Source organism: Sitophilus oryzae, unplaced genomic scaffold, assembly GCF_002938485.1.
Source record: "Sitophilus oryzae breed Bouriz unplaced genomic scaffold, Soryzae_2.0 scaffold_179_pilon_pilon, whole genome shotgun sequence".
NCBI classification, from domain to species: Eukaryota; Metazoa; Arthropoda; class Insecta; order Coleoptera; family Curculionidae; genus Sitophilus; species Sitophilus oryzae.
Window position 1 is genome coordinate 123,393 of NW_022146501.1, and position 144,179 is coordinate 267,571.

Genomic DNA, 144,179 nt, shown 5'->3' on the forward strand with positions numbered 1-144,179 from the left:
TTATAAAACAGCTGTATTATTAATTAAACATTGTATTATTTTCTTTGGGTTATTTTTTTAAGAATTTCTGTAATTTATTGAGAAGGGTTTGCGACATAAAAATTGAATTAGTTTCTTTATACGTATGCCATGTTTTCTAAACAGTTTTTTAACAATATAGTGCGAATTATAAAACAGAAATTGTAAATTCCAAAAAATATTCTCTTTTTAAAATACAGTATATACAGGGTTGTTCACCACATACGACACGGAGTATTGTAGCTAAACGATTAGATTTTTACAAATTGTAAGTTTTGGGTTTTTTGAAGGTCTATTAGAGCTACAATTTAAAAATATTTTTACAATATACAGAGTGTCCCAAATAAGTAAAAAATATCAAAGTTGTATTTTTTTAAATGGAACACCCTGTATATTATTACATTTTTAGTTTCTACGATTAAAATAAAGGTAAATTTGATTAAGATTTATTATACTTAAACCTTACCGTTTTTGAAATATTTTCAATTTTGTGAAATTGCAGTAAAAATTTTAAGGCTTCATTTCTCCAAGGGTATCAAAGTTTTTAATACTAAATATTTACTGAAGTTTATTTATTGATCAGTTATTGTGTTGCAATAATAAAAATAATGCTACCTTATACAGAGTGTCTAAAAATTTATTTTAAATAATTATTAGCTTCAAACGGCAAAAACTTGTTTAATTTAAATGGAACACCCTGTATATTTTACGAGAATCAGATGCACAATTAAATTGTCTATCAAATTATGTTATACCATTTTTTACCTATCTCTTTAAGTTTCCGTAGAAAATGCATTTTCTTGTAATTTAGAACTTATTTATCAATATACCATGGAATATTGACATTTTAGATTATTTTTAAAGATGTACCAAATTTTTAAAGAGTACAGATACTAATATTGTCGATATAATTCGTATATTATTTCATTAAAAAATAAAACAAAACTGTTTAAATATTTGTTAAAGAGTACCAATTAATATGATTCCAGTATTCAAACTACATTAACTGACTGTTTGCGTTGATTAATAATAATTGCTTCAAATACTAAAAAACTGAATTTTGTATGGGCATTAGACAGTGTGATAAAAAGTAACACCTTAAAAATGATATTTCATTTTTTAATAAATGCTTATTTATAACAACAGAGACTTTAATTTGATAACTTATTATTATATTGATTTCTGACTCAAATCCACATTTATTTATAATAATTTATTAACGAACACAATTAAGTATGTAATTAATTAGTATATGGGCGGAAATAATGGTGCTATATTTAATTAATGGTATACTCTTTTATAAAGATTTAAATAGTTTTCTTTTTGCATACAAATGGGCTAGTAATATTATCGTTTTGCTAAAAACGATAATGAAAACTAGTCTGTACATTTCGTACATTTGTTGCTTTAAAAACAATCTAAAATGTCAATATTCCATGGATATATTGATAAATGAGGTCTAAATTATAAGAAAATGCATTTTCTACGAAAACTTGAAGGGATAGGTAAAAAATGGTATAATACAATTTGATAGACAATTTAATTGTGCATCTGATTCTCCTAAAATATATAGGGCATTCTATTTAAATTAAAGAAGTTATTGCCGTTTGAAGCTAATAATTATTTAAAATAAATTTTTAGACACTCTGTATAAGGTAGTATTATTTTTATTATTGCAACACAATAACTGATCAATAAATAAACTTCATTAAATATTTAGTATTAAAAACATTGATACCCTTAGAGAAATGAAGCTTTAAAATTTTTACTGCAATTTCACAAAATTGAAAATATTTCAAAAACGGTAAGGTTTAAGTACAATCAACCTTAATCAAATTTACCTTTATTTTAATCGTAGAAACTAAAAATGTAATAATATACAGGGTGTTCCATTTAAAAAAATACAACTTTGATATTTTTTATTTATTTGGGACACTTTGTATCTTGTAAAAATACTTTTTAAATTGTAGCTCTAATAGTCCTTCAACGAAGCCCAAACTTACAATTTGTAAAAATCTCATCGTTTAGCTACAAGACTCCGTGTCGTATGTGGTAAACAACCCTGTATACAGGGTGTTTCAAAAAACATGTGCCATCTCTCGCGGGGAGGTTCTTCACGTAAAAGTAAGATTTGTTTTTCATATCAACATAGGTCCGATTCTGCTTTGTTTGATAGCTACAGGGTGTTAAAATCTTAATATTTTTCGATTTATTATAATTTTCTTCCAAGTACTTTTGGCACATGTTTTTTGAAACACCCTGTATATTTATTATTAACTTTTATTGAGATTTGAATTACTGCTTTTTGTCAGAGTTCTTTATAAATTCTATTTATTCATCAGAAGGGATTATGGGGAAGACTAAAAATAATTTGTGATTGTAAAAATTGAAAAATTTATTTTTCTGTATTATAATGTGTTTCTATTCAACCGAGTTATTTTTTTGGTTAATATTTAATATTTTCTTTGTGCTGGGTTTTTTAAAAGCTTTTTTATTTAACCGGAAATGTTTACATAATTGAAACAGCGTGTTGAAGGGTAAATAAGACCGAAAAATATTTTACGTATATTAGCCTTGGTCAGGTATTTAAAAATGTGTAATTAGATATTTTCAAAGAGTTTAATAAAATATTCATGCTCGTATATTCATTCAAAAGGGTACCACGCACAAATTATATAGTATTTAAAAAACAAAATGTTGTAGTCTCGCTAAAAAAAAGAAATATTAATTTAGATAAAATCGAGGATAAAATTAAACTTTACATTTATTCAATTTTATCTAAATTGCTATTGATATTTATTCTTTATTCTTGCTGGAATTCTTTTTCCGAACTTGACACAAAGTTATTTATTTAAATTAAATGTTTCATCCTGTTTTATGCTTCTCGGTCACGAAGAGCTGGAGTTCTTTATACTTCATTTACCAACTCTACTTGATATTTATTATAGTCTAACTTTTATACTATTTTTTCCTGAGTTCTATTTGCTAGTGAGCTGCTAAATACAGGGTGTCTCAGATTTTAATCGGGAAAATTTAACAGACGATAGAACTTGCAAAAATAAAAGAAAAAGTTCATATCAACTTGTAAGATTTAAAGCTTCCTTTTCGAGATACAGGGTGTTAAAGTTAATTATAAAAGAAAAAAAAATTAAGATATTTGAAAAATTATTTAATCGATTTTGATATAACTTGACCCGTTTATAATACTTACTATTGGAATTAATTTGATGTAATTAGATTACAGTTTAATGGCCAGGGGCGGCGGTGGGGCATCACTGTTAAATTATTTTAAAGGAAAACATAGGCACGCCACTGCTTTTTTCGAAGTTTAATATTATTTTTGGATTTAGTAATTAAAAATATTATTTTTTTGTCTCTTGTTTTTTATGTCTATCTTGCTTACTTCTTGCGAAAAGAAATAAATTCTAATTGGTAATTAATATTATAATTGATATTCTAATGGTACCCTGTATCTCGAAAAGGAAGCTTTAAATCTTACAAGTTGATATGAACTTTTTGTTTTATTTTTGCAAGTTCTATCGTCTGTTAAATTTTCCCGATTAAAATCTGAGACACCCTGTATATTTACTATTTTTCTTTTTTAAAATTAATATAAAATCCCAATAAAAAAACAGTTGGTGTACAGGGTTGTTCACCACATAAGACACGGAGTATGGTAGCTAAACGATTAGATTTTTTCAAATTGTAAGTTTTGAGCTCGTTGAAAAACTACTAGAACTACAATTTAAATATAATTTTACAACATACAGAGTGTCCCAAATAAGTAAAAAATATTATAGTTGTATTTTTTTAAGTAGAACACACCCTGTATATTATTCTATTTTTAGATTCTACGATTGAAATAAAGTTAAATTTCATTAAGGTTTATAACACTTAAACCACACCGTTTTTGAAATATTTTCAATTTTATAAAATTGCAGTAAAAATTTTAAGGCTTCATTTCTCTAAGCGCATCAAAGTTTTTAATACTAAATATTTACTGAAGTTTATTTATTGATCAGATATTGTGTTGCAATAATAAACAAAATACTACCCTATACAGAGTGTCTAAAAATTATATTAAATAATTACTAGCTTTAAACGGTAATAACTTGTTTAATTTAAATGGAACGCCTTGTATATTTTACAATAATCGGATGCGCAATTTAATTTTCTATTAAATTGTATTATACTATTTTTTACCTCCCTTCAAGTTTTTGTAGAAAATGCATTTCCTCATAATTTAGAACTCATTTATTTATATACCCATGGAACATTGATATTTTACACTATTTTAAAGATGTAACAAATTTACAAAGAGTACCAGATACTAATATTTTCGATATAAAAAATGCATTTTCTATTAAAACTTGAGAGATATGGAAAAAAATGGTATAATACAATTTGATAGACAATTAAATTGTGCATCTGATTCACGTAAAATATACAGGGTGTTTCATTTAAATTAATCAAGTTATTTCCGTTTAAAGATGGTAATTATTTAATATACATTTTTGGACACTCTGTATAAGGTAGTATAATTTTTTGTTATTGCAATACAATACACCAAAACACTTTTACTTTTACACTGGACGCGCATTTCGCTAACCATGTTAGCATCATAAGCAGATGATTATAAACTAAACTACAATCTACAAGTTGAGCGTTCATGTACTCTCTCAGTGGGCACCGAGTGAGCGTGGCAAAATCTAGCCAACCGGGTCAGAGCCAACTGAGCGTAACAGTTAGATTTCCGCCACTAGAGTAGTAGGAACAAAGAACTTGAAGGAATTGGACCGTTGACTCTGTTCATACTATCTTTACATTTATTAATTCTGATGCTTTCATATGCATCTAATTGCCTGTAATTTGAGACTTGTTTAATTAATTTTAAATTATTAAGATCTATACAATGTTCATTATCAACAATATGTTCGGCAACGCAAGATTTATCCGGTCTACCATATCTTATCTGAGCTAAATGTTCTTTAAATCTAGTTAATATTGATCTTCTAGTTTGCCCAACATATTTCTGATTACTATCTTTACAAGAAATTTCATAAATACCCGACCTTGCCAGTGGAGGTGTTTTATCTTTTGGATTACCTAATAATTGTTGTAATTTATTATTAGCACTATACACAAGTTTATAATTGACATTCTTAAAAAATCCTTTTAGACCACGGGATAACTCTCTATCAAACGGTATCGAAAAATATTTAGACGTATCTTTCTCCACTTGAAAAGTCGAATTTTCAGAAATCATTAACCTATACCTACGTTTTCTAATTAATTTATCAACTAGTGAAGGAGAATATCCATTACACTCAGCTACATTCCTAATGTAATCTCTTTCTATTTTACATCTTTCGTTGGAAAGTGGGAAACTAAGTAATCTATGAACTAAGAAATTTAAACTAGCCATTTTATGTTCAACACTATGACGTGATTCATTAGGAATATATCTGCGTATTTTTCCTATAGATATCAAATTCCAGGCAATTATTAGTATTTTTAATAACTAGTACATCTAGAAATTGTAATCTGTCGTTGTTCTCAATTTCATGCGTAAATTTAATGGAATTATTTTCCTGTGTAACACCAAAGGTTCCAACCCTTAACTGTAATTGCAATACAATATCTGATCAATAAATAATCTTCCGTAAATATTTAGTATTAAACATTTTCATACCCTTGGAGAAATGAAGCATTAAATTTTTTTGAAAATATTTCAAAAACGATAAAGCTAAATCAAATTTATCTCTATTAAAAAAAATACAACTATAGCTCTGATAGTCCTTCAACGAACCTAAAACTTACAACAACCCTGTATTTTAGTATACGTTTTATCATTATTTGGAGAAACTCATTTGCATAATATAGACAAAGGAAAAAGTGTCGGAAGGAGATTTCCATCATGGCGAAAACTACGATACGCCAGCGAGCGCGACTGTGCCATCATCGTCGCCTTTCCACAAAATAAGAATTTAATTTACCTTTTCGTATACGCTTTTCGGAATCTGAATACGAATTATTCAAATGACGTTCAATTGCGCCGTCATAATTTTCACAGTCTATATTGGAAAACTTCTTATTCTCCTCTTCGCCTATATTTCGCCTCCTTTCATATTCCGACGTAGAAGTTTTTCCATATTCTTCACGTATTTTCAATTCGAAAAGAGAAATTAAATATGTTCCGTACCTACGATAAGTGCATAACATATAGATTGATTTCCAAATCCATTATTTTTCTCATTGTCCATGTGTTTGTTCGGTTAACTTTTACGATATTGATATATCTTTTGATGATGAAAGATGAAAGCTTTGAAAAGATTGAATAAAAGACACAAAGAAATTTGGAGCCAACAACTATACTAGAATAGCAATCCGGAACAGGAGCTGTTTTTCGGAACCGAGAATGGTACCACGCCTCTAAGGTAGTTCAATGAAGGTGCAGTTTGTGAATCAGCAAGCATGGGCTTGTTTTAAAAAGTAAAATCGATAAAGAATAGATCCCATTAAATACATACACATGTTATATGATACCTTTGTCAGAAATAAATAAGAAAAGCTTTAGCATAGAATATTTGCAACAGGAAAATAAGCTATATATGTTTTAGTTAACACTACTTAAAGTAGTACCATACCTTTAATAACATTCTTTCTCACAATAACCAAGACGTACAAACCAAAGTAACATCAATGCGTCTCGAAAAACAGTCTAAAAGCAATTACCTAACACCTATCATATCTGTTCGCTGTCTGATTTCCCTCTCCCTAGTTTGCGAATAATATTTTAAAAATCAATAATTTTATTTATGTATACAGAGTGTCTTAAAACTGAATGTTTTGAATTTAAAGAAACACATTTATTTTTAAATGGACGGATCATTTCAGTTTAGTATATTTTTGTTGGTTTCACATTGGGTAATCCAAAGGATAAAACACCTCCACTGGAAAGGTCGGGTATTTATGAAATTTCTTGTAAAGATTGTAATCAGAAATATGTTGGGCAAACTAGAAGATCAATATTAACTAGATTTAAAGAACATTTAGCTCAGATAAGATATGGTAGACCGGATAAATCTTGCGTTGCCGAACATATTGTTGATAATGAACATTGTATAGATCTTAATAATTTAAAATTAATTAAACAAGTCTCAAATTACAGGCAATTAGATGCATATGAAAGCATCATAATTAATAAATGTAAAGATAGTATGAACAGAGACAACGGTCCAATTCCTTCAAGTTCTTTGTTCCTACTACTCTAGTGGCGGAAATCTAACTGTTACGCTCAGTTGGCTCTGACTCGGTTGGCTAGATTTTGCCACGCCCACTCGGTGCCCACTGGGCGAGTATATAAACGCTCAACTTGTAGACTGTAGTTTAGTTTATAATCATCTGCTGATGATGCTAACATGGTTAGCGAAACGCGCGTCCAGTGTAAAAGTAAAAGTGTTTTGGTGTATTGTGGTTATTTAGTGTTTTTATTTTGTTGAGTCAATAAAACTTAATAGTAATTATAATTGATTTTATAAAAAATATTTAAAATACAAAATTGCTAAATCAAATTTACACAATTTCAAATTTTTTAATACAAAAGTTAAAGAAAACTGACAAAAAGGTATCAAAATGGCTACAACGAGGTTTCTTACGTGTTATAGCGTTATAACTTGATTATTTCTTTGTTCATTTTATTTCATGGTTGAAAATAAACGAAAGCTCAAGACATACCGAGGCAAATTACACACATCGCAAGACAGGAAAACGACTGAGTACACTCATTTTGGAAATGTCAATTTAATACTTTTTTTATTACTAACTTATTTAACTCCCTAGTATAATTCTCCAAGCGTGCACCTTTCTTCACTTGGATATGGTAATCCTGAAACATTCCAGAAATTTTTATTATAATACATAAAGGTCGTTTATAAGCTATATTGCCAAATTCCAAACATTCTTTAGTGAGAAGAAATTGCCTCTAGCAAAATTCTTTACGAAAAACACGACTTTGAAATGACAAACTTTCTTGTGTGCTTTGTTATTTAAATGAAATATCAATAAAAATAATTTTGGTAACTGAATTTAATAACATGGGGGAATTACATTTGTATAGCTCTAATAGAGTTGCAATATATTTATAACGTTCTAATGTTCAAATGTCATTTTCTTGTTAACAATATAACAAAAAAAAAACTGATAGAAATTATGCATCTACTGACTATACGACTATAGAATAGTTTAAGACATGAAAGTTGGCATTGAAATGACGATCGATGACATACAACAGTCCATATAGTTATACATATTATTAAAAGACAACGATTTTAATTTCCAAGCTATCTCTGATGATGTTTTTTTTTCGACCGTATATGGACTAAAAGTCAGTCTCACATATAGCCTTCATAAAAGAGAAATTTGAGAAATGAATTGTTTTTGTAAAAATAACTGTTGAGTATAACATTTAAGAAATATGCATTTAATATTTTAATTGCATTACAAATTTTAATTTTTGGAGAAAAGATTTTCCATGCCTATATACCGGGTGCGTCTCAAAAGTGGCCTAATCCTATAACTTTTTTATTTTTTCAGATTTGTATGTCAGTATATGACATAAATTAGGACTGATTGACGTATTCAATTGTTTTCGGTCACTTCCTGTTTCACCGGAAATGACTACAACTTTTGATTTTTAAACGGCACTTTCGGTATTTTTTTACTTTATTCGATAGAAAATGACACTTTGAATAGAATGATATATGATATTGTCAACTCTTGATATTTGGAATGGCCACCTCAAAAATCTATAATGTAAAATTATATAATTTTGTTTTAGAGCACCTAATCTCCCTACTTTGCATGTTAGTACATAAAATTTATTTATACAGAAGAAAACTCATTTTCACATACGTCAAACCAATTTGTTCAGGAATTTTTCAATGAAGCTTCCCCCATTCTTCATCGGCGAAAAAATGGGTTTTGACAGAAAATTTGTGTGAAAAATCAAGGTTTTCAGCACAATTCGGCGGTATGGTTTGTTGTAAAAAAAAGGTTGTAAAATTATCAAAAATATATTTTTATAATTATTTTCCGAAATATTTCCCGAAACATTGGAAATATATGGAAACATTGGAACAACAAAAAACTAAATATTTATTTTAAAGCACCAAACATACATTTATAATAAACCAGCAAAATGCTGAAAAATGTGTATTCTGCTCTGCAAAAATTATTTTTAATATAGGCATTTCAAAACTATTTTTTAAATTGTTAAATTTTGCAACGGAAAATGATGCATCAGTTATGCATCGCGCTGCGTTGTTTTTTATCTTTAGGTTTCTTATGGTCCGTTTTAAGTATCCAGGTTTCGCAAGCATAGGTGGTAGTACACATTGGTAGTACTTCTTCGTAACATGCGACAATAACACCATCTTTCGATAACACCATCTTTTCCACCATTCTGTTAATTTCGGCTGTTTTAAGGGTTAACGCTTCGGCACCATAAAATAAGGTCGAAAACACGTAGCATCGGAGCATTCAAATTCTTAAATCTAAGTTTATATCTCTACTGCAAAGAAATCTCTTTAGTTTTAAAAAAGAATTTGTGGCTATCTCAATCCTGGACTTTATTTCTTGCAATTGTTCGGCAGTTTCATTAATTATTGTGCCCAAGTATTTGTAGTGTTGGACTTTTTCTATTGGCGTGCTGTCTATTGATATTGAAGTATTTAGATGTTGGTCTTTTGTAATAATCATGAATTTCGTTTTCTTCAAATTCATATTCAGCCCATATTGTTTGCAGGAAAGATTTATTCTTTGCAGTAGGGTCTGCAGGTTCTTTGCAGTAGGTTCATTGGTAGTACACATTGGTCGAATGTTTTCTTCATTAAATAAAATGACATTCTATATTTGAATATGATTGAGTTTCTTCCATAAGTATGTTAACTTAATTCTTCTCTTGATTTCTGGTAGTAGAGATCCCGAGCTTTGTATTAGTTGTCCCAAATATATGTATTTTTCTACTATTTCCAGTGATGTGTTATTGATTAGAATGTCTTTTCTGTCCACTAGTGCGTAGTAAGTTAAAACGATCGTTAAAAGATATATGCCTGGTTTTATTTATAATAATAATAGCTCCCGTATATAGCGTTTGGCCATGCTAGAGCCGTTCGGTATAGACGGAAGGTAATGTGGCTAGCACTACGCTTCAACCGCCTATTATTACCTCAGGATTGTGAATCCCAAGTACTCATTTAAGGCTGAGTCGACCTAGGTACTTAAACTATTTTTATTTTATTAAAAATAGTCGGCTGATGAAATGCCGGCGGTAGGATTCGAACCCACAACCTTTGAATTGGTAGACGAGAGTTGTACCTCTAAGCCACCGGGCACCTACTGGTTTTATTTACAATCCGTAAATTTAAAGTTGATTTTGAATACTAAATCTCCATATTTTCAACATATTCTAATTTAATTATCCAAAAAAGAAAACTAATTTTGAAATATGCCAAATCAATTCATTCGAAATTCTTCACCGAATCTTCTTTCCATTTTTCACTTCCGAATAGCTACATACGACGGAATATGAATATAAACAAAAAGAAATTCCCTTTCAAAACCAAAACATTCCAATAATAACACTCAAACCTGACTGATATTTGGACGTTTACGTCTCTATCGAATTTCATTTCCTCATGCATACAGGGATTGACATCCCTCAGCAGTTTTGCGTTCAATTTACCCAACCTCTATTTCTTTTCCCATCTCCGACGTTGTTTTATTTGGTGCTTTGCACTTGAACTACTTGAATACAGAGAGGGGAATACGTGGCTCTCCTTTGTCAGGCATCGAGCGATGTGCTTTGTTTCCCCGGGGACTAAGCAGAATGGACGAAGGAAACGCAGCGAATGGGGAAAATAATATGAATGTATTTAGGGGCAGTGTAACGTTAAAACTTGAGATAGCAGTGTTATTTTGGATAGGTGTATGTAGGAAAAGCCAAAATGCGTTAGTTGTAAATATAATGAACGTATTTGCATTAAAAAATAATGGAGAAAGGTAACCAATCAAGCCATGATCCTTTTAGGCTTTTAGAGCTGTTATATATATAGTAAATTTAAACGAGATGGATCATCCTGTATATAAGTAGTTATACTGGAGTTTTCTACAGTAGCCAGTGGTCTAATAAATGTAATAATAATAAGAAACACGCCAAGCCGCTTAATTTAATAGAACCACCATCACGCCGAAGTCCCACGGCTCGCATTATTCCATTCAACGTCAACTGTAATCGAATTAAAATGTCTTTGTTAACAGATTGATATCGATTCGTAGATATGGTAGTTGACAATGAACGCATATCATTACAATGCTAGGCATTATGGCATTCGGGAGGCTTGTCGCTTGGCGTTAGTCTCTTCCAACCATCATTGAATAAACAGTCTTAAATTAAATCCGTTTAGAGTAATAAAAAATTTGGTCAAGTGCGAGTTGGACTCGCGCACGAAGGGTTCCGTACCATTCATTATCTATACAACATTAGACACTATATTATTAAAAACTTTTTTTTCAGATTTAGCTGAAATTTTGAATGCGCGTATAAGTAATTTAAAAAAAATGAAGAGACACATTACTAAAAATTGTATTAATCAATAATACTTACTTTTACTTTTTCGTGTCCGGAACATTCTATATTTTCTCGGCCCAATATTGAGCCACGTCCAATGCTTCGGTTTGTTTTGCCATAAATCGTCGGAGTTACAATGTGCAGGACAATTAACGCACTTTAGAAGGTATTCCATATCTTTTATCATCCCACAGTCGCATTTGTCGTCATTTGGTTGCCCAAATTCCCATCTGATCAGATAGGTTTTTACCGGAGCAACTCCTGTTCTTTGCGGTTCAACATTCTCCAGGTTTTAAAGTTGAACGAGGCACCACTCGGCAGGCTTTCTGACAGAGGATAGTTTGTGGGTGGTTCATCGAGGGGGCTGCTGAGAAATCGTCGTCTGGATTTTAGACTTTTAGATTCTTGGTATTGCCCGAAAAGTGGATGACGATTGTCGAATGTTTTTTTAAACTTCTCGCTGAATTTATGTGTCTCCCTACGTGAGTTAGGACTGTGAAAACCTGCTGCTTGTCAGTTTATCCAGCGGAGCAGCCATCATGCACCCTGTCACAAGTCTACAAGTTTTGTTGAGGCTTACATCGACCTTTTTGGTATGCGCCGATCTTGACCAGACAGGGCAGGCGTATTCGGCTGTGGAGAAACATAGCGCTTGCGCCGTCGTTCTTAGGACATCAGGTTTAGCGCCCCACTTACTGTGGGTTAGTTTTCTTAATATATTGTTCCTCGGAGCCACTTTTTGACGGTTTTTTTCCCAGTGGTGTTTGTAGGTTAGAGATCTGTCGAGTGTGACTTCAAGGTACACAGGTTTATTTTAAGTTTGCGGTTTGCTAGTCGTGTGTGAAGATGGAATGCACAGACCTGTGTTTTGGAAGGATTTGGTTTTAAGGAGTTCAGCTCATAGTAGGCAGACATGGCGTTTAAAGCGCTCTCTAACCTTGCTTCAACCTCTTCAAAGGTTCTTCCTTTAGCGGTAATGCCCAGGTCATCAGCGCATACAAAGTGTTTTGTGTCTTCCGGTGCTGGTTGGTCGTTGGTGTAGATATTAAACAAAATCGGAGCCAGCACGTTTTCCTGGGCTAGACCGTTTCTTTGGTATCTCCAGCGGCTTTTTTCCCCTTCAAGGGTGACATAGAATTGACGGTTTTGCTGGAGTGATTCTATTATCTTCATTAATTGGTAGTCTCCTGTTGTGTTGTATACTTTTGACCGCATTTTGCGGTGGCTGACGGTGTCATAGGCAGCAGTTAGGTCGACAAGGACCAGCCCCGTAATTACTTTGTTTTCATATCCCTTTTCATATCCTTGATTGGTGCATGATTTACCAGGTCTGAAGCCAGTCTGTTGGGGTATGATTTTTGAATCGACGACGTTGCTAATTCGGTTTAGTATCAGTCTTTCATATAGTTTAAATAGATGACACAGCAGCGAGATTGGTCTGTAGCTGTTCGCAGAGTTGGGATAACCAGGGAAAGCCCTAAACGGCAACTACTTTTGACTTTTTCCATAGCTTTGGTATCCTGAAATTTTCTCGGCAGTGGTTGAAGAGTTGTAAGAGCCATTCTTTTGTGTCTGGCCCAAAATGTTTGATTTGTTCGACGCACATATCATCGACTCCGGCAGCTTTTCCGTTTTTCAGCGTGTTTATGTCATCGTTGAGTTCCTTTATTGTAAAAGAAGCACCAAAATATCTATTTTCACTGCGGATATCTCGATGCAGTCATGCTTTATGACCTTTTGTCGTTGGCTTTCCATTTAGGAGGAGTTGGTGGGCTACTTGATTGGCTGTTACTTTGGATGGTTCTTGTGTTTGTTTGGGGTCACCATCAAGTTTCTTGATGAGGTTCCATGCTATCTTACTGCTGTGTTTCATGTCCATCCTTTCTAGGGACTCTATCCACTTTTTTGTCTTGTCTCGCTAAGTGTGGTCATCAGAGTTGTTCCGCATGTTATCGTTTCATCACTAAAGGGGTCCTTGGAATATAGCTATTCATATTTGGTTAGTATGTCCTTCGTGTTACTAGTCAGCCCTGGGATACAGTTTTGTTTACAACCTCTTGGAATATGTCTTCTTGATACTTTGCGCAGGGTGTCCGTAAAGTCCGTGTAGTGATTAGGTGTAGCGTCGACCTTTTTGATTGCCTTATCCAATTCCTCGGTAAAGTCCGCCCATTTAGCCTTTCTGAAGTTGAATCTTCTACGAAAGGGTACCGTGGCAGATCTCACAGAATCATATCAATTTTATCTACTGAAAAAGTAAATATAGAAAGGGGCAACACAAACATTTTCAGATGACCTGAACAACAGAAAAGTGTAATGACAAACATACCTTCTATATTTAATGTAGTACAATTAAAAATATTATTCGACTCTTTCCTAGCCTCAGTGGTTTAATTCAATACTACAAAGAGATTGCGCACATATATCGTGTTACAGTGCAGAACAAAAAAAAAACTGTCACATCACCCGAAAATTCTGCTATCAAAACGTGCAAATTGGCTTCGCAACACAATAATCCTTTAAAAGACGGAGCTCCTTGTTCCTTTTTCTCGTTTTTTCGCCATCGGGTGGCGGATTATACGTAGAAAGCTAAACGGGGATTATTTTCGAATCGTTTGGGGGCGCGAAAAAATCACACGAGGGCGGAGGGAGGGGGCCTATCGCTCAGTGTCAGGCGATGATCCGACGGTCGTCGACAGCTGAATGAATCTGGCTCTTATTTAAAGGAAATTAAAATAAAAACACCAAAAGGGGTCCCAGAGGGAACGCCTGGTTTTAAAACAACCTTGTGTGTACGTTTTTTTACTCGTTTTCGTATTTTGCACTAATTATTTTACACCTTGAATACACTTTATTTATTGCAAATTGTCATTGTTAGATATGCCAATGCGACAATTACTACAATGGTCATTGTTGGAAACAGTACTGGTAGAATTGTCAACTCAAGAGCTTGAAAAATCCCCAAAAGGAAAACATCGCGCCTCCAACTCCCAGGGCAGTGTTGCCAATTATCTGTAATAGAATTTCCCATGAAGACGGACAAAATTTCCTCTTTTTTCTAAAAATTCCCACGAGTTCATGCTACTAACACTCGATGATCAAAAGAGGTGCTTCCGATAACAAGAAAAAGATCTACCTCTCCATGGATGAGAGCGGAGCTTCCTGTAGTAGTACGTATTTGTCATTGTGTTGTATTAATCATTCTTGATGTTTTAAGGATATCCAGCTTGATGATCCTTTTGGTCGCACCCGTATCCAACAGTTTTCGTTGGAACTTGTTTGGTACTGCTCGATGTATGTTTCTTCGGTTCGACACTTGGCGAAGCTGGGTTCACATTCTTTTCTTTACAGTGACTTCTTACGTGTCCTTCCAGCAACCAGTCGGTCCTTTCTTGCCCATGTACTCCTCCATGACTTTCCGTACAATGCCCCCCAGGGGATCTATTAAGTACGTTGGGTGGGCTAGAAAAAGTGCTTGCGTTGTCTCGTTTTCACGTAAACCATCTGAAAATGCCTGTACTGCTAACCGCTCCATAACATTTTCGGGTGTAGCAGGGTACGTAAGGCAAACAGCCTCCTGCAGAGACTTATTGGACTTCTGACTATGGTTCTTCAGTTGGGAATGTCAATACAGTTGCAGATAAATGTCATACCAGTTGCTGATAATATCTCTGTTCCGACGATGACAGTGTGTGCAGAAAGCGGTAGATCTTTCAGCAGTTGTTCAGCCGTTCGCCTTCGCAGCGGCTTCAAACTGGCAAAAATAGTTGGCCCAAGCGGTTTTTCCGTCAAACTGTGGAGGTTTCATAACTGTCTTTGAGGTATACTTCTTTTCGACTAGTTTCGGGTTCTCCGATGATTCTTGACATTTTGGTGAATTCGCCTTCGCCATTTCGTCCTTAAAATTTCTATCTTTCTGTTTACATCGTCCTCAATCTGTGTTATTCTGTCTTATAGTACCGTAGAATTCGCTATAATTCTTTTCTTCTAAATTAAGTATTTTATTATTAAAGCTGGCCTGTATATCCCTAAAGTTTTCTGTATTTTTTTCATTCAAACTGTCTTTAAAATTAATTATTTTACTATTCAGTTTATTCAAATTATTCTGAGATTTTTTCATAATTTTATCTTCTAAATTAACTATCTTTTTATCCAAATTAACTTGTAATTTTTGAGAATTTTCTGTAATTTTATTATTCAAAAATTGTCTTCTAATTTTTGTAAGGACACCTTCCAACTCAAAGCGAAATGTGTCAGGATCCTCACCTTCCTCCATCAAAACGTCTCTTAGTCTGGCTTGCAAAATGGTTTTCTTTCCATCTGTCTCCACTCTCTCTCTTCCAATATGCATTTGGAGCCAAATGTCAGTTGGGAGCCATTTCAAATTCAGTTTTGTTTTTATATTTCTAGCCTATTAGCACACACGCCACACTTGACACCAACTGTTACGTTTTTCGACAATAACGATAAAACACTTAAAGAACTATTTACAAACTTATTTTATTTTATCTTTTGCTTTGGGTCCCATAAATGCTGGCAAATGTTAGATTTTCGAAAATGGTCCTTGTTTTCTTTTTCAAAAAAAAACTTTGTTACATTTTATACTAAAACTTATCTAAAAATATTCAGTATTAAATTTATCATAATAGGGGCGGTAAATTAATAGTTACAGTATATATAACAAATACTTCGCTTAAACATGTTTAACTTACGTTTCCGTTCATCTAATGTACTTTTTATAATCCCCGTAAACCATATCCGAAAGGGAAGAAAGTTTGTGGAAACCCTTGGCAACACCTGCAACCACCCCTTTCCCCCAAACTTCTCCCATTTAAACTTGGAGGAAACCGCCCCCTCCAAAACGCCGCGTCTTGAATATGTACTCCCACTTCTCTCTTCTGTAGTCAAATAAACAACAAGCTCTAGTATTATTATTATTGCTATAAGGTAAAATAAAATTTTAAACACGGGGGATCTGTTATAGGACTGGTTATTGTTGTGTTTTTCAAGAGAAGGATTTTATTAATAACATTCATTTTCATTAAAATGTCTTTTTCTTTAAAATGTCTTTCATACCTGTTAATCACTATATTTTGATTAAAATTTTAAGCTTAACTGAACTTTTCTAGAACATTACATATAGGTACAGAAATCCCATCAAAAAAATTGAATGTAAAAAAATGACAAGTTTGGCAACACAATTCTTCCGCTACAAAAAGTAGTGAGATCTCATGTAAAACCAAGTCAATTTATTTTATTTAGTCTCTCTGTAAACACCTATTCAACAATTTTGTAGTCATCTTTATTTCTGTAATAATTATAATGACTTGGAAATTGCACAGCACCATAATTATAAAAAATCTACCATCTCGATTACTAAGTAAATCTAAATAGTGCCTTTAAAAATAAAGTTTTTTAATTAGAATAGTATATCATATCGTGCAATTGTCAAGTCATTATAATTATTACAGAAATAAGATGACTAATATTGATACCATAAATTTATAACAAAATTGTTGAATAGGTACTTAAAGAGAGACTAAATAAAATAAACTGACTTGGTCCTTTTTTTACATTCTGTTTTTGATGGGATCTCATTTCTTTTTGTAGGTTATCCTTCTATTTTTTTTCGGGTAATATATCATTCAATATAATATTAAAGAAGTTTCTTCTTAAGGTGCCGTGCAAATTCCTGCTGAAAGTGATAGCGTTCTTCACGTAGTATGTGTCCCAAATAGGCTATATATTTTCCTCTTCTCGATGATTTCGAAGAGTTGACGTTGTTCCAGACCAGCTCTTCTGAGAATGTCTTCATTCCTCACACGATCGACCCAGGGCACTCTTAGCATTCGTCGTAGGGTCCACATTTCGAAGGCTTCAATTCGGTTTATTGTTGCTACCTTCAGTGTCCATGCTTCCACACCATATAACAAAACGGACCAGATGTAGCACTTCACCATTCTGTATCTAAGGCCGAAGTTCAAGTTCCTATCTGTGAGAAATCTTCGCAGTCTCAGAAAAGTAGATCTTGCTTGTTCGATCCTGCATTTGATCTCCTGATCTGGATCCCACGTTTCGTTAACCATGTATCCCAAATGTTTAAATTGTGTGACCTGCTTGATGACCTCTCCATTTAAGTAAATTCTGGTGTTCGGAATATTGTTTCTGCTAACAGCCATAAATTTAGTTTTTGTAGTATTTATGTTTAAACCCAGTCTTTGGCTTTCATTGTTAATCTTATTTAGAAGGGTTTGGAGATCATTTGCATTGTCTGCCAATATCAGATCTGCTGTGTCATCCGCATATCGGATATTATTAATTGGAATGCCATTTATTTTCAAACCAATGGGACTAACGGAGATTGACTCAGAGAATTATCAGTGAATGCTAAAGAAGTTTGACTAGCAATAATTCATAAACTTTGAATTATGGTAGAAAGTCACATAATATCAAAAAATCAATTAATTCTAGTTTTCTAATGACTTGTGTTTCCGACTTTCGTTATAACCCAAATATCAACTTTAAAAATGTTCAATTCATGATTTTACCATTGCTTATTCAAAATCATGTTCTTGTCAATATTAGACATATTTAATTTTTTATCTAGTAAACTATAATAGATAGGTATAGGTTAGTATAATAGAAAAATTATGAGATATGAGAGTAGTTTCCAAAAATGCTGGCTTTTTGTTCCGTTAGAATGGTCACTAACGGAATTAGTACTGGGAGAATTGTTAGATCAGGGGCTTGGAACACCCTCAAAAAGGAAATACCACTTCTGCAACTCCCAGTGGACGATATGCCAAGAACGTACAACTTTGACAAACATGTCAATGTAGTATTGAGCAATAAGAAGGATTGGAAGAGCGAAAACGCTTGCCCAGCAGTTAAAAAGACCATACCATAACTTGGTATACTGATGCTTCCAAAACCAATACGGAACAGGGATCGGAGTGGTTGGGCCGAGAGCTAATTACTCCGAACCAATGGGCACTTAGCCTAGTATCCTACAGGCAGAAATCACGCTATCGAGAGATGCGTACAACTTATCTTAGATAGGAACCATCGGAAACAAGAAATAGCCATCTTATCTGATAGTCAAGCAGCGTTAAAGGCGATCAACTCAGTATCAATCAATTCGAAATTGGTCAAAGAATGCATAGAGAAGCTGAATAAATTAGACAAAGAAAACAAAGTCCTCCTACACTGGGTGCCTGCTCACCAAGGGATAGAAGGCAATGAAAAAGCAAATAATCTAGCTAGGAAAGGAGCGAACACTCCACTAACTGGACCAGAACCGTTCTGCTTTCCAAGTGGTAACCAACTCAAGGCGGAACAAGAACTTGGAAGATTCCATCCGCAACCTGGAATGGAAATCTTGCAATGGTCTAGGACACTCGAAGGAGTTTCTGAGGGGGCTTATGATCAAGAAAAAATCTACAGATCTTCCTGGGTCTGAGTAAAGAACAATCTTCCGGATTGTCACGGGTTTTTAACAGGACACTGTCTCCTCAATGAACACCTCAGTAGATTGAAACTAAGAAGAAACGGCGAATGCAGATTCTGTGGGGAAGATGGTTGAAACACCAAGTACACCTCATCACTGAGTGCCGAGACGACAGCCATTCATGCCATGAATTTTGGTACGACTGATATTGGAGATGGAGAACTACCCTCTATAAAACCGTCCCAGATACTGGCTTTTGTCAAAGCCCTGGGACTGTATGATGAGTTATGATTCAAGAAAGGGGGACACAATGGATCTGTAAGGTCGAAGTGATTAACCCCCCTCCCACTCATTCTAAATTCTAAAAAAAAATTCCAAAAATGTAATAATATACTGGGTGTTTCATTTAAAATAACAAATATGCTACCACTTTTCAAATGATCCGGCAACACTGTAACGCTGATAATATTTTAGACAGAAAGTCGGTTACCGGTAGCGAGTAGACAGCTAATTTTTAATCCATAAGGATATTTCGAGATTGTGCAAAGAAAAAATTGTATTCTTAACAAATTGTCTCGCCATGTACAGTAGCTTAGTGTTTGCCCATAGTCGAAATCTTTGCATTTAATTAGCACAAGAACTGCTCAATTTAAGTAAGCAAATCCAATAATCTTGTAGCAACGTGTTTGTATTTTCGTTGTAGCTCAGCTCCGCGTGTGTAGTAGTGATTCCGGGGCGTTCTCAGCCGTTTACTACGATTTAATTATGCTGCGGGTATATGGCGTTTCACTCGGGTTAATCGAGAACATCTGGTTAATAAGCTTTCTCGAGCTCAAATCTGGATTTTCGAATAAAGAAAATGTTATTGTAAGCGGTAGATTTCCGACTTAATCGGCTTTTAAAATATTTACCCGGACTTTTAACATTTGACAAGGTATTTACGAAGTTGGGCTTATAGAGTGAAATGTTTTTGAATTTACAAATAAATCCACTTTAAGCAGTTTATTTAAGAATTATTTAGAATGCTGAGTTGTAAGAATTTGTTGGAGGGATTGTAAATTGTAACATATTTATATTAAATAATTATGAATACATTTTAGAGACTGTACATACTCTACAAATTTTTAATGTTGTTTTGAGATTTTACTTCTTACTACTGCCATTACTCGCTGACGAGTATTTGACACGCATCAGAGGATGGTTACGCAAGATGTTTTCTTTCATGAGCTTTTCTGTGACTGAAAAGCCCGATACGTGATGTTTGATCCCTCTTCGGCACTCTGGACATTCAAAAATCTCATTACTTTGTTGCCTTTTTACTTTTTGGTTGTTGTTGTTAACTGAGTCACTGCCGTTCTTTAAAAGATCAGCCTAGGGGCGGACTTTTGTTTACTTCATCAGCTGTACATACTTAGATATTGGGTTAGATTCCGTTTCATATTTTGTCGGTTGATTTTTGGTTTTAACTCTTTGATTTTTGGTATTATTTATTATTGTAGTGCAAAAAACTAATTATTTTGGTGTTTAAGGACATAAACTATTACCCAGATATATGGTCACTATCGGTTTCACAAAATAAAAAATAGAAAAATTACACACGTTGTGTAAAGTGATTTAACCTAAAAGTGCCCATACATTTTTACTTATCGTGATTTTTGTGTGTGTTTTTAAGACTCTAACAATTCATCAATAAAGCTTAAGTGGGTGTGTTTTGGTGCTATGCCTCATCTTTGTTGTGTTCCTGGTGGAAAGGATAGTTATACTAGGCAGCCTAAAGTGTCCAGAAGAGCAAGAAAAGTGGGTACAGTTATAAATCAAAGAGGAATTCTATTGAAAATATCTTTAATAAATTTAAAAATAATATTCTCCCATGATGGTATTAATGATGAAAACTGGACAATTATGTTAATTTTATTCATATTGTGGAATCTCCACCCAAGTGTTGTTGGTTCAGCTTTCGATAGATTCAAACACGTAAGTAGGTATTATGATCTGAGGAAAATAAAGAATATGTGTATTAAAGATCATGAAAAAAAAGATTATTATTTTGAGTTCAAATTTTAAAAATTTTTTTTTGTAAAGAACAAGATTGATACAGTTTAAAAAAGAAGAATGTGCTTTGTTTGATAATATATAATGTATGTCAAGTTGTTAAGCATAACATATATTTTTTGTTCAGTAAGTTTTTAATGAATAGTGTTGATTATTTATAATACCAAATTAATAATATCAAATATTTAGTGATGGCTGAATACAATATGAATAAAATAAACTTAATAAAATTGGTATATTTGCATAATACAAAATTAAGTTTTAGAATAAAGGTGTTACTAAAAATACTAAGAAATTCATATTCTTTGTTTTGAATTGGTCTAATGTTATTTACATTTTACGTAAGAATTATACCGTATCATCAGAAAAAAAATCGGCGTCTAGTTGGCTTGGAAATGAACATCGATGACATTCCTAAATAACTGTACACATTAAATAATTAACTAGAATTTTTACAATCTTGGAAAATTTGATATTCTTGAACCTTGTTTCTAAATATTCTAAATTTTTTGATTTTCTTGGGATTTAGGTTCGGGAAAAACGCTGATTAAGTTTTCATTTGTTTTTTCGTTATTTTTATTTGGTTTAAAAAAAAAAACGTTTCGGCTAACATTATAGCCTTCATCAGTGTTGTGTCATATGAAAAAAATAGTGTCGAATATAGTCCAAAAAATTACATATAAAATATTCACACCACACACATAATGTTTACTGCGTACTCCATAGAGAATATAGATAATTTTAGTGTTAAGAATAATGATTTTAAAAAATATGTGGTCATCTTTTGATAAGTTTATATTAGTTTATTAATTGCAGTAAACATTATGAGGTGTGAATTATATTGTATATGTAATTTTTTGGATTATATTCGACACTATTTTTCTCCTATGACACAACACTGATGAAGGCTATAGTTAACCGAAACGTTTTTTTAAACCAAATAAAAATAATGAAAACCCAAATGAAAACTTAAATCAGTTGCTTTTTCCTGAACCTAAAAATCTCAAGAAAATCAAAAATTTTAGAATAATTTTACATATAAAATGCCAGCAATCTTCATTTCATAGCCATCGCCGACGCCTTTTTTTAGATAATATTGTATTATTTGTAAATATAATTTTTCGAACATTGATACTTGCAAAATATACATATAAATTTTGCGAATGCAAATAATAATACACCACTATTAGTAGATATTGAATGTTTTTTGTTAAATTAGATCGATTTTCAAACCCCAAAATTTAAAATATATTTACATTTTACCCATTATCTTATGTACCTATACATTATTTGTACATTGTAAAACATTTGCTGCATTTGTATGGTTCATAGTTTATTTGCCAAAGTATTTATTACATTATAAATAGGTATATATATGTAGTTATTAACTGTATATTATGTATATTTCATGTAAACTATATCATTTTTAAAATACAAACCAAAAATCTGAGGAATAATTATGTTTTCCATGTATTCTACAACATGTTTATTAATCCGTTATATCTAACTAGCGTGACGTCATAAATCTCGCCCGTAGGCTGATCTTTTAATAGAAGACACTGAACAGGGTTTAGTAATCGTGCAATTAATTACAGTCACTAAAATATTATAGTACTAAGTAAGCGGTAAAAATTAAATAGAACTGAACGTGGGAACACAGCGAACGCAACAAGCACTCTGAACATCGCGATCTTTTCCTTATTGAGATCGGTCGTGCGCGCTCGGCTCGCTTGGCTCGTTCGTACGCACCTTAAGATGTCTCTGTTGCAACTCGTTTAATGCTTTCATGTGTCGGCGGTACGGCACTCAGGTCTCGCTTTCATATAACATCGTGGGGATTATTATTGCTATGTACATTGCAAGTTTCTTTGTTATACTCAAGTCATGATTGTAGAAAACCCTATCTTTAAATGTTTCGAGAGTCGATAGTGGTCTCATATTCATATGATAGTGGTCATATTCCAATTGTTCTTCGATTTTTATAGCACTGTTGTGATCTTCCGGGGAAGTCCACACGATTTGAGTTTTATCGTTGATCAACTTAAGGCACAAAGATATTTTTTTTAAGATTTATATGCAACTTTAATATGATACATCTGAATGACAGTCGATATTAATTTGCCCACAGATGCAAGTCATATATTCACACAGGTTTGAGCATTTGTTGATATATCATTACATTATTTTTGATGGATAGATGGAGCGCTTCTATCTTGCAATGTCAGTCAGTACAAATATTTGTATTAAAGTTTTACTTGATCTGTTTGATTTCGTAGGTATATGAAAGTTTCGACTCAAATCTTTAGTTTTATTTTGTAGTATTGGATCGTTTTTTACAACTACGTTGTAGTTTTTATTCTTCTATTTAAAGAAATTATGTGAAGATATTTGGTTTAGTAACAATAACATGGTGTAAAAACTATGTTAAAAGATGGTTTAATATAAAATAACTGATAATTCGTAAACATCCCCTGCTAATAAAATTGTTCTTCTCGATTCTTGTTTATCCCATTTTATAATTTGCCTGATTGCATGTACTGGCTGTTACTGAACAGAAATGACCTTCCTAACAATGTCGCTTTTACGAGCGAGAGTCTCCTGTAAGGCCGCAATTATCTTAAATCGTAAAAGCTTTTGGAATTACAGATTTTATTAGCTTGGTATATAGCCGCGTCGTCGAGTTAGAAGAAAGGTCCCCAAATAGATCTTACATTAATAAAATGCATATAGAACAAAAAGTGAAATTTCATTTTTAATGAAGCTTAGAAAATCTTAAGCTTTTAAGATAATATACAGGGTGGTCCGAACTGTATTCCGGAAACTTCGGCAGCATATTCTGCAGATAAAAAGAATTATAAAAGTTAGTATAAATGTATGTCCTAAAGTTGCTTAGTTTCATAGAGGGTGTATAGAAGTTTTATTTTTATTTCGATTTTTTCCAAATCATTTCTGAATTAACGTCAATATTTGGATGAAAACTGGTAAAATAAAACACTAAATCACAACGATACACCAAAACACTTTTACTTTTACACTGGACGCGCGATTCGCTAACCATGTTAGCATCATCGGCAGATGATTATAAACTAAATTTTATTTTTTATTGTTTGTAAAAAACTAATATAGATGCTTGGCTGAATAAATAATTTTAAAGATTTGATTTAAATCCAATCAAAATAATTATATATATTTTGATGTCATTTTTAACTTCTTGTTATAGAAGAATTTAAAAAAGGTAATTCATTCTAGTGCACAGTTAGCCTGGGCCAAGATGTCAAGATAAAAAATATATAAACTTTGAGTACTTTATTTTTTAAATGCCGATACCACTGGCTTCAAAAAAATATAAAAATTAAAATCGCCGACGTACAATTGGGGTCTCTACACAAATTAAAAAAAAAAAACTTTTTCAACCAAAGAAAAAGCGCTGTTACAACCAAAGAAAAAGTTTTGTTAATAATAAATAACGACCATCACCAAAAGGTATGTTTACTGTTGCCCCCCTCCCTGTTTCTAAATCCAGGAGGTTGGGTCTTTGCACAAATTTAATAAAAATAGACTTTAATCTAATGGAAAAAGCAAAAAAATATTTTTTTTTCTGATATTTTACTGATAAAATTTTACTTTATGATCATAAGTATTAGCAAACAAGTAAAACTACAAACTAACAATTAAGGAAGTACAATTAATAACTTTAATTAACACACACTGAATTTAGACTAAAAAGGAAGAAAACAATTAGGTACTAGCTATAAGTAAATAAATAAATTTTAAACTTGGTTACTGTTGTAGGAAGCAACACTCCTAAGGAGATTTTTTTGATAGTTTTTTGATCTCGGATTTGAATTAAAGTTTTTTGAGAACAACTTAATGGAATGATTTTCTTTCTGTGAAATACTAACAAAATCCACTATATGGTGAACAACAGCGTGAATTTTTGGAGTAAAACTGATTTTCGTATCTCTTATTTTGTCGGAAAATTTCAGTATATAGGCTTCGTAATTGGTATCAATATATTTTCCAAAATAGCTGGCTACCACATCATTGAAGGCACAAAATATTTCTATGTATTTGATGTCTAAAAAAATAAGCAAAGGGCTTAGTGTCCAAATAACAATAATAAAATAAAGTTTTGTTACAAAGTAAGTACCAGGATCTAGTGCTTTAAGGACGTCAACTTTTTTAAGCAAGTTTCTGGCATTATTTCCATTAAATCTGCTGTAATGGTCTAATTGTATCCCAGAACTTCTTAGCCAGCTTTCAACAATTTCCGGAAAGTCCTTTTTTAAAGAATCGTATATTTTTTGTACAACTCCCATCTAAATAAATATATAGTTGATAATTGGAAGATCGTCTTTACCAGTTATTAAAAGAATATTGACACAATTCTCTAAAAATTCTAATTAAAATTTGCAAAAAATAACTATTAAAAAAGTCAATAAAGTAAACTTAGCAGTACACTTACTGTATTACAGTTGAGGGTTGGAACCTTTGGTGTTAAATAATAAATAAATTGAATTTATAATCATGTGCTGATGATGCTAACATGGTTAGCGAAACGCGCGTCCAGTGTAAAAGTAAAAGTGTTTTGGTGTATTGTGGTGATTTAGTGTTTTTTTTTTTTTTTTTTTAACTTACTGTACTTTTTGTTTCTTTTAAATTTCCACCTGTCTCCTCGTTCCATAATGTACTCCATTTGGAAATATCTTTTATGAATCTTAGTTCTCCCCTTGACTGTAAATTTTTTGAGTTAACATCACACCAGGCACAGGGTGATGAAGATTGAAGGTCCAATATAATCATTATCAACTTTAGATCTGCGGCAAATGTGTAAGAATTGACACCACAAATAGTATGGAGTTGCAAAATCTCAAACGTTGCTCTGATATTTTTGTAGGTTTCTAGGGAGCCAATCCTATTATAATAAGTTTGTTTACTCCGGTACTTTTATGTTTTTCTTGTTTTATTTCGGGATTTTGCGTAACAACATAAAGACAGACCAATTTTTAAAGATCCATCTCCACTATCTATGCCCAGTTTTAAATGGAAGTCATCAGTAAGTTCACGTTTTTTAAACAAATGGTATTTCCACCTGGCCAGGCAGGCAAATTGGTCAAAAAAATCTCCTTAGGAGTGTTGCTTCCTACAACAATAACCATGTTTAAAATTTATTTATTTACTTACAGCTAGTACCTAATTGTTTTCTTCCTTTTTAGACTAAATTCAGTGTGTGTTAAAGTTATTAATTGTACTTCCTTAATTGTTAGTTTGTAGTTTTACTTGTTTAATAATACATACTTATGATCATAAACTAAAATTTTATCACTAAAATATTAGAAAAAAATATTTTTTGCTTTTTCCATAGATTAAAGTCTATTTTTATTTAAATTTGTTCAGAGACCCAACCTCCTGGATTTAGAAACAGGGAGGGGGGCAACAGTAAGCATACCTTTTGGTGATGATGGTCGTTATTTATTATTAACAAAACTTTTTGCGCGCTTTTTACTTTGGTTGAAAAAGTTTTGTTTTAAATTTGTGTAGAGACCCCAAAATCGTCGGCGATTTTAATTTTTATATTTTTTTGAAGCCAGTGGTATCGGCATTTAAAAAATAAAGTACTCAAAGTTTATATATTTTTTTTCTTGACATCTTGGCCCAGGCTAACTGTGAGTGGAACTGGAGTATAGCCAATTCTTGTTAACTTTATCTATTCCCAAATTAAAAATTTCTGTTACTGTCAAAAATAATAGTTATTTTTTATACAAGACGATATAATTGTATTTTATCGTCGGGATATTTTTTTTATATATTTCGGGATATGTGTATAAAACAATATTTTTTTCCATAGCCAGTTACGTTTTAAAAAATATTCAGAAATTATTATTTCAAGGAATTTATTAAGAGTAGAAAAAATATTGTGCTGGGTTGGCGTTGGTATCTATGTAATTTGACGAATAAATAAAGCTGTCTCTTTAGTTGTCAGTTTTGAGTCAATATTTTTTAATTTTTTTTGGTGTCGATTGCTGATCAATTTGAGCCAGAAATGGCTCAAAATAAAATAAGTAAATTACCAACAGATATTCAGGCTGAGGCGACACACGCCATATCCAAACTACTTCGATTTAAATCCCGAATAACTTATGAAAAGGAATACAAAAATTTTCAAAAATGGAAGCAATTAAAGAACGTGCGAGAAGAAATAAAGTTTTTAACCTATCCTCGCTGTTAAAGTATCATTTAATCTACTCTTGCGGTTAAAGTACTATTTTATCTACTATTTTATATAGATATAAGGAAATTTTAATAGTTGCTATGGAAAAAAAACATTATCCGCTTTTGCCAAAATAAAAAAAAATCTTGGTTAATAATTTAAAAAAGATTAAACATTAATAACAAAGAAAACATTTAACATTCCTGCACAAAGAATAATTTAATTACAGAACACTGACTATAGACATAAAAGTATCTTTAGGATATCTGTCAATTTCCCAAGTATACTAAGTTTAAGATTTCCTCTATAACTGTCTTGTATTCTAAAGTTCTTGCAAAACAATTCAAATTTCCAGCCCCTCTCGAACTTTTTCTGCCCTTCTCGATTGTTTCGGCCATCTGCCGTTCAGAAAAAATAAGTTGAGTCGAACAAAAAAAAATAAAAAGAAAGATAAGATCAACCCTAGAATTTATTAAAACATGACCCAAATATTTATAATACGATATACAGTGTTGATGACATTAATAGACAGTGATTCATAAGAAATATACATGGATACAGCATAATAATTTTACAATTAAGGCTTGATTAAGGTTTGCAGAGCCTCAGCATTTGCCATAAAATAGCGAGCAATTTGTTACAAAACCATATAAATTATATATCACTGTAATCACAAAACTTCAATCTATTTACACACACAGGAAAAATCTAGGGATATCATTTTATTAAAGTTAAAAATAAATTAATGTTTTGAATAAACAACCACATATTTGTAGGCCGATTCTTTCTACTTCGATTGAAACGAAGTAGTCACACTAGTTATTTCTAAATTTGGGATATTTGCGGAAGTGTTTGTGCATTTTTTGTCAAATGTTTAAAAAGCCCCTAGCATCAATTGTTCGAAGTAGAGGTAGAAGGGGGTTTCACCATCAGTGGAGGGTGGAGGGAGCGCACAGCGCATGCGCGTAAATCAGCTAGGAACATGTAAAATAGGCTAATAAACAAGAATAAACGGGTTTGAACCGCTTTGAACAGCTTTTGAACAGCTTTGAACGGGTTTGAATAAAAACTGAACAGGTCTGTTGTTTTACGCTAAAAAGCCGTTCAAAGCTGTTCAAAAGCGGTTCAAAGCGGTTCAAACCCGTTTATTCTTGTTTATTAGCCTATTTTACATGTTCCTAGCTGATTTACGCGCATGCGCTGTGCGCTCCCTCCACCCTCCACTGATGGTGAAACCCCCTTCTACCTCTACTGTTCGAATTTAACCTGTACTGGCTATGTTTTTATGATAACTGGCCAGAATTCAATCTGTTTAGAATTAAACGACATTATGGAGCGTAGACATCTTAACCGAGACGAAATGCTAAGGGCCATGGGTATGCTCGAAGCTGGAATGCGCCAAATCGACGTAGCTAGAGCATTAAATACAACGCAAAGTGTAATATCGCGATTAAGTGCACACTACCGTAAAAGTGGTGATGTTGCTGAAAGGCACACAGGGCGACATCGCATTACTACCCCTCAGCAAGATCATTTTTTACAATTAAATGCTCGACGCCGACCGACTCTTACAGCACCAGAGCTTAGTTTAATTCTTCAGGAAACACATAATATAACCGTTAGTCCTGACACTGTTCGCAATAGGTTAAGGGAGGTCAACTTAAGAAGCAGACGCCCCTGGAGAGCTCAACCCTTAACGAGAGGAAATCGAGAGGTACGATATTTGTGGGCTCAAGATCATATTCAGTGCTCGAACGAACAATGGGCCAATGTTCTCTTCACGGACAAGTCACGCTTTGGAATTCATCCGGATTCGAGAAGGCTTAGGGTATGGAGAGAACCGGGAAATCTTATTCGGTTGGATCATGTTCAGGAAGTGCACCCTTATCAAGGTGGAACAATTATGGTCTGGGGAGGAGTCCAGTTAGGCCGAAAAACCGATCTCGTTTTTCTTGAAAGGTTTCTAACAGGAATCACATATAGTGATTTAATTGTTGAGCCTGTCGTGTTACCATATGCCAATGCATTTGGGAGAAACTTCATTCTCATGCATGACAATGCACGGCCTCATACAGCCAGAGTGGTAAGTGAGTTTATCAATGCTCATCAATTAAATATCTTACCCTGGCCGGCACAATCTCCTCACCTCAACCCCATCGAGCACGTATGGGACGCGGTCCAAAGAAGAATTTTGTGAATGGGTATGCCTCGTGAAACTCGTAGGGATCTGGTTCGGGCCGTGAATGCAGCGTGGCAGGCTGTACCTCAGGAAGAGATCGACAACCTGATCAGGAGCATAGAGAGACGATGTAGGGCTGTAATGAACAGTAGAGGAGGCCATACCCTTTATTAAGTAAAAATGGTTTTATCTTTTTTTTTAATTCACAGTTTAGAGTAAAAAAAAAATTGCTGTACAACAAACCTCTTTTAAGATTTCTAAAAACGTAGTAGGTGGAAATGGGGGGTCGTCTCCAGAGCCAATGCATTCGAACAAACACGAACATAAATCATTCGACTCTTCCCCTATCCCCTCGCTCCACCCTCCCTCCATTCTTTCACGTAGCCTGCGCCCCCTAACGTGATAAATCGAATTTATTTCCCAGGTAATTTACAAGAGGACGTTACTAGAAACGTGCGCGCAGCCGGGAGACGGAACTTTTAAAAATTATATCCCGGCCATCGCATCGCCGATTCCGGGACGCATCGTCATGCGACAGGGATGTCAGATGCTCGGAAATCTTTACGTTTGGTTTTCTAGCAAATTTGCTTGGAATGTGAGAAAGGTTTTTCTTTCCCAAAATTATCTGAGAAAAAACGTTTTGTTTTAGTTTGTCCAGCTGATAAGCTTCAAATGAGGAAGTTCTCAACATGATGGATATGGAACAGCAACTGCTGAATACTGTAGAGAGTAGAAGTATGAAATACTTTGGACATAGATAGATAAATTCTTAGAGGTGGCTTTCGGCCTGATCCACTGCGACCTTCTCAGATTTATTGTGGTCCTCTTCTGATCCTTAGATTACATTCTCCAGTCCTATCCTTCTCACAAAGTTTAGCAACTTGGAGACTGAACCCTCCATGTAGCTCCTTGGCAATGGCCGCCTATCCGCACATTTGCCAGGCTGTCACACCGACATAAAATGTGTTCTGACGTTTCTTCTTCAGATTGGCAGAACCTACACATAGCTTCGTCTGTCAATCACATCAGCTTTAGATGCCTATTTAGCTTACAATGCCCTGTTAGTAGACCTACTACAGCTTTGATTGTCTTTCTGTCCTTTTCTGGCCTTATCAAGTCTACCGTGAATTTTGGCGAATGTTCTACAATGAACCTTTTCGCCTGTCTATTGTTGGCCACCCATCGTTCCGTGGCCATTCTCGTGACCGCCTTTGCAACGCCGCAGAAGGGTTCTGGGCCTATGAATGGCATTCATGAGCCTTGCTTGGCCTTTTCATCTGCCTTTTTGTTACCCTTGTGACTCTCGTGCCCTGGCACCTAGGCCAACGTAACAGTGCTACGTTCGCACAAAGTATTCAGAGCACGCACACAGTCCCATACTAGTCTAGAATTGACCTACGCGGAGCCGAGTGCCTTTAGCGCCGCTTGGCTGTCTGCGAAGATGGCCACAGAACGATTTGTTCTTTGTTGCCTTATTATTTCTTCTACACAATAGTGGATTGCCGTTTTTTCTGCCTGGAAAATTGTGACATCCTTAGATAGGCTTACGTGGAAGGATCTCCCTTGTTTCGGCCCTACTATCACAGCTCCTACGCCTTCTGACGTTTTTGAGCCGTCTGTATACCAGGTTGCCTCAGCTTGAATGGGTACACCTTTACTCCAGTCTTCCCTTCCTGGTATGGTTATATTAAATTTGCTGTTGAAGCTATACCTAGTAGCTGTTGCATCAGTTGGTAATCCCAATACTTTGTCTGCTTTTAACTCTTCGATTAGCTTCTGGTTAGCAGCACTATGCGTTTGGCTTATGTGCTGCTGACCGTGAATTAACCTGTGCATGACAGATCTGGCTTTGCCTTGTATATGAAAATATGTAGTGGTGGTTTGGTTTGGTTTGGACACAAGACTTCAATCGCATTTGTAGGAGTGGTTTTTATGGTCCCAGTTACACACAGGCACGAAAGCCTTTGTGTGGAACTTAACATCCTTATCGCATCCACTTGCAATGTCTTTGTCCACCATGCCATCGACCTGTAGGTTATCATGGGTCTTACTACCCTTGTGTATAGCCATAGAGTCATTTTAGGGTTAAGTCCCCAGTTTTTTCCACACATACCTAAAGAGATGGCAGCCTTCTGTGTTGCCTTTGCTATGTGAGTATTCCATGTAAGCCTTCGATCAAAAAATATCCCAAGATACTTTGTTTCTTTGGCAAATGAAATCTCCGTTTCTCCTAGCACTGATGGTTTTAGGCCTTTTGGTGCTATCTTTTTTGTAAAATTGAGAATTTGTGTTTTCTGAGCATTGCCTGTCAGTCTCTCTTGTTTGCACCACTTGTCAACTTTGTTTAGGGCTGTCTACATTCTTTCTGATATCATACCAGCAAACTTGCCCCTCACCACAATTACGATGTCGTGTGCATATCCTAGGCAATAAAAACCAGTGTGTGGATTGTGTGGACAGTTCGTTGAGGAGGTCATCTACCAAGGTTGCCCAAAGTAGGGGAGATAACACTCCTCTCTGTGGACAACCTCCACCCGCTACTGCTTTGATAGTAGCTTGCCCCAGAGTGGAAGTCACTATCCTGTTTTCTAAGGCGGCTCTTATCCATCTACATACCACTGCAGGCGTACCTCTTCTACTCATTGCATTGCATACTTTGGACATATAGGGTGTTTCAAAATACATGTGCCATTTATTGTGGTGGGATTCCTCACGCAAAAATAAGATTTATTTTTTATACCGACATGAGGTACCCAGAAATGTTATATTTACCTATAGACTTCTTTGTGTTTGTCAACCTCTCCAACACATTTTGTGTTCAGTTCTTGATCGCCTATTTTGATATACAGGGTGGTTCGAACTGTATTCCGGAAACTTCGGCAACATATTGTGCAGGTAAAAATAAGTAAAAAAGTTTGTATAAGTGTATGTCCTAAAATGCTTAGTTTCGGACATACAGGGTGTAGAAGTTTCATTTTTATTTCGATTTTTTCCAAATAATTTCTGAAGTAACGTCAATATTTGGATGAAAATTGGTGTCTGGAAGTTTTTGGACATGGGAAACTTAATTTTCATGCCAATATGACTCCTATTTGTAGAGGGCGCCACTTGCATGTGTTTAAACTGTTTTGAAAAGTAAAAACTTCGTCTTTACCTGTATAAAACTACTGAGTGAAAAAATATACCTACATTTCCGTTATTTTTTAGGTAAAAAGTGTGTCTGGGTAAAAATGCCACGCGCAAACCATTCTCAAGATATTTAAGTTGATAGTTTTATTTTACTGAAATGATAAATTTGGGAACTTTTTATGTTTTTAAATTAATCATAAATTTTTCTTCGAATAAATGATGATAAAACAGTTTCTGTTGAATTTTTGACACAAAATCATTTCAATAACTAATAACTATTTAGTCAATATTTTTAATTAATGTCAATTATGACAGGTATTGATAAATTCGATTCCAAATATCTCGCGAATCATTACTCGTAGCGATTTTTACCAAGAGACCTTTTTTTACGTAAAAAACGTCGTAATTTTTTTTACTACCTAGTTTTATACAGGTACGTACGAAAAGTTATTACTCTTCAAACCATTTAATAATATATAGGGGTCACATTGACATCAAAATCAAAATGCCCAAGTCAAAAAACCCCAAACACTTACAGAAATTCGGTTTTACAGTTACTTCAGAAATTCGGAATACAGTTCGGAGCACCCTGTATATTACCCGAAAACTAATAATGCTATAATTTCAAAATAATCAGATTTGATTAAAGATTTATGCATTAAATAAAAGAAGCGACACAAAAATCGATCATTATTTCATATAATATCGGGCATTGTCAAAGACCGTTTTCTGTTTTTCATTGGCTCACGTAGATTAATATTTCTATAGCGACTGACAATGTTTATCCAGCCTGGATAGAAGGCACGATACGGCAATATTGAAGTTAAACATAATAAAGTATTTATTTAAGTTCGAGAGCTTTGTTTAAAAATATCGTTTCAGTAGTAACGAACGATAGAAAAAGGTTTGAACGAGGTTTATTAAAAACGCTGTTCTTTATTTCCAGATATTAAACCGGTTGGATCAGAGGCGTAGTCAGCGAAAGGGTAAGTAAAATCTTATTTTAATCATTTAAGTTCATTAAATAAAAAGTCTCGTAATAATTTTTTGATTATTATAATGCCACGCCCTCTCTAATTTGAAGTTCAATGAAACACAAGTTTACTTAATTAGGATGAGTTGCATAGAGGCCACTAGCTTTTTAATTTTAACAGCCGGGTGGTCGGGGTTGTAAAGATGTAACTATTAAGTAGACTTCAACACTAACCTCGAACTGTTGAGTGCAACTATCATGAACTTCAAATACTCTATAACTATTTGTACTTAAGTGACTCTAACTTAACTATGAGACTAGACTGCAAATAATACTACTAAAAATATTTAAGCAATTTATTGAAATATCAAAAAGGTTAAATGTATAAAGAAAATGATGAAATGTATATGAAATGAAGTAAAGTTTAAATCGATAAGAATAAATGAAAAATGAAAATGGTCTAAGCTATACTAAAACTAAGACGTCATCCCCCTTAACTTAAACTAAGTATGCTCTAAGGGCGCAATACAAATAGCAAATCTAAACCTAACTAAAATCTAAACAGTCATACTCTACTCGATGTGACGTACTTGAAAACAACTCGGAAGTTCCTCCGGCTGAGCTACGGTGTATAGCTACAGGGTGGCTACGGCGGTGCACAGCAGCTCGGTGTACTGTCACTGGAGTCCACGGATGTCAGCCGACGTACGGATGCCAGCCAGGTGTAGGACTTCAAAAGGTTAACATAAAAAAAACCCTAAATAACATTGGTTGTCTTAGAAAAGAGCCTCAATTATAGAACAAGGATTAGCACAACATGTAGGAGTTAATAAAGGTAATAAAGAAGGACTAATCAAATCTGAACTTTACTTACTAGTTTTATTGGAGATAGATATTGGGTTTTGAAGATGACGAAAACAGAAATTTACAACAATTTTAAAGCATGCCTTTGCTTTAGGTCTTCATCGACATACCTATGAAATAGAATTTATTGTTTTTATAATGTCACTCTCATGGAAAATTCGTATTATTATTGTTGGTTGGAAGATACGTGAGAGAAGAAATTTTAAGTACAGAAGTGGATCTCTATATAATAATAGCTCCCGTATACAGGGTTGTTCACCACATACGACACGGAGTATTGTAGCTAAACGATGAGATTTTTACAAATTGTAAGTTTGGGGTTCGTTAAAGGACTATTAGAGCTACAATTTAAAAATATTTTTACAAGATACAGAGTGTCCCAAATAAATATAAAATATCAAAGTTGTATTTTTTTAAATGGAACATCCTGTATATTATTACATTTTTAGTTTCTACGATTAAAATAAAGGTAAATTTGATTAAGGTTTATTATACTTAAACCTTACCGTTTTTGAAATATTTTCAATTTTGTGAAATTGCAGTAAAAATTTTAAAGCTTCATTTCTCCAAGGGTATCAATGTTTTTAATACTAAATATTTAATGAAGTTTATTTATTGATCAGTTATTATGTTGCAATAATAAAAATAATACTATCTTATACAGAGTGTCTAAAAATTTATTTTAAATAATTATTAGCTCATAGCTTGTGATACAGAAAATCGTAGAGAGAAACAAGCCCTATAACACAGGATACAACATTTTAATGAACAGTGCTTTCCATAAAATCAATATAAAGGAAACTATACGAAATAATATACATTTACTGATTTCTTTCGAAAATTGACAACTATGAAACTATGATCCCTTCCCCGACACAAACGGTACATTGTGAGACAGGAAATTGTAGAGAGAAACAAGCCCTATAACATAGGATACAACATTTTAATAAACAGTGCTTTCCATAAAATCAATAAAATGAAAAATATACGAAATAAAATAAATGTACTGATTTCTTACTCTTTCTTCTAGCTCAAAAAAAGTTCTAGCTCCAAAAATTACCAAAGATCCTAAATTTCAATAAAAAAAAATATTTTGAATTTCATTTCATGTCTATTAATTTTTCGGTGAAAAAACCGTATTGCCTGTCGGTATTTAATCAATGGATGATAAAAGGTTGATTATGGACTAACAACAGGGAAGTTATTTATAAATTATAATGATTGTGACGCCTATGTTCACACTTAAAATAAAAGCACTGTATATAAAATATTGTTTGTATTCGAATATTCATTTTACTAAGAAAAACATCAAATATAAATATCGATGTGAGAAATTAACCCAAAAAATCACTCATCGGCAATTTTCTTGACAAAAACACTTTTTGTTCACTCTTAGGAACACACATGTAATAATAATGTATGTCTTCAGTAATTTAGTAAATTTAGTGTAATATACGACTAGACAGGTATGAATAATTAACTCATGCAAAATGGTCACGTATCTCCTAATGCAAACGGGCGCGGTTTTCAAAACATATTTTAATGCAGACTGTCTGAAATTTTCGTTCTGTGTTCATCACGTCACCGCAACTTTTAATATTTTTAGTTTACGTGTGTTTAAAGTGCATTTAGCAAATTACATTAGACTTCCATTAGATGCAACCAGCGTCAAGAATTAAGTCAGGAAAGGCAAAAATAAAAAAAATAATTTATACACGATAAATAAAATACAGGGTGGCGCACCTCATTCGCCTCGGTTGATTATACGAAAACGGAAAGATGTAGAAACAAATTTTTTTCTGGGTATATGTAGAGAGGCAATGTGCATAATTTAAAATTATTTCCAAATATACAGGATGTGTCATAACTAAGATACATACCAAAGTTATATTTCTACTTATGGAACACCCGGCATTTTATTTCATATTTGAATTCTTGGGCATAAAATAAGGTATTTATTGTAAGGGTTTAATATGTTTAAATGCTTTGGTTTTTGAGATATTTAAAGATATTTAAATATTGTACATGCTATAATAAAAAAGTTTGTCAACACCCTGTACATTACTTTTCAGAGTTAATTCTTTTCTAAAATTTTTTTATTATATCATGCATATTTAAATATATTTAAGTATCTCAAATACCAAAGCTTTTAAACATATTGAACCCTTATAATAAATGCCTTATTTTATGTCCAAGAATCCAAAAATGAAATAAAATACCGGGTGATACATAAGAAAAAATATAACTTTGGTATGGATCTTTGGTTCTGACACACCCTGTACATTTGAAAATAATTTTAAATTGCACACACTGCCTCTCCACATATACCCATAAAATATTTTGTTTCTACATCTTTTCGTTTTCGTATAATCAACCAAGGCGAATGAGGTGGGCCACCCTGTATAACAAATCAACATTTTACATTTGTAATTCAATTCAGTCGTCTGCTAAACAGGATTTTTCGGTCACCTAGTTCATTAAGAAAATAGAGGATCTAATTTAGCTACAGATTTGATTATTTCCAACAACTTCGTAGGTACTCTAATAAATTTATATTAAATTTGCAGGATATATTGAATAATACCTATTAAGTAAAATAATATATTGTATATTCACTATAACATGTTATAATTTGGTAGCACTTGGCAGAACAAACAGTACACAATGTATGCTTAACCTAATTGAAATGGAATAATATTAATTAACTTATAGGCAAATAACTACAATGTAATTGCATTGTACTCGCACTAATACCTGACATAACATCAATTAGATCGATTTAATCGATCACTAAATAAAAATAACAACATAACAGTGCACACCATATACATGCAGAGGCACTATCTAATATTTTGAGAATATCTTCAAATTCTTCTTATTGCCAAATAAGTAATGTACTAGTGTACTGTTTTTTTACGAAATTATTATTTAACAAAACAAGGTGGCCTCTTTTCTTGATAATTTTTATTTTGAATTTTCTCTTTTGAATCTCAACAGCACTTTTTTGTTTGGTTGGAAAGGGATTATAGTTTCATAGTTGTCGATTTTCGAAAGAAATCAGTACATGTATATTATTTCGTATATTTTGTATTTTATTGATTTTATGGAAAGCACTGTTCATTAAAATGTTGTATCCTTTGTTATAGGGCTTGTTTCTCTCTACAATTTCCTGTCTCACAATGTACCGTTTGTGTCCAGGAAGGGTTCATATTTTCATAGTTGTCGATTTTCGAAAGAAATCAGTACATGTATTTTATTTCGTATATTTTTCATTTTATTGATTTTATGGAAAGCACTGTTCATTAAAATGTTGTATCCTATGTTATAGGGATTTTTTCTCTCTACAATTTCCTATCTCACAATGTACCGTTTGTGTCCAGGAAGGGTTCATATTTTCATAGTTGTCGATTTTCGAAAGAAATCAGTACATTTATTTTATTTCGTATATTTTTCATTTTATTGATTTTATGAAAAGCACTGTTCATTAAAATGTTGCATCCTATGTTATAGGGCTTGTTTCTCTCTACAATTTCCTGTCTCACAATGTATCGTTTGTGTCCAGGAAGGGTTTATAGTTTCATAGATGTCGATTTTCGAGAGAAATCAGAACATGTATATTATTTCGTATATTTTTCATTTTATTGATTTTATGGAAAGCACTGTTCATTAAAATGTTGAATCCTATGTTATAGGGCTTGTTTCTCTCTACAATTTCCTGTCTCACAATGTACAGTTTGTGTCCAGGAAGGGTTTATAGTTTCATAGATGTCGATTTTCGAAAGAAATCAGAACATGTATATTATTTCGTATATTTTTCATTTTATTGATTTTATGGAAAGCACTGTTCATTAAAATGTTGTATCCTATGTTATAGGGCTTGTTTCTCTCCAGTGTCTTTTTTGTCTACTAGTTGTGTTCAAACTAGTGCGTTAGTTTAATTTTTGCTATATTCATTTTGAGACCTCCCTACTTTATTAAAAACACTAAAAAAGTATTTTTATTACCTTATAATATTTATAATCCAAAAAAACAACGTATCGAAAATTATAAAGTACGTAATATACATTTCAGCATAAATTTCTCCGTGTAAAAACTCGAGATAAAAATCGTTAAAGTTTGTTTGATTATCGCAGTCTGGATGTGCCGGAATAATCGTCGTCCCGGGAAAAGTACAAAAGAAAAGCTCGCAGGAGCGAGTATCTTCTCGATTTTATTGCCTGTGAGAAGCCGGCGGCATTCTGTTGCAATTCATAATGGGAATTTTACTTAGATAGATGAACTTGCAGCAGCAGCGAGCTGTTCGTGTGCGACTGAACGTTTTTACGATTATGAAAGTTACGTGTAGCGTCGAAGAACTCCAATTCTCCCCGGAGAGAACGTTCATTAAAATTATATTTAAAACGGCACTCGAATACGCGTCCCGAATTTATTACGACGATGCTTCGATAAAACGACACCTTTTGTGTCTGCTAAATTGAAAAAGATATTATTTTAATAGAAAAAATGTCCCCTTTATTTTATTTTTAAATTGTATATATATATATATATATATATATATATATATATATATATATATATATATATATATATATATATATATATATATATATATATATATATATATATATATATATATATATATATATATATATATATATACAGGTTGTTAACTCGACAGTTACTTATAGGGAAACAGAATGGCAACACTGCCTATTGAGAACGTATGCATTATTGATTTTTCTGTCGACTCGTCCCGTCGCGTCGTCTATCGACGAGCGGGCCGAGGTTATTTCAACCATAAAACTCTTGCCGCGAGTAATGAACAATTTAAAGTCAAATTTGACAGCTGTCAAAAAAATTTCAAAGTTGTCCGATTTTGATAAAAATCGATGATGGCCGTGGGCTAAAATGAAAGAAAAAATTTTGAGCTGTCAAATGTGACAGCTATCAAATAATTTCAAATTTGTCCGATTTTGATAAAAATCGATATATTGGATGCCCCCTACCCCATAGTCGGTTTTCATTTTATTTGTCTCACATTTGAACTGTCAAATTTGACAGCTGTCGTTCTCCTTTTTTAATGAAAATCGATATACATATTATTAGGATACCTATAGAAAGTTATTTAAGCAAAAAATTGAGTTTAAGTGTGTGGCACTGAGAAACCAGCATAACTAAAAAGTAGAAAATAAATTTTATAAAAAAACCTTTTTTAAAAACAAGCTTTTATTTAAATACACTAAAAAGAATAAAATAAACTCTTTTTCTTTAAAACTTTTATTATAAACTTAGAACGTCATTACACAATTTTAATATTAGATATATAAAAGCTTGTCGCGAGATTTCTCTACATCGATAAACAAGTAAATTAACTAAAACCTGTGTCTACCCTGTCTCATTCTCAAAGTTTCTGTTATGATAGACCACTAGACCAGGAATTACAAGATAAAGTTGTCGTACCAGATTTTTATGAGTGCAAATGTACACTCAAATCTCGCGACAAGCTTTTATATAATATTAAAATTGTGTAATGACGTTATAAGTTCATAATAAAAGTTCTAAAGAAAAAGTTTATTTTATTCTTTTTAGTGTATTTAAATAAAAACTTGTTTTTAAAAAAGTTTTTTTATAAAATTTTTCAGAACAATTTTGAAGAACTTTTCTTAAATGAAAATATATTATGTAAATTCGTTAAATTATTTCAGACAATTAAATTCAACCATCAATCAAAATTTTCCTATAATGTATTTTTTGTTAAATTTATACGCAAAAGTTAGAAATTATTATACCTTAAAGAATATTACTAAGAACTTAAATGTAGCAAACAAAAACCGAAAGCTCCTAATTTAGAAACATTCGTAAATAACTATAAGTAATCAATGTACTTATTTCATTTTGCTGTTATTTCTAGAAATAAATTAATTAATTTGTTTTTTAAATGTTTTTCTTTGAGAATGCATATTTATTTAAAGTCAACAATTTAAAAAACGTGTATCTAAATTATGTTCTAGCACCAGTCGAATAATTTTTTACGTCACGTGTAAATTTTTTTTGAATACATCTCTGGGCTGACTGGCGCTTAGGCGGCTATTGGTTTTGGCGAGAGAGCTCGCCGCTCTAGTGTTCCCCCTCTTTCGAATCGCAAATCCGAGCGTAAAAAGATCAAAGCGGCACGCTACACTGTCCGAGCTAGTTTTTACTTAAGCTGTGGTTAAACTGTTACACGTGTTTCGCTCATATACGAGCATCATCTGATGATGCTCGTATATGAGCGAAAACGTTGAGACCGAGACTTTGAGTCTTTTTTCTACTTTTTAATTTGAACCAGGTCTCTTTGAGAAAAATGGATGCATTCTTTAAAAGAGAGAAACGAATAAGATAAATAACAAATAGAGAAAAGAAAATTATAAACATTGTATGCATTGCAATATAATTGTATAATAAAAAATTGGCGCCCGGAGGCACGTATAGCCGCCCGTACTAAAATATGTTAATATCTCAAAAACTGCGACTTTGACTGATTTTGATGTTATTACAGATTTTGTTGCAAATAGATATTATTCCTAATCTTAATTTGAAAACCGCGTTTCGCTAGCTACTGTAATTTTGGAGTTTTTTAAAAAATTTTAACCCTCTCGCATACCCCTTACCAACCCCCACCCCCACCAAAAACTAATGGCCAGATTCTCGGGTGACACAGTATTTTTGTGCCAAATTTGGTTAAAATCATACGGACGGACAGACAGACGGACAGACAGACAGACAGACACCATAAAAATATTTTGTATTTAGGTCATTTATGATCCAAATAACTTATTTTGAGTGAAATTAAAAAAACTTTTTTTTTGCCGATCTTAATATCCTACCATACCTATTGGTATGATCGGCTAAATATAGAAAAAAAAGTGTGAAATAACATTACATTTTTGTCTGTACTTTATTAAGATTGACTTTATCCATTCGACTTACTCATTCTTTGTTCTCTATAAAAATGACGATGACGTGGCTAGTTTTTGAAACCGATGACTGATCGAAATAATTACATGAAAAACGAGAATACCACTTTTATATGATTGACACGCCCAAAGATAGTTAATGACATAACAGGGATCGTCTGTGACTAGCATTAATAAGGGACCGACATAAGGGAATTGTTTAGGGGAGATTTGTAGGTTTTTTCCCCTTACTCTTGAAACGCCAATTTGTTAAAGCTTGACGTTAACGCATTTTTTCATACCATACTAGCCTGTCCCATCTTTTTTTGTTATCTGAAAAAAGGGGGAACTTTTTGAACGAGTAGCCTCTTATTCGTATTTTTTTGTTCTTTTTTTTGTATTTCAAATTTTATGTTTTTTTGCCAATTATTGTTTTTTCTTTTTTGTATGTAAGGATTTATCAAGATTGTTTAAGTAATTGTAAAAAATACCGTGATTTTTTACGTAAAAAATCACGGTAATGTTTATTTTTTCACCCAGTAATTTTCTACAGGTACGGACGAAAAGTTATTACACTTCAAATCAGTCAAAACACATATAGGTACCGCCCCCTACAAATAGGAGTCATATTGACATGAAAATCAAATTTCTCATGTCAAAAAACTAAATTCATCTAAATATTGACGTTAATTCGGAATTTATTTGGAAAAAATCGAAATAAAAATGAAACTTCCACACCCTGTCTCTCTAAAACTCGAAACTAATCATTTTAAGACATATATTTATACGAACTTTTTTACTTATTTTTATCTGCAGAATATGCTGCCAAAGTTTCCGGAATTCAGTTCGGACCACCCTGTATAGTGATTGCTCTAAATGATGTGTACGCTTTGAATAAGAAGACTAAGGAAGGAGCATATCAAAAATCTTAGGTACACCGCGATGGGCCTCAAATATGGCCGACTTAAATTTCGGTTTATCAATGTCGTTCTAATTTTATTTAAAAAAATGTAAAACTATGATGTAGGGTAGACGTGGGGTAGACTCAATAATTTGTTGTTTTATTTTACGTTGTGAATAAATGTTGGTAGTTATTAAAATTGTTATAAAAATATATAATTCTAATAAAAATAGATAAGTTATAATAAGTATTTATTAACACAAACATCCGATACGCTACTGAAGCAGGTAAGTCAAATTTCTTGTCAAAAAAATTCTTTGACATCTAATCTTTGACAAGTAATAAATAAAAGCTAAAATGCAAGAAAAATATATAATTTAGTTAATTTAAGTGAATTTCATAAATGATCGGTTTACTACACGTATGTATATTATATAGTCACTTACTAGCGAAAAGTTGTTCCATTATTTCACTCAATTTTTGCCGAGATCTACCGCACGCTACACAACCAACTATTTTAGAGTCTTTTTCGATAAATCGCGATAGTGTCACTGTTAATTTAAGTGCTGCCACAATTTCCATCTAGATTTACTACCTTTATATAACTATCTGTAGTAGAATAAATAATAAATAACATAAAATAAGCTCCGTAAAGACTGACAAATCCACAAAATTTCAAATCGAATTCAAATGTGTCAAATGAATCGTCAAACAGAACTGTCAAGGAGCCCCACCCTAGAGTGCTTTTTCCGCCCACCATGCACGAATACATGGATAGCATTATGCTCCTTCCTTAGTCTTCTTATTCAAAGTGTATACGCAAAATAAATAAAGACAATGGAGGTCCAAAATTTTTTTTGTTTCATCCTCGGTTTCATCATTTATATTTTTACCGGTATTCTCAAGTTATAGATGACGTCACATTGGACTACCCTCTGAAATATTGGAAAAAATATCGAACCTTTGGTTGGCCATAAATCACTCAAATACACCACAAAGATTATAACCGAGAAAGTAATTTATTTGCATTTATCTCGTCTCTATCAAACCCCGAATTTGCGAAAGGAATCATGGAATCAAACAAGGCGAGCTCAAAGTTCCGCTATTAAAGAACGCAGCATTGCAGTCCGCCTAACCCAATTAAGTTCAAAGTTTCTGACAATTTTTATTGAAATTTATGCGCTCAAGGAAGAACATGGCGAATCGGCCCTATTACGGTCGGAGCTGTTTGCCAGACGACGCAATTAAAAGTTGGGAAATTAAGATAAAGTCCTTTTATTAAAGAGGAATATGAATAGAGCGACCGAACAACAATTTATAGTTAAAATAGTTAAAAAGTTTACAATTTCGTTTAGTAGACTGGTTTATATAGTATAAAAGTTTACTAAAATTGCAATCGAAAACACACATATACAGTTTGAAATTAAAGAAAAATAAATACAGTCCATTTACACTATTATATCTGATATAAATAGACAAACCTACTAAGTCTATCCAAGGAGCATTTTTAGACACAAAATCGAAACAAAAGATAAAGAATCTCCATAAAATACAAGAAAATGATAAACACTGTACGATCATGCGCTCTAAATGTTCAACTAAATTGTCAAAAGCTATCTTGTAAATTAGAGAAGGGATCGCTATAATCCGCTTAGCCTATCTCTCGAAATTCTTATAAACTTTTAACTTTAATAATTAATTACAAAACTTAATCGTGTTTCAGTATCCTATCTACCTGAGCTTATCTCTAAGTTCACCCCTCTGTTATTAGTAAACGAATCTTTGATTAAATTAGCCAATTGCATTGATCAAACAAACTTCAAACATATTTCCCGCCATATTTAATCAGGCAAATTAAGCTGAACAGCTTAGATCATCGAATCTCTAACTAGGAGTGGCGACTCAGTATACAGAGGGTGTGAAATGGACGGTTATTAATTAGTTAATGAAATTTAGACCGTGCATGTTAGATTGCTGGATGTTGAGACTTGATTTATGTTATATTAAACGCTTATTACAGTTGAGGGTTGGAACCTTTGGTGTTACACAGCAAAATAAAAACACTAAATCACCACAATACACCAAAACACTTTTCCTTTTACACTGGACGCGCGTTTCTCTAACCATGTTAGCATCATCAGCAGATGATTATAAACTAAAGTACAATCTACAAGTTGAGCGTTTATATACTCGCTCAGTGGGCACCGAGTGGGCGTGGCAAAATCTAGCCAACCGAGTCAGTTACGCTCAGTGGGCTCTGACTCGGTTGGCTAGATTTTGCCACGCCCACTCGGTGCCCACTGAGCGAGTATACAAACGCTCAACTTGTAGATTGTACTATTTAGTTTATAATCATCTGCTGATGTGGTTAGCGAAACGCGCTTCCAGTGTAAAAGTAAAAGTGTTTTGGTGTATTGTGGTGATTTAGTGTTTTTATTTTGATATTAAACGCTGTCTTTTTAGTCCTCTTTAGATCGTTTGGTGGGGAATCCGACACATACGATTAAATGCAATTGATAACTGAATTTAATTATTGGATGTCTTAACAGCCTCTGGTGGGACCGAAACTTGTCTGCAACAACTAAAAAGAGACTTGGAAGAACATTGGTGGAGTCAGTTCTTTGCTATGGTTCAGAGCTATGGACTCTGAGTGCAGACGCGAAGCGCAAAATCCAAGTTGTTGAAATGGACTACCTTAGAAGAAGTGCAGGTATATCTAGGACGGAAAAAAAGACAAACATCGAGGTCAGGCGTGTCATGAATGCATCGGAGGAGACAGTACTGGATCGAATCGAAAAATCCAGCTTAAAATGGTTTGGACATGTTCTGCGTATGCCGGAGAACAGGTGGCCAGAAAGAGTTTTTCAATGGGCTCCCCAGGGCAGAAGAAAGAGAGGTAGACCTAGAAAATCCTGGAACGGAACGGGAGCAATGGAAGCTCGTAACCTAGAAGCTGATGACGCTCTAAATCGAGATGTGGGGCGTAGGGTAAGGCAGCAATAGGCTGTAGTTGGAAATGAGTATTAAATACTTAAACCAAACCAAATCCCGTATATATATATATATATATATATATATATATATAGAGCTGCTATATCGCTTAAAAAATAACTATTTTGTTTTGTAGATTTTCTTACAGTGTTACAAAGTACAATCTACAAGTTGAGCGTTTATATACTCGCTCAGTGGGCACCGAGTGGGAGTGGCAAAATCTAGCCAACCGAGTCAGTTACGCTCAGTGGGCTCTGACTCGGTTGGCTAGATTTTGCCGCGCCCACTCGGTGCCCACTGAGCGAGTATACAAACGCTCAACTTGTAGATTGTACTATTTAGTTTATAATCATCTGCTGATGTGGTTAGCGAAACGCGCGTCCAGTGTAAAAGTGAAAGTGTTTTGGTGTATTGTGGTGATTTAGTGTTTTTATTTTGATATTAAACGCTGTCTTTTTAGTCCTCTTTAGATCCTTTGGTGGGGAATCCGACACATACGATTAAATGCAATTGATAACTGAATTTAAAAATATCTGAAGAGGCACAAAAACAGTCAAATGCCAAAACATCAATTATTCTATTTTGATTTTCCAATAAACTTTTAATGGTTGAAAAATATCGTTCCATTTTAATAGGCCCATTAAATTAAAATATCCATTTTTCACATAGCGAAACACTTCGATAATTCAACCGTTTGATTAACTCGATATTCTCGATAATATTAACAATGATGAAGCACCGGACAAATTTGACTATGGCGATTAATACGTAGTGGGCCAACTAATAAACCATAAACATTAATAAACAAGCGTATGTATAAATAAATTATTTCCATGAGGTTAAACTGTAATATGTGGATTTCTATCTGAAATAGGCCAAAAGCAAACCTATTGATTTCGAATTAGGTTCTGCTAATGAAGTTAGAGCTCTAATATGTTATCTTTGAGTATTATTGTATTGTAATTGTTATAAGCGGTGTTCTGGGTAAAAGGCAAATATTACTCTAGCTTTTCTCCTCTGTATGATGTTGTCAGTAATATTACTAACTAGCGTGTACCCGCGACTTTGTTCGCGTCGAAGTAATCATTAATGAAACAGTGATGATAAAGCAAAGCAAGAATTTCCATTAACATACAAACTGGATAAAATTTTCTCACATTTATGTCAGCATGAGAAAAAACAATATGGCGATATTATTATATAACTTGGTAATATTTGAGGGGTAGTTTCATCTCGTTGGAATTTGACTTTTGAAAAATTCGTTTGCCAAAAATAAGCTTTTTACGTCAAGCAGTTTAAGCAGAATCGTGGTTAATCAATTACCCAACTTTTTGAAACACCCTGTATGATTTTTTAAAAAATTTCAAAATATGTAAAAAAAGAAAAGAAATTATGCGTGTCCAAGCGTTTTCCCGAAAGACTAACCGTTTTTTAAATAATAAATATTGTAATATTTGGGGGGCGTTTTCACCCTCTTGGAATTTGAGATTCGAGAAACCCCTCCTTATCGAACCTCTACACCCCACAGTCAATCCGTTTGCGAAAAATCAGCTTTAAACGTCAAGCAGTTTAGGCAGAATCGTGATTACTCAATGGTCATATTTTATGAAACACCCTGTATAAATTTATAAAAATCTTAAAATATGTAAAACAACAAAATAAAATATACGTGTTTAAGAGTTTTTCCGAAAAACTCACCGGTTTTTAAATAAAAAATATTTTAAAATTTGAGGGGTGGTTTCACCCCTTTAGAATTCGAGTTTCGAAAAATCCCTTCTTATCGAACCTCTACACCCTAAAGTCAACCCGTTTTCCAAAAATCATCTTTTTACGTCAAGCACTTTAAGCAGGATCGTGATTAATCAACGACCAGATTTTTCGAAACATCCTGTATACATTTTTAAAAAATCTTAAAATATGTAAAAAAAGAAAATAAAATATACGTGTTTAAGCGTTTTTTCGGAAACTTGACGGTTTTTTAAATAAAAAATATTGAAATATTCCACCCCACCCCCCCCCTTTTTACCCCCTTAGGGGATGAATTTTAAAAACCCTATGCAAAATTTCAGCTTTCTAGGGTCAAGGGCGTTGATGAGTCAGTGATCAGCCAGGACTTAGAGATTTATTTATTTTTAATAGATATAGATAACTGTTTAATGTACCGGAAAGGATGGATAAATAATATATGAACGGGTAGAAAATCCAGGTTTACATAATCTAAGCAACTTACAAAATATTAGTTTTCTATTCATTTCATCATGGGATAAAACTATCGATTTGGCTTTGACTTAACGATGTTTCTTGATTTCTTTTAACTGTATTTGTTGTTTTCTATGTTAATTAGCTTTATTTATTCAATCATTATTTTTCAAATTTTTATATTACTTTAAAGTATGTCGGTGCCTCTAGGTAGGTGCCTTTGAATCCATCTCTTGTTTGATGTGTCAAGAGCATTCTGGAAATTAAAAGACAAGGTTTTCTACAATCATGACTTGAGCACATGAACGAACACTTTAGTTTTTTTTTAAACAGATACGTCTACAACAAGTCTACAATAACCGTTCACGTTCTGTTAAAATGACATTATCTCAAGTTAAAGTTCAAAATTAACAGTTACTTAATAAGGTAAAACCAAAAAGCATCAAACTTTTTGTATGATTATTTATAATTTATTTTTAAATTTGACGTATGTTATGTTCTTTAAAATCAAAGAAGCGATTGCCATACATTACTAACACTTACAGATGCATGAGCAATACATTTATTTTTATTAGATTGTATTAAAAAAGTTCTTTTATTTTTCTTTTAGAGAGCTGCTAAAATGTGGTTTTTGGAAAGGTGCTACAGGGTAGGCTCAGGGACAGTATTGGTGACAAAATCTCGGAAGACCAAAGCGGATTCACACCGGGGAAATCTTGCACAGATAACCTTTTTGTCCTGCAGCAGGTGATGGAAAAAAAGATAGCAGTAGATCAAGAAGTCCATCTAGCATTTATTGATTTGGAGAAAGCGTACGACTCTATCCTCCGCAGCAAGATATGGGAAGTATTGAATATCTTAGAAGTAGATAGACCTTTGCTTAAGATAATAAAAGAGCTATATAAAGAAAATGAATCGTACGTTAAGATAGGACACAGGCTATCTAATCCAATTAACACCACAAAATGGTTGCGACAAGGATGCAGCTTATCTCCTCTGATCTTCAACGCTTACGTCGAATTAGCCCTTAGGGAATGGAAGACGAAATATCAAGGTATGGGAATACCCATTGGGGACAACACACTATTTACCCTGAGCTTTGCAGACGATCAGGTCGTGATTGCGCAGGACTCATACGATCTAGAGTTCATGACTAAGAGGCTTTATCAAGTATACAACAAATGGGGACTTCAGGTTAGTCTAAAGAAGACCGAATACTTAGCTGTCAATTCCAACGCTCGTTTTGAAGTCTTCATTAATGATAACGTCCAGATTCAACAAGTAGACAAATTTAAATACCTGGGTGCTACTATCAACAACGAGGATTTGGGCAAAGAAGAAATACAAACCCGAATTCAGAAGAGCAAACAAGTTATTGGATGTCTTAACAGCCTCTGGTGGGACCGAAACTTATCTGCAAAAACTAAAAAGAGACTTGGAAGAACATTGGTGGAGTCAGTTCTTTGCTATGGTTCAGAGCTGTGGACTCTGAGTGCAGACGCGAAGCGCAAAATCCAAGTTGTTGAAATGGACTACCTTAGAAGAAGTGCAGGTATATCTAGGATGGAAAAAAAGACAAACATGAGAGGTCAGGCGTATCATGAATGCATCGGAGGAGACAGTAGTGGATCGAATCGAAAAATCCAGCTTAAAATGGTTTGGACATGTTCTGCGTATGCCGGAGAACAGGTGGCCAAAAAGAGCTTTTCAATGGGCTCCCCAGGGCAGAAGAAAGAGAGGTAGACCTAGAAAATCCTGGAACGGAACGGTTACGGAAGCAATGGAAGCTTGTAACCTAGAAGCTGATGACGCTCTAAATCGAGATGTGGGGCGTAGGGTAACGGGAAGGCAGCAATAGGCTGTAGTTGGAAATGAGTATTAAATACTTAAACCAAATAATATATATATAGAGCTGCTATATCGCTTAAAAAATAACTATTTTGTTTTGTAGATTTTCTTTAAGTGGCAAACTACCCATAGAACCTTTTTGGAAATACCTAGTTTAGTAATATGTCATCAATTTATTTACCATTAAAAATATTAAAAATTATTTAACCAGAGACTCTCATTAAAAACTAACGTAAAAGTAATAAGAGAGATTGCAAAGAAACAAAAAAAAACAACACAAAAAGATCTCGAAAACAAATAAATTTAAATTTAAAACTGCCTGGCGGTTTAATAAAGTATTTTGTCGCGAAGGGTGGGGGCGGAGGCGAGAGAATAGATCTGTGGTAGGGGGGGCGGGCGGCGGTGCCGGTGGTGGTGGTGGGAATCGAATAAAATACCGTGACTTTTTGAATCTGGCAAAAAGAGGAGAGACGGCAAGGCGAGAAAAAATCTACGGAGAACCGCGCTCGCATTCAAATGATCTTTATGGAGTTGCCGGGCCGGATAGCGCGGGGTTGCCAAATAAATTAGAAATACGGAGAATTATTCCTATATTTTATTACACGATTTTTTTGGGGAATGTATGGATTTTATATTTATATAGATGTTTAAAAGATATAAACTTATTTTATTTCATACTGTATCGTTAAATACACCTTTACATACTTGATTTTACTATGGAAAATAAGTTTTTAAATAAGCCGGATAATTTTTATATATCTTACTGAATTATTATAGGCTTGGCTTACAGTTGAGGGTTGGAACCTTTGGTGTTAAACAGCAAAATAAAAACACTAAATCACCACAATACACCAAAACACTTACTTTTACAGTGGACGCGCGTTTCGCTAACCATGTTAGCATCATCAGCAGATGATTATAAAACTGGCAAACTGGTTGATTACATAATTTGTGTAACTATGAAACGTCTTTTATCAAAAATTATGTACTATTAATGCTAGTAAATGTTATATTCACAACCAACAACGCCCTAATTACGCTCTCCTTTACGCGTTAACATTTTTTCGACAATTTTAATAACATTTAAAATTGTCACAACACAACACGACGCGACGCCTAGTTCGAATTCTTTTTTCACTTATTTTTACTACCCGAAACAGCGTTACATCACACAAACCTCGTAACTGAGTGTTTTATAGTCTCAATAACTGCACTCAAACTAAAATATTAGGACAAAGCCACGATTTCAATATTATTTTAATGTTACCAACATGGACTGTAACCGGGATGGCGTGCAATTGTGACAAAACTTTCAAGATTTTGTCCGTTATCATGATAATGTGGCCTTTATATAATTATTATAATTAAAATAATTTATTGAGCGGTAGGCAGAACTTGGATTAATGAGAGCACCGTCTTTTCAGAGCGTAAATATAGTTTATCGTTTACATATAAAAACAAAATATAACCAGCTAAAAATAGAAATTAAGGCATCGCACTTTTATGGTAAGGGTTCGTTCTAAATTCAGTTAACATAAAACTCTACTGCCACTTACCTTATTACGCCAACATCCGTCAGCAATACATCAACAACAGGAACCTGTCGAAGACTTCGTTGATCCCCTTGTAGATCTACCCCTTCGGTCTTGGACTCATTCTTTGTATTGAACGACTCGACCGGTTATCACCAGTGTTCTTTTAAATAACTTACTATTTTAGTAAATAGGTGAAATAAAGAAATAAAATGCCGATTTTTCACAACACCTAACTATATTTAATATAAAGAAATAAATAAATAAAAAAAATAAAGAAAAAGATTTAACAACAAAACATTTATAATTAATGAAAAAGAAAGAAATTGAATCAAAAATAATTAATGACAATTAGAGAATTGAAATTAAAACTCAGAGATGATAAAGTTAAAAAAAAACACAAAGTATTCTTCTTATTAGTCTAATTTAGAATATCTACAATTAGCATACAATTTCAAATCTTTTTTATAATTATTGTTGCCAGAAAAATTAATATGTTAAAAAATATTAACTGAACAATTAAATTTAAATTAGAATTTAATAAAAAGAACAATTGCAAAATAATCACTTATGCAATGACATCTAAATTTTACTAAAGCCTTTAGAACAAACAGAAAGTCTCAAATCATTAATAAAGAAAAATATTAGAGAAAATCCAAAAGAACAATTAAAATACTTTAAGCATGAATAGTTTAGAATTTCCTAACTTGAGAATTTATTTGAGAAAATCTTTAGATAGAGAACTTACTAAAACAATTAAAAAGACCACTGGATAATATAAGATCTACAGTACCGAACTAATTTTTAAGATGAAAATACTGATGCTGGTACTATCTCTGACAGGCGTTACTACATCTTCGGTACGCCCCTGTTTGAGGAACCTTCGAATACCCATCCAAATGCACCTTTTTAATTGGCCGAAGGGTTCCTTCCCCGAAAGATCCCTAGACTTCTTTCACCTTTGTTTCTGGTCCTTATCCCGAGAGGGCATCAGCATGTCCTATTTATTATTTAATTGCAATTTCCAAACCCTTGTAATGTTACTCTTTTACCAATTTGCTGAATAACATTCATAATATATGCCTTAACTAATACAAATGATATCGAATCATAGGATTACCTTAAAAAAAACCGCCTAGAAATGAAATCTTTATTTCTTCATTCATTTGTCTATTTCTATTTAACTTTAGGAACGGAAAAAAAGATAATCCTATTTCTATCATTTTCAGACATTCATCTCGTGAACATTTGGATTCTGAATTTAAAACATATATTTAATACTTTTAATTTTCAATGTAAAAGCTCTAGCGAGGGGATGATTTAATTTTACTTATTTCCTTAAGCATGCCTACGTACTTTTTCTGCGTTGTTGATTTTGAGATATCCCTAGGGTACACACACAACTGGTACCACTCTGTCAAATAGAGTTTTGATCATAAGGGATGAATGTTTGTTACTTTACCCTCGTTTATGTGACTTTAAATTATTTAGAAGATTGTATTATTTGCTTAGTTAGTTCCTCAGGATATATGCGTACTTTTAGAGAGTTTATGTGTCTTGAATATCATTAGATTATTTGCTTAGGCCTTTTAAAATTCGTTTGCCTATGTCGACTGATAATTTCGTAAACTGAAATGGTCCCATCTTAGAATAACAAACCAAAAAGATCAAATTTTACAAAGCTTGATATTATTCTATTACAAAATACATAGCGAAAATTTCGGATTTCTGCCGTATACAGCACCGCGGTCGTAATATTTTGAAATTAACTAAAATGTTCTAAGCCTATAATAGAAAAAAATTGAGGGTATGGAAGTTATTTAAAATAACAAATGTGTTACCACTTTTAGTATGAAGTAGCAACACTGTAATACTGAAAATAATTAAGACAGATTGAGCAAGTGTCTTTATGCAAAAATCCAAATTTTCAAAAAAAATCAATCACCATAAACATCTATGGCCGGGGATCACCCTGTATAGTCGATTTAGTATACATGCTAGAATTCTAAATTTAGTCTCAAAAACTTCTTTTACATTTTTTAATTTTCTAGCTAGTAAAGTATGCAGAGTGAGAGATTAAAGTGAAAATTGGCAACGGCGCCATATTCGGTATCCTCCTGCTGAAAATATAATATTTATTTACTTTTTCTCGGCTTATCTCGGCTCTCGCCTACGGGGATTTTCGAGAAATATTCAGTTGTTTAACATATTCCGTGGTTCGATTTGTCTTTTTCTTAGTTTGTGAGTGTGTATTTGTTAGGTGTTCTTGTTGCCCTTCTTGGATTTAAATTCAGAGGGAATCGTTCGAGTCAGCAATTGTATATCTATTTTTTCACCATTTTCCAATTCTATTCTATATTTGTTTTGCGCTTTCCGTTATTTACAGTCGTTTTTACTCTGTGTCGATTTCTAGAATAATAAGGAGTGTGATATATGATATATTCTTGGTTCTTTATAAGATACTCGTATGTATACTATTCAGGGAATTGACGAAAAATTTTGAAGAAAATAAAAACTTCTGTAGCTGTTTTGAAGTTGTTTACAACTGAATATAATATTGATTCTTAACATCTAGTTTTAACTAGTTTACTTCATATTTATATTGACGAAGTTAAAAAATACCTTCATTATTAATATTTTTTCTATTGATTCATTTATTCAGTTATGAAAATGAGTTCTGTTTACTGACCTATTGAATAACTGAGTTTGTCGCTTTTATAGAATATTATATATTCATACCCTATAGTACGAGAGCTAGCAACGTCGGGAAAACAAGTATTTTAAGACGTCTGGCTCTTTGATATATCTTTTATTATGCTCTATGGAACAGCATGCGGCCCATCTGGCTGCCGATACCCGTTGCGTTTACTACTGCGCATCCAAAGAAGATCCTCTATTTTTTACTTAGCGCTTTAAATTCTAGTTTTGAATAAAAATCGAGCAAGTCTCCATTAACTCGGCGCGTAGAGCTTTCGCCTATGACGCGAAGGTCAGTGGTTCGATATCGGCTGGGGTGCAAATTTTTTTTTTCATTTATATTCTGATAGTAAAGTATTAAATATTTGCTTTTTTATCACCAAAACGGATGGCGCTTATGGGTTTATGATCCGTAGTGGGTATAAGTAGAATTTGATACTTTCATTTGTTTTGAAGGATTATTGTGGTAATTAATTATTAGGAAGGTTTAGGATGGTCTGGCTGCCGCGCCGGTAGGTTGCGTTCATTACTGCGCATCACATGTATAGAGGGTGTCCCATTTTTGTGCGTTTTTTGGGATTTCTCGTTTATAATTTTATTTTAAAGATTTAAACATAATATATAAAAATTAATATTTTAATGCTTTATTAAGGTAATTTCTGCCTGTCTTTCTTCAAAATTTTTTTTTCAGCTGTTGTTTATTATTTTAATAATACTTTTTTTAACAGATTGTTATCTAAAAACCACACAAGTTTATTTTCAGTTCAGTTTGTTAAGATAACGATGGAAAACGAAATTATCTGGTTAAATTAAATTAAATAAAGTAATAATACTTTTTAAACAAAATTGATTAATGTTAATGTGTAGAAAATGCACAAATCTAGTGGTAAAATATTTAGTTACATAAAAAACTAGCAAAGTTATGTGAAAAAAAACGCATCATTGTATCTCCACTCATAAACGAGAAATCCCAGATATCCCAAATCCCAAAAAACACACGAAAATGAGACACCCTGTACCCATGTGATGCGCAGTAGTGAACGCCACCTACCGGCGCGGCAGCCAGACCATCCTAAACCTATCTAATAATTAATTACCACAATAATCCTTCAAAACAAATGAAAGTATCAAATTCTACTTATATACACTAGGGATCATAAACCCATAAACGCTATCCGTTCTGGTAATAAAAAAACAAATATTTAATACTTTACTATCAGAATATAAACGCAAAAAAAAATTTAAAAAAGTTGCAACCTCAGCCGGAATCGAACCACTGACCTTCGCTTCATAGGCAAAAGCTCCACGCCCCGGGCTAATGGAGACTTGCTCGGTTTTTATTCAATACTAGAATTTAAAGCGCTAAGTAAAAAATAGAGGATCTTCTTTGGATGCGCAGTAGTGAACGCAACGTGTATCGGCAGCCAGACGGCCTGCACGCTGTTCCAGAGAGCATAGTAAAAGATATATCAAAGAGCCAGACGTCTTAAAATACTTTCTCGAAAACGTTGCTAGCTCTTAGACTACTAGTTGTATTTCTTATAGGGTAATTCTTAATTTTAATATTAAAATTAATTTCTAAACAAAACACTACATATCTTTAATTTCTAGTCATATCTAATAGTTCATTATAATTATTTTTAACTCTCAATATTCAACTCTCCCGAAACAACATTTTACAGCTTCATAATTTCTTAAACCGATTTGATCAAAAGCAAAAATGGATTCAAGCAGTTCGACGAAACAAGTGAGTAAACAAAGTGCTTGTTACACAATCAAAAAATTAAATAGACATAAATATACTATGAGAGGATAAAATATAATTTGCAATATTAATGGTATAATTTTTTTAATCATCTAGTGACTAAATGTTTTATGGATATCTTCTAAAATTATTATAAATATGTACTTTATGCCTCCCATTATGCCCCCATTATGCCCCACTAGCAAAACCGGTGATTAAAACTATGCTCGCTACCGTAGCTGAACTCATTTAAAAAGTTGTTTTTAACTGGAATAATAAATTATAATACAAGTTAAACCTTCTGAAAATATCAAAATATTTTTTTTTATTTTTAGAATTTTTACAAATTATACTTCCTAACACTTTTACAATAATTAAATAATAAATTTTTCGTATTCTAGCTATTTAAACCCGTGTATTTGTAAGTATTAGTTGTTTAAGATATTCTTCGATGGTGGCAGCACCTGCGAAAAATGCATCCAGCCTATAGCATTAATAGTATATAATTTTTAATAAAACGTGTTTCATAGTTACACAAATTATGTTATCAAACAATAACTCGTTTAGAAATATCTTTGAGAAAAAAACTGGTATAGGACATATACATTATTTAAACATTATATACAGTTTTTTAGTTTATCTTTCCTCCTTTTTTACTTCTAAGTCAATTATAGTTCTCTAAGTACGTTAAGTAGTAGAATTTAGAATTTAGAATGAGTGGGAGGGGGGTTAATCACTTCGACCTTACAGATCCATTGTGTCCCCCTTTCTTGAATCATAACTCATCATACAGTCCCAGGGCTTTGACAAAAGCCAGTATCTGGGACGGTTTTATAGAGGGTAGTTCTCCATCTCCACTATCAGTCGTACCAAAATTCGTGGCACGAATGGTTGTCGTCTCGGCGCACTCAGTGATGAGGTGTACTGGTGTTTCCCCATCTTCCCCACAGAATACCTGCATTCGCCGTTTCTTCTTAGTTTCAATCTACTGAGGTGTTCATTGAGGAGACAGTGTCCTGTTAAAAACCCCGTGACAATCCGAAGATTGTTTTTACTCAGACCCAGGAAGACCTGTGATTTTTCTTGATCATAAGCCCTCAGAAACTTCTTCGAGTGTCTTAGACCATTGCAAGATTTCCATTCCAGGTTGCGGATGGAATCTTCCAAGTTCTTGAGTTCCGCCTTGAGTTGGTTACCACTTGGAAAGCAGAACGGTTCTGGTCCAGTTAGTGGAGTGTTCGCTCCTTTCCTAGCTAGATTATTTGCTTTTTCATTGCCTTCTATCCCTTGGTGAGCAGGCACCCAGTGTAGGAGGACTTTGTTTTCTTTGCCTAATTTATTCAGCTTCTCTATGCATTCTTTGACCAATTTCGAATTGATTGATACTGAGTTGATCGCCTTTAACGTTAAGTATTAAAATATAACTTAAATATTGAATTGAATATTATTAATATTACACCCTCTAATTTATAGTTTTTCAATATTTTTATGTTTTTAAATTTAAAGGCAAAAAACACCTTGATAAAACTTTTGCCATAAAAAACTAAGTTATAACTATTTCCAAAATCTAGCTAGCGCTACAATGCACGATGAGGTGATAAATTCGAAACATAAAAACATTCTTTCTGACGAATACAGTGCCTCATTAGGCTTTATCAATTTAATTAGCATTTTTGGTCAGGCCTGAGTTAACTTTTAGAAATTTAATTATCTAAATGGCATCCACTTAATTTAAAAAAAAATGTCCATTTATTAGACGTGTTCAATTTATTAAAACAAGAAAAGGGAAAAAGGCAAAGGTTGCTTGCCAGATTGCACGCAACTTTTGACACATTTTATCCATTATGGTGATTTGGTTGACGACAGTATATTAAAAATAACATATGACTAGTCATATAGTACCGGGATAATAATATTAATATCATAATTTATATATTTCTATTTTAAAACAAACACTGCTTAATGCGTGAATGTGCCCGGTGACGTAGAGGTACAGGCTCTCGTCTACCAATCTCAAGGTAGTGGGTTCAAATCCTACACCCGGCATTTCATCAGCCGACTATTTTTATTAAAATAAAAATAGTTTGGGTACCTAGGTCGACTCATTCCATATGTTTATCATTCATTCAACGTTTTGTCCTAATATTTCTTTGTCCGAAGTAAAATCTGCCAAGTTTAATACGTTCCGACTTTGGGAGCAAGAAACAACGCCGCCGAATAGTTGCTAAAAATGCTATTAGCTGAAAAACAGCAATGAAAACTTCGCTTCTCGTGATAAATGAAAACACGACTTTGCAGCAAGTTTTGCGCTTCGTGGGTAGGGTGGGGGGAGTTTCCTATTGAAAGTCCGACCGTAGACCGTTAACAACCATGTCACCGAAATAGAGAAACAATTAGGAAACTTGGGGAAATGGAAAGAGCGAACGTGAAACTTCTACCGTCGTCGTCAGTGCGAAAGAGGAAAATATTGAGTCCAGAATGTCGCTTTAATAAAGATCTCCCCCAAGGAATAATTTCAGCTGTTCTAGATTTATGGGTAGTTCTTTTGAAAAACAACAAAATCGGCTATTTTTGTATTATTTTTTTACCAAACTTTAAGATGGAGTTTAGTACGAGGAAAAAGTACGAGAAAAGAAAATATGAAACTTCAATGGGGAGAAAGAAGTTTTTGATGGACATTTGTTTGCCAGTTTTCAGTTTCCAGTTAGCTGAGTTAAACTGGTGAAGAATGGATGTTTGTAGATTTAAAAATAGGAATAATTGTCCTGTTCAGAAGACATTATTGTCTATTAAATAATAATTAAACTTAATAGCACTTAATCGTAAGCACAATAATCGTTTCTTTTGTTCTGTAACCTGATATAATCGCATAGTAATTTTCCAATTATACGGTTCTTTCCCAATTTGAATAAGAAAAAAGAAAAACCTAAACCTATCAATCCTGTCGGAAAACTTTCAACTTACTCGATTAAAAATGGAAAAACCTCGACAGAAAATTAATTTTCTTGCTCACCTTTTTCCTTCATTCTCCTTTACCCATTTCAGTCCGAAATCACAAGTAAGTTCGTTTTTTGGTGGAAAAAACAGGCGGAGAATTTTAATTTGAAACTGTTGAGACATCTGTGCTGTGGTTTGGCAAACAATGGATTTCTGGAGCAGTTGTAGTAAAAAGATAGAGGCGAATGAAGAAAATGGGAAAAAGTACGAGAAAAGAAAATATGAAACTTTGATGGGGAAAAAGGAGTTTTTGATGGACATTTTGTTCTTTTGATTGAGTCTTTTGATTCCGGTTAGTTAAGTACAAAGGGTAAAACATGGATCTGTTTGGATTTAAAAATGTAAATTATTCTCTTGTCCAGGAGACTATATTTTCTATTAAATACTAGTATAAATTAAAAACACTTAAACCCGACAGTGTCTATTAATTACTATATGCTATAATCAATTATTGAATAGCTAAAATTTAAAAATCATTTTTTCTTGTTATCTAATCTGAGATAATCGCGCATAGTAATTTTCCAATTATACGGTTCTTTTCCAATCTGAATAAAAAAAAAACCTAAACCTATCAATCCTGTCGGAAAACTTTCAATTTACTCAATTAAAAATGGAAAAACCTCGACGGAAAATTAATTTTCTTACTCACCTTTTTCCTTCATTCTCCTTTACCCATTTCAGTCCGAAATCACAAGTAACTTCGTTTTTGTCGGAAAAAAACAGGCGGAGAATTTTAATTTGAAACTGTTGAGACATCTGTGCTGTGGTTTGGCAAACAATGGATTTCTGGAACAGTTGTAGTGAAAAGATAGAGGCGAATGAAGAAAATGGGAAAAAGTACGAGAAAAGAAAATATGAAACTTTGATGGGGAAAAAGGAGTTTTTGATGGACATTTTGTTCTTTTGATTGAGTCTTTTGATTCCGGTTATTTAAGTACAAAGGGTAAAACATGGATCTGTTTGGATTTAAAAATGTAAATTATTCTCTTGTCCAGGAGACAATATTTTCTATTAAATACTAGTATAAATTAAAAACACTTAAACCCGACACTGTCTATTAATTACCATATGCTATAATCAATTATTGAATAGCTAAAATTTAAAAATCATTTTTTCTTGTTTTCTAATCTGAGATAATCGCGCATAGTAATTTTCCAATTATACGGTTTTTTTCCAATCTGAATAAAAAAAAGAAAAACCTAAACCTATCAATCCTGTTGGAAAACTTTCAATTTACTCGATTAAAAATGGAAAAACCTCGACGGAAAATTAATTTTCCTACTCACCTTTTTCCTTCATTCTCCTTTACCCATTTCAGTCCGAAATCACAAGTAACTTCGTTTTTGTCAGAAAAAAACAGGCGGAGAATTTTAATTTGGAACTGTTGAGACATCTGTGCTGTGGTTTGGCAAACAATGGATTTCTGGAGCAGTTGTAGTGAAAAGATAGAGGCGAATGAAGAAAATGGGAAAAAGTACGAGAAAAGAAAATATGAAACTTCGATGGGGAGAAAGAATTTTTTGATGGACATTTTGTTCTTTTGGTTGAGTCTTTTGATTCCGGTTAGTTAAGTAAAACGGATAAAACATGGATCTGTTTGGATTTAAAAATGCAAATCATTCTCTTGTTCAGTAGACAATATTTTCTATTAAATACTAGTATAAATTAAAAACATTTAAACCCGACACTGTCTATTAATTACTATATGCTATAATCAATTATTGAATAGCTAAAATTTAAAAATCATTTTTTCTTGTTTTCTGATCTGAGATAATCGCGTATAGTAATTTTCCAATTATACGGTTCTTTTCCAATCTGAATAAAAAAAGAAAAACCTAAACCTATCAATCCTGTCGGAAAACTTTCAATTTACTCGATTAAAAATGGAAAAACCTCGACAGAAAATTAATTTTCTTACTCACCTTTTTCCTTCATTCTCCTTTACCCATTTCAGTTCGAAATCACAAGTAACTTCGTTTTTTGGTGGAAAAAACAGGCGGAGAATTTTAATTTGAAACTGTTGAGACATCTGTGCTGCGGTTTGGCAAACAATGGATTTCTGGAGCAGTTGTAGTAAAAAGATAGAGGCGAATGAAGAAAATGGGAAAAATAATGATAAAAGAAAATATATGAAACTGCGATGGGGAAAGAAGTTTTTGATGGACATTTTGTCCTTTTGGTTGAGACTTTTGATGCCGGTTAGTTAAGTAAAACGGGTAAAAATAAGTTTCAATTACTCGATTAAAAATGGAAAACCTCGACAGAAAGTTAATTTTCTTACCCACCTTTTTCCTTCATTCTCCTTTACCCATTTCAGTCCGAAATCACAAGTAAGTTCGTTTTTTGGTGGAAAGAACAGGCGGAGAATTTTAATTTGAAACTGTTGAGACATCTGTGCTGCGGTCTGGCAAACAATGGATTTCTCGAGCAGTTGTAGTGAAAAGATAGAGGCGAATGAAGAAAATGGGAAAAAGTATGTTAAAAGAAAATATGAAACTTCGATGGGGAGAAAGAAGTTTTTGATGGACATTTTGTTCTCTTAGTTGAGTCTTTTGATTCCGGTTAGTTAAGTAAAACGGGTAAAGCATGGATCTGTTTGGATTTAAAAACGCAAATCATTCTCTTGTTCAGGAGACAATATTTTCTATTAAATACTAGTATAAATTAAAAACACTTAAACTCGACACTGTCTATTAGTTTTGCAGATATTCGCGATATTATTTCATATGGCTTTCAATGGTAAAATACGAGAGAAAAACCATTGGGTGACTTTGATAAAAATTTACTGTGGAAAATGCCATTTGAAATATAAAACGCGAATATCTGCGAAACCGTTACAAAATTTTGAAATACTCTAAATACAAAAAATATTAATTTTTCAGTTCTCCATCTATTGAAAAAAATAATATACAGGGTGTTCCATTTAAAACAACGATGAAAAATTATTTTATATTTTAGAAAGTTTGACGTAGAATTTTAAACATGCTGTAGGATTTACGATTACCATGTTACCATATTTATAGCAAAGTAATTACAGACCATCTACAGTAAATACCTAATATAGTTTTGATATCAGGATAGCTCTTGTATTTTTAATATTTTTTTTAAAAGGTTGAAAATATATTATTTATGTATTTATTAATATCTCTGAAACTATCGAAATATATTTATTCATAACTTAAGGATTATTATGTAAAGTGATTTGGAGGGAAGACAAAAATGTAATAATATACAGGATGTTCCATTTAACAATCATCCCGATCAACTCACACTTTTTTAAGCCACCCTATAGAAGTTAAAATATTTTCCTGAAATACATCCTAATACATACTGTAGGTTTGCACTTTAACAAAATTCCCAAGTCTTTTATTCTAGGAGCTACAGATGCCCGACGCACTTTTGCCGGACCCTGTATATGAATCTGATACAACGGAAGATGATTGACGTAGTTTAAATTCTATATGGTTATCGGAAGCATTTTCGAATCCAAACGGTCTTTATTTACCAGCCGTAAAAATAGATGGATAAACAGTGAGTGTACGGTAGTATGCACGGCGAATCCGATATAAGGAAATCGAAAAGCACAGTAAGGCCGATCTGCCTCTGGAAAGAACCTAATTTCAGTTTAAACAAAACAGCGGGCGCAGCTGAAACAGACAAGTTTCGCACAAACACAGATTTAAAATCGACGTCGTACGATACACACAAACAAGCTTTTCTTTATGCCTAATACCCGTATGGCCTGGATGGTGCTTTAGGATGAGACGCTTATTAAGTAACAAATGTACAACAATACGCCTATCGAGGGCTTGGGGGTGTTGTTTTCGCTGTTTTAATAAGTATAACTTCCAGTCGGAACGATCTTACCCGAGTTACACAACAAAATTTTCTGTGATTTTCTCGGAATGCTTCGATTGTGTTTAATCATAACCATCCTAACTCAAACAAAAAAAATTTGCAAACTATGGGGTTATCAGGGGAACCCCCTCCTTCGCAATGTTAAGCTCCGACCTAACAACAGAAACCTGCTGAGGTGATAAGATTGTCTTTTTGCAAGCCAATAGAATGCGGAGTACCTCAGGGCTCAGTACTAGGTCCTACTTTTTCTGTTGTTTATCAACGATATTGCTAGTCTAGACATCAGTGGTAAAATCTGTCTCTTCCGGAAATGATACTTGTTCACATGGAGCACCCCCGCACGGCCACTTGCAATTTCAGACACCATTTCCTAGTACTTAAAAGCTCTATAAACAAACATGTTCGATTCTATATTATCTGCTTGTTTCAACTCTCTAAATATCTACACACAAGATCTTACTCATATACAAGTAACGTTGCTTTACCTGTTCAACTTGATAAGTTACCTACCATTGATCTTTAGTTGATTCTGTTAAATTTTTAGGCCTTGTTTTGGACAACTATTTAAAATGGGATCTGCACATCGATGCTTTAGCCAAAAAATTAAGTTCTGCCTCGTTTCGCCTAATGCAGCTGCTAGATTAGTATCGCTTTTAGAATTGGCATAACAGCCTCGTAGGACAGTACTATATATAACCCCTTTTTGTAGTGCGACATAGTACGTCCGGAAGTATCACGCCCATTGTCTATTGTAATATTTGAGGGGCGTTTTCACCCTCTTGGAATTTGAGATTCGAGAAACCCCTCCTTATCGAACCTCTACACCCCACAGTCAATCCGTTTGCCAAAAATCAGCTTTAAACGTCAAGCAGTTTAAGCAGAATCGTGGTTAAGAAATTACCCAACTTTTTGGAACACCCTGTATGAGTTTTTAAAAAAATTCAAAATATGTAAAAAAAACAAATAAATTATGCTTGTCCAAGCGTTTTCCCGAAAGACTAACCGTTTTTTGAATAACGAATATTGTAATATTTGAGGGGCGTTTTCACCCTCTTGAAATTTGAGATTCGAGAAACCCCTCCTTATTGAACCTCTACACCCCACAGTCAATCCGTTTGCCAAAAATCAGCTTTAAACGTCAAGCAGTTTAAGCAGAATCGTGATTATTCAATGATCATATTTTATGAAACACCCTGTATAAATTTATAAAAAATCTTATAGGGATAGTTTCACCCACTTAGAATTCGAGTTTCGAAAAATCCCTTCTTATCGAACCTCTACACCCTAAAGTCAATCCGTTTTTCAAAAATCAGCGTTTTACGTCAATCGCTTTAAGCAGGATCGTGATTAATCAATGACCAGATTTTTCGAAACACCCTGTATACATTTTTTAAAAATCTTAAAATATGTAAAAAAACAAAATATAATATACGTGTTTAAGCGTTTTTTCGGAAACTTGACCGTTTTTTAAATAAAAATATTGTAATATTTGAGGGATGGTTTCACCCTCTTGGAACTGGAATTTCGAAAAATCCCTTCTTATCGAACCTCTACACCCTAGAATCAACCTGTATGACAAAATTGAGCTTCTTACGTTGAGTGGTTTGAGCAGGATCGTTATTAATCAGTATGTCAGTCACTTAAGGATTTTATATATTAGTATAGATATAGATATCCAACATTTTAAACAAAACTTATCGATACTATTGATATCGACCTACACTTTCCATCCCTACCAACCTATTTTTTCTTTCTTTTTCGCCTTTTTCCGAGCCTTTCTTTTCTCAAGAAGGAGCGCAGCGCCAACCGAGCCAGCAGCAGCCAGCTTCGATTTCCGAAAGTAAAGGATGATGTTGTCAGAGGCAGGTGGCGCTGCCGGAGACATTAAATACGATAGAGATGTGATCTGACGGTTTAAGGTTCCTTCTCTTATAATTTGATTATTTTTCTTCCGGATAAATTGCGTTACGCCGTGCCGGGTAAATTCCATTTGTTACCGAATCGAACGGTCATTTCACTTGACGTTCGGTAAAATTGTTATTCAGCGAAGGGCCTAAAGGCGGGTTCTCACTTGTCAGTTTCGCTGACGCAGTCTGACTGATTCAGTGATACTGAACAAATAATGAACGTCAGAACACATTTTCATGTTAAATGATCAGTAAATTCGTACTTTCAGTTAAAGTGAAAACCAGTTCTACTTTTTTCATTTTTGACTGATCATTATCGAATAATGAATAGAAACTGAAGCATGAGAACTACATTTTCGTGATTTGTTCAGTTTACAAGTTAAAGTTAATTAATTATTTTAATGTAATCTCCAAAAAAATCCTTTATGAGTATTTCGCCACTGCACTGCAAGAAAATCTACAAAATAAAATAGTTATTTTTTGTAAACACTTCTGGCGTTAAACCTAAACGGACACTGCTTGTCAGAAGTTATGTTTACAGTTATACAAATTGGCTTAACAAAGAAAAAAATGCTTAACGTTTCGGAAAGTCTATCGTCGGAAGCAAAAAAAATTCAAAGAATAAAGAAAAAAAAAACTATTTAAAATATTTAAATTCAAACTATTATGAGAACACGCTTTTTTTCAAGCAGATACGTCTACAAGAAACCGTTGACGTTCTGTTAAAATAGAACGTCAACGGTTTCTTGTAGACGTATCTGCTTTAAAAAAAACGTTTTCTTCTTTTCTGATTCACCAGAATATTCTGTAATTCATTTGCTAATTGTAAACAAACTTCGCGAACACCTGGTTGTTTTACACACAATTTTGTTTTAACCATTTTCATGTCTGCGAAATCACAACGTTAAAATGTTTGGACCAACTGAATACTGAATGTAGCAAAACATGAAACGTGTGAATACAATCGTTGATTTTTATTTTTCATTGATAATGAATCAGTCAGACTGCGTCAGCGAAACTGACAAGTGAGAACCCGCCTTAAGGGCCCACGGCTGCCCGGTCGGAAATTGATGCGCTTTCGGACGTTTCCGACTGGTCCGCTCGTATTTTAACGGGTTAAAGTTTTGATTGACTCGGTAGTTTTATACAGGGTTGTTCAAGGGCTATTAGAGCTGCAATTTAAAAATATTTTTACAAGATACAGAGTGTCCCAAATAAATAAAAAATATCAAAGTTGTTTTTTTTAAATGGAACACCCTGTATATTATTACATTTTTAGATTGTACGATTGAAATAAAGGTAAATTTGATTAAGGTTTATCATATTTAAACCTTACAGTTTTTGAAATATTTTCAATTTTGTGAAATTATTGCAGTAAAAATTTTAACGCTTCATTTCTCCAAGGGTATCAAAGTTTTTAATACTAAATATTTACTGAAGTTTATTTATTGACCAGTTATTGTGTTGCAATAATAAAAATAATACTATCTCATACAGAGCGTCTAAAAAATTATTTTAAATAATTTCTGGCTTTAAGCGGCAATAACTCGTTTAACTTAAATGGGGCACTCTATATATTTTACGAGAATCAGATGCACAAACCTATCCCTTCAAGTTTTCGTAGAAAATGCATTTTCTTATAATTTAGAGCTCATTTATCAATATACCTATGGAATATTGACATTTTAGATTGTTTTTAAAGCAACAAATGTACAAAATGTAGAAGTGCTAAAAACGATAATATTACTAGCCCATTTGTATACAAAAAGAAAACTATTTAAATTTTCATAAAAAGTATACCATTAATTAAATATACCATTATTATTTCCGCCCAAATATTAATTAATTACATACTTAATTGTGTTAGTTAATAAATTATTCTAAATAAATGTGGATTTGAATCAGAAATCAATATAATAATCTGGTAACATCTCTGTTGTTATAAATAAGCATTCGTCAAAAAAATAAAATAACATTTTTAAGGTGTTACTTTTTCCCACATTGTCTAATATACATACAAAATTCAGTTTGTTAGTATTTGGAGCAATTATTAATAAACAAGGCAAACAGTCAATTGGTCCCTTTTAACAAATATTTAAATAGTTCTTTTATTTTTTAATGAAATAAACGGAACTATATCGACAATATTAGTATCTGTACTCTTTGAAATTTTTTTACATCTTTCAAAATAATCTAAAATGTCAATATTTCATGGGTATATTGATAAATGAGGTCTAAATTAGAAGAAAATGCATTTTCTACAAAAACTTGAAGAGATAGGTAAAAGATGGTATAATACAATTTGACAGACACTGACGATCGATGACATTTCCCATATAATTTAAAATATAAAATGACAGCGACCTTCATTTTATAGCCATCGCTGACGCCGTTTTTATTCGATCATACGGTATTAATTGCCGAAGTAAAGATGAGAGTAGAAGGATAGAAATTAGACATAGAAATTTATCTTTTTTATTAGTAGAACTCAAATAAAAAAAATCTAAACTAATAAGGAACACCTATCTATAATTCAAATCAAAATACAGTAAAATTACATCGCAGCAAAACATTTATAAACTGAAAAATCAGTAAAATAACAGAATGAAGACCAAATTAAAAGGGCAAACAATTACTGGAATAAATTAAACTGCATTCACATATTAATAACAATTTTCAGCTTCAGCAAAATTATAGCATATGTTAGTTTCCCATGCACCATTTTTTTTAAATTTTTTGTTTTTAATTTTCGAAATTTTTGTTAACAGGAAAATATTTTCTTTTGTCTCAGTTTTAAATCTGATTTTAGACATTTATTTTTTTCGTGCCTAGAAAAAAAGCCCCCCAAGTTAATTCCGTAGCAAGTTAATATAGGCGATCAATCATGGTTTCGTTCTCGTTACTGTCGAGTCAGGAGTTTTAAATGTTTTTTCGCTTTTTCCACCATTTTATGTCTTTAAATGAGTTATTTTTTCCTAAGAAATAGAGGGTAACTAAATGATGATCGGATCGTAACAGCGTATCGAGTTTATAAAGACTATCAATCATGTTTTTGCTTTCTTTTTAATTTTATTTTAGTGCTGTCAAATTGGTTATTGGAAATTTGAAGATTTCTCTTTTGTTTGCCCGCTTTTTTTGTTGCGGTGTCCTTTTGTCAGCTCAAACTGAAATATGATAGGGTTTGTTTTTCAGTTTTGAACTAGGAATTGCTAAATCTATAGCTATATATAATCGTATTATATTATATCGGTTTTGTATTTCTTTATTTTTAATTTCCCATCCCTAGCTTTCTGATTGATGAACTGCACCACCATTGAACACAAATTAATCAGTACCGAAAGTACCGAAAAAACCGGGAAATCCTGGTTCCTAAGAGGCGCGGTACCGAAATTCCCGGTTCCGGAAACGCTGCTCTGAATAGAATGACATATCATATGTCAACTTTTGACATTTTTGCATAAGATTTATTTGAAATTGTAATATGCGGTTCATAAAGACAATTTGACTCGAAATACCATATGTATGGTACCAAATTATTCGTAAAAAATGCTTTTCCACATATGCTAACGAGCCACCCTCGTTTATACAAATAAAACCAGAAGAGACCACTTCGCTGGATTCCAGTTTTCCACCCTTTTCTCGACTGGAAAGTCTTCTTCTTCTTCTTGTTTTATGATGGCTCTGCTACAAGGCAATCGCCAGCTCAATTTGAGAGTGCTTTGATGTTGACCAAGGCCACTTATTATTATCTGATTAAATATATAGTGGATACATTTTAAAATAACTAACTTCTATGAAGGTAACCTGTGACTGTAAAATATTATTATTATTATTTATTTGATAATAAATGAAGTGCTGAAAGGAAGATTATGTCACAAATAAAGGGTAGAGGCACATAGGGTAGAGGTCACACAAACAAACTGCATTCGGAAACTGAAACAAAAAGAAAATAAATAAATAGAAAGTTGAGCATTATAATTTAATTCTATTAATGTTTAAGAATTACTGACAGAAAACCGACCAGAATTCCAAGCAGTAGAAGATGAGAACAACCTTGCAGGCACTTTAATGATAAGCGAAAGAGAAGTACATCAAAGTCTCAAAAGAATGAAAAATGGACGGTCACCAGGTCCTGGTAATATTGTAGCGGAATTGTTAAAGTGTGGAACCCAAAGACTGCGCTGGCGTCTAGCAGAGCTATTTAACCAGTGCTGCCTGCAAAGTAAACTACCCCGAGAATGGCGAGTGGCTCTCATAGTGTCCATCTTTAAAAAGGGAAATCGTAACGACCCCACTTGTTATAGAGGCCTAAGCATTAACAGTTCGGTCAGCAGACTTTTTGGAAAGGTGCTACAGGGTAGGCTCAGGGACAGTATTGGTGACAAATCTCGGAAGACCAAAGCGGATTCACACCGGGGAAATCTTTCACAGATAACCTTTTTGTCCTGCAGCAGGTGATGGAAAAAAAGATAGCAGTAGATCAAGAAGTCCATCTAGCATTTATTGATTTGGAGAAAGCGTACGACTCTATTCCCCGCAGCAAGATATGGGAAGTATTGAATATCTTAGAAGTAGATAGACCTTTGCTTAAGATAATAAAATAGCTATATAAAGAAAATGAATCGTACGTTAAGATAGGACACAGGCTATCTAATCCAATTAACACCACAAAAGGGTTGCGACAAGGATGCAGCTTATCTCCTCTGATCTTAACGCTTACGTCGAAGTAGCCCTTAGGGAATGGAAGACGAAATGTCAAGGTATGGGAATACCCATTGAGGACAACACACTATTTACCCTGAGCTTTGCAGACGATCAGGTCGTGATTGCGCAGGACTCATACGATCTAGAGTTCATGACTAAGAGGCTTTATCAAGAATACAACAAATAGGGACTTCAGGTTAGTCTAAAGAAGACCGAATACATAGCTGTCAATTCCAACGCTTGTTTTGAAGTCTTCATTAATGATAACGTCCAGATTCAACAACAACCATAAATACCTGGGTGCTACTATCAACAACGAGGGTTTGGGCAAAGTAGAAAAACAAACCCGAATCAGAAGAGCAAACAAGTTATTGGATGTCTTAACAGCCTCTGGTGGGACCGAAACTTATCTGCAACAACTAAAAAGAGACTTGGAAGAACATTGGTGGAGTCAGTTCTTTGCTATGGTTCAGAGCTATGGACTCTGAGTGCAGACGCGAAACGCAAAATCGAAGTTGTTGAAATGGACTACCTTAGAAGAAGCGCAGGTATATCAAGCCAATGGAAAAAAAGACAAACATCGAGGTCAGGCGTATCATGAATGCATCGGAGGAGACAGTACTGGATCGAATCGAAAAATCCAGCTTAAAATGGTTTGGACACGTTCTGCGTATGCCGGAGAACAGGTGGCCAAAAAGAGTTTTTCAATGGGCTCCCCAGGGCAGAAGAAAGAGAGGTAGACCTAGAAAATCCTGGAACGGAACGGTTACGGAAGCAATGGAAGCTTGTAACCTAGAAGCTGATGACGCTCTAAATCGAGATGTGTGGCGTAGGGTAACAGGAAGACATATTTTGCCACTGATGTTTATGTTAGCAATGTCGTTAATAAAAAGAAGAAACAAAATAGGGCCTAGTACTGAGCCTTGTGGTACTCCATATTCTATTGGCTTGCTAGAAGACAACGTGGTATCCACCCTCACAAGTTGACTTCTGTTGCTCAGATACGACTTAAACCATTCGAGAGATGATCCCCTGAACCCATAGTACTGCAGTTTATTAATTAGGATCTTATGACTTACACAATCGAACGCCTTAGAAAAATCACAGAAAATTGTTGCTGTAGAATGATGGTTGTTTAGGCTGGAGTAAACTTTACTAAGGAGGGAAAACATAGCGTCATTTGTGGACTTGTTGCTTAGAAATCTAAATTGATATTCAGTAAGTATTTTGTACTTAAACAGAAAAGATACCAACCTTTCTATGAATATTTTATCGTCATCACATATTTTTTTGTATTAGTCGTTTGTATTCTTTTGTTTGTTTCTTTGTTGCGACATACTCAAATAAAAAAAAAGAAGAATAATCAATAGTCATTTAACATACCGACAGTTTCCTGTAACACGCGCACCAATTAAATTAAGTATCAAAAACGAGACCGATTATAGCGAAAACGTTCCTCTCTAATACAATTTCGCTTTGCAGCGGCGCTAAAATATCCCGCCCCTTTTCATTAGCGAAAATCTAATTAGCAGTTTCTAGGGAGAATGTCTTTTCACTATCTTTTGCACTGTCTTTATTAGAAGTTAACAAGGAACACTCGCCCCGCATCCAATTGACAAAGTTTTAGTATTCATCCTGTTAATTGAATGCCGGAAAAGGTCCTTACTGGTGTTCTTTCGGCTCGACAATGCCATTATAACAATTCGAAAGAGACGAAGTGGAGACGGAAAATCCGAGGAAATTGGCTTAGAGACTGAGCTTTTTGCCAACACTCAAGCTTCTTGACTATTAAAAGTGTTTTAAAAATGTTTTTTCCATAGAAACTGTTAAAATTGCCTTATATCTATAAAAAATAGTAGATGAAATATGTACTTTATGGTAAACATGTACTTTAACCACAAAGGTAGATTAAATGATACTTTAACCCTTAACTGGTCCGGGAATAGATATATATCATAAACGGTCCGGCGTAGTCTGTAGGACTACGCCTTCTAAAAAGATAAAAAACACACCAAAACTAAAAAATAACAAATTTTTATTTCATTATATATTATATTATGTATTATTAAACTAATCTAGACAAAAATGGGTTCAATTAATATAAACTTTTAGAAAATATAGTACAAAATAAAATAACATACATATAAATTTGGAAAAAAAACAATATAGGTTCTTACTAAGCTCTAAAAATAAAACCAAATTACTAACAGTCATTACGATAGAGAAATAAGTTTTTAATACTATATGTAAAAAAATAAGTTATGAAATTGGAGTTAAAGAAAAAGTTTTTAGTTTCAGCATGAGGCGAATTTCATTGTTTTCCTGAACATATCTTTCACAATGGATTCGTACATTCTAGGCATTAAAAATAATTAACTAGGACATATAACATTGTCTTTGACTAGAATAAAAACTTTAGGATAAAAATATCTCCGTGGGCGTCTTCTGGTTGTACAGGAATTGCAAGTATTCTACCAATTGTAAAGCATATTTCTCGTGGAATATTTGACATCGTCGAACGCATTTGTCTGGCAGATTGTCATATTGTCACTGTCACTGTCCTCATCATATCATTTTAATAGAGTTTCCTCATAACTAGAGTCTCCTAAACGCACTCTTTTCGAAGACCCGGTCATATTTTACAAAAATTTGTCACACATAAAATATTACACAAACGGTCCGGCGTCATCTGTGAGACTACGGCTTCAGTAACTTCTTCCAGAACTTCTAAAAAACTAATCCAGTTTGGGCACAAATATGGCTATCAGTTGTTGACCTAAAGGGGCAGGATTAGCTAGAACGCCAATCGTGTGGGCGGTCCGAGTAACTAATGACACTGAGTTAATTATTTGGCGTAGTCTGTCAGACGACCAGTTAAGGGTTAACAGCGAGGATAGGTTAAAAACTTTATTTCTTCTCGCACGTTTTTGGTTTGGTTTTCTTCGAGGCTGTAAAAGAAGTATACGGTCTAACTAAGAAGGCAAGATGCCCAATCATGGCACAAAATGGCGAACTTCTAAAAGAGGAAGAGCAAATCAGAAACCGCTGGAAAGAGCATTACAGTCATATCCCTAATCAAGAAAACAACCACAATATGGAAGCACTCAACATAATACCTCAGTATAATAGCCTCGATGTACTAGACATTTCAATAAGAGAACAGGAAATAAAGGACTCCATAAAACAGCTTCAAAGCAACAAATCAGCTGGCTGTGACGCGATTCCGGCGGAAATCTATAAGTGTGCAAGTAAAGAACTTATTGGTCATCTTAAGGCTCTCTTCGATGTCATATGGGAAAGCGGAGAGGTACCTCAGGACTTTTGCAACGCGAATACAGTGAATATATTTAAGAACAAAGGAAGTGCATCAAACTGCGGAAACTACCGAGGAATTTCACTACTGGCTATCGGAGGAAAAAGTCTTGCAAAAATTATGTCAAACCGCCTGCACCCACATATAGAAAAAATCCTCCCAGAATCGCAAACGGGTTTTATGTATGTATTTTGCTTCGTGCTAGATAAAACTACTTCTTATGAACGAATTTAGGAAATAATACAAGTTTTGATGCCTAACTTTTCGTTCTTTTTAAGAAATATTTATTCAATGATACCAATTATATCTTTTTAGAACGAAAATTAGGAAGGCAAAACTTCGTATTTTTCAAAAGTATCTCGATCGTAAGTTCAAGAGAAGTAGCCTTAAAATTGTTCCATTTTTGTTTTGTATTAAATGTACCATTTTTCTTCCATAAAATGGATTTAGTGGTTAAAAGATAAAATTCTTATATTTCTTTATATCATGAAACGCAATAGCGCAAATAACACAACACTGCAGAAACCAGAAGTAAGAAAACACTGCAAAAGAACAGAATTTGTATCAAAATGTATTAAAAATATAAGTAACTAGTTTAACAACATACTAAAATGGTAAACACTGGTATATCGCCACGATTTGGTGGACCTCGTTTAGTCATTTTTTTCTCCTCTTTTCCCTCCAAGCAGTTGGTTTGTTAGCATACTCATTCAACGAGCACTCGGTTGGACTTTGTTGTATTTTATTTCCAGATTAACAATCTCACCCTTAAATTTTATATGAAACTGATTATTGAATATTAAACATATCTGTATATTGATCCATCAATACATCAATAACTTACCGAATATCATCAGTGTAAGAAGTTCTTTGAAGTGTTTAAATCTTTCTTTCTCTGGTCCATTTAGATTTTTATTATTTTCAAATTAAAAAAAAATATATTGCAGACCTAACCTCTTTATCATTATACGAGAATATTTGGTTTTCATTCATTGGAGTCAAAATTTGGTAAATTGGGTATCGAGTAAGGGAAGAGTCGCTGTTATAATATTAATAATACTGTTAGGAAGGTGTAACAAGGTAATTAAAAACTTGTGCTTACCTCTTAAAGTCTCTTTTAAACTACACACAAACAGAACATTTATATAGAGCTTCCGAATGATAAAACAATAATGGCTGCTAACACATACCACTCCTAGAAAGGAGAAAGGAGAGAGGACACATAAGATACACTAGGTCGGTGTATCTACGCTGAGGCTATCCGCGCGTGCGCACTTTCATTTCATGCCAGAATGTAGACACAACAGTACACTATTACAAAGTGTCTATATAGATATTTATATTATGTGTATATGTCACATTTTTACAAGGTGTGTACTATAGGCACAATTATGATACGAAGTATCACACATACATATGACTTATACATTGTATGTCTCATATACCGACGTCAGATTTCATCATTTTAATAATTATTTGTTACGTTACAAAAAACTCTTTAGAATCTTGAGTGCATACGGTATACAACTAGTAAACACTGTATCACACAATTCTATCAATATAAACCTGCGTGTATCTCATATGTATATGTTAGAACTAGATGAACACTTAGGTTCACTTTAACATATTTTGTTTCTCATGTGTCTCCCTTGTAGAAACGTAGTAATTTCATTTGGACGTGCTGTATGGGATATAAGTCACTTGAGAAAATTAGCACTTCTAAACATTTCCCAGCGTGACTTATAATATACAGGGTGTTTCAAAACAAATGCGAAAAACTTCAGGAGGTGATTCCTTGTTCAAAATAAAGGGTAGTTTGCTTCATAAACGTTGGGTCAAAAGTCAACCATTAGGGAGATATTGCGGTACAAAGATGGCGGAAAAATAATGTTTTTATTTTTTATCTTGAAAACGAAAGAGATAGACGAAAAATTTTATGGAAGTTATGTTATGAAAACACACTTTCTGGTAATTTTTTACTTTTTAAAATGAGTGGAAGGGGTTGAAATAAACTACCCCTATCATTCTTGTTAACGAAATTTAAAGAAAAATCTTATCAAACACATGCAAAAAAAATTAATTTCGATAGTTTAGTTTGTTTAGAAACTTTTTTATCTCTTGTATTTTTTTTATAAAACTCACCGATTTGAAATTAAAAAATAAAATGTGAAGCATTACATGTCAGGACTAAAAATATTTTTAGATTAAGAATCTAGTGATAATAATGATAATGATAATCTAGATAATAACGTATTGCAGTAGAGTAATGTCAAATAAAATAATATTAGGAACATCCTAAAAAGTAACAGCGGCCGACTAGATTTTTTCCTAAAAAAATTATAGCAGCCCACTAGATTCTTTATCAGAAAATGTTTTTTGTCCTGACATGTAATGCTTTACATTTTATTTTTTAATTTCAAATCGGTGAGTCGTATCAAAAAAATACAAGAGATAAAAAAGTTTCTAAACAAACCAAACTATCCAAATTAATTTTTCTGCATGTATTTGATAAGATTTTTCTTTAAATTTCGTTAACAAGAATGATAGGGGTAGTTTATTTCAACCCCTTCCACTCATTTTAAAAAAGTGAAAAAATTACCAGAAAGTGTGTTTTCATAACTCTTTTCGTTTTCAAGATAAAAAATAAAAACATTATTTTTCCGCCATCTTTGTACCGCAATATCTCCCTAATGGTTGACTTTTGACCCAACGTTTATGAAGCAAACTACCCTTTATTTTGAACAAGGAATCACCTCCTGAAGTTTTTCGCATTTGTTTTGAAACACCCTGTATAACTATTAAATGATGGTAGAGTGTTGTTTGAGAAAGTATTACATATTTGGTTTCAAAAATCTCTATTCTATTTTATGACTGAACAAGTTTGACTGAAGATATGAAGTATGATGCAGATTTTGTCAAAAAAGTCGTATACAGTAAAATGCAGTAGTGCACTTTCGCATCTTTCTTAACATACAATTCATGTTACACGATTCAGAATAAAAGCTTATTTATGTTACCAGAATGCATTATTTCCATGTCGTCGTCAGTTAGGATTGTATATTGTTGAGATACAGTAAAGCGGTTTACGATACGCACATATATTATTACTCTAAAATAATGCATCTTTAGGTTCAAAGGATGTATAATATTACAAACAAAAGACGTAAGTTTTTGTCGTAAAGGAAGTCTTCGTTAGTATTAAATATTATATTTCAGTTATTAATGTTTCGTTAGGTTAGCTGGATAAATGACAGAAACAAATTTTTTATAGTGTACCATATACAGGGTGGTTCGAAAGATAAAAATAAGTAAAATAGTTCGTATAAATGTATGTCCTAAAATGCTTAGTTTCGGAGATACAGGGTGTGGAAGTTTCATTTTTATTTCGATTTTTTCCAAATAATTTTTGAGGTAACGTAAATACTTGGATGAAAATTGGTGTCTGGATTAGTGTTTCAAATAAAAACATTTCAAATTTATGATTTGAATCTTAAAGTATTTAGTGAACATGTTTAATTTATGTTTTATTTATGATGACAGGTATTGATAATTTCAACTCCAAATATCTCAAGAACCATTACTCGTAGCGATTTTTCCCAAGAGACCTTTTATAGGTAAAAAATGTCGTAAATGTATTTTTTTTTTTGACATGAGAAATTTGATTTTAATGTCAATATGACTCCTACTTGTAGAGGGCGCCGCCTACATAATTTTTAACTGTTTTGAAGAGTAATAACTTTTCGTCCGTACCTGTATAAAAGTACTGAGTGAAAAAATATACCTTCCCGTGACTTTTTGCGTAAAAATGTCTCTTGGTAAAAATCGCTATGAGTAACCGTTCTCAAGATATTTAGAATGGAAATAGTCAATACATGTCATTATTGAAAAAAAAACAGGTTGAGTAGATAGTTATTTGACTGAAATAATAAATTCGGGAAATTTTTATTTTTTTTAAATTACTCATAAATTTTTCTGCGAAGAAATGATGATAAAACAGTTTCTGATGAACTTTTGGCACAAAAACATTTCAAATTTATGATTTGAATCTTAAAGTATTTAGTGAACATGTTTAATTTATGTCAATGATGACAGGTATTGATAATTTCAACTCCAAATATCTCAAGAACCATTACTCGTAGCGATTTTTCCCAAGAGACCTTTTATAGGTAAAAAATGTCGTAAATGTATTTTTTTTACTCAGTAGTTTTATACAGGTACGGACTAAAATATGTTACTTTTCAAACCAGTTAAATCAGAGAATAGGTACATTAAAGAAATGCTAACTTCATGTTAAAAAATGGAAACAGACGCCACCTGGTGTCGCCTGGCAGTACTAGCGGGGCTTAAAAGAGGGGAAATTTTTAAAAAAATATTTTTATAAGTATCACTGACTTACTGTTTAAAGTTAATAAACATATTTTTTATTACTTTAATATAATTTAATGTATTAAAAAATATGTCTATTAACTTTACACAGCAAATCAATGATATTATTAAAGACTTATTATTTTCAGAGAAAATTCACAGTAAATAAATTACACATTAGTAAACAATATCATTGATTTTTTAGAGCTGCGATTTATATTACAATAATATTAAACTATATATATTTATTTAACAATGAAAAAGAATATCCCGGAACCTGAAAAAGAAAGATGATCAATTAATGACTTAAATTAGTTCAAAATACATTTTGCAAATAACTAGTGAATTGGAAAGATAAACATACTATTAAAAAGACATTTTACTAGTATGTTATCATCTATTTACTGATAATACATTACATAAGTATATAATAGGTAAATAACATGCATAAGGGCACTATGATACAACTATAATATGACAAAAAATATATGCTAATTTAAATTCCTTTAATGATCTAATGAAACACTATCTAGCCTCAATGCATGCCATTCCAAAGGCAAAAAAAACTGTTATACCAAATAAATATAAGCTGAATAAAACAAAAAACCAAGCCAACGTGCATAAACAAACAAAAAATGCATCAAAAAATACTTTTATCAGATCATACCCTTGGATATATTATGTATTTTATATATCGCACATCCCGTTCAAAAGTTTACTAACTCAAAATAGAGAATATAGAGAACATTGTCAGGAGAAGTAAAAGAAAATATAAGTTAAGGCAATATGCTACAAGCTTTTGCATATTAACGGCCAAATAATATAATGTTGATTTAATAAAATTTTACTGGCATCCTTCTGAGGTATAAATCAGATTAAAAGGACATTGTTTTTTAATAATTGTTTGTTTTGTAAACATTTTTTGAAGACAATACAGTTTTGAACGGGCTGTGCGATATAAACAAGAATCTTACTATTATTTAAGTATTTAAATAATATAAAACATAATCAAAATCCTTTTTTCATCATAAATAAAGAGGTACTTACGTGTTTTGATATTATTATCAGGAAATAATACGTTTAGTTAAACAGGTACGCTGCCAGGCAAGTTCTATCGGCGGGTCTTTGCAAAGAGTTGAAATCTAAATACAAAAATACGTTTACATCTTAGTTGTATTTACGAATAAAGTATTTGTGTGTAATTTCTGACTTACCAGTTAACTGAATAATCGCATTAAATACATCCAAATGGTAATTTAATATTGTAAAAAGCAAAGCGATTTTTTAAATCACATGCCAGGACAGCCCGGCCAGCTTCTTTGTTGACAAAATGGCCGCGGTATCATGATTTAAGCAATGTGAGTGACAAAGAAAGCCAATGCCTGGCAGATGTTGCTTTCTTTGTCGTTGGTCCTGGCACGTTTAAATTTGACTGTTGCCTGTTTTCCCATACAAGTGACACCCCCGTGAGTTAAATAATATGTAGGTGGCGCCCTCTACAAGTAGGAACCATATTGACATTAAAATCAAAGTTATTATATAAAAAAAACAACTTTTTACTTATTTTTATCTGCAGAATATGCAGTCTTTTGATTGATTGAGTAGAACTTTTCGGTAACTAAAACGAGTTAACTATCACCTATTTAGCTGCTTTTGTTTTGTTTGGTTACGTTCAATCGCCACATATTTTCTTATTAAAGGCCGAAAAATCTTTACCTTTCCGACCTTCTGAAACAATGCGCCTTTACAAATCCATTAATTTCGTGGCTTTCAGCTTGTTTCAGTCGAAGCAATAAAGTCTACTATAGATCGCAAAACAATAATTTTCCATTTTCCACCATCAGACAAATTTATATTTAATGAAACAACGGGCTTTCGTTGTATGTGTACTTTACTTCGGAACATATTGTTCTATTTCTTGCTGTTATGTCGTTTACTTAATATAGCTATTACGGTTTTTGTCCTTATTTAACCATAAATGGTTTGAATAAACGTATCTACTGAGATGATCCGCTTATTTAAAAATAAACATAATTATTTAAGACACTCTGAATACATAAATAATTATTGCTTTTTAAAATATTATTCACAAATTAGGGAGAGGGAAATTAGACAATGAACAGAGAGATGTTAGGTAATAGCTTCTTTTAGATTTTAATAGACTAAAGGTAGTATCAGACATAGCTACTTTTGATGCGCAGCACATTAAAAAACTGCGCAACTTGATCTGCTGCAAGTGTGAATACCTAGGGAACCTACAACGTTGCGATCGCAGCTTGGTTGCGTAGGCTACTTTTTTGTTGCGCGCAGTTCAAGAAATACCTGTGTATGAACAGTTGTTGAGGAATGTTGCAAGTGCAGCAAAAGATTACTAATCAGTTGAAACTTTTACTGCGGTCACCGGTGCAGTATTCTGTTGGTATGCCCGAAATGTATACACTTTTTTTCAGTTAACTCCAGGATTTATATGTAGGTATTTAGTAAAGAATTAATCGACAAATTGCGATGTCGTCGAAGTCAAAACAAGCGATTTGGAACAGAGAACAAGTAAAATATTTAATAGAAGCGGTAGAAGCAAGGGACTGTTTATGGAACGTAAAAAAAGTCCATTCTATCACAGCCAAAAGAAAAGACGAGCCGTTATTTCGCAGATTTCTTCTGAATTACATATGCCCGATAAAGACAAAAAAGGAAATTCACACGTTGTGTGCAGAATATTCGAAAGAACGTTCAAAAATGAAAAATCTGGTTTGCTCTCCCAAAAGGTAGTACACACACGATACCTTGAGCTGTGGGTGATGTACTGTTGAATGCCATGGTACAAAGAATACAAGGTATGATATTGCGCAGGTTGGTCGCTACGTCACAGGTGATAACAGGCGCTATTGGTCAGCACGCTCCGCGCGCCATTTCAAATCGTCGAGATCTGGTCAAGATATTGTTATAAACCTGTTTTTTTTTGTTTATATACCGTCATTGAATTATCGCTAAGCAAGTTACTGTGGAGCAGTGCATAAGGAGTCGGGCTAGGAAGCGAGAGACCGGAGTTCGAATCTCGGTCGGAACATCACTTTTTATTTATTATTTTAAATACTGTTGTATTCTATAGTTTATTTTTGTAGTATAAAAAAAAGAACTATTTATTCTGTTATTTTTTAATCTCCGTTATTAATATAAATTGATTGTTAGTACAATACCTCATTTAATATAAAATAATATTCTACTTTTTGAAATGTATCGGGCCCTAATTGTACCTAAAAGTAATATATTTTTAGTGATATACCATATTGTAAACTATTTAATATTTTAGTCACTTAAAAAGTTAATTTGCATTGAATAATTGCCTACCATTAAAGGAAATTTGAGCTATATAATCCTTGATGGGCATATTCTGGGTATGCAAATACTTCCTTTAAATTTTGGGTGTCGTTCAACCGATTTATTCTCAAAACCAGAAACTTCTACATATAAAAAGAAGCAGAGGTCACTAATTATAATAAACTTCACCCTTGGTATTACTTCCACTAATTATAATAAACTTCACCCTTAGAATTACTTCTATCACAATTACAATACGTTCATCTGCATTGGCATTTTCTACTTTTCGATGGGAAACAATAAACTTCCCAATATTTTTTAAATGATGTAACAATTCCTCTTGTGGTTACTTTTCCATAGATATCCTCAACTCTGTCCTCATGTGAATTCAGAGGCAATGAAAATGAAAATTATTTACCATAAACATCGCAAACTAAAAACCTAATAAACAATTTTATACCGAATATAGAAATAAATTCAGTATTCTTACCTATCGTCCAAATCCATGTTAATAGATAATTATTATTTTTAAATATATTTTTGGAACTGCTGGTTTTAGTAATTATTAAATTAAACGAACGAAAAAGTCTTAAAAATAAACAATTCTTAACCATAACCCCAAAAATGCAGATCTCCTGTCAACTTTCTCTATTTTTTATTTATTCACTATTTTCCTAGTGACGTCATAGGTGGTATGCGCGAACCGAACGAAATTGGAGCCGCTATCGATCATACCTTGTATTCTTTGTACCATGGTTGAATGCTGCCCCGCCAAGGCTGCGGCTACCAAAATATGTTGCAAAAGTAGCGCTTTGGTGTGAACATATGCAAAGCATGTAGTGTCGACCTGCAACAATTTTAGGCAGGTGCTGCATAAAAACTGCGCATTTTGGGCTACTTTCTGCTGGTGTCTGAACACAGTATGCAACTTTTGCAGCGGCTGCAAAAAAAAATGCGCAACAAAAGTAGCTGTGTCTGATACTACCTTAACGTTCGAGATGCACTGTGGTTTGTAAGTTTTTGTAATTGTGACAAAGAATGTTATTAAAGGTAATAAGTTTTTCCTTATTATTCATCTAGTGTTAACTAAAGCATAATGTTTTATTTTCATGTTGAAATATTCTGTGCTAAAGCTTTTCCTTATTTATTTGATTTGATAAAGATGTTTTATAGGGTGTGTATGTATTTAATGTATTCGATTTATGCTGTGAATAATTTCTAGTTTAAAATTAAATGTAAATCCAATCGTTTACTGTCCATTCGTGCCGCTGTTTTTCGTTGAGTATCAGCAAAATATCAAGTACGCTATATTTTTGGAAAGGTAATTTTAAATTATGAATAAAAAATATACAGGGTGTCCCATATAAAAATCAAATTTTCTGCTGATAACTCCTAAATTATTAATTTAAAAAAAATAGGTGCTTTGGAAATGGATTTAACAAAAATAAAAAAAATTCCATAGCAAAAAAGATACAGGGATTGGTTAAAAATGCACATTTTTGAAAAACACTCTGTAACTCCGGAACGGTACATATATCGATGATTAAAATTGAGCTCCAGACACCGATATTAGTTTTCGTCTATCTCCTATAGAAAAGGGTGTTTCTTTTTAAAAGTGTTCAATTTGACCCACCCTGTAGGTACATAGATGAGCTTCAAAAAGATAATGTTTGTAGAAGCAATATTTTATCAAATTGTTAAATTTATATTCGAATAAACAAAATATCATTAAACATATGATTAAGACAGGTAGTGGTAGTTTTATGTAATTTTCTTTGACTAAAAAAATTTCGAAAAATTCCAAATCTTTTTCATTTTACAAAATTGTAAAATATTAATTTTAAATTTTGTTTGCAATTTTGTTTGCAATCGATCAATATGTACGAAACGTGGTTTTTGCGGACCTGTATAAAACACTCCTATTTCATCAACTTTACTATAGTTATCATTTTTTTGGTTGTTAAATATTTGATACACAAAAATGCATTTAACACTGTTTTTCGTGAACAACATGAGAGAAATCTATTTTTTTTTAATTTTTATTGTTATTTAAAAAAAATCATCCGGTTGGTTTTATTTAATCGTACATTTCTACTGTAAAAAATTGTCTTTATTGCAGTTTGGGTATTTTTTGAGATGTTCTTTTATAACTTGCAATAACTATTGAAATTGTTCTCCATTTTTTGTTAAGCATTTTGGTTATACTCATTGACTAATGCGACAGCTCCCTCTGTCGAATCATTAACAACTTTCAAATGATGAAAGTATTCTTTATTTTCATTATAACTGTCATTTGTAGGCCACAATCCAATGTATATATAAAGGCGCAACTAGGGGGGGGGTCCAGGGGGGCTTAGCCCTCCCAGATGTCCAGTGCGTGTCGTATAAAATTGGTTTTAACCTCACATGAATCTTATCTTATAGTGACCTAAGCCCCCCCAAAAGACTTAAGCCCCCCTAAAAGTATATGTCTAGTTGCGCCTCTGTGTATATATTAAGAAAATCATACGGTAGATCAAAGATCTAAAAGAGATTCAAGGACTTTCCAGAAATAAAGTCACTCAGTTTCGCATTCATGAATTCAAACAATTTTTTTTTGATCAAATTCTTCTTCTTTTTCTTTCTCAGCCTGGTTCCATCCAGTGTTGGATATAGGCCTCTTCTAGGTTTTTCCATGCTTCGCGATCTCTAGCCAATCTTATCCATTGTCTTCCCGCCACTGCCCTGACGTCATCGACACATCTCTTTTTTGGTCGGCCCACACTTCTTGTTGTTCCCCTAGGTCTCCATAGGATTGCTTTTTGGGGCCATCGGTCTGGATCCTGTCTTGCCACATGTCCTATCCATTGCCACTTCAGACTTGCCACTCTTTTAACGACATCTATTAATTTTGTTTTTTGACGTATGTGGGTATTCCGTATTTTTTCCCTATTGGTGACTCCCAACATGATTCTTTCCATGGCTCTTTGTGCTACTCTGTAGTTGTTCTGCTGTTTTTCGGGTAATTGCCATAGTCTCTGAGCCATACATGTAAGCAGGTAGAATGCAGCTGTCGTAAGCCTTTTTCTTTTTGGTTCATTGGCACCTTTTTATCCTTGAAAAATATCGCTCATATTTCCAAATGCTACCATGCCAAATGGATCCTGCGTTTGATCTCCGTATTTTGGTTTTCCTTGCCCAGCTTGATTTTATGACCTAAATATATATAATGGTCTACGTTTTCAATAATAACGTTGTCAACGGTAATGTTATGGATATTGTTGCTCATTATCTTGGTCTTCTTCAAGTTCATATTAAGGCCAATTTTCTGGTATTGGTCATTTAGCTCATTTAGCATGGTGTTCAGTGCTTGAATGTCGGTGCTCACCAAGACAATATCGTCTGCGAACCTCAGATGGCTATATAAGGTGTATCCCATCGATGTTTAGACCTCTATTTTCCCATTCTAATTTCTTGAAGACATTTTCCAGTGCCAGTGTGAATAACTTGGGAGAGATGGTATCTCCTTATCTCACGCCCTTGCCGAGTGGTATTTTTTTCTGTTTTGAGGTGATCATCTAATTTAACTTGGAAGGTTACACTATTTGATCAAATTATTAATCAAAAACTGTTAAAATTATTGTGCATTGAAGTTTGACGATGAATATCTTTTAAACGGTTAATTTAATCGACTAATCATGAGAAACCATTTTTATAGAGCAGTTATATAATTTCCTACAAAACTATGAGTTGCGCATATCATAATGATTTTTTTGTTAACGAGTTATAAAATTCACAAGCAAAAAGAAAACTGCCTTAAAATAATCAAATTTCATTAATAACTTTCGAACGATGAGGTTTATAAAAAAATTGTAAGAGACCTTTTTTGTAGAGAATTCAATATTCCACAAACATATGAGACGAGGTATTTTTTCCAAATAGTAGATAGAATAATAGAATAATAGAATAAGTGGGAGGGGGGTTAATCTCTGCGACCTTAGAGATCTATTCCTACGGACTTCCTACGGAGACCCGTGTCCCTCACAGTCGAGGAGCTACGACCCAGGCCGGGTAGACGAAACGGTAGCTTGTGTCGCCTGTTGGGTTTAGAGGTAGGAGGTAGGCTCCCGACCCTTGGAGGAGGTGGTAGCTTGTATGCCACTTGCGGAGGATGGTCTCACGCAAGTGTCAGCCACCTCTCCTGTAGTTCTCTTTGGGTTTGGCCTCTTGGAACTTTCATTGTTAACTGTTCCCAGTGTCGCTAGGGGGTTTCCCCACAGCTTCACCGGGGATGTTTTTATTACTATTATTATCAGATCTCATAGTGTTCCTATGAGTCGCTAGGGACAGTCGGTCCACTTCTACAGAGCCCCGCATGTAGAAGTAAGGGGTAAAATACAATGGGGTGCCCCCCGGTGCGCCAAGGTTGAGGCTGTCCGTAGCCCCGCCCGGTATCGTTATATGTCTTGGTGCAATTCCCTGGCCACGACACTACAGTCAGGGACAAGACGATGAGTGAGATGTTTCTTAGACCAAGCCAAGTGCTAGAGGGGATTCCCCCCAGCACCTGACCAGGAGCTTTCCCACCAACGACAAGGTCTTGCATCTCCTAGGGGAAGAAATAGTAGATATCGAGATATGAATTTTTCTTTCGAATAATAAGGAAAAAATAAAAAACTGAAAGGCGGAAAACCTTCCTATTAAAATTAAGAGCTCATACTTGGAGAGAATTTTTCTGAGATGTCTACCAGTCTTTTTTTCGTAGTATTAAGTGAAAAAAAAATAGTCAATTTTTTTGACCCACCCTGTAAGCTATAATATAATAAATGTTTGAAAGTGTGTTTGTAATAAAATCTAGTCGTACTATTAAATAATCCAACTCTAGGAAACTTGTAATCAAAAAATACCTCATATTATATGAGCCGGACTCTATATAAGGTTGATAATATCTTGAAATCTGGAGGGAAAACAAAAACAGTAAATAAGATAGTATTAAGACAGAAAGCACTTTCATATAACACATTAGAACGGCTATATCTACAGCAAAGCCGACCTCAGTCCTCAAACAGTCCAGGATTTATGCCAATGCCTTCCAGCATATCCTGTTTTATATATAAAAGATTTTGCGAAAAAATCCGAAAACCCACCGGAAAATGTGTACTCAGATGTTGGTTTCCCACCGGGAGAGACCACAGATTAAAGAAAAAAGTGGGGCTTAGAGTGGCCAAGATTGGGCGTTCACAGCAGCGCCCTCTGGCAACGTAATTGACTGATTATTTGCACAACATTTCAGATTAATTACGCAACTCGTTGTCACAATATTGACGCTACCACAGATTAAGATTAAAGCTTTTCTCGCATGGGTTGAGAAAAAAAACCATCAGGGGGTTTTAATAAGATTTTGTCGCGTATGAGGATAATAAGTATCCGACTGGATAATATGGGGATTATGTTTTAATTTTGTATGATAATATTCGGTACATTGATTGTGTTTTTTTTATCGACAAATTCCATTAAAACATATAAAAATTGGTAAAGGTAAAAAAGGGTACGTCGTTATAATTTTCAATTATACCTAAGTATTTGATGTCCTTGTACATCATATGTTTAATTATTTAAATATTCTTTCTTTCTTTATTTTAATCAGTCACAGCATCAAATATAGAAATTATAAATCATCCTTGTAGACACTGGTTGCAATAGAAACACAAACAAATATTTGATGCCCTCAAAATTTTATACATTATATTTTGTCAGTGACTCTTTGAATAAGAAGACTAAGGGAGGGGCATAATGCTATCCATGTATTCATGCATGGTGGGCGGAAAAAGCACTCTAGGGTGGGGATCCTTGACAGTTCTGTTTGACGATTCATTTGACACATTTGAATTTGATTTGAAATTTTGTGGATTTGTCAGTCATTACAGAGCTTATTTTATGTTATTTATTATTTATTCCACTACTGATAGTTGTATAAAGGTAGTAAATCTAGATGGAAATTGTGGCAGAACTTAAATTAACAGTGACACTATCGCGATTTATCGAAAAAGACTCTAAAATAGTTGGTTGTGTAGCGTGCGGTAGATCTCGGCAAAAATTGAGTGAAATAATGGAACAACTTTTCGCTAGTAAGTGACTATATAATATACATACGTGTAGTAAACCGATTATTTATGAAATTCACTTAAATTAACTAAATTATATATTTTTCTTGCATTTTAGCTTTTATCAAAGAATATACCTAGCTAGAAAAAGAATGGACTCTGCCATACTGAAAAATGGTCCTACAGAAGTGGCGCCATCTATTGAGTAGGGCTTGTTTTAAACGGATCGAAGCGCGGGCTTTTTAAATGAGCGTATTTATTGAATTTGATTGTTCAGTCTTATTTTTTACACAAATTCAACAATACTAATAACAAGTATCGTTGTGATGTGTAAAAAATAAGATCTAACAGTATAATTTATACAATTAGTAAATAAAATTAAATAATATAAACATAATGTAAATATTATTTATTATTTAAAAGTTTTTATTTATAAGTCAAATTTTCAACATCGTTTATAATACGTTTAAGACCAACAGGTAATACACCCAAAAGTTTTGTAAATGGAGTAAATATAAATAGGTACTTAAATGATGACAAAAATAGACTTACATTATATTTTTAGGGCCACATACAAAAGGAATTGTCTAATTAAAACACATATAACAAATTATAGTTTGAAAAACGTTTTGATAATCATTTGATAATATTATGATTGGCGCTATGACAACGACAATATTTTTTGAGAATTTGACAATAGTATGACAATGGCCGTTGGAAACTATGGAAACTACAAAAAAAATTGATTTAACCCATCTGGCAGTAACTAGTAGCAACTTCTTAACCTAAAAATTAATTGCACTACCACCTAGCGCCTGAGGCAGGAACTATTTTATTTGAAATTTCCGTGAAAACGGTGGAACCGCTTTTGCTATTTCACTTTCCCGCCCCTGGCTTTTATTTATTACTTGTCAAAGATTAGATGTCAAAGAATTTAGATACGTTAATTTGACGTACCTGCTTCAGTAGCGTATCGGATGTTTGTGTTAATATATACTTATTATAACTTATCTATTTTTATTAGAATTATATATTTTGATAACAATTTTAATAACTACCAACATTTATTCACAACGTAAAATAAAACAACAAATTATTGAGTCTACCCCACGTCTACCCTACGTCATAGGTTTACATTTTTTAAATAAAATTAGAACGACACTGATAAACCGGAATTTAAGTCGGCCATATTTGAGGCCCGTCGCGGCCAAAGAAACGTTGGAGAAGATCAGGCAAATAGCTAAGCAATATAAACTTAAAACTGTTTTTGGTTTGATTTCGTTTGGTTAGGTAGAGAGTGACAGAAACGTTGTGTAAGCAAAATAGAATTTATAGAGGTTTACAGATATTTCTACTAAAATGAAGTATTAAAAGAGTTGCAGAGAGTTAGTCTTCTAGTATCTATATCCCTCCCGTATCTACGCCCTTGGAGATGGCAGGTGGTTACATTAACTTATACCACGGTGCGAGCTGACGTTTTAAGACGACTTCTATAATCTGATTATTTCCCTTTAAGATAAATTGTTTTCCTCTTCTTATTGGATTAGGGGGCCTTCGCGTTCGGGAAAAACCGACCCAAGCACTTAATTTTTTCTTCTTGCCGCCGCACCACCGGGCGTTTGGTTAGAGAGAGACGAAAAAAATGACAGAAGTACGTTTTTGTTGTTGTCTGTGGAGGATATCGAGAAATGCGGCAATTTTTTTACCCTATTTGAGTTGTAATCCTCTGCGGGTTTCTTCGTTCCTTCAATAAAATACCCATAAATATTGAAAAATAAATTCGAACTGAAAGTAATACTTAGAATGGCCATTAATATTCTTTTTTGTTAGATTTATTGGATTGCCATCTAAGATTTTAATCTAGTTAGGAATATCTAATAAATATTTTTTCTTCTTTTAATTTAAAGAAGTTCCTTTGATGTTTTTAACGGTATTTTTAATTAATGTTTTAATATACTAAGACAATTTCACATTCAAAAATTTGCGTGGAGGGTGGCCCGTATACCTCTCTATAACACATTGTAACTTACTGATATTATTATTATTATTATACAGGGTGATCCGAACGGTATTCTGGAAACTTCGGCAGCATATTCTGCAGATAAAAATAAGTAAAAAGAGTTCGAATAAATGTATGTCTTAAAATGCTTAATTTCGGAGATACAGGGTGTATAAGTTTCATTTTTATTTTGATTTTTTCCAAATAACCCAAGTAGCATCTATCTGACTTCGAACTAAATCTGACCTGAAGCGACGTCAGACTTTGTGCAAATTTAGGTCGGGTGCTGGTGATACGACTGGTGACGTCGCTTTCCTATTAAAAGTGACGTCGTTGGATCCGAGTCGGTAAATCCAACGATCTGTCGACGTACAAAATAACAACGTACCATTTTTATTAATTTCCCAACGTCGTTCCAACGTTGGCTTGCACGACGTACCTATACTTGAACTAGCCCGACGTCTACCCGTTGTCCGAATAGGATACGTCTCACTGATAATCCCTAAAGTAACGTCCAATTATATTTTGTTGTATTTTATGTTCATATTTTTAACCTAATTTACGTATCTCTATTTACGTCCGTAAATACAACCAAAGCCATCTATATTGTCTAACGACAATAGTAATGACTATAATGTCGTTAGACAATATAGATGGCTTTGATACAACCCATTAAGTAGCATTTGCGGCCTAATAAACATCATGAACATAACCTAATAAAAAGTATTTGTAAACAAACTTATTTTTTTTATTATGCCTAAAAAAACACTAAAAAGACATTTAGACATTCATCTACATTTTACAGAAAGAGGTCGAGGCTTTTGCAAAATAATAATAGTGGTAGTGATGTCTTCCCTCTGCCCACGAATGCTTTTTATCCGGAAGAGATGCTGCATTACACTGGTGCATCTTAATTTCATTTTTTAGCTTAGGAAACCAGCAGACCCCATCCTCCTCCCACATGTGAGGTACTGGTTCCAATTCTTTTAAATTTTGTATATACTATCTTAAAAAAGTGGCTGCCTATTGTTTTAAAGAGAAAACAAAAACTAAAATATAGTTGCACAAATCCACAAATCACTGATACGCAAAGTGAGGTTACGTGGCGTACGTTGGAATTATATACGTCATAATACGATTGCCGGTCGTCCGGTTTGATGACTTCGGTCGTGTGAGACGACTAAGGTTGGAGACCCGGTTAGAATTGGTATATTGGTAGTTCATATTAAGTCGGACACAGAAATCCGCCATTCTTAACAGGTATCCGATTGTCAGCCATTTTAAAATCGCTTTTTGTTTTGTTTTTTTTTTAAATTTATATTCACATTCCGATTTCTAGTAGAATAATATTGATAAGGTTGAGTTTGGGGGGAACCACAGTACAGTTTTATGATTAAACCAGCTAGAAAATAAAAAAAAATATTTTGCGAGTTACTTTTTTATAGATATTTTTATTGCATAAATCTACCCACTTTTGAAGGCGCTCGTTGTTTTCCGGAGTACTTTAATCAGATATATCAAAAAAGTGACTTCCGTTGACAAAACTCATGTCTGGATTAATGATTCAGAATTATTATAATATGAAATTAGATAGGGACTTATAGTTCTATTCGAGGAGTGATTATGAATCCATTTGTAATTAGGTAGTTTGGTTAGGTTTTTATGTATTCTTGGTAGCGAATATGAAACCAAACGTAACGTAAGTGCTTAGCGACGAATTTTAAGTAACCAAAATCCAACGTAATATGACGTTGGTAATTGGTAGAATTACATTCCCTATTAGGTCAGATACCGACGTCGAGGCGACCCGAATCTGTATTCCCCATTTAGGTGCAAATAAGGGTCGTCAGGCGGTCGAACCGACGTTGGTACCCAACGTCGGGTTTATTGAACGCGACGTATACCCGACGTTAGATAACGACCAAATGCTACTTGGGAACATCAATATTTGGATGAAAATGGGTGTCTGGGAGTTTTTTGACATGAGAAATTTGATTTCGATGTCAACATGACATCATGTCGTACATTACTACACATTTCCTCCTTTTTTTTTTGTAGAATTTATTTTTCAAAACATCGAAACTCCTAAATTCTTTTAGTTTTAGTTCTTTTTTATTTATGCTTGGATAAGTTTTACATGTTTTAAAATCGATTTACACAAGCTGTTCTTAACGATCTTGCGTCGAAAGACATTTTCCGAGAGAAGAGATATTTATCATTAACACCAGCGTCAAACCGTTGTTGGGAAACATAAAAAAAAGCGGAACGACTATAGCAGTAGCGTACGTTATTTATAGCGGTACTGTTTAAAACGTCCGACCGCATTACAAATACATGCATAATAGCCGCGCCAGGGCCGGCGGCCAGCTCTAAATAATTTAAATACATAGAACAAAGGACCGTTAATCATATGTCATCATCATCTCCAACTTATATTTCGGGAAAAGTTGGCAGCGGTAGCGCGTCCGTATTTATGCGGAAATTTATGTATTTATCACACGGTACACGCTATATATCCGCGTGTTTGCCGTACAATACGGCCTACAAATAGTACGAGATCCAACTACAGTATTTGGCCTGCATTGGCTTTTTTTGATAAAACTATTCTCACTGATCATCTGATAAACACTGTAATCCAACTCCTATAGTCTATAGTCTGTCCAACGACAGATGTGTCTGTCATTTTAATTTCAAAGCAGTTTATTTTATTTTACAAAGAAATAAGTTGGTACAACTGGAACGCATAGCAAGAAATTAATATATTTAAAATTTGACTGATAAGTGATTACTTCAAAATATTGTGAAGAAAAACTGTACAAAACTGAAAAAATGTAATCGAGTTATTTTATTAAAAAAAATTGTGTTAATACAAAACAAACAAGAACAAAACACCACTTCTCTAAAAAAATATAAAAAAGAAAACACCACTTCTCTAAAAAAATATAAAAAAGAACTATTTCTTACTTTCAAGCTTCAAGAAACTTTCCGCATTTATTATTATATTTATCAATATATGTTCCTTATGCTGCACAGGAATAAATAAAACAACATAAATAAAACAAACTATTTTAATAATAATAACACTTACCAAATTTTTTACCTTAAAGGTTGATTAATTAACTTTAATCTCAATTTTTTTAAACCAGTACCTTTTGACATTATTTTTCTGCAGTACTAAAATCCATTATTTATAGTTTATAATTGACATTCTTTAAAATTCCTTTTAGACCACGGGTTAACTCTCTATCAAAAAAACGGTATCGAAAAATATTTAGACGTAGAATTAGAATTTAGAATGAGTGGGAGGGGGGTTAATCACTTCGACCTTACAGATCCATTGTGTCCCCCTTTCTTGAATCATAACTCATCATACAGTCCCAGGGCTTTGACAAAAGCCAGTATCTGGGACGGTTTTATAGAGGGTAGTTCTCCATCTCCAATATCAGTCGTACCAAAATTCATGGCACGAATGGTTGTCGTCTCGGCGCACTCAGTGATGAGGTGTACTGGTGTTTCACCATCTTCCCCACAGAATCTGCATTCGCCGTTTCTTCAATCTACTGAGGTGTTCATTGAGGAGACAGTGTCCTGTTAAAAACCCCGTGACAATCCGAAGATTGTTCTTACTCAGACCCAGGAAGATCTGTGATTTTTCTTGATCATAAGCCCTCAGAAACTTCTTCGAGTGTCCTAGACCATTGCAAGATTTCCATTCCAGGTTGCGGATGGAATCTTCCAAGTTCTTGAGTTCCGCCTTGAGTTGGTTACCACTTGGAAAGCAGAACGGTTCTGGTCCAGTTAGTGGAGTGTTCGCTCCTTTCCTAGCTAGATTATTTGCTTTTTCATTGCACTGGGCGAGTATATAAACGCTCAACTTGTAGATTGTACTTTAGTTTATAATCATCTGCTGATGATGCTAACATGGTTAGCGAAACGCGCGTCCAGTGTAAAAGTAAAAGTGTTTTGGTGTATTGTGGTGATTTACTGTTTTTATTTTGCTCTTTAACACCAAAGGTTCCAATCCTCAACTGTAAGTAACTTTATTTACTAAATTAAATCGATTAAATTAATCGAGAAAAAAAAGAGTATATACAGATTTCGCATGCATAGGTCATGACTGGTAGTATACATTGATCGAATGTCTTCTTCTTTAGATAAAGTGGCATTCTAGATTTCAATATGATTGAGTTTCTTCCATAACTACTCCATGCTATATTAATTCTTCGGTTGATTTTTGGTAGTAAACATCCCGGCCCCAAATATATATTAATAAGAAATTATTAAATTCATATTTAATTTCATATGCCTTGAAATGTTTTAAAAATGCAAACGAAGACAAACAATGAAACAGGGAATAATTGACATAATAAATTAATATAATTTCTAATATTTTGAAGAACTTAATTTAAATTTTAAACACTAAAGTTAATTTAAATTGCAACCATATTCAGGAATTTATCTAAATTATCATCGGATATTATTAATGCCTGGATTGTCTGGAAATTTGAAAATATCCGAATCTAGTTGTAAATCTGTCCGTCTTCTGCCTCAGATCGCAGTTTATATCTGGCTCGATATCATAAAAGCTAATCCCTGTAAAAGCGACGAAAGCTTTCCAGTTCAAACGGAATTAATCGTTTTAGAGAGACTGTTGTTTTCCAGAGATACAGAGAAGCAGAGAAACAGAAGAGTAAAACAGAAAATTTATAGGTATATGGTTATACACCTTCAGTTCTATAATATTAAACTTCTACGACAGTAAATTTGATATTTTAGAGAGAGATGGAAATTAATTGATGAATTTGATATTTAATGAATTTTGGTCTTCCAATGTCTATATTTAGTTTAATTCACACAACGTTTCGGCCAGATCACTGGTATCACTGGCCGATCTCAAGTGTGAACAAGGAATTAGGTCCTAAAATTATTGAGCTTTATACTAGAGCAAGGTATTCACATTGATGAGTTTTATAGGTTGCTGCCATATTGTGGAGCATTCCATCGTAAAAACGGCTTCTTTAAATTTACGCTTTTTCTAACGACTTCATTCTTTAACCTCTTTGAGTATGCATTTTTTACATTTAGAGGACGTTTTGTCAATAGTGATTTTGATCTAGTATTTCACAAAAAAGGTGATCTTATTTGCCATAGGGATAGGCAATACAAAAATAATTTATGCTTGTGTATAATTCAAAATATTTTATTTATTTGTAGTGGAATACCAGAGCTTTAAATCGTTAGGACACATTTTTTTGGAGGAACTAGGGGAAGCAGCAGAAGCCAACATCAGCGACGTCAAGAACTTTGAAAAGAGCTGGAAGTGCTTTAACGCAAAGAAAGAACGAGAGGAAGGTTTGGTATACCCAAGGGCCTCCGAGGGAGGGACCAAACATGATCCCAAACTTCAGCATAACCCAACCTTATGGAATGCCATATATTTTTTGTTATAGGCTCTAAGTATAAGTAGAAGAAACAAGCTTGTACAAAACAGCTTGTACAAAATATTTTTTTTATAAAGGTAATAATTTTCTTTTTACTATTTAAAATTTAAGATTTAATCAAAAACTAAACTTTTAAATGTAGGAATCAAACATGTCGAAAGAATGTAACAGAATTTACTTACCTGGGAAGTATTGTAACAGCAAATGGTTGCCCAGACGCGGATACTGCCAGCAGGATCAGGAAGGCGTCGCGAGCCTCAGCGAGCCAACTAAAATCAGTTTGGACCTCCCGTCAACTCTCCATACAAACAAAATTAAGAATATTCAATTCCAACGTCATACCAGTTTTATTAATCAACCGCCCACAGGAGTTTATCAATCGCTGCTTGCGGAAAATACTCAAAATCTTTTGGCTAGACACTATACGTCACACCGACCTGCTTCATCTTACAAACCAACAAGAAGTAGGCATTGAAATCCGCAAAAGAAAATGGGGTTGGATAGGTCACACCTTGCGGAAACCTGATAGTAATATAGCGAGATCAGCGTTGGAGTGGAATCCCCAAGGAAAAAGAAAGCAGGGACGATCTGCTCAAACATGGAGACGTTCCATACTGAATGAGCTTCAACAAGTAGGCTCAACATGGAAGGAAGCAAAAATAACTGCCAAAAATAGAACCCGATGGAGAGCTTTCACTGAAGCCCTTTGCTCCGGGTAGGAAATATAGGATGCTATATGTACTACTAGCGTGTACCAGCGACTTCGTTCGCGTCGAATTAATCATTTGTAATGGTGATGATAAAGCAAAGCAAGAATTTCCATTAACATACAAACTGGATAAAATTTTCTCACATTTATGTCAGCATGAGAAAAAACAATATGGCGATATTATTATATAACTTAAGTAATATTTGAGGGGTAGTTTCATCTCGTTGGAGTTTGACTTTCGAAACATCCGTTTGCCAAAAATAAGCTTTTTACGTCAAGCAGTTTAAGGAGAATCGTGGTTAAGAAATTACCCAACTTTTTGGAACACCCTGTATGATTATTTTAAAAATTTCAAAATATGTAAAAAAACAGTAAATTATGCCTGTTCAAGCGTTTTCCGGAAAGACTAACCGTTTTTGAAATAACAAATATTGTAATATTTGAGGGACGTTTTCACCCTCTTGGAATTTGAGATTCGAGAAACCCCTCCTTATCGAACCACAGTCAATCTGTTTGCCAAAAATCAGCTTTAGACGTCAAGCAGTTTAAGCAGAATCGTGATTATTCAATGGTCATATTTTATGAAACACCCTGTATAAATTTATAAAAAATCTTAAAATATGTATGTAAAACAACAAAATAAAATATACGTGTTTAAGAGTTTTTCCGAAAAACTCACCGGTTTTTAAATAAAAAATATTTTAATATTTGAGGGATAGTTTCACCCCCTTAGAATTCGAGTTTCGAAAAATCCCTTCTTATCGAACCTCTGCACCCTAAAGTCAATCTGTTTGCCAAAAATCAGCTTTTTACGTCAAGCGCTTTAAGCAGGATCGTGATTAATCAATGACCAGATTTTTCGAAACAGCCTGTATACATTTTTAAAAAATCTTAAAATATGTAAAAAAACAAAATAAAATATACGTGTTTAAGCGTTTTTTCGGAAACTTGACCGTTTTATAAATAAAAAATATCGTAATATTTGAGGGGTGGTTTCACCCTCTTGGAACTGGAATTTCGAAATATCCCTTCTTATCGAACCTCTACACCCTAGAATCAACCTGTATGCCAAAATTGAGCTTCTTACGTTGAGTGGTTTGAGCAGGATCGTGATTAATTTGTCAGTCACTTAAGGATTTTATATAGGGTGTTTCAAAACAAATGCGACAAACTTCAGGGGGTGATTCCTTGTTCAAAATAAAGGGTAGTTTGCTTCATAAACGTTGGGTCAAAAGTCAACCATTAGGGAGATATCGCGGTACAAAGATGGCGGAAAAATAATGCTTTTATTTTTTATCTTGAAAACGAAAAGAGATAGACTGTAACAGGGGGAAATTTTGAGGGTCGGTTTGATGAAGTAAAAGGCGATAGTTTAAGTTCCTCGTGTATTTCTCTCTCTCTTTTGTAACTCTTTGCTATAATGGCTAGAAAATTATATAAATGATTTGCTGATCTTAAATATTATGGATAAATCTTACCTAGCACCAAGTTAATTCATACAAAATATAATAACTAATAAGATGTATGGTGAAATTTTAAACCACAGGCTGCCGCCGTTATTTGCAAAAGTTAAGAATAAATGTAGAAATAAATTTACTTAAATCGAAGATATTTTTTATCCGCATACCAGATTTATTTAATAAAATGGGTATAAGCGGCGACATCTACAAGACGGGTGTTTGAACGCATTGAATGTTAATAAGGTTTACTACATTTACACTAAAATATTCCCATGTAGTCCAGCAATTTAACAACAAATAATCAATAACCTAATATATTTTGTTTCAAGACTAATAAAATTTTATGGAAGCATTACTGTTATGAAAACACACTTTCTGGTAATTTTTTCACTTTTTTAAAATGAGTGGAAGGGGTCGAAATAAACTACCCCTATCATTCTTGTTAACGAAATTTAAAGAAAAATCTTATCAAACACATGCAAAAAAATTAATTTGGATAGTTTAGTTTGTTTAGAAACTTTTTTATCTCTTGTGTTTTTTTGATAAAAACTAAAAAATAAAATGTAAAGCATTACATGCCAGGACAAAAAACATTTTCTGATAAAGAATCTAGTGGGCTGCTGTAATTTTTTTAGGAAAAAATCTAGTCGGCCGCTGTTACTTTTTAGGATGTTCCTAATATTATTTTATTTGACATTACTCTACTGCAATACGTTATTATCTAGATGATTATTATTATCGTTATTATCACTAGATTCTTAATCTAAAAATGTTTTTTGTCCAGACATGTAATGCTTTAAATTTTATTTTTTAATTTCAAATCGGTGAGTTTTATCAAAAAAAAACAAGAGATAAAAAAGTTTCTAAACAAACTAAACTATCCAAATTAATTTTTTTGCATGTGTTTGATAAGATTTTTCTTTAAATTTCGTTAACAAGAATGATAGGGGTAGTTTATTTCAACCCCTTCCACTCATTTTAAAAAAGTGAAAAAATTACTAGAAAGTGTGTTTTAATAACAGTAATGCTTCCATAAAATTTCATTAGTCTATAACTTTTCGTTTTCAAGATAAAAAATAAAAACATTATTTTTCCGCCATCTTTGTACCGCGATATCTCCCTAATGGTTGATTTTTGACCCAACGTTTATAAAGCAAACTACCCTTTATTTTGAACAAGGAATCACCCCCTAAAGTTTTTCGCATTTGTTTTAAAACACCCTGTATATTAGTATAGATAAAACTTTTAAGAATGATTTTATTTCCAGTATACTGTAATTGTCATTATTAACAATTTTGATCAATGAATATAAAAAGAGAAACATTCTATAAAGACGGACACATACAAGAAACTATTTTCAGGTTTAATAGCTGTCAAATAAAATCTCACTAAACGCGTCTACCTCAATAGATGATCGTCCATTAAACTAAATAAGTAAGTAAATAAAACATAAAAGAACTATAAAAAGGGGCCTTTTATAGCCGTATTTATGTAGGAAAACGCACCCAAAGCGTCAAGACTTTGACGCTGTCATTTCAGTCCATCTATCTCTTAGGTGAATTTAAGGAAAAGGCTTCATAAAATGTTTATTAAATGTTTTATAAAATTTTAATTATTGCTTTGATTGACGTTTGATTGAGGAGGGCTCTAAATGTCATATTTGACAGATAATCCGATATCAGTTAATAACAAAAATCCTACATAATTTGGACTTGTTTTGATCAAGTTGATCTTGTTGAGGTAAAATGTTGAGGGCAGAGAATAGGTACATTAAAGAAATGCTAACTTCATGTTAAAAAATGGAAAACAGACGCCACCTGGTGTAGCCTGGCAGTACTAGCTAAATTGAGGGGAATTGGAGGGGCGGGGCTTAAAAGAGGGGAAATTTTTTAAAAAATATTTTTATAAGTATCACTGATTTACTGTTTAAAGTTAATAAACATATTTTTTATTACTTTAATATAATTTAAAGTATTAAAAAACATATCTATTAACGTTACACAGCAAATCAATGATATTATTAAAGACTTATTATTTTCAGAGAAAATTCATAGTAAATAAATTACACATTTAGTAAACAATATCATTTATTTTTTAGAGCTGCGATTTATATTACAATAATATTGAAATATGTATATTTTTTTAACAATGAAAAAGAATATCCCGGAACCTGAAAAAGAAAGATGATCAATTAATGACTTAAATTAGTTCAAAATACATTTTGCAAATAACTAGTAAATAACATGCATAAGGCACTATGATACAACTACCTAGTAGTTTTATCATAATTAACACACTAATATCACAAAAAATATGTGCTAATTTAAATTCCTTTAATGATCTAATGAAACACTATCTAGCCTCAATGCATGCCATTCCAAAGGCAAAAAAACTGTTATACCAAATAAATATAAGCTGAATAAAACATAAACCAAGCCAACGTGCATAAACAACCAAAAAATGCATCAAAAAATACTTTTATCAGATCATACCCTTGGATATATTATGTATTTTATATATCGCACATCCCGTTCAAAAGTTTACTAACTCAAAATCGAGAATATAGAGAACATTGTCACAAGAGAAGTAAAAGAAAATTTAAGTTAAGGCAATATGCTCCTTTTTGCATATTAATGGCCAAATAATTTAATGTTGATTTAATAAAATTTTACTGGCATCCTTCTGAGGTATAGATCAGATTAAAAGAACATTGTTTTTGTAATAATTGTTTGTTTTGTAAACATTTTTTGAAGACAATACAGTTTTGAACGGGCTGTGCGATATAAACAAGGATCTTACTATTATTTGAGGTTATAGACAGTATTTAAATAACATAAAACATAATCAAAATCATTTTTCATCATAAATTATAGAGGTACTTACGTGTTTTGATATTATTATTTAAACAGGTACGCTGCCAGGCAAGTTCTATAGGCGGGTCTTTGAAAAAGTTGAAAACTAAAAATACAAAAATACGTTTACATCTTAGTTGTATTTACGAATAAAGTATTTGTGTGTAATTTCTGACTTACCAATTAACTGAATAATCGCATTAAATACATCCAAATGGTAATTTAATATTGTAAAAAAGCAAAATTGTTTTAAATCAATTGTATGATCACGTGCCAGGAGAGCCGGCCAGCTTCTTTGTTGGCAAAATGGCCGCGGTATCATGATTTAAGCAATGTGAGTGACAAAGAAAGCCAATGCCTGGCAGATGTTGCTTTCTTTGTCGTTTATCCTGGCACGTTTAAATTTGACTGTTGCCTGTTTTCCCATACAAGTGACACCCCCGTGGTTGAGGGTAAGTATACAAGCAAAAATGACTGAAGTATCTGGCTTAGTAAGAATCGGTTGCTCATAATAATGGATATTTTTTACTGGTCATACACTGGTAAAATGACACCTATACAGGATAATATGATTAAAAAAAAACTGTAACCTTCATCTTCTAACTATGGCACACTTGTCAGTCGAAAACACAAATGTGACTACGACGTATACATTAAAAGATTTGTGTTAGTTTTATAAATACGTACAACATGGCCAACATTATTGCATATAACGATATTTTTATTTTATTTTGGACCTAATATGATTCTTTTTATATTTTTGGACATATTGGCTTACTACACGACTAACTAATATAAAATTAAAAATCTAAGTGCAACTAGGCTGTTATTATAATTTTATGTAATCCTCTGTCATGGAGTCTTCTTGCTATGGTCTTTCTTGAAACAATTATTCCTTAACTATCTTAATATTATTTAAAATATTCTTAGACGTAAATACGTGCATTAATACTGTTGGAGACTTTTTTCATTTTCATTCAACTCTTGAGTAAGAAATTGACAAAAGCAAAAGCAATATTCTCTTCGAAAGAAGGCGTCCTCTTTTTAACGACGCAGCGACACAGGACTGAAACGGCATTCTGGATAATGATCAAACCCATAAAGAGCATTATATGAATTTTCTTTTTAGAAAAACGCCTATTTTCTTTTTTTTTTAATTTCTATGGCTTTATTTAACGTTGAGGCCGTTAATGATAGTATTTAAGGTAAACTGTAATAATTTAAATAACTTTATATATAATTATATAGGTAGAAATATTAAAAACATAGAAAAAAATGAAGAAATAAAAACCTCTTCAGTGTGGGCGATTGCTCAAAGTGCGACTCAAATGGAATAAATCAAAGGTCAAAGTAAACTAGTTAATGAATGGAAGATTGATAATAATGAAGAAATAAAATATACAGACACAGAAGAAACCTGCAGAGTTGTCACACAAAACATGCTGAAGCAAAGTGAGTATCTAACTGGGTTTGCCACGCTTGTTCTTATAAGATGTGAGCCCCTGGCTCATGAGTGGTGAAATGTTAATTAATACTTTTTTTTTAGAAAATCGAGAGATGCCCTGAAATGCTGCTTTGAAGTTCACCGATGATGGATCAATATTGCTGTTATGAATTGCTTCCCGGACAATGATTGTCGTGAGATCAGACAAAATGTAAAAAATCAAATCTCACGCCGACCAAGAATTTTTTATATATTTTTTTGCTTATAGCGTGATCTTATTGCATTGGTTTCACTCATTTTCGTTGGATTGGTTTAGTTATTTGGCGGGTTGGTTAGCGTGGTTATTTGGAGGGTGTTAATTCATTGGTTAGTTGGTTATTTGTTGGGGTTGGTTGGTTTTTACTAATTTATATTTGTTTTTTAAATTTTTTTATCAGTGTCGAGGTGAGTTGCGTTGGTTAAGTTGGTTATTTCGTCGGGTGGATAGCGTTGGTTAGTCCTTATAAAATTCCTATATTTCATAAAGCCGTCAAATGCGTCACATCATACCGACGTCATACCTATTAGCGGCATTTTAGTAAGCTACCGTTTAACGGCAGTTTAAGTACAGCCTAAAAAAATATATGAAATACCAAGACATCATGCATGGTTGAATTGTTCTGAAAACAAGGAGTATGAGATCTAATTATTGTTGATAGCCAAACGTATTTCCGGAGAATATAATATTTTTCTTTCCGGGTATTTATTAACAAAGTAAAATGCTCACAATGTACATACAGTGTTACCTACCTTACCATTTTTTCCCACTTTTAAATGATAAAATAAATAATTTTTTATTATATTTTAATTATTTTACATTTAAAAATGTATATTTTGCAGTCTTTCTTAAAAAAAAAAATATTAAAAATACAAGAACTGTCCTAAAATCAAAACTATAGTAGGTATTTACTTTAGATGTACTTACTTTGTAAGTACTTGTTACTTGTACTTATTTTTACTGTACTTACTTTGTTATATAAATATGGTAATCGTAAATCGTACAGGATGTTCAAAATTCCACGCCAAACTTTCTAAAATGTAAAATAAATTTTCTTTGTTTTTTTGAATGTAACACCCTGTATATTGTGATTTCAATAGAAGCAGAATTAAAAAATGAACATTTTTTGTATTTAGAGTATTTCAAAATTTTTAACGGTTTCGCAGATATTCGCGGTTTTATATTTCATATGGCATTTTCCAAAGTAAATTTTTATGAAATCCACCCTATGATTTTTTTCTAGTATTTTACCGTTAAAGAGCCATATGAAATGATACAGAATGTATCTGTGAAACCATTAAAAATTTTGTATTTTAAATACAAAAATGTTAACTCCCTAAAAAATTAATATAGAGATAATACCGTATGATCGAGAAAAAACGGCGTCAAAGGCGGCTGGGGAATGACTATCGATGCTATTTTTGACGAGATAGAACTCTAGACGTCAGTTACTGAGAACTGACATAAAATTTGTCAAAAATTAATACCTTATATAGAAAAACCAGAAAAGAATAGAAAGTTTCCAGATACACATATCTATTTCCAAAAAATTGTTTTTTCAAATGTTTCGATCTGCAGTTCTACTCAATAAAAAATCGATATTAAATCATCCTTAATGCAGTAAACGCCTTTAAAAATAAAGAAGAGCAAGACTCTAACCTAACTAAATCTCGTCGTCCGACAAGCCTCCGACCGAGACATTTCGACAACATTTTTGATTATTGTATTGTTAAAATGTACAGATTAGCCTTTTATTATTGTTTCATACACACTAGACCGTTCAGATTTACTAATATTGCGTTGATTATAGCTGTAAATAAAAATATGTGTTTAATACCAGTAAATAATCCGTTAGTTGATGGAAGAAGTATCGTGTGTATCGACAAAATTAATTGTAGGCTTTTAAATTTTGCCTAATATGGTCATATTTTGCAATATTCAACTCATAATTGTTGATACTTCTGGTGGATGATGTTCAATTTATACATATATAAAACATAAACAAACCAAATTGAAGTACTAGAAGCAATAAGGTGAGATAGTTATTTTTATAAATCCCTTTATTATTACTTCTTTACTTATAGAGTATCTGTTTCTGTGTATGCCTAAGTTTCTGTTTTCCAAGAAGCATATTAATTAAATGAACAAAACTGTGTCCAAGAAAAAATCTATTGCATAGAGAATTTAATGAAAACAAAATTGGTGATGCTGTGTTCAAGCAAAGTTCCATGCAGGAATCAATGGTTATTGCTAAAATATATATTTATTGGTGTATTGTCAATTTTATTTACTTATATATTACGTTATTTAATCTCAATAATTTTAGGCTCCTAAGTCATTTATTTACATACTACTTAACTTTTAACGTAACTACTTGTAGATTGTAGGAAATAATATACACATTGGAACAATTTAAGTAAATAAATGAATTAATATAATACATACATCAAGAAGTAATGTATAATAATATAGCTAATATTTTGCTGCCTATAGTGCCTATATCTCAAAAAAGAATAATTAAGATTAATTAATGATTAAGTATCCCTGTATTTTTAAATGTTGAATCTTATGGACTGAAAAAACTGCTGATGATATTTCTACTTTCACTGACCGAAGATGCAGAAACCTAGAAGAAATACAAAAACAAATTGTACAAACATTTTAAGGTTTTCCTTAAATCCTCTATACAATAGACTATTTCTTGGACATAGTTTTGTTCATTTAATTTGTTTCTTAGAGGTTATACACAGCTGTAGATATTCTATAAGTAAAAAAGTAATAATACAGATTCGTAAAAATATCCCACCTTACCGTTTCTGGTACGTCAATTTAGTGTGTTTATATTTTATACATGTATAAAATTGAACATCATCCACCAGAAGTATCAACAATTATGAGTTGAATATTACAAAATATGACCATATTAAGCAAAATTTAAAGGCCTACAATTAACCTTGTTGATAAACACGATACTTCTTCCATGTATAGTAATGAACACACATAACTGGTTTACAGCTACAGTTTTACTAAATCTGGAGGGTCTAGTCTGTATTAGACAATTACAAAAGGATAATCCATATATTTTAACAGTAGAATAATCTGATTTTTGTTAACTCTAAGAGTTATCGAAATGCCTGGAACTGGGACGAGTGGGACGGGCGATTGTTAGGTTAGAGCCTTTTTGATTTTTCTCTTCTTTACTTTTAAAGACGCATTTAGTATTAATTACGATTTACTGGATTTACCTAATATAGATTTTTTATGAATTAAAACTGGTATAGTTCAAATTATCAGAAAAAAATATTTTTTGGATATAGATTTCTGTATCTGGAAACTTACTATTTTCTTCTAGATTTTCTACATTTAGTATTCATTTTAATTAAAATTTAATTTTTTTGAAGATCTTTAAAGTGAAAAGAAGAAGAATTTTAATTAACTAAAAAAATCAAAATAAAGTTAATTAACTTTGAGCAGAGTTCGACCTCGTCAAAAATAGCATCGATAGTCATTCCCCAGCCGCCTTTGACGCCGTTTTTTCTCGATCATACGGTATAATACACCATTTATGTATTTAAAAAAAAGGAAAATTGTTTTTGCGTAGAATTTTGAACATTCTGTATGATTTAAGATTACGATATTTATAGCAAAGTTAAGTATAGAGTATAGACCATCTAAAGTAATATATTTTTGATTTCAGGACAGTAAAATATGAGGTCTAAATTATAAGAAAATGCATTTTCTACGAAAATTTGAAGGGGTAGGTAAAAAGTGGTATAAAACAATTTGATAGACAATTAAATTGTGCATCTGACTCTCCTAAAATATACAGGGTGTTCGATTTAAATTAAACAAGTTATTGCCGTTTAAAGCTAGAAATTATTTTAAATAAATTTTTAGACACTCTGTATGAGGTAGTATTATTTTTAATATTGCAACACAATAACTGATCAATAAATAAACTTCAGTAAATATTTAGTATTAAAAACTTTGATACCCTTGGAGAAATGAAGGCTTAAATTTTTACTGCAATTTCAAAAATTGAAAATATTTCAAAAATGGTAAGGTTTAAGTGTGATAAATCTTAATCAAATGTACCTTTATTTTAATCGTAGAAACTAAAAATGTAATAATATACAGGGTGTTCTGTTTAAAAAAATACAACTTTGATGTTTTTTATTTATTTCGGACACTCTGTACCTTGTAAAAATATTTTTAAATTGTAGCACTAATAGTCCTTCAACAAACCCAAAACTTATAATTTGTAAAAATTTAATTGTTTAGCTACAATACTCCGCGTCGTACGTGGTGAAGAACCCTGTAAAACCTATATATTGTAAAGTTGAAAAAATAGAAAATATTATTTCAAAAGAATCCATTTTCAAGGAATGCTACCACAGATTTTGCTTTTTTTCGTTTATTAGGCCCATTACCACTACCAAATTTTCTGCTGGAGTAGAAAATTTCATTTCCTTTTGCGGAAAAAAAGATGTGTCCCGCTTTGACAAAAAGAAAATACAACAGTAGACGGAATTTATTTTAATAGAGAAAATTGGCGAAGAGAAAATGAAAGAAACGTAAGTTTTTGGTTTGATAGGAGCCTTGCCATTTCCCGGAACGTTGTTAGCTGTGGGTTTTAAGAAGCTTAGAAGAAATAATAAAGGATGACGTTCCGTTTGTTGCCACACAAAGCTAATGGTATACTTTAGTTTGGAGAATGAGGTACACAGAGTGATTTATTAAGCAGCTATTTGTAAAAACAATATCGTTCTTTTTGGATTTTTATAAATTGTTATAAATTATTATTTTTATCTTTAATTGTTTTTTTTAAGAATTTATGCATATAGGCTCCGGCAACAGCGATAAAAAACTTGAGAATTTTGTTTAAGTGGAAACCTCAAGTATGTACGAGGATGTATCTCACGAAAATATTTTAATTTCAATAAAAAAAGAAAAAAAATCACACTTTTTTCTTCTCAAAAAAGTGTGAGTGGATCGGGATGATTTTAAATGGCACACCTTGTATATTATTGCATTTGTGGCTTTGTTTCAGATCACTTTAGATAATTCTAAGGTATGAGTAAATAAATTTCGATAGTTTCAGAGATATTAATAAATAAAAAAAATATATATATATTTCAAACTTTCTTAATAAAATTATTACAAATACAAGAACAATATATCAATATACCCATGCAATATTGACATTTTAGATTGTTTTTAAAGCAACAAACGTACAAAATGTACAGGAGGTGCTAAAAACGATAATATTATTAGCCCATTTTTATACAAAAAAATATTTACATCTTTATAAAAGAGTATAAAATTAATTAAATATACCACCATTATTTCCACCCAAATTAATTAATTACCTACCTACTTAATAATATTAAAAAATATAATAATAAATTATTTTTTATAAATGTGGATTTTAATCAGAAATTAATATAATAATCAAGTTATGAAAATGAACGTCTCTGTTAAGTAAGCATTCGTCAAAAAATTAAATATCATTTTTAAGGTGTTACTTTTTACCACACTGTTTAATACACATACAAAATTCAGTTTTTTAGTATTTGGAGCAATTACCGTATGATCGAATAAAAACGGTGTCAGCGATGGCTATGAAATGAAGATCGCTGTCATTTTATATGTAAATTTATATACATATGTCTTCATATTATTAATACCCTAAAACAGTTTTAGTGTCCTCACTCACAAGATTGTTGTCACTAAAATTCATAAATCCAATACGAGGTGTATGGCGAGATAATGCAGCCCCCAGGTGTATGCATATCAAAAATCTCTTTATGACACCGCGACGGCGACGGGCTGTCTGTCGATTAAACAGGTCCCGTGGCGAAACTCGTCGGCGTCGCGGCGGCAGGGGGGTACGAAACGAGGGGGTGCAACCACCCCGGTGCAGCGGTCGGTCGATAATGTAGCCCCGGTTCGGCTAGGGTTTCACAAAACCGATTACTTTATAGGTTTATTAATATCGTTATTAGCGCACGTGTCTTTGTGTTGGTGTGATTGATACTTTGAATCTTTGATCCTGATGTTTTTTTAGGTGATAATATAAAGGTATAATCGGCTTGTTACACTGCGAAATTTTCAGATCTATTGTGGTGTATTCTTTTGATTTTTACGTTACATTCCTCCGTGTGATTCTCTTATTGGAGGGTATAAATTCATTATTAAGTAACATTATTATCATCAAAAGAATATATTAAAACCGAATTATAACGAGAAAATTGTCCTTTCTGGGTCTTCTTGAACTGAATGGCATATGTCCATCAGCAGTTTACCAATAGCTGAAGAAGTACGATTCTCTTATTGGAGGGTATAAATTCATTATTAAATAACATTATTATCATCAAAAGAATATATGAAAACCGAATTATAACGAGAAAACTGTTTTGACTGGGTTCTCTTGAACTGGATGGCATATGTCCATCAGCAGTTTACCAATAGCTGAAGAAGTATGATTCTCTTATTGGAGGGAATAAATTCATTATTAAATAACATTATTATCATCAAAAGAATATATTAAAACCGAATTATAACGAGAAAACTGTCCTGACTGGGTTCTCTTCTTGAACTGGATGGCATATGTCCATCAGCAGAGTACCAATAGCTGAAGAAGTACGATTCTCTTATTGGAGGGTATAAATTCCTTATTAAATAACATTATTATTATCAAAAGAATATATTAAAACCGAATTATAACGAGAAAACTGTTTTGGCTGGGTTCTCTTGAAACGGATGGCATATGTCCATCAGCAGTTTACCAATAGCTGAAGAAGTATGATTCTCTTATTGGAGGGTATAAATTCATTATTAAATAACATTATTATCATCAAAAGAATATATTAAAACCGAATTATAAAGAGAAAACTGTCCTGACTGGGTCCCCTTGAACTGGATGGCATATGTCCATCAGCAGTTTGCCAATAGCTGAAGAAGTGCGATTCTCTTATTGGAGGGCATAAATTCATTATTAAATAACATTATTATTATCAAAAGAATATATTAAAACCGAATTATAACGAGAAAACTGTCCTGACTGGGTTCTCTTGAACTGGATGGCATATGTCCATCAGCAGTTTACCAATAGGTGAAGAAGTGTGATTCTCTTATTGGAGGGTATAAATTCATTATTAAATAACATTATTATCATCAAAAGAATATATTAAAACCGAATTATAACGAGAAAACTGTCCTGAGTGGGTCCCCTTGAACTGGATGGCATATGTCCATCAGCAGTTTACCAATAGCTGAAGAAGTACGATTCTCTTATTGGAGGGTATAAATTCATTATTAAATAACATTATTATCATCAAAAGAATATATTAAAACCGAATTATAACGAGAAAACTGTCCTGACTGGGTCCCCTTGAACTGGAAGGCATATGTCCATCAGCAGTTTACCAATAGCTGAAGAAGTATAATTCTCTTATTGGAGGGTATAAATTCATTATTAAATAGCATTATTATCATCAAAAGAATATATTAAAACCGAATAATAACGAGAAAACTGTCCTGACTGGGTTCCCTTGAACTGGATGGCATATGTCCATCAGCAGAGTACCAATAGCTGAAGAAGTACGATTCTCTTATTGGAGGGTATAAATTCATTATTAAATAACATTATTATCATCAAAAGAATATATTAAAACCGAATAATAACGAGAAAACTGTCCTGACTGGGTCCCCTTGAACTGGATGGCATATGTCCATCAGAAGTTTACCAATAGCTGAAGAAGTATGATTCTCTTATTGGAGGGTATAAATTCATTATTAAATAACATTATTATCATCAAAAGAATATATTAATACCGAATTATAATGAGAAAACTGTCCTGACTGGGTCCCCTTGAACTGGATGGCATATTTCCATCAGCAGTTTACCAATAGCTGAAGAAGTGTGATTTTCTTATTGGAGGGTATAAATTCATTATTAAATAACATTATTATCATCAAAAGAATATATTAATACCGAATTATAACGAGAAAACTGTCCTGACTGGGTCCCCTTGAACTGGATGGCATATGTCCATCAGCAGTTTACCAATAGCTGAAGAAGTACGATTCTCTTATTGGAGGGTATAAATTCATTATTAAATAACATTATTATCATCAAAAGAATATATTAAAACCGAATTATAACGAGAAAACTGTCCTGGCTGGGTCCCCTTGAACTGGATGGCATATTTCCATCAGCAGTTTACCAATAGCTGAAGAAGTACGATTCTCTTATTGGATGGTATAAATTCATTATTAAATAACATTATTATTATCAAAAGAATATATTAAAAGCGAATTATAACGAGAAAACTGCTCTGACTGGGTTCCATTGAACTGGATGGCATATGTCCATCAGCAGTTTACCAATAGCTGAAGAAGTATGATTCTCTTATTAGAGGGTATAAATTCATTATTAAATAACATTATTATCATCAAAAGAATATATTAAAACCGAATTATAACGAGAAAACTGTCCTGACTGGGTCCCCTTGAACTGGATGGCATATGTCCATCAGCAGTTTACCAATAGCTGAAGAAGTACGATTCTCTTATTGGAGGGTATAAATTCATTATTAAATAACATTATTATCATCAAAAGAATATATTAAAACCGAATTATAACGAGAAAACTGCCCTGACTGGGTCCCCTTGAACTGGATGGCATATGTCCATCAGCAGTTTACCAATAGCTGAAGAAGTACGATTCTCTTATTGGAGGGTATAAATTCATTATTAAATAACATTATTATCATCAAAAGAATATATTAAAACCGAATTATAACGAGTAAACTGTCCTGGCTGGGTCCCCTTGAACTGGATGGCATATTTCCATCAGCAGTTTACCAATAGCTGAAAAGTACTTCTCTTATTGGAGGGTATAAATTCATTATTAAATAACATTATTATTATCAAAAGAATATATTAAAACCGAATTATAACGAGAAAACTGTCCTGACTGGGTCCCCTTGAACTGGATGGCATATGTCCATCAGCAGTTTACCAATAGCTGAAGAAGTACGATTCTCTTATTGGAGGGTAGAAATTTATTATTAAATAACATTATTATTATCAAAAGAATATATTAAAACCGAATTATAACGAGAAAACTGTCCTGACTGGGTCCCCTTGAACTGGATGGCATATGTCCATTAGCAGTTTACCAATAGCTGAAGAAGTACGATTCTCTTATTGGAGGGTATAAATTCATTATTAAATAACATTATTATCATCAAAAGAATATATTAAAACCGAATTATAACGAGAAAACTGTCCTGACTGGGTCCCCTTGAACTGGATTGCATATGTCCATCAGCAGTTTACCAATAGCTGAAGAAGTACGATTCTCTTATTGGAGGGTATAAATTCATTATTAAATAACATTATTATCATCAAAAGAATATATTAAAACCGAATTATAACGAGAAAACTGTCCTGACTGGGTCCCCTTGAACTGGATGGCATATTTCCATCAGCAGTTTACCAATAGCTGAAGAAGTGTGATTTTCTTATTGGAGGGTATAAATTCATTATTAAATGACATTATTATCATCAAAAGAATATATTAAAACCGAATTATAACGAGAAAACTGTCCTGACTGGGTCCCCTTGAACTGGATTGCATATGTCCATCAGCAGTTTACCAATAGCTGAAGAAGTACGATTCTCTTATTGAGGGTATAAATTCATTATTAAATAACATTATTATTATCAAAAGAATATATTAAAACCGAATTATAACGAGAAAACTGTCTGACTGGTCCCCTTGAACTGGATGGCATATGTCCATCAGCAGTTTACCAATAGCTGAAGAAGTACGATTCTCTTATTGGAGGGTATAAATTCATTATTAAATGGCATTATTATCATCAAAAGAATATATTAAAACCGAATTATAACGAGAAAACTGTCCTGACTGGGTCCCCTTGAACTGGATGGCATATGTCCATCAGCAGTTTTCCAATAGCTGAAGAAGTATGATTCTCTTATTGGAGGGTATAAATTCATTATTAAATAACATTATTATCATCAAAAGAATATATTAAAAGCGAATTATAACGAGAAAACGGCCCTGACTGGGTCCCCTTGAACTGGATGGCATATGTCCATCAGCAGTTTACCAATAGCTGAAGAAGTACGATTCTCTTATTGGAGGGTATAAATTCATTATTAAATAACATTATTATCATCAAAAGAATATATTAAAACCGAATTATAACGAGAAAACTGTCCTGACTGGGTCCCCTTGAACTGGATGGCATATGTCCATCAGCAGTTTACCAATAGCTGAAGAAGTACGATTCTCTTATTGAGGGTATAAATTCATTATTAAATAACATTATTATCATCAAAAGAATATATTAAAACCGAATTATAACGAGAGAAAACTGTCCTGACTGGGTCCCCTTGAACTGGATGGCATATTTCCATCAGCAGTTTACCAATAGCTGAAGAAGTGTGATTTTCTTATTGAGGGTATAAATTCATTATTAAATGACATTATTATCATCAAAAGAATATATTAAAACCGAATTATAACGAGAAAACTGTCCTGACTGGGTCCCCTTGAACTGGATTGGCATATGTCCATCAGCAGTTTACCAATAGCTGAAGAAAGTGATTCTCTTATTGGAGGGTATAAATTCATTATTAAATAACATTATTATTATCAAAAGAATATATTAAAACCGAATTATAACGAGAAAAACTGTCCTTGACTGGGTCCCCTTGAACTGGATTGCATATGTCCATCAGCAGTTTACCAATAGCTGAAGAAGTACGATTCTCTTATTGGAGGGTATAAATTCATTATTAAATAACATTATTATCATCAAAAGAATATATTAAAAACCGAATTATAACGAGAAAACTGTCTGACTGGGTCCCCTTGAACTGGATGGCATATTTCCATCAGCAGTTTACCAATAGCTGAAGAAGTGTGATTTTCTTATTGGAGGGTATAAATTCATTATTAAATGACATTATTATCATCAAGAGAATATATTAAAACCGAATTGTAACGAGAAAACTGTCCTGACTGGGTCCCCTTGAACTGGAAGGCATATGTCCATCAGCAGTTTACCAATAGCTGAAGAAGTATGATTCTCTTATTGGAGGGTATAAATTCATTATTAAATAGCATTATTATCATCAAAAGAATATACTAAAACCGAATTATAACGAGAAAACTGTTTTGACTGGGTTCTCTTGAACTGGATGGCATATGTCCATCAGCAGTTTACCAATAGCTGAAGAAGTATGATTCTCTTATTGGAGGGTATAAATTCATTATTAAATAACATTATTATCATCAAAAGAATATATTAAAACCGAATAATAACGAGAAAACTGTCCTGACTGGGTCCCCTTGAACTGGATGGCATATGTCCATCAGCAGTTTACCAATAGCTGAAGAAGTATGATTCTCTTATTGGAGGGTATAAATTCATTATTAAATAACATTATTATCATCAAAAGAATATATTAATACCGAATTATAATGAGAAAACTGTCCTGACTGGGTTCCTTTGAACTGGATGGCATATGTCCATCAGCAGTTTACCAATAGCTGAAGAAGTGTGATTCTCTTATTGGAGCGTATAAATTCATTATTAAATAACATTATTATCATCAAAAGAATATATTAATACCGAATTATAACGAGAAAACTGTCCTGACTGGGTTCCTTTGAACTGGATGGCATATGTCCATCAGCAGTTTACCAATAGCTGAAGAAGTGTGATTCTCTTATTGGAGCGTATAAATTCATTATTAAATAACATTATTATCATCAAAAGAATATATTAATACCGAATTATAATGAGAAAACTGTCCTGACTGGGTTCCTTTGAACTGGATGGCATATGTCCATCAGCAGTTTACCAATAGCTGAAGAAGTGTGATTCTCTTATTGGAGCGTATAAATTCATTATTAAATAACATTATTATCATCAAAAGAATATATTAAAACCGAATTATAACGAGAAAACTGTCCTGACTGGGTCCCCTTGAACTGGATGGCATATTTCCATCAGCAGTTTACCAATAGCTGAAGAAGTACGATTCTCTTATTGGAGGGTATAAATTCATTATTAAATAACATTATTATTATCAAAAGAATATATTAAAACCGAATTATAACGAGAAAACTGTCCTGACTGGGTCCCCTTGAACTGGATGGCATATGTCCATCAGCAGTTTACCAATAGCTGAAGAAGTACGATTCTCTTATTGGAGGGTAGAAATTCATTATTAAATAACATTATTATTATCAAAAGAATATATTAAAACCGAATTATAACGAGAAAACTGTCCTGACTGGGTCCCCTTGAACTGGATGGCATATGTCCATCAGCAGTTTACCAATAGCTGAAGAAGTACGATTCGCTTATTGGAGGGTATAAATTAATTATTAAATAACATTATTATTATCAAAAGAATATATTAAAACCGAATCATAACGAGAAAACTGTCCTGACTCGGTCCCCTTGAACTGGATGGGATATGTCCATCAGAAGTTTACCAATAGCTGAAGAAGTACGATTCTCTTATTGGAGGGTATAAATTCATTATTAAATAACATTATTATCATCAAAAGAATATATTAAAAGCGAATTATAACGAGAAAACTGTCCTGACTGGGTCCCCTTGAACTGGATGGCATATGTCCATCAGCAGTTTACCAATAGCTGAAGAAGTACGATTCTCTTATTGGAGGGTATAAATTCATTATTAAATAACATTATTATCATCAAAAGAATATATTAAAACCGAATTATAACGAGAAAACTGTCCTGACTGGGTCCCCTTGAACTGGATGGCATATTTCCATCAGCAGTTTACCAATAGCTGAAGAAGTGTGATTTTCTTATTGGAGGGTATAAATTCATTATTAAATGACATTATTATCATCAAAAGAATATATTAAAACCGAATTATAACGAGAAAACTGTCCTGACTGGGTCCCCTTGAACTGGATTGCATATGTCCATCAGCAGTTTACCAATAGCTGAAAAGTACGATTCTCTTATTGGAGGGTATAAATTCATTATTAAATAACATTATTATTATCAAAAGAATATATTAAAACCGAATTATAACGAGAAAACTGTCCTGACTGGGGTCCCTTGAACTGGATGGCATATGTCCATCAGCAGTTTACCAATAGCTGAAGAAGTACGATTCTCTTATTGGAGGGTATAAATTCATTATTAAATGGCATTATTATCATCAAAAGAATATATTAAAACCGAATTATAACGAGAAAACTGTCCTGACTGGGTCCCCTTGAACTGGATGGCATATGTCCATCAGCAGTTTACCAATAGCTGAAGAAGTATGATTCGCTTATTGGAGGGTATAAATTAATTATTAAATAACATTATTATCATCAAAAGAATACATTAAAACCAAATTATAACGAGAAAACTGTCCTGACTGGGTCCCCTTGAACTGGATGGCATATGTCCATCAGCAGTTTACCAATAGCTGAAGAAGTGTGATTTTCTTATTGGAGGGTATAAATTCATTATTAAATGACATTATTATCATCAAAAGAATATATTAAAACCGAATTATAACGAGAAAACTGTCCTGACTGGGTCCCCTTGAACTGGATTGCATATGTCCATCAGCAGTTTACCAATAGCTGAAGAAGTACGATTCTCTTATTGGAGGGTATAAATTCATTATTAAATAACATTATTATTATCAAAAGAATATATTAAAACCGAATTATAACGAGAAAACTGTCCTGACTGGGTCCCCTTGAACTGGATGGCATATGTCCATCAGCAGTTTACCAATAGCTGAAGAAGTACGATTCTCTTATTGGAGGGTATAAATTCATTATTAAATGGCATTATTATCATCAAAAGAATATATTAAAACCGAATTATAACGAGAAAACTGTCCTGACTGGGTCCCCTTGAACTGGATGGCATATGTCCATCAGCAGTTTACCAATAGCTGAAGAAGTATGATTCGCTTATTGGAGGGTATAAATTAATTATTAAATAACATTATTATCATCAAAAGAATACATTAAAACCAAATTATAACGAGAAAACTGTCCTGACTGCGTCCCCTTGAACTGGATGGCATATGTCCATCAGCAGTTTACCAATAGCTGAAAAAGTATGATTCGCTTATTGGAGGGTATAAATTCATTATTAAATAACATTATTATCATCAAAAGAATACATTAAAACCAAATTATAACGAGAAAACTGTCCTGACTGGGTCCCCTTGAACTGGATGGCATATGTCCATCAGCAGTTTACCAATAGCTGAAGAAGTATGATTTTCTTATTGGAGGGTATAAATTCATTATTAAATGACATTATTATCATCAAAAGAATATATTAAAAGCGAATTATAACGAGAAAACTGTCCTGACTGGGTCCCCTTGAACTGGATGGCATATGTCCATCAGCAGTTTACCAATAGCTGAAGAAGTATGATTCTCTTATTGGAGGGTATAAATTCATTATTAAATGACATTATTATCATCAAAAGAATATATTAAAAGCGAATTATAACGAGAAAACTGTCCTGACTGGGTCCCCTTGAACTGGATGGCATATGTCCATCAGCAGTTTACCAATAGCTGAAGAAGTATGATTCGCTTATTGGAGGGTATAAATTCATTATTAAATAACATTATTATCATCAAAAGAATACATTAAAACCAAATTATAACGAGAAAACTGTCCTGACTGGGTCCCCTTGAACTGGATGGCATATGTCCATCAGCAGTTTACCAATAGCTGAAGAAGTGTGATTCTCTTATTGGAGGGTAAAAATTCATTATTAAATAACATTATTATCATCAAAAGAATATATTAAAACCAAATTATAACGAGAAAACTGTCCTGACTGGGTCCCCTTGAACTGTCACCTTGAAAGTCGCACAACACTCAATGGAACGAAATATGCTGGGAATAACCAAGAGAGACCGTAAAAGAATAGAGTGGATACGACAAAAAAACAAGGTAATAGAGTCATCCACAGAGTCAAATCTCTCAAATGGCAATGGGCAGGACACTTGGCAAGAATTACGGACAACAGATGTCCAACAGACGGACAACAGAACAACATCCATTACAGCATGGTACCCTCGAGTTCTAGAGGAGGAACAAACCCTGAGATAGGATCATGATATTAGGATTTAGGAATTAGCAGGGATAATTTGGACCCGCATAACCAACAATAGACAACAATGGCCCCAACTACAAAGAGAGAAGTGAGGGAGGCTACACCATAATTGGAAATTGTTGAATAAGCTGAAAATGATGATTAATAAATAGCAACACTTAATAATAACAACTGTGAAGCAAAACTCGTGATATAAATAATATATTTTTAATGGCTTTCTTGGGGGTGTCTGTCGGGTTGAGTAAAAGGGAGTGGCACCCCCTTTAATTAAATCAAAGGGTTTTCGTATTAATTTCATGTTTTCAGCGCTGAACGTAGAAAGTCGTGGATGTTTTGATCGATGCGATGACGCTTATTAAAGCCCGAAATAAGCGTGGAAATGGGAGAATATTAGCGAGTTGTCAAAGTGAAACGGCTCGAAAGGAAAATAACTGATATTAGATTTGACGTATGATGATTTTCTTTAGCTATTATGAAAGTAATTAAACGTAGCGCTGTTGGGGCTTTGAATAGTTTAGTATTGTTCGTATTTGAATGATAGACATTTTTATAAAAATACCTGTTCTAAAATTTTAGTGAGTTTCCTACGATGTTCTCTATGGGTATCTCGGAAACTACTGGAGATAGAGAGTCGGTTAAATGGGAAAATAATTGCAGTTTTGTGGGGTCATAAATACGCGCCTTTCAGATTTTTGAAAAAGTTCATGGCTTACTAGATATTTCGAGAAAAACAAATTTTGGTTATTTTAAAAATTGTCCGAAATTCCATTATAAGCTATTTTAGACAAAAAGTTTTCAGATAAAAGTTGTAGATAATCACATCCTTAATGAGATTGTGTCCTCCGTTTTTTACTAAAGCCTGACATTTTTGACTTATGACACAAACATATGTTTTTTTAAATGGCAACGTTGGTCGTGACTTCACAAAAAGCGCCATATTTTAAGCTTTTTAGCGATATAAGCTATAATATTTCTTCGAAAACTTACGTTTAGTTATAGCCAATTTTTATAATTTTTAAACAGTTTCACTTAGTTAGCCATGTAAACAAATTTAATCGTCTTTGCTCTCAGAAATGTGAAGCTGTCACATCCAAACTTTGTAAATTAAAATAAACAAAAATTGTAAATATGAATTTTTCAAATGAAGAAAAGCGTGTAGTATTATCGGTTCAACTTTTCTTGACCATACATTTTCGAGGATACGTTGCCCGGTGAATGTTACGTTTTTTAGAGAACGATTTTTAAGACATGTTAGAAAAGTTAAATTTAGTTATAGACAATTCTTATCTTTCTTGACTAATTTCACTCAAATTGCATGGTATTCTTATTCTGTTATGATTTATAACTTATAAAAAGTCAGAATATATTATTAAACAGTTCTTTACAATTTACATTACATAAACTAAAACTTTTAAAAATAATATCACTACATACACTTCAAGTTATTTAAGAAAATGTTCAAAAAATCCGTTATTGTTTTGAGTTGCATCTTTTTAAAACTAAATTACTACATATTCTCGCCGAAAGACCGGTCGACTTGATTAAACTTCTCTCGTACCGCCACTTTGAGTGCCTCTCTTAATTCATATTTTTTTTTATAAACCTTGTTGTTAACCATACCGCATAAAAAATATAAAATGGATAAATCAGGTGATCGAGGAGGCCCATGCAATGGGTCCACCTCTTCCTATCCCTGAGTTCCCATAATTATGATTTAAATAAATAATTTTTAACATTTCTTTTATTATGTTTCAAAATGTTTCAAATTTTAAAATACATCAAAATTTTAAGGTTTCAACACGTTGTGTATTTTTTTCAATTTCATATATCATTCAAAAAATTGCATAAATGTAGTTAAAACGTAGTAATATATTCGCTTTTCATATTGGCTGATTGAAAAAATAATAAACATAGAAAATTAGATCTAGCGTTTATTTTTTTTAGATTAGAAAAATTTATCTAGCACGAATACCCAACAACAATCTATCAAGTCCGTTAATGCCCGAAGGAAAAACTGTGGATGTAATTCCGAGGTACACAAAGAAAATGAGCGAGAACTCGCCACCGAGAAATTAGCCTTTCCAATTAAACGTTTCCCAGTGCTTATTAAATTTTACGACTCCTTCTGGTTAAGTCATATCTGATGCCATAAATTTGCCGCAAGTATATTTTTTGTGTCTCGCTCCTTTTATTTTTCGCTTCGTCGGAGACTGATTGCATTTCTTTCGTATATGCTTAACTGGATTCAACATGGCAAAGCTAATAAAGATCCCGTTAAATATATTCTTAAAGATGAAATCTAAGATTAGAGATTTTTAGTATCCATATAATATACTCAATATGTGGCCGGCCGTAGCTCCAGCGTTAGTGTGTCGATCTGCGAAGCGGAAGGTACTGGGTTCGATCCCCAGCCAGTACGGTCGCTTTATTTATTTAAATAAAAATATTTATTTATCTAAATAGAGAAACCAACGAGCCGCCACACAGTGTAACGAAATCGGGAAATGCCGGACATTAGCCCAAAAAACAAAAAAAATAATTCATCAAGTTTTTTTATATAGATGGATAAAGGACATCCCAGAGCCCCACCATGTGAGATATTTCTTGAGTTGACCTCTTAGTCGGGGAGTTATGGCGGGTTAAAGTTATGGTTTCCTTAATTTACCAAATCTGTAGAAAAATTTCATACAATGAAATTTATTATTTTCAGAAGTTTCCTTGTGTTGTTCAATTCCAACAATTTTTTCCGTAAAAAGAGGTCTTTTACCAACAAGAAACCTGAAAAAAATGTCCCAATTTTTTTCAAGTCTAGTTTCTACAGGTTTATTATGACTTTCAAAAAAACGCTTACATCCGCGCAAGGTTATATATACAAAATATCATAGAGTGAACCTTCTAGTATACTGTTACATATAAATTTCATCCACCTAGATCCGAACCTGGAAGAAAAAAAAAATTCTTCGCCAATAATTACATTTTCCATTGATTCGACCGTAGTTTTTATCCGTAATTTTTCGTGCTATAATTTCTTTATTGACAAAGCTATACGCTTGCTATGAACATACTGAATGCTATTTTAGGGGCGAGGAACCATCCTCACATTGGGGTGGGGGACAGTTTACTTATTCATAAAATCTCAACATTGAAGAAAAATTACTCAAGAGAATATTTTTTCAAACCGGCAAAATTTTCTTCGATGTATTAACACTCCACCCTCAATGGCTGCATCATTGTTGGTGCCAAACTATTGAAGATATATTGCACAACTTATTGATATATTCAGATCCTCTACTTTCACATCTGCGACCAAAGCACTCTAAAAATAAAAAAGTAGACTTTTTTTCGGAAGCGAAAGAGCTCTTGTATATGGATGGAGAAGAAATTGAGAATGATTTTTAAGCATGTTTTATGTAAGTGCCGTACATATTATGTTATTTTGGAATAATATACACCCCACATAAATTATCGCATCACTTATTAATTTGGAAAACTGCAAAGTATTCTTAAATTCTCTTGGTTAACAATAATCACAAAAGTTATTTGCATTAATAGCAACTTGTTAAGGAATGGAAAGTATATCATAACTCAGGCAGACCTTAGATTTAAGTTTTTCACAAAAAAATGTTTGAAGAGTTTCAAGAATAAATACTACGAAAAATATAAGTATTTTTTGTGAGGTGTGTATTATGGTTTCCTTTGTTGAAGTTGAATACGTTTTTTTCGCATATTATCATATTATTTAATACTGTTAAATGATATTTGCCACTTGTGTCGTTCTCCTTGAGTTTTGCAGTCCTATCTAATTTATCCCTGATTATTTGAATATTTAGGAATGTTGATTGAGTTTTGACCTATTAGCGGGAGATAAATGATTGTTCGACAGTAATTTGATAACGTTTTTGGTCCATAAGAGCTATAAACTCTTCGTAAATAAAAAAATATACCTGTAAAGTCCTTTTATAAAACTTTGTATTTTTTTTGACCTTCCATTACGTCTTTTTTACTCTTTTCGCCCTGTAGCAAAAATTCCCAGTCGTATTATTTAATTTCTGTCAAAAAATGTCAGCAAGAATAGTGATAACTGAAGAAAAATGCCAATGTCCCACTATTTTAGTTTTCGTTACACTGTGCGCCACCTCAAGGAAGGCAATGGCAAACCACCTTGAGTATACTTGCCTTGTACAGCCTCTCAAATAGTGCCGTTCGGATTCGGCAATAAACTGTAGGTCCCGTATACTTGTGAAACACTGATGACACACATCACAAGTACATTTTAATAGCTGTAAGTTTCATTTTAAATATGCTCACATAGTGCACACACTGTTTTTTTATTTTTAAAAATATATAGAGTTCTATAGGGTGCCCCCCCAAAAAAATACACATCAAAGTTGCGTTTTTATAGTGGAATGCCCTATATATTAATGGGTTTCAGATTTTGAGAAAAAATTAAGGCAGGTTTCGTTAGAGAAGTACGAGGCATGTTTTTTAAGTAAGTACCGTTTTGGAATTAAAAAAAAAACCTGCAAAGATATCGCAATAATTTTATTTTTACATGAAAGCCTGTACCTTAATCTACTTTTCTACATAATTTCCGTGAATATTGAGGCACTTGTCATAACGTGGCACCAGTTTTTCAATACCCTCCTCATAAAATTCTGCCGCCTGACTGGTTAACCACTGTATCACAACTGTTTTGACTTCGTTCTCGTCTTGAAGACGCTGACCGCCCAGGTGTTTCTTCAAGTGCAGGAATAAATGGTAGTCACTGGGCGCCAGATCAGGGCTGTATGGAGGATGATCTAGAGTTTCCCATTTAAAAGATTTGATGAGATCTTTGGTCCGATTAGCCACATGTGGACGGGCATTGTCATGCAGCAAAACAATACCCTTACTCAACTTGCCACGTCTTTTGTTTTGGATTGCACGGCGCAGATTGTTCAATGTCTCACAATAAGATGCTGCATTGATTGTCTCATTACGAGACAGAAACTCCACTAGCAATACTCGTTTTCTGTCCCAAAAAACTTGATTTTCCCGGCAGAAATTGTTTGCTTAAACTTCACTGTTTTGGGTGATGATGAATGTCGCCATTCCATGGACTGTTGTTTCGATTCTGGTGTGACGTAGGCCACCCATGTTTCGTCACCAGTAACAATTTTGTCTAAAAATCTTCACCTTCATTGTGGTACTGCTCAAGGAAAGTCAATGCACTGCCTAAACGTTGGGTTTTGTGCAAATCCGTCAACATTTTCGGAACCCAACGTGAACACAATTTCCGGTAATTCAAGTTCTCGGTCACAATGCGATACAAAACAATACGAGAACATTGAGGAAAGTAGTCGCACAATGATGAAATTGTAAAGCGTCTGTTTTCTTTCACCTTTTCGTCCACTTTCTGCACCAAATCTTCATTAACGACCGAAGGACGCCCACTCCGTTCTTCATCATGCACATTTGTGCGGCCATCTTTAAATGCTCTCACCCATTTCCTTACCATTCCATCACTCATAATGTTTTGTCCGTAAACTTCACAGATCTCACGATGAATATCGATCGGTTTTACGCCTTTAGCACTAAGAAATCGTATGACAGCCCGTACATCACAATCGGCGGGGCTCACGATTGTCGGAGGCATCTTAAACACTCAATAAACAACGTATACAATGAAGAATCAGACTGTACTGGCGTCTGTGCATAGACAAGGGATGTAGGTAACCAGCGCGCATGCGCGGAACGCCGACCGTAGTAAAACGGTACTTACTTAAAAAACATGCCTCGTATATGACTGAAATGTAAGGTTTCTGAGATAGGTATCTGACACTTCCTAATATTGAAGAAAAAAATGTAAATTTAAATAAAATCTAAAATTTATCTAAAATAGAATATACCCGGCGATTTAGGAATTTTAGGATAATGTGTGTTGTTGAAGGCGGGGCTACGGATGCAACGAACGGTCAATAGTTTTGCCAACGGCCGCTCTCCTATACGCCCGTCCCTTTCGGCCCCTGCAGGCGCCCCCACCCTTTATTTCGGTGGTTTTATTGTGGTGGCGCAGCCCTAATTGCTTGTGGGCTTTATAGCAAACCATGCCAATTGTTTCGTATGGATTAATGCATTTTGTATTCGCTCTACGTGATGATGCTATTAATGTGTGCGGTCATAAGTTCTTTTATCGCTAGAAATCGTTTGTCTTTTACTGAATATATGGGGAAGTCTTTATAAATATATGAAGGTTTGGTTCTACTTTAATTGTTGGTTTTTGGTTCATCAGACACCCTGCATCGGTTATAATGATCGGTAGTTCGGAGATGGTCGGTGTACCTCTCTATGTAAATCTTTTGATCTCCCACTTGAATACGGTTTCCTATTTTATAGTCTTAGCAGACAAATTGTGTCATGCGTTATTATAAACTAGCCTTATAGGTGTATTACTTATACAGGGTTGTACACCACATACGACACGGAGTATTGTAGCTAAACGATTAGATTTTTACAAGTTGTAAGCTTTGGGTTCGTTGAAGGACAATTAGAGCTACAATTTAAAAATATTTTTACAATATACAGAGTGTCCCAAATAAATAAGAAATATCAAACTTGTATTTTTTTAAATGGAACACTCTGTATATTATTACATTTTTAATTTCTACGATTAAAATCAAGGTAATTTTAATTAAGGTCTTTTGCATTTTAATCGTACCGTTTTTGAAATATTTAGTTTTTTTTTTGTGAAATTGTAGTAAAAATTTTAAGGCTTCATTTCTCCAAGGGTATCAAAGTTTTTAGTACTAAATATTTACTGAAGTTTATTTATTGATCAGTTATTGTGTTGCAATAATAAAAATAATACTACCGCATACAGAGTGACTAAAAAATTATTTTAAATAATTTCTAGCTTTAAACGGCAATAACTTATTTAATTTAAATTGAATGCCCTGTATATTTTAGGAGAATCAGATGCACAATTTAATTGTCTATCAAATTGTATTATACCATTTTTTACCTATCCCTTCAAGTTTTCGTAAAAAATGAATTTTCTTAAAATTTAGATCTCATTTATCAAAATAGCCATGGAATATTGACATTTTAGATTGTTTTGAAAGCAACAAATGCAACAAAAAGAAAACTATTTAAATCTATATAAAAGAATCGAAAAGAATATACCAATAATTAAATATACCACCATTATTTCCGCTCTAATATTAATTAATTACTTAATTGTGTTAGTTAATAAATTATTCTATAAATAAATGTGGATTTGAATATCAATATAATAATAAGTTATGAAAAGGAACGTCTCTGCTGTTAGAAATAAGCATTCGTCAAAAAATGAAATAAATTTTTAAGGTGTTACTTTTTACCACACTGTCAAATACACTGAGATACAGTGAAGAATATAACTATGTCGACCACCACGAAAATTCAGAGAAAGAACCGGACATCCGTAAAAGTGAAGTTGAATTGGCCATAAAGAAATTAAAATACCATAAAGCACCAGGTTCAGACCTAATGACAGCAGAAATAATCAAAGCCGTTAAAGAACCTGGATTAGAAATGCCTCATCTGATCTGTAATAAAATATGGCACACAGGAGAATGGCCCGAAGACTGGACACACTCCACCATTGTCACTCTCCACAAGAAAGGGAGCATACATAAGTGCAGCAACTATCGTACAATTTCCCTCATCTCACATGCCAGTAAAGTAATGTTGCAAATTATAAATGAAAAACTGAAATCTTTTCTAGAAAGAGAAATTCCAGCAGAACAAGCAGATTTCACCAAGGGCAGAGGCACTCGGGAACATCTTCTGAATATGCGCCAAATCATAGAGAAAGCAAGGGAATTCAACATCCCTCTTTATATTTGTTTCGTAGACTATAAAAAAGCTTTCGATAAAGTCAGATGGCATCACCTGTGGAAAATCTTAAAGGAAGTGGGGGTACCGCAATACCTTATTTCACTTATCATTCAGTTGTATCAGCATACTACAGGATCAGTTAGAATACTGGATTCAGCTTCAAAGGAATAAATAATCTACGCTTTGCAGATGATACAGCGCTACTCGCTAACAGTCAAGAAGAGTTAATCAATTTAGTAAATAGGGTAGAAAACGAAAGCAATCGGCTCGGTCTGGAACTAAATACGCAAAAAAACAAAATTACGATAGTTGATAGGCAACATAACAACCATCCAAATATAAGTCATATCGACCGCTTTGAAGTCGTTAAGTCATACGTATACCTGGGATCACTATTGACAAATACAGGCACATCGGAAGAAGAGGTGAAGCGTAGGTGCAACATGGCAAAGGTAGCTGTTGGGAGACTGACCAAGATCTGGAAAGACCGCCAGATTTCAAGAGCCACCAAAAACCGGCTAGTCAACCGTTTGGTACTCCCAATATTGACGTATGGCTGCGAATCGTGGACTCTCAAGTAGGCGGAACGTAAGAAGATCGATGCTACCGAGATGTATTGTTATAGACGTATGCTCCGTATCCCATGGACTGAACGCCGTACAAACGTTTCCATTATAAATGAACTTAATATTACTAACACAGGCTTTCCTGTAAAATCCGACTAAAACAACTAATATATTTTGGACATATAATGAGGAAAAGTCCGGACAATATGGACAGACTCATAATTCAAGGCAAGGTGGAGGGACGTAGACCACGTGGCCGTTCTCCAACTCGATGGATAGACCAGATCACGACTAGCTGTAGCAAGCCAATGCACGATGTCATCGAGATGACAAAAGACAGAGGCGCATGAAGAAAAATCATCTATGATGTTACGCTGACCACTACACTCCCTAATGGGGGTCAGGACTGAAAAGAGAGAGAGAGAGTCAAATACACATACAAAATTCAGTTTTTTAGTATTTGGTGCAATTATTATTAATCAACGTAAACAGTCAATTAATGTAGTATGAATACTGGAATCATATTAATTGTTCCTTTTAACAAATATTTAAACAGTTTTTTATAATTTTTTAATGAAATAAACGAACTATATCGACAGTATTAGTATCTGTAGTCTTTAAAAGTTTGTGACATTTTTAAAAATAATCTAAAATGTCAATATTCCATGGGTATATTGATAAATGTAGACCTCATTTATAAGAAAATGCATTTTATACGAAAACTTGAAGAGATGGGTAAAACATGGTATAATTAAATCTGATAGACAATTAAATTGTGCGTCTGATTTTCATAAAATATACAGTGTGCTCCATTTAAATTAAACAAGTTATTGCTGTTTAAAGCTAATAATTATTTAAAATAAATTTTTAGACACTCTGTATAAGGTAGTATAATTTTTATTATACAAAATTTAGTAAATAGAAATACTTCAGTACAATATTTGGTTTTAAAAACATAAATACGTCTAGAGAAATAAAGCATTAAAATTATTACTGTATTTTGACAAAAAACTAAATATTTCAAAAACAGTAAAATGGCGGTAAACCTTAATCAAATTTACCTTTATTTTAATCGTAGAAACTAAAAATGTAATAATATACAGGGTGTTCCATTTAAATAAATACAACTTTGATATTTTTTAGATATTTGGTTGGGACATTTTGTATCTTGTAAAAATATCTTTAAATTGTAGCTTTAATTATTGTCACAACCCAAAACTTAAATTTGTTAAAATCTAATTGTTTAGCTACAATTCTCCGTGTCGTCTGTGGTGAACAACCCTGTTAATAAATTACTAATTACTCATCATTCTGTATTTTCAAATGTTGGGGTATTCTAAATAAAAACCAAACTTTTTATAAAAAAATCTAAAACCTTTATTTTGATGAAACATCGATAATTATATTATTCGATGTCGACATAAAATCCTGATCCTAAAATAAACCTTCGATCGACTGTTTACTTCTGCTACAAAAATTTCATCGTAGATAAAACAAATAATAAGACACTCAAAAGCGACGTAGTGGAAAATAATAAAAGCTTGTCAATTAGCTACAAAACGAAAAGAAACAAAGCCTTCCAATAAGCAATTGCCTTTTAATAGTCCAATTACCGATGCGCCGTAGTTAAATCAAAACGCAGATATTTATTATTCTCTTAAGCTCGCCTAATCGACTTTGACGTCTTTGTTTCGTTTATTTTCGTTTCGAAAAAGAAATAAAATAAGAGAACGTCGACCACCACGGCCACCGTCAAAATATTAATGAGCAATTTATTATGATCGAGGCGTAAAAGTGTTTCGAATATTTTCCGGACCCGTCACCTGTCAAATAAAACTTTATTCGAGCGCCAAAGGGCTCCGTGCCAGACTTTGGATTTGCCATGAAAAATGTATTCGGCTTTTAAAAAATTGTTTTCCCAAATCCTCGACGAAGAGTTCAGTTTTGTTTTACTTTTGCACAATATTAAAGAATATAATATGTTAATTTAGATTTGAATACCGGGTGTTTTTCAGATCTACCTCACCACTATAACTTTTTTATTTTTTCGGATCAAAAAACGAGATTTGGTATGTTGACATATGACATAAATCAGGATAGATTGGCGCATACAATTAGTTTCGGTCATTTTAAAATGGTACACCCGATATTTTTTTACTTAATTTGTCAGAAAATTATTACAGTTGGGGGTGGTTGGAACCTTTGGTGTTACAGTTACAACAGAAAAGTAAAACACTAAGAGCGCTTTCACGCACGCCGGCAAAATCGGTGCCGGTGCCGGAGCTGAAATCGACTGCAATATAAATAAATTAGCTCCTTCATATATACTCCGATCCGGCAAAATAGTCGTGGACCGGCAAATAATATAGAATTAAATACAATTGTCGGAACGTGTGCAAAGCCGGCGCCGGCTCCGGCACCGATTTTGTCGGTGTGTGTGCAAGCGCACTAAAGCTACACCAAAAACACTTTTACTTCTATACTGGACGCACATTTTTCTAACCATGTTAGCATCATCAGCAGATGATTAAAACTTAGTTTTTGATTATCAAATCGTGCGTTAGCGAAGAACATGGTTAGCAAAACGCGCGTCCGGTGTAAAAGTAAAAGTGTTTTTGTTGTATTGTGGTGATTTAATGTTTTATTTTGGTGTTGCAGTGAGGGGTTTTAACCTTTGGTGTTTAAAACAGCAAAATAAAACACTAAATCACCACAATACACCAAAAACACTTTTACTGTTACACCGGACGCGCGTTTTGCTAACCATGTTTTCGCTAACGCACGTTTTGCTAACCAAAAACTAAGTTTTAATCATCTGCTGCTGATGATAATATGGTTAACAAAACGCTCTGTCCAGTGTTAAAGTAAAAGTGTTTTTGGTTTATTGTGGTGATTTAGCGTTTTATTTTGCTGGTGTAAACACCAAAGTTTCCAACCCCTTAAATCTTCGATGGCTTCACTGTCAACGAAACTTTAGTTTTAATCATTGATGCTAATATGGTTAGCAAAACACTCGCGAAGATTGCAGTTGGGAATTGGGACCTTTGGTGTTTAAAACAGCAAAATAAAACACTAAATCACCACAATATACCAAAACCACTTTTACTTTTACACCAGACTCGCGTTTTGCTAACCATGTTTTTCGTTAACGCACGTTTTGCTAACCAAAAACTAAGTTTTAATCATTTGCTGATGACGCTAACATGCTTAGCGAAACGCGCTGTAAAAATAAAAGTGTTTTTGGTGCATTGTGGCAATTTAGTGTTTTTTATTTTGCAGAAAACGGCATTCTGAATAGAAGACATCATATATGTCAAACTTTGACATTTTTAATTTAAAAAAAATAGTATTTTAAGTTTCAATCTATAGATAATATCTAATAAATATTTAGTCATATGATTCAGTATAACTATTTTTTGGTCATTGCCGAATCACGTGACTAAATTGCCTATTTTTACGTATTTTCTTTTGATCAAAATATTCCTAAAATTTCTAACCAACCAAATAAATTTAGTTTCAAAACAAAATTATAGTAAAGTAAATAGCATAATAAAACACTAAATTACCACACTACACCAAAACAGTTTTACTTTTGCACTGGATACGCGTTTCGCTAACCAAGTTAGCATCATCTGCCGATGATTAAAACTCGTAATTTGACACCAAAAATTGATAGGATTTTGAGAAAATAAAGACATCCTCTTTTGAGCAAAAAAAAAGTGTCAAAGAAAAATCATATCGCTTAAACGACAAATTGATTGATATATAAATTGTCCGTTTTCTCAGTCTAATGGAACGATTTAACTGTTCTTTATATTATAGGCACAGGTAAAATTGCTATAAATAAAACGTGTGTCTGCCAATAGTGTTGTTCTGGACCAATTAACTGGAAATGCCTTTATTGTTTATTCAGCCTACGGTCAAATCGAAATTATCAATTTAAGAGCGCACACGATATCCTTTTTTCCTCTACCATTTAGGGTTACGTTGGTTGTTGAAATTATATTGAAAATTTCACACCTCTACTTTTCAACCAATAACATGCTTTAATGTTGACTAGTTACCATGGCAACTGAAAAAATTTCCGGAAATTTTTTCGAGGCGCCACGAAACTTTAGTGGAAATTTTTTGACAGTTGAAAAGGTAAACATAAGATCTACAATCATAATGTGAATGAACTACAATGCTATATATTGAAATATTACCCATTTGAGTTTTAGCATTTGATGTAACTAAGGTTGGTAATATTTTTTATTTAAGGAAATATGTTAGATATACCTACATATGAATTTCTTCGAAATTGCCATGTTCTAAAAAATATAGTTCTGCCGCCTTTATTTAACTAAAGCTGGTATTTTTCTATTTAACGAAATATGATGGATATATCTATATGATTTTTTTAGAATTTATTTCATGTTGAATTATCTTCAATGCCAAATCTTTAATGATATCGACTAATATAGCAAAATAATAACGAAACACATTTAGTAATTATAGGTTTTATTAATATTAAAAACACAATTATTGTAAATGTTTGTAGGCTGGCTTGAATTGGTGGTTTGAATCTGGGTATTTTCTGTTTTATTTTGCATTGTGCTCTGATCATGATTGAACTGGCTAGTACTTGATGAAATGCTCCTCATGGATTCAATCATCTGTTGATGATGTTCAGCGTCCAACTGTAAGTAAGGTTTGATCGACTGACTATTACTATGTCCAGTAATTTTAATGAGCTGTTGTTCACCAACTCCTTTCTTGGCCAAATTCGAAACAGCTGTTGCTCTTGCAGAATGATTGGTTATTTTAACTTTTTTAGTGTCAATTCCTATATCTGAAGCTGCTGATTTAAACCATGAAGATACAATGTTCTTACCAACTGGGCTATTCTTGTACCATCCTTTCGAATTGGGTTGATTCCAGTATGGGTTTGGTGTTAAGAATAGTCTGTCGGTTTGAATAAGATTTCCCCTTTTTTCCATCAACTTTCTAAACAAGCGAACCGGACACATTTGTGGATTTTCGAAATTTCTAATCAACCATTTACTATCCGACAGTTTTTTAGAACCACCTTGTGTGGTTTTAGAGAAAATTGGATTATATTCTATCCGACCTTTTGGGTTTCCGAAATTATCAGTTTCTTCTTTGAAGTATTGGATACAAGCAGAATGTCCTTCCCCTCCTCTCCATGCCAGCTCATGTGAAACTATGTGAAAAAATTTACGCTGCAACCCATCTGGAGTATTTTCATCCCACATTTCAATAATTTTTTTGTATTCGTCACTGGTTAAGGCTGAAGCACTCACTTTTCTTTTTGCTGAATCTCTCTGTAGTATTTTGCGCTTAGCATCGCGTGCAGCTCTGGCGGTCACAAATTCCACATCAGAAAACGGATTAAATTTTATTTTATATTTTTCGTAATAAATTTCTTGCAACTGCTTAGCAGTAGAGTTCCACATCACTTTGACCACACTTTCCTTATAATCTTCAAAATTTTTCTTTTTCATATTAAATGCGTAGTCCTCCAGTATAGTAGCCAGCTGTACTACACTCATACACTCATGAATATTATACGACTTTTCATCACAAAATTCAACAAACTGTTTCCATACACTTGATTTTGATTTCGGGTGTTATCTGGTTTTATATTTTCAATTTCTTCTTTAATGACTTGTTGGTTTACTTTTCCAAATCGCGACATTTCGCTATACACTTCTTACTCTACGTACAGACGTTTTAAAACTAGTAATAACTTAATGACAGAATCGCAAACAAAAATGACAAAACACATAATATGTCAAAAACATCAATACCTTGGCCAACTTAACAAATTGAAATTATTTTAAAATGTCATGTTGGATTAATATTTTTTTTTCAAATTTAGGTGTGAAATTTTCTTACCGAATACCACGCAAGCTTAAATTATTCCTGGAAATTTTCTTTCGGGCACGAATATTTTAGGAAAATTATCCCTCGTCTTCGACTCGGGATAATTTTCAAAATATTCGTGCCCTCAAAAAAATTTCCGAAAATAATTTAAGCTCTTGTGATATTATAAGTGAAAATGTTTCTGATTTTTTTTTCCATGTAGGTAATTTTTAATTAATAGCTAGAAATTCATAACATAAATTATATTCTCTTTAAACGCTGTTTTACAGATATCAAATCAAAAAACCAGTTTAAGTTCAAGCTTATATCTTAAAAAAATACGTAAAATATAAATAATATATAAAAATAGTTATTTTTTATACAAGACGATAAAATGGTATTATATAATACAATAGATATTGCAATTTTATCGTCGTGAATAAAACAATATTTTTTCTATAGCGAGTTACCTACGTTTTAAGAAATATTCAGCAATTTTTTGAAAAGAAGCTATTTAAAAACAAGAGTAGTTAATATCAAAAATAAATTATTGGGCAAGATATGTAGATGACATTTTTTGTATTTGGTTAGGCACCGAGAGAAATTTAAACAGTTTTTTAACATTATTAAATTCAATTAACCCGAGAATACAGAAAACCCACTACCACAGACACTGTAATACATAGTCAATCACACCAATCCTGGCAAATCAAAATGTCACCCTTTCATAGTTTAATTCATAGATTAGTAATGTTTCCACTGAGCCCAGAGAATTTTAAAAAAGAGTTAAATATTATTAAACAAATCGCCATCAACAATGGATATAAGTGTTCCCTTATTGATAATATGCTAAAGAAAAAACAAAACAAAATATTAATGAAAAATTTTTAATCCGCTAATTCTAAAGACAATAACAATTATCAACCTTTAAACTACATTCCTAATTTAACTAACAAAATATCAAATAATCTCAATAAAATAGGATGTAAAACTATTAACGTAAATAAAAGAAATTTAGGTCAAATTTTATTAAATAATAAAGACAAAACTAATGTCAAAAATAAGTCGGGTGTATATAGGGTGGATTGCAATACTGTGATGCCGTGTACATAGGCCAAACAGGTAGAAATTTAGATATAAGGATTAAAGAACATGTAAAGTATATTAATAATCTCCAGCATAGTTCTGGTCTTGCAACTCATTGTATAGTAAATAATCACAAAATTAATGAAAACTCAATTAAGTTACTACACAGAGAAACAAAAGGTAGACGCTTAAATTACATTGAACAGTTAGAAATACTAAAACCTGTTAAAAACGAAAATAATGTTAACGACCAACAAGGATTTCTAAACACATTTTTTATTACCTCTATTTTAAACTCTCTGAACCCACCCCCATAGCAAATATATATATAGTTACAGTGTAGTTAGACGATTAGTTCTTAAAAAACTCTTGAAAAAGGCCTAACAAGCCGAAACATATATGTAGAGTTAAAGTTACTCTTATTAAAAGTTTTTTGATACATCTAAAAGCGTGTTTTATTAAAATACTAATATTCAGAAATTATTATTTCAAGGAATTTATTACGAGTAGAAAAAATATTGTGCTGGGTTGGCATTGGTTTCTATCTAATTTGACAAATAAATAAAGCTGTCTCTTTAGCTGTCAGTTTTGAGTCAATATTTTTTAATTCTCTTTCGTATCGATTGCTGATTGAATTGGAGTCAGACATGGCTCAAAACGAAATAAGTAAATTACCAATAGATATTCAGGCTGAGGAGACGCTATATCCAAACTACTTTTTACTACCATTTAAATCCCGTAAAAAAACGTGTGAGAAGAAATAAAGTTTTTAACCTATCGTCGCTGTTAAAGTATCATTTAGTCGACCCTTGCGGTTGATGACGTTATTCAAATTAAATTTAAATTAGTCAGATTTTGTCATAATGTATCTTTAAAACAATATACCTAAATTATACTATTTTAAATAGAGAAACAATTTAAGGGCTCTATTATACGAAGTTCGAACAAAAGAATCTTATCCAGGCTTGTAATAATAACGGAATATTTCCCTCACCTTAAAAAACGTTAATCTTCTTTGCTGTTATTACCTGTTGCTCACAAAATTCCCCTCTTGTTAATATTTTCCCGAGCTGTCGATATTCGAAGCGACAATATGCTCGCTCGGGTGAAAACTCTGATTTTAATTCCCGAACTTTGTGAAAAATTTCTCTCTCAAGAAACGCCGCGAGCGAAAGAGGGATGGAGGGGAGGAAAAGTGGCTATTTACCAGTTTCCACTGACTTTTCCAGACCGATTTGCTCGCCGATTGCTCCGAAGGAAACTTTTCTTACTTTAATTAACGCTAGGCGAATCAATTATAATACTCGGGCTGGGAAGAAGTAAGGGTCGCTTCGAGAACTTAACTGCCATAATTAATAACGATTGCCCGATTCTTTGTTTGCCCGAAAGTGGAAAGAAAAACTTGAAAACCGGGTTTATTAATTTTGAAAAAGGAAAAGTCGACAGCTCGATACTTTGAAAGTTAAATAAATTTTAAATCGAATGATGGGTGTGTAGAAATATATGTAAGGTTTCAACTGTCAAATACTGTTTCTCTGGTTTTGAAAGACGCCTAGGCAAAAGCTTTTTCTGAATGTGATTCTGTTAAAACTGATTCCATAGTTACAAAAAAAAATATATGTACCATTGCGATCAAAAAAAGTAGTACAATAATTAGTAGTCCCAGATAGAACTTGGTCTATAAGGATATCGAGAAGATAACTTTTTAGGCGTTACCGTGAATTTGGTAATAATTGGTAGGTATACGTGGCGAAATAAAAGTACAAAAAATTTACCTACATTTTAAAAATGGACAATTTTTCAAGTTTTAAAAATATTTTATTATAGACCAGCAGATTCAGTCATATTTTGTTGTACTACTTTTTTTTGATCGCAATGTACTATACTAATAGGTGATATATTTTTATATGTCTTTTTAAGTTATACAGGGTGTTTAAAAAAAAATGCAAAAAACTTCAGGGGGTGATTCCTTGTTCAAAATAAAGGGTAGTTTGCTTCATAAACGTTGGGTCAAAAGTCAACCATTAGGGAGAAATCGCGGTACAAAGATGGCGGAAAAATAATGTTTTTATTTTTTATCTTGAAAACGAAAAGAGATAGACTAATAAAATTTTATGGAAGCATTACTGTTATGAAAACACACTTTCTGGTAATTTTTTCACTTTTTTAAAATGAGTGGAAGGGGTTGAAATAAACTACCCCATCATTCTTGTTAACGAAATTTAAAGAAAATTCTTATCTAACACATGCAAAAAAATTAATTTGGATAGTTTAGTTTGTTTAGAAACTTTTTTATCTCTTATATTTTTTTGATAAAACTCACCGATTTGAAATTAAAAAATAAAATGTAAAGCATTACATGTCAGGACAAAAAACATTTTCTGATAAAGAATCTAGCGGGCTGCTGTAATTTTTTTAGGAAAAAATCTAGTCGGCCGTTGTTACTTTTTAGGATGTTCCTAATATTATTTAATTTGACATTACTCTACTGCAATACGTTATTATCTAGATGATTATTATTATCGTTATTATCACTAGATTCTTAATCTAAAAATGTTCTTTGTCCTGACATGTAATGCTTTACATTTTATTTTTTAATTTCAAATCGGTGAGTTTTATAAAAAAATACAAGAGATAAAAAAGTTTCTAAACAAACTAAACTATCCAAATTAATTTTTTTGCATGTGTTTGATAAGATTTTTCTTTAAATTTCCTTAACAAGAATGATAGGGGTAGTTTATTTCAACCCCTTCCACTCATTTAAAGAAAGTGAAAAAATTACCAGAAAGTGTGTTTTCATAACAGTAATGCTTCCATAAAATTTCATTAGTCTATCTCTTTTCGTTTTCAAGATAAAAAACAAAAACATTATTTTTCCGCCATCTTTGTACCGTGATATCTCCCTAATGGTTGACTTTTGACCCAACGTTCATAAAGCAAACTACCCTTTATTTTGAACAAGGAATCACCCCCTAAAGTTTTTCGCATTTGTTATATAAAGTATAGTATTTAAAATATGATTTAGATCTTAGTTTCTTTGCGGATATTACGTTTTGTAATAGTATTACTTTCTATATATATTATTATTGTGTCATTTTGACAGGTAACCGAACTTGACAGAACTTACAGAAAATTTTTAAAATTATACATTTAATATATGTTTTCTTAGTATTTTTATTTTTTGCGTATTTTTTTATTTCTTAGTAGATCATAATTTTTATTGTATTGTTTAATATTATTTTAAATCTTTTGCTATAATTTTTGTTTCATTGTTATTTACCCAATGTTTTAGTTATTTCTTGGATATTTCTGTTCGTTGGCATTGTAATTTAGTTATACCGAAAAAAATTCTAGGATATTGCAATAATCATAAATTCTGCCACAGACTTAGTATTTTAAATTTTGTTGTTATATGAAAGAGTCCAGTCTAAATTTCATAAATCTAAACGTCATTCAAATTAAATTTTAATTAGTCAAATTTTGTCATATTGTATAAACAATATATTACGGTCAAATTAAAGTAAATGCATTTAAATCAATGTAATTTTCATATTAACGATATGCCCATATAAAAACGTAAAGTAGATATAAAATGCACTATTCTTCTTAGCCAAACATTGGCATAAATCATAAAAGACTCACACCGGCACAAACCGATCCATAAAACAGGCATCCGAAAATATAAACTAAGAATACGATTTCACTAAATACTGTTCATAAATCTTCAAGCCTTTCTTAAACTACTTCCATACGATTCTTAAACCGTGAAAGAAGAAAAAAGAGGAAGTGAACCTCTAACGCCGTCGTTAGCCGTTCTAAATTTAAAAATGCTAAAGAGGTATTAGGGAACAAATAAAAAGCCTGTAAATGTCTGGGGACATATTAAATTTATGGTCGGGCCCATTAATATTACTTTAAGAGGCCCCGGTGTCACAGATATTTCGGGTCTGCGTTTATTTATAAAATACTTCTTCTCCTCCGCATCTTCCCAGGTGAAACGAATATGTTCTTAATGACAGTTTTCCCCACCGAGTTTCCCTATTTTATTTTTCTTTTCTTTGTGGGATTTTCGTACGATACAAAAGGACGGCTTTGGTTAGAAAAGAGAAAGTAAAATTTGGAAAAAATATATTTATTCCAACATTGCCTTATCCATGTAAAACTGATTACAATGTTGGATAATATCATATCTATACTAATATATAAAATCCTTAAGTGACTGACTCACTGATTAATCACGATCCTGCTCAAACCACTCAACGTAAAAAGCTCAATTTTGGCATACAGGTTGATTCTAGGGTGTAGAGGTTCGATAAGAAGGGATTTTTCGAAATTCCAGTTCCAAGAGGGTGAAACCACCGCTCAAATATTACAATATTTTTTATTTAAAAAACGGCCAAGTTTCCGAAAAAAACCCTTAAACACATATATTTTATTTTTTTTATTTACATATTTTAAGATTTTTTAAAAATGTATACAGGCTGTTTCGAAAAATTTGGTCATTGATTAATCACGATACTGCTTAAAGCGCTTGACGTAAAAAGCCGATTTTTGGAAAACGGATTGACTTTAGGGTGTAGAGGTTCGATAAGAAGGGATTTTTCGAAACTCGAATTCTAAGGGGGTGAAACAACCCCTCAAATATTAGAATATTTTTTATTTAAAAACCGGTGAGTTTTTCGGAAAACCTCTTAAACACGTATATTTTATTTTGTTGTTCTACATATTTTAAGATTTTTTATAAATTCATACAGGGTGTTTCATAAAATATAACCATTAAGTAATCACGATTTTGCTTAAACTGCTTGACGTTTAAAGCTGATTTTTGGCAAACGGATTGACTGTGTGGGGTGTAGAGGTTCGATAAGGAGGGTTTTCTCGAATCTCAAATTCCAAGAGGGTGAAAACGCCCCTCAAATATTACAATATTTGTTATTTAAAAAACGGTTAGTCTTTCGGGAAAACGCTTGGACATGCGTAATTTATTTTGTTTTTTTTTACATATTTTGAAATTTAAAAAAAATCAAAAATTTGGGTAATTGATTAACCACGATTCTGCTTAAACTGTTTGACGTAAAAAGCTTATTTTTGGCAAACGGATTTTTCGAAAGTCAAATTCCAACGAGATGAAACTACCCCTCAAATATTAACAAGTTATATATAGTGTGACCAACGGATCTGTAGCTACGGGGTATCGGCAGGGGAACGCAGTTGTAAACAAAACACGCCCAATTTCATTCATAGAATAGGCATGGGCGTACGGTGTCTTATGAAAATAAAAAAAAGCTTTCTAATTGTGGGGACGACTTTGAATTCGAGATAAAATCTATTTATCAAATACCTGACCACTTGGAAATCAAAGTCGTCGAGCTTTTCAACAGCAGTCTCACGTGGTCGTTTCTTTCTAGGGCTAGATATCATTTTATCGGGGTTAGTTTCCAGCCTTTTTTTTATCTTCTGTGTGAATTTTTTTATCGCCGATGCGCTAACTCCGGTATAATATATCCGCTCAAGTTTACGTTTAAGCGGCAACTTAAGCGAACTCTCTGTAGCTTCTTCGTCGCAAACCCTATTATGAACACAAGGAAATAAACTAAATGAGATTTCATCCACGTTTATTTATATTTATTTTAGTTTAGGTAAAATGCGTGCTTTTCATTTTAGCCAATATTTAATTTTAATATTCTAATAATTACATATATTATTATTATTCTACTTAAATTAGCTATTATTTCTATTGTCCGGCTATGTTAGCGTCTTACCCTTAACAAATTTATTCATTTTAACACAAATATACGATCACAAACTTAATATTAATAATTAAAAACTACGAACGCAAAACATTATAACAAGATAACAAAACGATAAAACACAACTTAACTATTAAATATACGAAAAATATAGGAATAAAATTTAGGATAACCGGTATAAAATAATGAAAGAAAGTAATAATGATCAAAACAATGACACCGCCACTGGATATTTCAATAGTAATCAATATTTCTACTCTTTTCAGAAGAGACCGTGAAGTTGGGGATAAAGATAGCGAATAGGAAAGGCGTAAAAGCCATGGCAACCGCGTGGTAACAAATCCTGTGACGTACTCTCGCCAATCATGTTCGATGAATAGGCGGCCATGCGCGGCGATGCCGGTTTGCCAGTGATATCGTTGAAAAATCTTCACCTTCCATAATAAGCAGATTATACAGAATGAAAGAAATCAGTTATTAAATAAAACATATCGAACAATATGAACTACGTTAAAATTCCTTAGTAATATACGTCAGAATATATGCTAAACACATCATATATAATAAAAAAAATCAACAAAGTCAAACAGTAATAATATCGTCATATTGTTTTTCCTCATGCTGACATAAAGGTGAGAAAATTTTATCGAGTTTTTATGTTAATGGAAATTCTTGCTTTGACATTACATTACAAATGATTAATTCGATGCGAATGAAGTGGCGGGTACACGCTAGTAATAAAATAAAGATACATTTTTGTGAGATCTATCATTTATTTATTTTAACTTCGTTTGAAGCAAATTGGGTTTTCTTTAGTATCCTCACCGATGTCGACATTCTAAAAATAATAAAAATGGCATTAGATACGGAAAATAATCAGATAGAAAATTGGCTTCCGACTACAAACAAAAACTACGATTTCGAATTAAGAAAGTATTTATTTTGAAAAAGTCTTATAGCATAATTGCAGCAGTAGAAAGAACGTAATTGGCTCAAGTCGTAAAACTTATAGCTCTAGACGGGAACGGGCTTATCTGATTTGTCTGGGACGCTTGATCTGATGGATTACAGATTTTTATTTCCGATTGTGATGGACTAAAGTAACTAGTTTGTTTTTTATTCGTTTAGTAAAAGTTTCAAGTTGGACTAGTGATTTAATTGGATTTATTATTTTTTATATAATCTATACTAATATATAAAATCCTTAAGTGACTGACATACTGATTAATCACGATCCTGCTCAAACCACTCAACGTAAGAAGCTCAATTTTGGCATACAGGTTGATTCTAGGATGTAGAGGTTCGATAAGAAGGGATTTTTCGAAATTCCAGTTCCAAGGCGGTGAAACCACCCCTCAAATATTACAATATTTTTTATTTAAAAAACTGTCAAGTTTCCGAAAAAAACGCTTAAACACGTATATTTTATTTTGTTTTTTTACATATTTTAAGATTTTTTAAAAATATATACAGGGTGTTTCTGGTTAAAAATCTGGTTATTGATTAATTACAATCCTGCTTAAAGCGCTTGACGTAAAAAGCTGATTTTTGGAAAACAGATTGACTTTAGGGTGTAGAGGTTCGATAAGAAGGGATTTTTCGAAACTCGAATTCTAAGGGGGTGAAACTATCCGTCAAATATTAAAATATTTTTTATTTAAAAACCGGTGAGTTTTTCGGAAAAACTCTTAAACACGTATATTTTATTTTGTTGTTCTACATATTTTAAGATTTTTTATAAATTTATACAGGGTGTTTCATAAAATATAACCATTAAGTAATCACGATTTTGCTTAAATTGCTTGACGTTTAAAGCTGATTTTTGGCAAACGGATTGACTGTGGGGTGTAGAGGTTCGATAAGGAGGGGTTTCTCGAATCTCAAATTTCAAGAGGGTGAAAACGCCCCTCAAATATTACAATATTTGTTATTTAAAAAACGGTTAGTCTTTCGGGAAAACGCTTGGACACGCGTAACTTATTTTGTTTTTTTTACATATTTTGAAATTTTTTAAAAAATCATACAGGGTGTTCTAAAAAGTTGGGTAATTGATTTACCACGATTCTGCTTAAAAGGCTTGACGTAAAGAGCTTATTTTTGGCAAACGGACTTTTCGAAAGTCAAATTCCAACGAGACGAAACTACCCCTCAAATATTACCAAGTTATATAATAATATCGCCATATTGTTTGAGATGTATTTAGGAAAATATGAGTTCACACTAAAATAAAATAAATAAAATTGATCATCGAGTAAAAATTTGCTTGAAAACAGAATATTTTCACATTTCCTGTAAGTAACAATTTTTCTGTATCTGAAAATCTTCTGATGGGAAGAAATGCGGAAAAAATATATAATGCCATATTTTTATATTATTATCTATTTCAAAGATTTTCTACAACTTTTTTTATTTTAAAACAAGTTTAATTTTAATATAAATGTCTTTGTCTTGTAGTAATATATTGGTTAGGTGATTTTTATTGTATAACTAATACCTTGAACAACACATTGTACTAAATAGTAAAATAACATATTTAAACTTCAATAATTGCTAATAAACATAATTATACAGAAATTTCAAAAGAGAAAAGAACAATGAGAAATAGCATCATTACTTTCTCACGTAAAAAAAGAATAATTTTTTAGCTATTGTTACCGAGTCCCGAAGGTACCGAAAGAATCGGGAATTAATAATTTCGAGTCCCGGTTCTTTGATATCTCAAAAGAACCGGGAATTTCCGGTTCTGAACCCTAGTTACCTAGTTAGTTATCAAGACATTATGTTTTTAAACTAAAAACTAAAAAGTATAAATAAACTGTATATATTTTCTTAAGCTCTAACTTACAAACTTCAAGGTTCAAATTAAAAGGGTTTACGTTTAGTTTTCAACATCGCTGCCTTTGCTCGGTGATGCTTGCTTAAAATTAGCCTCCGGTAACGAACCTTGTTCCTTGTTGTTGTTAGAATTAATCGACCAATAATCGACCTAATTCATCTTGTAGCATTAGATGTAGAATGGTTTATAAGTGCCACACATTGTGTCCGAACTGGGCTCATTAACCCATAACGTGGTCGAGTGTAAATTTCTGTGTTTGGATTTCACGTTGTACGCCATTTACCAAATCAATTTAGTATGTTCAATAACGAAATTTTGAACGGGAGGAACTATATTTTTGTTTTGTTAACGAAAAACTTCAGTCAAATAAAGTTTAGCTTTAAAAATTGTCTATATCTATGTGGCGGATTCATCTCTACAAAAAAATCCTATATGGGTTATATTATATTGGTAGATTATATTAAACCACAGTGGCTAAATGTATTTTTTATATAATTTAATTTTGGTTACAGTAAACATTCAATTTATTGTTCAAATATATGTATTTTACAAATTAAATCTTTAAAATTAATGTTCAAATTTGGTATGTGGACAAGGTCCTCGACAAGCATAGATAGAGTAGAAGTACCGCGTGTGCAACAAAAAAAGAAGATAAATGGAAGTCTTTGATATGCGACAGTTTTCATAGTGATTGACTTATCCACGTAAGTATATACATAGATAAAAGAAAATAATCTTCTATTAAGATGGATATGAAACTTCATAGTAAAATTTTGGGCCAAAGCGCCCCTCCGTGTTCTTAGTAGAAACTACGTTTAACCCAGCGCCTTCGCCTTTTCTGCTGTAAATATTTTTTATGTTTATATTTGATTTCAAAGGATTTAGTTTTAAAGTTACACTGATATATTAGTATATCAGAGTAACTTTAATAAAACATAAGAATATATATATTTTACAGTTTATTAAATATAAATTTTGACTACAAGGTAGAAAGTAAATCACAATATTTGATAAAACTTATAAGTATACCATTTTTACAGTTAATAAATAATAAAACTATTTTTGACTATGATATTTAAAATTTAGATAGATAGGATATTAAAAAACATACCGGAATTTGCAGACGCAGGCCCAAATTCAATAAAAACCAAAATTTTCCTGCGAAAATCGGGCTTTTTTTCACAGAAAAGGTATTTTTTGATTTATCAACAATCATTGTCAAGTTGACAATATACAGGGTGTTTTCTAATTAGTCTAAAAAACTACATTGTTAAAAATTAAAAAAAATCGATATTTTGCTTAAAATAAATGGTACACTACTGCTGTTTTAAAGAAAATATATTTTTTTCTTGACTGGCCATCCTTTTTCAACAATATTGATCTTTTGAATTTTTCTTGTTTTTCAAACGGTTGCCGAGAAAAAAATAAATATATTTATTAAGAGCCCGCCCTAAGCCGTTTTCTAACGATTTTTATTTTTTAGATTAATTAGGAAACACCCTGTATATGCATATCACAGGCAACGAAATAAGCTAGTAACCTCTAAAAATTATTTTTCCTACCACTAGCGACATACCGTGTTTTTAGTGAGTATTAAATTATTTTATCAAAATTTCACCATATAAGTTTCCAGGCAATGAGTATACAGGCCCGGCAATGGATCTCTAGGCATAGGAATTACATGCATTGGAATGAAACGCCTATAAAAAATATATGCTTAAACAGAGATGGACAACAACTTCCCCGTTTCCACTTCCACTACGACTGTCTACTTAGACAAACTCCAATAAGATAACAAATTTTGGAAATTCCGCCACCTCCCATCCACTCATGATACCCATCTCCCTGCCCTTTATTTATCGCCATTATTTTATTTCCCTTCCCGCGCCTCCGCACCTCGCTATTCTGACTCCCGTCAGTTCATCACAGAGTTGCCAGGTCTACCGGTTTCGTCTGTAAGCTACCGATCTACCGATTTAAAGAAAAATCTAACGATATATTCAACTGCGTCTTTAGTTTTTACAATAGAAGCACTTATAAAAAGCTGACTTATTTGACTAAAAATTAAGCGACTGCCGTGTTGGAATCTGTATAATTTGACTTTATTATTGTTTCATTAAATTTTATTTAGTAATAACACACATACAGGTCATCGTTCTGTCTAGTTGCAGAGTTACAGAGATATTCCTAAAAATCCTTATTACTCCTTATTACTCCTTATTAGGCGCGGTATTGGCGACATGCCCGAAGAAGTTGATATCTTTTGAAAAGATTTTATTTCATTCATCTACTAAAGTTGAACCCATATTTTCCCCAAAAAATGTAAACAAAAAACAAAATTTAAGTTAAGAAACAACCTAAATTCGGACAAATATTTTAGTGATTTTCCCGTCAAAAAAATATATTAACATGAAAAAGAGTTAAGAGTTGCTACAGCTTCCCATTGAAATGAAATTAATTTTAGATATCACTGATCAAAATTTGTACAAAGGTAAAAAGTGACTGCTACACTAATTTGTGACTGCTATCCCTACTTGTTATAGTTTTATATGTTTTTATTAATATATTAATATTATTTAATTCAATATTTTTTTTAATATTAAATAATATACCTAGCTATTTCTAATTCTTGTTATATTTATTATATTTGTATTTTATTTGAGTGATCTATTATTACGACACATAGGAATGCTAATTTTGGACTTAAATATTATATTTTATTTCGTTTCTGTACTTTTAATTTTTGTTGAAGATCTACCGAGAATTTTGTTCTCGTATGGAATTATAATCTAACAAACCCGGCAACCCTGTTCGTCTACTCCTTATAAAGTTTTTTTCGGCCTAATTCCTTTGTCACAGCCGCGGCTTTGTGAAGCGCCGCCGCCGACCGACTGTGTCGGGGCGACTGCTAGGAAGATCGTACAGTATTGCCATTTCATAGAATTGCACTTGCTATTTTAGAAATGATATCAAAGTTTTGCATGTTACTTTTCGTTTTAGAAAGAAGTTATGTGCCTAGAGAAAACATTCGTAAAATTGTTTCGTACTTTATTTAATATTTCATTAAGTAGGCAAGATAATGGGATTAGAAGATTTAGGATTTTGACAAGCCAACATAATTTCGATTTAATTGAATGGCAACACTGTCCGTCCTGTTTCTATTTTTTCGATTCTGTTCTATTAGTAGGCGGTAGCCCCCACACAAGCGTCTTAAAGACCCGCCCGACGCCCCCTCTCGCAGGGGCTCTCTCGTCGTATCACTTCTATGATCACTTCCCCTATACGATGGTAGGGAAAAGACACTTTATCCGTCTCTGTTGCACTGTATTTTGCAGCCTTACCATCTTTTTTTATCGCATTGAAAACCTCCTATTGCTAATATTCCTTTGCCAGTAGTGTATATGATCTAAGATAAATCTTTACATTATTTTTTATACTACACGTAATATTCATTTTATTAATTTAATATGTATATCAATAAAGTATGTAGTGCCCTTATACATATTTTATATAATTTGATGTTTATAATGTAATTTAATTCGACTTTAAATTTAATAGCAAACTGATCAGGAAATTTAAAATTTCCATTTTAGCGTGATGATCTATTAAAATAACCTCGTTTAATATAAAATTAAATCATTTAGCTGTAATGTAAATGTAATTTTGTCACAGTTATCATACTCGGCTGTAAAATAGTTTATGGCATTCGATTGTTTTCAGATATATCGAGTGCCTATAAACGATTCTTTCCATTTAACAGTGAAAATACGATGGAGTTTATTTCAGTTAAACTATCCGTCTGTCCATATTATATATTCAATGGTTTATGCCTTTTTTTAGATAGGCACTTAATTTTTTGACTATTTTACAGGAGCAATTTTTTTTATTAATTATCAAAAAAATCTTTTTAGAAAAAAAAATATTGATTTTGAAAAAACATATTTTCTTGAATTTTTATTTTGAACTTTTAACTTCTGGAGAAACAACAACAATATATAAAATATAGTTTAAATTCTTTAAAATACTGGCTGGCCAAACCTGTCTTCTGACTATCACTCATATAATTAATTCGCTTTGTTTAGCTTTAACATCTTTTGTAAAATCTTAATCCTTGTACTTTGATAAAATATTGAATATTTTTTATGCGATGATATATATTTTTGTTCTGTTTATGGGGTGGATAGCAAAATGATAATATTTTACTATCTTATATTTTTTTTAATATATGTATATCATAGTTGCACAAGTTGTGATAATATAGCGGGTGCGTCTCAAAAGTGGCTCATCCCTATAACTTTTTTATTTTTTCAGATAAAAAAAAAACGAGATTTGGTATGTTAGTATATGACATAAATTAGGATTGATTGACATATTCAATTGTTTTCCATCACTTCCGGTTTCACTGGAAATGACTACAACTTTTGATTTGTAAATGACATCCTTGTTATTTTTTTACTTTATTCGATAGAAAATGACACTCTGAATAGAATGACATATCATATGCCAACTTTTGACATTTTTGCATATGGTTTATTTGAGATTGTAACCTGCGGTTTGTAACGACAATTTGACCCGAAATACCAAGTGTGTGGTATCAAATTATTTGTAAAAAAATTCTTTTTCCAAATATGCTAATGAGCCACCCTCGTTCCGTTTGAAAAAATTGAGATATGATAAAAAATACGATTTGGGCATCTTTTAACCGGCCAGGACAAGACACTAGAAACATTAGACGATCAAATCTATTTTTCCAAGACTCCTTGATTAAATAGTAGTGTCTTTAAGACAGCCATGGCACTCTAGATTGAAATTTAAAATACAATTTGTTTTTGAGCAAATATGCCAAAAGATGACGTATGATATGTCATTCTATTCAGAATGTCATTTTCTATCGTATAAAGTAAAAAAATACCGAGGGTGCCATTTAAAAACCAAAAGATGTAGTTATTTCCGGTGAAACCGGAAGTGAACGGAAACAATTGAATACGTCAATCAATCCTAATTTATGTCATATACTAACATACCAAATCTCGTTTTGTTATCTGAAAAATTAAAAAAGTTATAGGTGTGAGCCACTTTTATTACAACCAAAATTGGAATATACGTTTTCTTCTTCAAAGAGACAGACATTATTACAAATCATTTATGAAATTAAAAAAAAAATAATTATACACTTTTTGTATTTTTGCTTTTATTTACTACCTGT